At 47.2% G+C, this 117,194-nt stretch overlaps 1 protein-coding gene, 1 long non-coding RNA gene and 2 pseudogenes across 5 annotated transcripts; 1 reads left to right on the top strand and 3 right to left on the bottom strand.

Moving 5' to 3' along the window:
* Positions 1 to 15,099: 15,099 nt before the first annotated feature.
* Positions 15,100 to 72,536, bottom strand: LOC144580614 (protein NLRC5-like; annotated as a pseudogene).
* A 323-nt stretch (positions 72,537 to 72,859) lies between these two features.
* Positions 72,860 to 88,992, top strand: LOC100404048 (cilia- and flagella-associated protein 69 pseudogene; annotated as a pseudogene).
* On the bottom strand, positions 88,116 to 98,471 carry LOC144580528 (uncharacterized). 4 transcript variants are annotated; one of them, XR_013530127.1, is made up of 5 exons: positions 97,826 to 98,471; positions 96,671 to 96,881; positions 95,857 to 95,963; positions 93,228 to 95,436; positions 88,116 to 89,677 (listed from the first exon to the last, which is right to left on the bottom strand). XR_013530127.1 is itself a non-coding variant. In XM_078357604.1 (4 exons), the coding sequence occupies exons 1-4, from the start codon at positions 97,980 to 97,982 to the stop codon at positions 95,564 to 95,566; spliced, it is 360 nt and encodes a 119-aa protein (XP_078213730.1). In that variant the 5' UTR covers positions 97,983 to 98,471; the 3' UTR covers positions 95,468 to 95,563. The 4 variants fall into 4 exon arrangements, 2 of the variants coding, with proteins under 2 accessions (XP_078213730.1, XP_078213731.1); XR_013530126.1 differs by having other exon boundaries at positions 96,671 to 96,771; positions 97,841 to 98,471; XM_078357604.1 differs by lacking the exons at positions 88,116 to 89,677; positions 93,228 to 95,436 and adding an exon at positions 95,468 to 95,573 and having other exon boundaries at positions 96,671 to 96,771; positions 97,841 to 98,471.
* A 277-nt stretch (positions 98,472 to 98,748) lies between these two features.
* On the bottom strand, positions 98,749 to 100,588 carry LOC118149766 (uncharacterized). Its single transcript, XR_004737479.3, has 3 exons — positions 100,370 to 100,588; positions 99,111 to 99,245; positions 98,749 to 98,858 (listed from the first exon to the last, which is right to left on the bottom strand). It is a non-coding gene; the product is annotated as an uncharacterized LOC118149766 (long non-coding RNA).
* Between the last annotated feature and the right edge of the window lie 16,606 nt (positions 100,589 to 117,194).

The following is a 117,194-nucleotide window of genomic DNA, read 5'->3' as shown; positions in this document are numbered from 1 at the left end:
TCACATTGTTTTATATTTTCATTTCCTTTTATTCATATCTTAAGAATTAAAAACAAATACAATTACATAGAAATAGCAATTGTGAATTAAACACAACTTTACAATTTGACTAAGAACATACAAAAAAAGAGTAAAGTTGTATATACATATATTTACATATGCAAACACACATACACACACACACACACACACATATATATATATATATATATATATATATATATATACACACCTTTTTTTTGAAATGGAGTCTTGTGTCACCAGGCTGGAGTGTGCAGTGGTGTGATATTATCTCACTGCAACCACCACCTCCCTGGTTGAAGTGATTCTCCTGTCTTAGCCTCCCAAGTAGCTGGGACTAGAGGCGTGCATCACTACACCTGGCTAGCTTTTTGTATTTTTAGTAGAGATGAAGTTTCACCATATTTGATAGGATGGTCTTGATCTCTTGACCTCGTGATCCACCTTAGCCTCCCACTGCTGGGATTAGAGGTGTAAGCCACTGTGCCTGACTGGCCCATACCATATATTTTTGAAAAAAATGAAGATTAATGAAACTCATTCTGTGCCTTCAAAAACTATAATCTAACTTCCATAAATCAAAATTCTAATGTCTATGTACCAAGAACAATTCAGATTAAAGATGGTGTGTAAGCAGATGTTAGAAATAAAGGTGCTATCACCAGTGAAATACTCTTTCCACATAATTTTCAAAACCATTTATATGAAAATTATAAAAATATTTATATTTAATTAACATCACTATTTAATTGAAGAGGCATTATATGTGCACCTGGGTTTTGCTATAAACTGTCTCATTCTAAATTCAGTTCCTTAATTCTTTAATGTCTCTGATCTCAGTTTCCTCATCTGTAAGCTGGGTAATACAATAATTTTTCTATGAGATTATTGCAAGTACTAAACAAGGTTATACATTTAAGCAGTTTATCATGGTGCCTTGCACTATGATACCACAACTACTAACAAAATAATGATAATAATAATTATACAAAAGTGAAGATATTCAAGTGGGGGACGTTTTATGAAAAAAAGTTCATGACACAGAGTAAGTGCTGTATAAGAATGCGTTGTATGATTTCTATTTATTGAAGCATAGCAACTATAATGAGAGGCAAACTTTTCTTGGGACATGGCAATTATCTCCCCTCCATAATGAAATGGGAGACTTCCCTGACCTCCCTTGCAGGATGTGCAACAGGGTGTGGCTCATCTGTTTGGTCACCACCACTGCTCAAATATCTTACAGGAGGGGTAGCACACAAACAGGTGCAGGAGCCCAGGTGGGTGTGTGTTACAGTGAGCTCCTTTAGCCTGCTGTCTGCCAATAGCTGAAATGTTAATCAGCTTGGTGGATGCCATGCCTTTCTGCAAGGGCAGGGGGCCTGTGTGATAGCTTTCTGTATCTCAAGTTCTTGTCCAGCATCCTAGAAGAATTGGATAACACAGGAACTTGAAGGATGGTGAATGTGGGGTTTTATTAGGTGGTGGGAGTGGCTCTTAATGGAGTGGATGGAGAATTGGTCAGAGGATGAAGTGGTAAAATTATCTTCACCTGGAGTTTGGCTGTCCAGCAGCTGATTCTGGAACTGTCCTCAGCCAAACTCCTCCTGACATTCCTTCCCTTCTCTCCTCTGTCATGTGTTCTTGTCATCTGTCTGCTCCTCTTCATGTTTCCTCATCCTGTTATGGTGCCTGGGGTCTGAGGTTTATACAGGTACAGGATAGTAGGATGTGGCGGGACAAAAGGCAACTTTTGGGGCACAAAAACAGAGATGCCTGTTCCCATTCAGGCCCACGGGTATCTAGGCTTGAAGATGAGGCATTTGCTAGGGGACTGTCCTCTTCTATTCAGTAATCCCCTGTCTCATGTCTGTATAAATAGGAGTGAGCCAAAAAATTATTAGTCACAGCCTGAAGTTTTATACCATCTCTCCTTTCCAAAACCAGGAATGTGGCAATTATGACATTGAAATGACTGTTTTAACCACTGTTGTCTAGTGTACTCAATTAGTCAAATTATTCAATAAAAATTTATAATAAGAGTGCAAAAAGTATTTGAGAAACTTCTATGAGCTGAATACAATACAAAATATTTTACATTAAATATTTCATCTTTTACCATGAATTTGCAATTCCTGCCCAACAGGTCTTGCTTCCCTCCCCCCTCTCTCCCCCTCCTCACTCTGCTCCCGCCACAGAAACCTCCTTGCTGTTCCTCCAATAGCTGAACATTCCCTGGTTCCATGAGCTCATTGCCCTACTTCGACCTGGGCCACCCACCAAGGAGCCCTGCCTTGGTCTGCAAGCCCAGGGACCCCTGCAGACACACATGGATACACACACACACCCAGAAACGCACACGAAGAAAGCAAGACACGGAGACATCCAACAGTCGCAGGCAGCTCCTGAAGCTGCGGGGTTCTGCTCTCTCCCGGAAAGGCCCTCGGGGAGACAGCAGCCCCGGGGTACACAGGCTGGCCCTACCTGGAAATCCCAGCAGACACAGCTTTCAAGGAGACACACCCCCAACAGCATCTGAGCAGGCCTGAAGCATCGTGGGGATCCCTGAAACTCAAGCCGCTGAGACTGTGGTTCCCCGGGCCACGGGGGCTGTCACTGTGACGCGAGCCTCGGTGGGAGCTCGCACTTGTGACGCGCAGCTTGCGCATGCGCATTGGCGTGCCCGGCCGGCCAGCGGCAACGAGGGCGCTCTGTGGCAGGGGGCGCAGCGGCACTGGAAATGCTGGTGGCGGTGTCCGAGGCGGCCTCAGGGAAGGAGCCCGCCTCCCACAAGCTGAGCAGGAGGCCGACCGATCTGACCTCACTGGCTCCGTGAGCCGACTTTCCTGTTCCGGTCGGCTGGATGCGGAGGGCGCTTGAGGCCCTAAGGTGGGCACCCGGGTCTGCTCTGCCCTCTGGATTCCGGATCAAACGGCGTGGGCAGGGATCAGTCCCGCGGGGCTGGAGATTCAGTCTGTGAGGAGTGGCGGGGGTCGGTGGACCCCAGAAAGATGCCTGAGACCCTCCGGGAGGGTGTCAGCAGAACGTGGCCCGGCTCCGTGAGCTCACTGCCCCGCTTCGACCTGGGCCACCCACCACGGGGCCTGCCTCGGTCTCCAAGCCCAGGGACCCCTGCTTCTCAGCGCTGCTGTCCGGAGAAGGTGTGAGGAAAGACAAAGCGGCAAGCGCAGCCAGCGGCAGAGGCGGCCACTCCCGGAACTGGCCTCCCCGATGCTGCATCCGGTGGAGAGAGCGTCACAGGATTTCTGGGGCGAAGCCCAATCCCGAGACGGATGTCCAGGCACGCCGCTGAGGACCCCCTGGAAGCCAAGCACAGCATGCTGACGGATTTAGTCACTTCATTGTTTTCATGGAAAACATCATCATCTTGCTACAAAGCGTTTCCCTCAGATTGCTTTGACGGCCTGTACACCGAGACCCGTTGTCAACTTGTCCTGTGGAGAGAAAAACAATTCTGGGTGTTAAAAATGCAGATTCTCACTCTTCTGTGCTGTGGCCTCTGTCTGGAAAGTGCTTACCCCCCAATACCTTACTTCTCACACTGGTGAACACTTTCCATTAACATCTTGGCCCAGGCGGGGCATGGTGGTACTTGCATATAATCCCAGCAATTTCGCAGGCTGAGGTAGGAGGATCGCATGAGCCCAGAAGTGTTTGCTTTTGTTTTGCTTTTTGTTTTGTTTGAGACAGAATCTTGGTCTGTCATCAAGGCAAGAGTGCGGTGGGTGATTCAGCCAACTGAAACCTCCACCTTCCAGGTTCAAGCGATTCTGCTGCCTCAGCCTTCTGAGTAGCTGGGACTACAGGTGCCTGCCACCATGCCCAGGCTTTTTTTTTTTTTCCAAGACTGAGTTTTACTCTTGTTGTCCAGGTTTTAGTTCAGTGGAACCATCTTGGCTCAGTGCAATCTCCACCTCCCAGGTTCAAGCGATTCTCCTGTCTTAGCCTCAGAAATGCCTGGTATTGCAGGCATGGGCCACCCTGTTCAGCTAATTTTGTATATATAGTAGAAATCGGATTTTTTCATCTTGGTCAGGCTGGTCTCAAACTTCCAACCTCAGGTGATCCACCTGCCTCAGTCTCCTAAAATGCTGGGATTACAGGCGTAGGCAACCAACCTCGACAAATATCTTTTTATTAAAATGTAATTTTGAGGTGAGGAAGCATCAAACAAACCCAAGTAGAAGGACATTGTATAAAATACCTGGCCTATAAATGTCAGAGACAATGCTATGAAGGACAAAGAAGGGCCAAGGAGACCTGTTCCAGGTTGAAGAACGCTAAAGAGAGATGACACTAAATGAGACATGTGATTCTGTATTGGATCCACAACTGGGAAAAAAGTGCAAGAAGCAATATTCTTGGGACAACTGATGATATTAAATTATAAATTGTAGTTGAGATAATAGTAGTCTATCAATGTTGCATTTCCTGGATTTTATAATTTGTCTGGATCACGTAAGAGAATGTCCTTGTTTTTAGGAAATTCTCTGAAATATTAAGGGGTAAAGGGACATGATCACAACTTACTTCTACTCTAAATGGTTCAGAAAAGGAGAGAAGGAGAGAGGGAGGTGAGAAGAAGGAGGGAGGGAACAAATGAGCAAATATGGAAAAATATTGGCAAAGGGTGAATTTATTCTCTTTTTTTTTGAGACATTGACTTTGAATGTTAAGTTCATGAGGTTACTTATGGTGAGAGGGCTATGAGAGATGAAGTTCCCTGAGCAGACCCTTGCTCCCTCCTCCAGGAGAGAAGGAAGAAGCAGGGCAGGCTGTGGCTGGTGACAGCACAGCAGACATCTTGACGTGTTCCAGTTCCTGTAATCCTCCTAGCCCCACGAAGGGTTGTAATTAGACTTTTTTTTTTTTAGATGGAGTTTTGCACTGTGTCGCCCAGGCTGGAGTGCAATGTCATGATCTCCACTCACTGCGACCTCGGCCCCCCGGGTTCAAGCAATTCTCCTGCCTCAGCCTCCTGAGTAGCTGGGATTACAGGCATTTGCCACTATGCCCAGCTAATTCTTGTGTTTTTATTAGAGATGGGGTTTCACCATTTTGGCCAAGCTTGTCTTGAACTCTTGACCTCATGATACACCTGCCTCAGCCTCCCAAAGTGCTGGGATTACAGGTGTGAGCCACTGAGCCCGGCTTATAATTAGTTTCTTTTTTAAGAGCAGAAGATTGAGGCCAGAGTAATGGGCTCCAACAAGTAAGTGACTGAGTTGGGAGCTGAAGATAGGTTAGTGGCATGCTAAAACCTTTGCTATTAGCCACTCTGTATCATTGCGTTATTTCTGGTTGAAGAGCCATGATATGTGTTACTGCATCTGGGAGTCACTTCCAAGCAACCAAGGTCAACTTGTTCTGTCACTCAGGCTAGAGTGCAGTGGTACAATTTTGGCTCACTGCAACCTCAGCTTCCTGGGTTCAAGCAATTCTTGTGCCTCAGCCTCCCAATTAGCTGGGATTACAGTCATGTGCCACTACATCCAGCTAATTTTTAAATCTTTTAGTAGAGATGGGGTTTCATCATGTTGTCCAGGGTGGTCCTGAATTCATAAGCTCAGGCAATCTGCCTACCTCTGCCTCCCGAAGTGCTAGGATTAAAGATGTGAGCCACCATGCCCAGCTCAAAGGGTACATTTGGGTAAATGGCACACAGCAGTTTCCAGTCTTCTGAAACTTGGTACTAGTTCACAGTTATTTTAAAAGAAATGCAATGAAAGAGCTTTAAAAAGGGAATAACTTTCTTGCCACGTGGCTCAATGTTCCTAAGGTCATGTTTACAACTGGGTACTGTTAAAAGTCATCTTGGCCGGGCGCGGTGGCTCAAGCCTGTAATCCCAGCACTTTGGGAGGCCAAGGGGGGTGGATCACGAGGTCAAGAGATCGAGACCATCCTGGTCAACATGGTGAAAACCCATCTCTACAAAAAATACCAAAAAAGTTAGCTGGGCAAATTTTTCTCCAACCCTTTGTTTTGAGTCTTTGTGTGTCTTTGGATATACCATTAGGTTTTGGCTGTATCTTTTGATTGGGGGATTTAGTCGATTTAAATTTAGGGTTACTGCCATTTGATGTTAACTGGCAGTTTATTTGATGTTAACTGGGGAAAAATTTACCAAACAAATGGAGAGCAAAAATAAATAAATAAACAAAAAGCAGGAGTTGCAATTCTCACACTTGATAAAATAGATTTCAAAGCCACAAAGATACAGTGGTAAAAGGATCAATGCAACAATAAGAGATCTTAATACCCAGATACACAAGAACCATAACGAGATTTAGACTCAACGAGACAGAAAATTAATAAGGATATTCAGGACTTCAACTCAGATCCGGAACAAGTAAACTCAATAAATATTTATAGGGTTCTCCATTTTAAATACACAAAATACTGATCGGCCATTATTAATACCCATTTTTAGAATGAAGCAATATTCCTGTTCTCTCTCCTTTTTTTCTTCCTCTTTCTTCCTCTCCTCTCCTTTTTTATACTTTTCAACATCCTAGTTCCTCACCTCTACTCAATCCATTCCTCTGAACACCTGATTCCTTGTGATTCTCCCATCCCACTGAAACCTCCAATCCATTAAAAAAAAAACAACAGGTATCTGACTGGCATCATGGTCTGAAGACTCTTTCACCTACTCCTTCCTCCTCTCTTCTCTCCTGTCCATAGACATTCTCCCAACAGATCTCATGCACATTTAATTCCATCTTAATGTGTGCCTCTTGAAGAACCTGAACTGTCATATAAGGTTAGGAAGGAAAACTAAAAAAAAAAAAAATTAGCTAGGTGTGGTGGCATGCACCTGTAATCCCAGCCACTCAGGAGGCTGAGGCATGTGAATATCCTGAGCCTGGGAGGCAGAGGCTGCAGTGAGCTAATATTGCACCACTGCATGCCAGCCTGGGTGACAGAGCAAGACTCTGTCTCAAACAAACAAAAACCAAAATATGTTCGAGGCTCTGAACTCCAAGTGTGGCAAGCATAGAATTCTGGAGGGGGAGAAGGACAGAATTCTAAAGAGGTGATTCTGGAGGGTGAAGCTTGGGTAGAAAATATACTTGTTTGCAGCATTTCTGAAGCTCAGCCAGGCTTATTAGAAGCTCTCTTGGTTCCCCTGAGATGGAGCAGAGGAAGAGAGATATTATGTACCTAAATCACAGTAAGGACAAGTCCTCAAATTGACCTTATGTTGAAATATATATCTGGAGATGAGCAAATCCATTTATTGAGCAACTACTATGTGCTAGTAAGTAATTGGCTTTGGGAGATACAGGACAAGACTTCTGGTAGCTTAGGTAGAGGAGTCAGCTGTTTATCAAATAATCATATAGATGTCTAAGTACAACTGTGAAGAAAAGAATCCTACTATGGTCTGACTATTTGTATCTCTCCAAAATTCAAATTTATGTTATAACCTAATCACCAAAGTGATAATATTCGAAAGTGGGGCCTTTGGGAGGTGATTAAGTTGTAAAGGAGGCTTGAGAGAGCTCGTTTGCCCTTTCTGCCTTGTGAAGACACAGTGAGAAGACGCTGTCTGTGAAGCAGAGAGCCCTCGCCCAACACCTAAGTTGCTGCCACCTTGATCTTGGTTTTCCCAGGCTCCATAGCTGTGGGAAATACATTTCTATTGCTTGGCAATTACCCAGTTAAGGTATTTTGTTATAGCAGCCCAGGTATAATATTTTGGTTCCCCTGAGATGGAGCAGAGGCAGAGAGAGAATTAAGTACCTAAATCACAGTAAGAACAAATCCTCAAGTTTACCTATGTTAAGGATTAAGGTAGCCTCAATACCTGACCTAGAATGGGAGGGAGTTGTCAGGAAAGGATTTCTTGAGGAAGTGGCATTTGAGCTGAGAGTTGAGGAATGGAGGGAAGGCAAGAGGCAGGCCTTGCTGACAGGGATCTGTGGTACCCATACAGACCCTAGAGAGGGAGGGAGAAGCAGGAGTTTAAAGAAGGGAATCAAGGCCAGTTGGCTGGCTCAGGACAAAAATGGAGAGAGAGGCCTGATGTGAAGCTGGGGAGGGTGGTTGTGGGGCTTCTTGTTTCCTATTTACTTACAATCCTTGAAAGTCTTTGTTCATCTAATGCCAATCATTTACATTGACCCAGCTCCACAACCCACACACACACAAAAAAATTAGCTGGGCATTGTGGCATGTGCCTGTAATCCCAGCTACTCAGGAGGCTGAGGCAGGAGAATTGCCTGAACCCAGTAGGTGGAGGTTGTGGTGAACCAAGATCATGCCATTGCACTCCAGCCTGGGTAACAAGAGTGAAACTCCGTCTCAAAAAAAAAAAGTCATCTCCAAGGCCACCTGTGGCTTCTGTCCACAGGGTGAGGCACCAAGTCCTCTGAGACCAGGGCTGGGAAAAACAGGAGGTGTTGGGCAGAGCAGAGCTGCAAAGGGGGCCAAGTGTATGTCTTGTCTGTATACCGAAATTTCTTCAGCTCAGAGAGGGACAGCAGGAGACTCTGCAGCAGCAGGGAGCTGGCATCACCGTCCCCACAGAGGCTAACCTGAGACAAGCTGAAAAAGCCCAAGGATATTCCAGAGGATTTCAGGCTGGACACACCTCAGGGGTCATCACATTCAGAAGGGGGTGCCAAGAGAAAAGACAGGGCCACCCAAGACCTCCCCTGATCCACCCTGGGACTCTCCCTTCCCTCCACTGGCCAAGTGTGATTCTCTCCTGCACAGAGAAGTGAGAATGCCATGGTCACCTGTGGCCTGGAGTAGGCACCAGGGTCAACCAGAGAACTCAGGGCCCCACACGGAGTTTTCGGGTGCTGACCTGAGCTGCTGCAGCCTGGCACATATCTCCATCAGCTGCCTCACAAGAGGGCTGTGGTGGGTCCCAAGGTCACAGTGAGCCAACCTGGACATAATCGGGGAGATGACAGTTTCTTTTTTTTTTTTTCTTGAGTCTTTTTTTTTTTAACTATCTAAGGGGATTTGGACTAAATAATGTTTGAGGGCCTTTTTGTCTTTTTTTCTTTAGAGGGAAAAAGAGAAAAAGAAGGGGAAAAAAGAAAAAGAGGGAAAAAGGAATATTACTTCATTCCTAAAATGGGTTTCAGTAATGGCCGATCAATATTTTGAGTGTTTAAAGTGGTTAATGCATATTTTATGTGTTTAAAATGGAGACCTCTATTGTGTTTATTTGTTCTGGCTTTGAGTTCAAGTCCTGGATATTGTTATCAATTTGTTGTCTCGTTGAATCTAAATCTCATTATGTGTCTTATGTATCTGGGTGTTAAGATCTCTTATTGTTACATTAATCCTTTTACCCTTGCATCCTTGTAGCTTTGAAATCTATTTTATTAAGTGTGAGAATTGCAATTCCTGCTTTTTATTTATTTATTTTTGCTCTCCATTTGGTTGGTGAGTTTTTTTCCATCCCCTTGTTTTGAGTCTTTGTATATCTTTAGATATATCGCTAGATTTTGTGGATAATGAATATTTTGTGTGTTTAAGATGGAGAGCTCTATTGAGTTTATTTGTTCTGGATCTTAGTTCCAGTCCCAGATATCGTTATCAATTTTCTGTCTCGTTGAATCTAAATCTCATTATGGGTCTTATGTATCTGGGTGTTAAGATCTCTTATTATTACATTAATCCCTTTACCCTTGTATCCTTGTAGCTTTGAAATCTGTTTTGTCAAATGTGAAAATTGCAACTCCTGCTTTTTATTTATTTATTTTTGCTCTCCATTTGGTTGGTACGTTTTTTTTTCCAACCCTTTATTTTGAGTCTATGTATATCTTTGGATATACCATTAGATTTTGTCTGTATCTTTTGATTGGGAGATTTGGTCGATTTAAATTTAGGGTTGCTGCCATTTGATATTAACTGGCTATTTTGTCCTTTCGTTGATAAAAATTCTTCTTTATGTTAATGCTCTTTACTTTTTGGTGTATGTTTAGAAAGGGTCATACTTGTTGTTCCTTTCTGTGTATAATGCTTCTTTTAGAAGTTCTTGTAAAGCAGGCCTGGTGGTAATAAAATCTCTGAGTACTTGCTTGTTCCTAAAAGATTTTATTTTTCCTTCAAATGTAAAGCTTAAATTGGCAGGATATGAAATTCTGGGCTGAAAGTTCTGTTGATTAAGTATATTGAATATTGGCCCCCACTCTCTTCTAGCTTGTAGGGTTTCCGTTGAGAGATCTGCTGTAAGCCTAATAGGCTTACCTTTATGGGTAACTTGATCTTTCTCTCTGGCTGCCCTTAATATTTTCTCCTTCGTTTCGATCTTGGTGAATCTAACAATTATGTGCCTTGGGGTTGGTCTTCTTGAGGAATATCTTTGTGGTGTTCTCTGTATTGTCTGGGGTTGAAAAGTGTCCTGCTTTGCTAAATTAGGAAAATTTTCCTGGATAATGTCCTGGAGAGTATTTTCCAGCTTGAATTCATTCTCTCCGTCACATTCAGGTACACCAATCAAGCGTATATTAGGTCTTTTCACATAGTCCCATATTGCTTGGAGACTTTGCTTATTCCTTTTTATCCTTTTTTCTCTATTCTTGTCTTGTTGTTTTGTTTCATTAAGTTGGTCTTCGACCTCTGATACCCTTTCTTCTGCTTGATCCATTCGGTTGTTTAAGCTTGTACATATTTCACTAAGTTCTCGTGTTGTATTTTTCAACTCCATAAGTTCATTTGTATTCCTCTCTATATTGTCTATTCTTTTCAACATTTCATCTAACCTTTTTTCCAAGTTTTTAGTTTCTTTACATTGGGTTAGAACAAGTTCCTTTAACTCCCAGAAGTTTCTTATCATCCACCTTTTAAAGCCTACTTCAGATGATGGAACACAGTCCTTTTCCATCAGGGTTTGTTCCGTTACTGATGAGTCCTTTTCCATCAGGGCTTGTTTGGTTGCTGATGAGTCCTTTTCCAACAGGGTTTGTTCCGTTGCTGATGGGTTCTGATTTTGAGTATACTCGGCCTTCTTAGGCTGTTTTTTTCCCTTCATTGTAGATGACCCGCCTTTCTAATTAGGTTTCTGAGTTGACGTCCGACTTATTGATTCCCAGTGCTGGGATCCGAGCAACCCACTGTGGTGGCCTAAATAGCAGCGATAAGACTGATGGTGCTCTTCTGCCCGGGAATCTCTGGTCTGGCTTCCCTCTTGAGTCCGCAACAAGCGGCTCTGACTTCCGGGAGCTCCAAACTCCGGTCAGTAGGGGAAGCAGTTCCGTTGGCTCTGCATGAAGAGCTGCTGTGCCAAGACGCCAGCAAAACCACTGCGGCGGCCACAAGAGTCACGCTGGCGACCCGTGGGGCTCCTCCACTGGGAATCGGCTAATCGGTGAGTGACGAAAATTCGTCTAAAGATGTGGCGTCATCTCGTTCTCTGAGATTTCACTGGGAGCTACAATCCTGAGCTGTTAGTGGTCAGCCATCTTGAATCCTATCCACTTCCAGAGATGACAGTTTCTAAACATCTAGTCCGGTATGGGGGATTCAGTCTCTGCCTGCAAGAAGCTTATGGCATAGGGGTAAATATATGCCGATCAAACGAAGTCCTGCAGTTTGCTATTTACTTATGAGAAGTGCTAGGAAGCAGGAGTCCAGATTGGGCAACTGGTGTGGTGGCACAGGTTGTTCACTGCACAAGGGTACCCAACCGAGGAGGTGAGGTGAGGTTGAGATCCTCCCATGCTCTTTTTCCCAGCATGTACATATGCAGAGCTGCATGCACTCAAAAGGGTGACATTTCAATTTCCAAAACTGTGTCATATGGATTAGAGGTGCTGTGAATCCAGGTATCTATAAGATTGGATAATGGAACTGTTTGGCTAAGTCTTGGGGTCCAGGGGGCCTCCCTGAGGTGTTGGCATTTAAGCTGAGACCTGAGGGATGAGGAGGAGTTAGGCAGGTGAAGAAGGTAGGTGCAAAGAGGATATTCTGGGCAGAGGGCACAAGCTGTGCAAAGGTAAGCAAGGTGGTGTTCCGGGAACTGAAAGCTTGTGGGGGTGATGAGCTGAGACTGGGGCTTGGGGTGGGGCTGGAGTGCCTCACAAGTGGGTTGATCAGACCTCTGTAGCTGTGTAAAGACTTCAGACCTCTAAGGACTCTGGGTAGGGTGGTGAATACTGGTCAGAAGCAGCCCCACTCCCTCCCCAACACCAGCCCCTGGTGTATAATTGTTACAATTTTTTACAGGTTATTTTGGGGAATGGCCAGTCCTTAGGTGATTTGTCACAGGCTGCAATGAGAAGTGAACAGCACTGTCTGTGACAGAAGTGTTTTGGGCACAAGTATGAAGCTGAATGTCATAGAGCCTTTTGATCTAACTTCCAGTTTACAGCAAAGTCAGGGGTTAGAGGAACACACACCATGACATTATCAGGAAGCCACCAGAGTCAGAACAAGGACAGTCTGCAGTACACACAGTTGCTGATTTTGTCAACAGTCACTGGCACAAAACAGAAAACTGGTGGGGTGCAGCGTGCCACAGGATAGAAGAGTCATAAGACCGTTGCAACCCTGTGCAAATTCAAACCAGATGTGACTAGATCCTGGATCTCAAAGCCACCTGTCCCATCTGGGGACGAAGGTGACATTTTAGATTAGACTAGGTAGCAACCGACACTAAGGAATGGCTAAGCTTCTTAGCTTTCCTAATGGAACTGTGATTATGGAGAAAATGTCCTTTTTTTCTTTTCTCTGAGACAGAGTTTCACTCATTGCCCAGGCTGGAGTGCAATGGTGCAATCTCAGCTCACTGCAACCTCCACCTCCTGGGTTCAAGTGATTCTCCTACCTCAGTCTCCTGAGTAGCTGGGATTACAGGCACGTGCCACCATGCCCAACTAATTTTTGTAGTTTTGGTAGAAATGGGGTTTCACCATGTTGTCCAGGCTGGTCTCAAACTCCTGACCTCAGGTGTTCTGGGATTATAGGAATGAGCCACTGAGCCAGGCTGAAAGTGTCCTTATTTTTTGGAGATTCATGGTGCAATATTTAGGAGTGATGTATTATAAGTTCTATCACTTACTTAAAACCATTTTAGCTGAAATAAAAATGAAAATATGAAGTAAATATGAAAAATTATGAACAACTGTCCAACTGAGGTGCTGGGAATAGGAGGTTTAAAAATTATTCTCTCTACCTTGGTATCTTCTTTTTCTGAGTGTTTAAAATGATCATGGTGAACAGACAGACACGAACTTTGTTTCGGGTTATTTTATCTTCAGTTCAGGATCCTCTTGAACTTCCCTTTTTTTTCTTAAATCCCAAAGCACAGGCATACAGCCTTGGGAGGGTCAGTTTCTCTGTGTGCCTTGTGGAGTCTCTGGCACAGATGGCAGGGTCCAGGTGGCAGGGTTGTGGGCACAGAAAATGGCTGGGGCCATGATCCTGGGGAACTCTTACTCCAGTGCCCACCCATGCTCACATTTATATCATAGCCCCTCCTGGAGGCAGCAGGAAAGGAGGTACCTGAGGTTGAACAGCCCTGCTGGTTGCTGCACCAAGCTCAGGACGGTGGTCAGCTGCTCCTGGCCCAGGCAACACTGGGTCAGCCTGGTGACTGAGGTCAGTCATTGGGGTGGCTCTGGCAGGGTGCCCCCACCCCTCTGCTGTCCCCATGGGCTTGGTGGGTCACTCACATGAGCTGTGTTAGCTGCAAGGACTGGCTCAGGTCAGCAGCCAACCTGGACACGTGCTCTGGACAGAAGCTGCACTCACTCAGACTGAGGGCAGAAAGCCAGGGCAGAGCCTAAGTGAGGCCTGTAGGCACTGCTACCCAGCGTCATCCCAACCTCCCTGAGGGCCTACTGGGGGAGTCCCCAATGCCCAAGGGCAAAGGCCTGGATCGGGCTCTGAGAATCCAAAGATGCAGCTTCTACCCCGGGAGCTTCCTGTCTCTTTGGAGGAAAACCACCCGCACCCCCTGTAAAAAAGTATCAGGAGTCTCACTTTAGGCTGGGCACTGTGCCAGCCTCTGGGTGCACATATACACATGGCACAGGGGGGTTGGTATGTAGGGTGTGTGTGTGGTGTGTATGAGGTGTGTGTATGGTATACATTGTGTGTGCTGTATGGCATATGTCTCTGTTGTGTGTGGTGTGTGGGTGGTGTGCATGGTGTATATGTGGTATGTGGGGTTGGTGTGTAGGGTGTGGTGTGTGTATGGTATACATTGTGTGTGCTGTGTGGCATGTGTGTGTGGTGTGCATGGTGTATATGTGGTATGTGGGGTTGGTGTGTAGGGTGTGTTGGGGGGGAAAGGACATGGGGGAAGGTGACAGTTGGATGAGACTGTGAGGGAGAAGATGCTAGGGATTTTGAACTTCACCTGGGGGGCAATGGGGAGCCACTGAAAGACATAGAGTAGAGAGGGGCACAGTCAGATGTGTGTTGTGAAGATCCCTCTGGGGGCAGTGGGGTGAGTGGAGGGGAGAATGTCTGACAAGAGGCAGGGGACCAGTTTGAAGGCCCTGCTCACAGCTGAAGTAAGACATGCAGAGGAAGTGGCCCAAGGCAGTGGCGGTGAGGCTCAGAGAGTTCAGGGCTACCAGGGGTAGTGATAATAGTAACAATGATAACAGTAATAGTAACAGCTGACAGCACTCCTATCAGCCAGACCTGCCGGCACCTGACACTTAACTCATTTAACCCTCACAATAACACTAAGGGGTAGGCTGTGCTATTATCCCTATTTCACTTGTCCAGGGCCACACAGCTGGTAAGTGGCGGAACAGGTATTTATTTTCAGGTGGCTTCAAAATCTTAACCATGACACTCAGAGGCATCAAGGCCTGTAGTCAGGACATGGCTAAGAGGCACAAGTCTGATGCCAAGGCCCTGGCTGATCTGGAGGTGCCAAGGCATCCGGGGCAGATCTGGGAAACAGACCCAGGCAGGGAGCTTGAAGCTGCTGTCTAAAGGAGGAGAGGGCCCCGTGAAGAGGGGACCATGGACTCTGCCACGGATCAGCCTCCTCTCCAGTCCCATCACCCCGCAGGGATTACCCGAGCATCTTCCCAGCCTGGCCCTCTTTGGAGAAGTGAATCTGGAAGCTCTGCTTAGAGCCCAGGATGCAGAGAGAAGGGCCTGGGGAAGTGTGGTGCCCAAACGTGCCAGCCTCCTAGGCACCCAGGGCACCCATGGGACACAGAGAGGGAAGTGGGGCTGCACCGACAGGGACAAGGGAGGGTGGAGGCCTCAGAACCAGAAGAGATCTCCAAACTCATTCTGTGAGCATGGTGATACCTGGCCTTCCCACCCCATGGTCTCTGTGGTCCCCCAGGGCACCTGGGCAACAAGGGATGGAAATTATGATCCCATGCTCAGGAAACCTGAGATTCAGAGACAGGCAGAGATTGCCCCAAGTCACCCAGATGGAGGGCCACGAAGTGTGGGTGCCTTGCTTATCCCATCATCAGCCAGGGACATCAACATCCCCTTATTTCGCTGAGGCCTCCCGGACACATAGGCAGGAGGACAGGGTCTCTACCAGGCACAGGGCACTTTCCTGAGAGGCGTTGTTGTGACTCAGACTAGAAAAGAAACAGGACTGAGGATGGGGGTGGAGGCAGGGTCTCCATGGAGCCCTGCCCAGCCCCTTCTGTCTCTCCTCCAGCTGTCATTTCCAGGAACAGAGGCCTCCATGTCTAAGCATCCATTCTCCAGATGGACACACTAAGGCCCAGAAGGACACCATCCCTACCCAGGCAGAACTGGCCCCAGAACCTGAATCTGTGAGCTCTGTACTCACCCTGTGGTCTGGGGCAAGGCACTGATAAGGCCAGGCTGGCAGCTCTAGCCCCACCTGGGTCAAGAATTTTAAGCACAAAGTTGAGTTGCTTAGCAACAAGTGGTGTCCTGGCTCTCGCTGTCCACGCCCCAGGTTACTGGGGAGATGAAGCAAGTGTGTGGATGACTTCCTAAGGCCCCTTGTGAGCTGCAGGGACATCTCCAAATTTATGTCCCATAGATTGGGTCAGAGGAACTTCAGGGACAGGATGGACCCGGAGACAGGTAGCTGCAATCTCACATCAGCTGGTTGGGGATGGAATGTTGCTTCCTTGTCCTGGGGTCAGCTTGGCTGTATGAATGTGCCACGGGGCAGCTCCATCCCACCATGAGTCATAGCCTCTCTTGGGTGTTTGGTGAAGGCTCTGCCCATGGTGGGTGTGAGGGACAGAGAAAGGGACCCAAGGCCAGGGGAGTGAAGGCAAGGGAAGAATTGCCCCTTTCCCTCTGTAGTCCTTGTCCTCCGGGGCTGCAGGGAAATGCCCTCAGAAGGAGCCCCCTCGTGGTCTTGGCCCAGGGAAACCTTCCTCCTTGCTCTCTGTCCTTCAGGCTGCTTTCCACTTACTCAAGTGAACTGGAGATAGGCACCTGCGGCAGACATCGCAGAACGGATCTGATCCTACCATCACCCAGCAGGTTCACTGAGAGGCTGTAGGGTGTAAGGAGCAGTGGCAGTGGTCAAAGGTGCCTCCTCAGCCTGAGATGCTCCTCAGTCACCAGGAGTTTGCATCCACTGTCACTGATACTGAATCCCATGCCAGGGTCACCAGAGGCACCACCATCACCACCACCACCAGTATCACCACCATCACCAATACCACCAGTATCATTACCACCACCACCACCAGTATCACCACCATTACCAGTATCACCATCACCACCATCACCACCACCAGTATCACCACCATCACCACCACTCTTTCATTATAACCACAACTCTACACCACCAAGCCCACCACCACCACCGCCATTGCTTCCATCACCACTAGAATGACCAACAACTCCTACTTTCCCTGCTACCATCCCCTCCCCAGCACCACAGTAAAACCTGTCCTCATTGTCCCCTTCCATATTGGGTGACCACTCCTAGCTCATGTGCCTCCAGCAGGCTTTCAGGGTTAAAGAAAAAACAATTTGCTTTCACCATGCCCTTGGCTTGCATGATTTGGAATCCACAGTTTTTGAATGAGAAGAAATTCAGGAAAAAAAAATGTTTGAAGGATGCATTGACCCCACAGATTCCTTGTTTTAATCTGAGAATGCAATATCAATTTTGGAAACCTCACCTGTTTAGTTTCTTAATTCCTTCATTGCAGCATTCTGTTGTTTTATTTATTTATTTACTTTCATTTATTTATTTATGTTGAGATGGAGTCTTGCTCTTTTTGCTCAGGCTGGAGTGCAATGGCACAATCTCAGCTCACTCACCCTCCACCTCCCAGGTTCAAGCAATTCTCCTTCCTCAGCCTCTCAAGTAGCTGAGATTATAGGCACGTGGCACCAGGCCCAGCTAATTTTGTATTTTTAGTAGAGATGGGAGTTTCACCATGTCGATCAGACTGGTGTCAAACTCCTAACCTCAGGTGATCCACCTGCCTTGGCCTCCCAAAGTGCTGGGATTACAGGAGTGGGTCACCATGCCCGGCTACTTTTAGCTACAGTTTAGAAATAATATAACTACTTTGTCCTGGAACATCTTATTTTTCTCCTATGTCTTTGACTTTTTTCTTTTTTTTGAGATGGAGTTTCTCTCTGTCACCCAGTCTGGAGTGCAATGGTGCAATCTCGGCTCACCACAAGCTCCACCTCCTGGGTTCAATTAAATCTCCTGCCTCAGCCTTCCAAGTAGCTGGGATTATAGGCATGCACCACTGCACCTGGCTAATTTTGTATTTTTAGTAGAATTGAGGTTTCTCCATGATGGTCAGGCTGGTCTTGAACTCCTAACCTCAGGTGATCCTCCTGCCTCAGTCTCCCAAAGTGCTGGGAGACAGGTGTGAGGCACCGCACCCAGCCTGCCATTTTTGATGCTTGTTAATTTCATCTTTTCCTGAGAAACATTATTTAAAAATTGGTTTGTCTCATGAAGCCACTTAATAAAATAGTCTTTAGGCCAGGAGCGGTGGCTCAAGCCTGTAATCCCAGCACTTTGGGAGGCCGAGGTGGGGGGATCATGAGGTCAAGAGATCGAGACCATCCTGGCCAACATGGTGAAACCCCGTCTCTACCAAAAATACAAAAAATTAGCTGGGCATGGTGGCACGTGCCTGTAATCCTAGCTAATCAGGAGGCTGAGGCAGGATATTTGCCTGAACCCGGGAGGCGGAGGTTGCAGTGAACTGAGATCGCGCCATTGCACTCCAGCCTGGGTAACAAGAGCAAAACTCCGCCTCAAAAAAAACAATAAATAAATAAATAAATAAAATAGTCTTTAAAATAGGAAACATCTCCCTCTATTATGAAAAACAGAACACTCAAAAACATATTTCTTATTCATATCTCTTCAAAATACATCCCAAGGGCAGTGGCTCAGGCATATACTCTCAGCCACTTGGGAGGCTGAGGCAGAAGTATCACTTGCACTCAGAAGTTTGAGACCAACCTGAAAAACATGGCGAGACTTCATCTCTTACAAAAACTGAACTATTAGCAAGGCATGTAGGTGTGTGCCTGAAGTCCCACCTACTCCAGAGGCTGAGGTGGGAGGATTGATTGAGTCCAGGAGTTGGAGGCTGCAGTGAGCTATGATCACACCACTGCACTCCAGCCTGGGCAACAGAGTGATACCCCAGGTCTTAAAAAAATCCATTATTTCATCAGCCACATTTTTTTTCTTGGCCACAACAGAAACGTAAACTGTACGGCATTTTTGGTGGACAGCTCTCTCTATTTCCCACTGGTTCTATGCTGGATTCCTAATGTTTGTGATCATGGACTCCGCATTTTGCTAGCTGTGTGATCTTGGGCAAGTTCTCTCTTGCACTGAGACACACTCTGTGTCTCAGTTCCCTCATCTGTATAATGGGAACAATACTAGTATCCAGGGATGCTGGAAAGATAAAAAGAACACACCCAGCATTTAGAACAGTGGAGAAAGTGCTCAATAGGCGTAAGCTATTATTATTCCACCCATGCAGGGGCTGACTACTGGAGTACCCAAGACAGGCCCCGTGGACACATCTCAGGACAACAGACTGCAAGACCCCATGCTGGCTGGCTCTGCATCCCTCCTCAGGTGGAAGCATTTGGTACTTTTAACCACCTGCTGGGCCAACAGTGAATCCTGCATTTTAGCCCCCATCTGCCCGAAGAGCTTGTACACACTGGAGGCTGAGGGCTGCCCAAGTCAGGGGGGCACACCAGGGAACTAGCTCCACCATGGCAGGAGTGGGGCGGGAGAGAGAAAATGGATTCAGGGTATGTGACCTGAAGTCCCAGGCGGCCCTGACAGCTGGTCCTGAGAGGTGTAAGCACACACGGACACTCACATCCCCTCCAGTGCCCCTCAGGCATGCATCCATGCTCCTCTCCTTCTTCCTTCCCCTCCTCCCTCAACTTACTCCACCTGGCTGAGGTCCTTACACTTGCTCAGCAACCAGCACAGTGACTCCATGTGCTCCTGGCTGAGGCTGCAGCCCGTGAACCTGCTGGGTGGAGGTAGAGGGACAAGCAGGGAATGGGGCCTTTGGCCACTCAGACCACCTCTACCCTGGCTAGTTCCAGGCACAACCTCTGAGCTCCAGGTGGGTCTCCACTCAAGTTTGGACCCTCTGGAAGTGTCCAGAGTCCCCTGCTCCCTTCCTTACAGTAGATCCCCTGGACCTGTGTTTCTTCATGCTGTGTGAAACAAGCCCCCTGCAGTATTGCTCCAGGGGAATGTTTTGTGGTAGGCAGTCTGTATACTGCTCTGACCACCCAGGAGGCAGATCTACTGGTCCCCAACATCCATTAGATGCCTAGGCATGGTTCAAGGGGGCTTACCCACAGCACATGCCTTTCTGTTCCTCGTTAGATCTGAAGTGTAGGGTTGCATGGTGCAGAGACCTGGAGCAGACAGCACCTGGGTCAGCTAGCTGCAGTCAGAGCCTCAGGATGCCCCCGCGGAGCCAGCACCCCTTCTCCAGAAGCCCAGCTTCTGGTTGGGTCCTACTGTCTTCATTCTACCCCCTCATACCCACAAGGCTCCAGGCGCAACTCTTCAGGACTAGTTCTGGCTGTCTCAGGGGAATGCCCACTTGAGATCCACCTTTTTAACCCATGGGCACAGGCTGAAGATGTCGGCCAGCAGGAAGGGGCTTCTTGGGGACAGTGCCGTCTGGCTCAGCCTGAAAAGGAAAGGGGATAGAACCCAGCAAGATGAGTGGACAAGGAATCTGGCTGGGCTGGAGGGTAAGGAAAGGGAGGGTGGGGAGGGCTGGGAGCTCAGCAAGGCAACAGGGAAGCAGGCAGGGACTCAAGGGGCACAAATAGGGCTGAGGGTCAGGCAGATTTAGATTTGAGGCCCTGTTCTGCTTACTGGCTGTGTGACTTTGGACAAGTCACTTCACCTCTCTGAGCATGTTTCCTTATCTGGAAATCTTGAGGTATATGCAGGTGCACTGCCAGGCATGGGATCCACGTTTGCTGTTATTATTACCATTGTTTTTATCTGCAAGCACAGATTTCACAGGCGAGTCCTTGCTCACAGAGAGTGGGAAGCTTTGGGCCCTTAGGGCAGTTTTTAAACCTTAGCTCTATTGAGATGTGGGGTCTGATATCTCCTTGTTGGGGGCTGCCCTGTGCCCTGTAGGATGTTTAGAAGCATCCCAGATCTCTATTCATTCGCACCCACACCCGCAGTCATGATCACCAAAAATGTCTCCAAACATTTCCAAATGTCCCCCAAGAGCGAATATCACCTCCAGTTGCAGACCACTGCCTTAGAGGAAGTAAGATGGGTTCACTTTGCCCTCAGAGGCAGGCTCAGCACCTCCATTTGCCTCACCCAGTAATCCCCCATGAGCTGGTCTGTAAATTTCACTCCAAAGATCCGCCCTAAGTCCATCCACTTTCACCCCACCCCAGCAATGATCAGCCCCTAGCACCCTTCGCCCTGCTGCACACATCTCTTCCCATTCTCAGTCCCACTCATATCTCCCAATCCCGTCTCTACCCAGCACTCAGACTGAGCTTTTGAAAATCCAAATTAGGGCCAGGCACAGTGGCTCACACCTGTCATCTCAGCACTTTGGGAGGCCGAGGTGGGTGGATCACTTAGGTCAGGAGTTCGAGACAAGCCTTGTCAATGTGGTGAAACTCCATCTCTACTAAAAATACAAAAATTAGCCAGGCATGATTGTACAGGCCTGTAATCCCACCTACTTGGGAGGCTGAGGCACAAGAATGGGCTGAACCTGGGAGGCAGAGGTTGCAGTGAGCCAGAATCGCACCACTGTACTCCAGCCGGGGTGACAGAGCAAGACCCTGTCTGTCTCCCCCCAAAAAAGAAAGAAAGAAAACCCAACTCATTCCTCTCCCTTTCGTGTTCCTAGGAACAAAAGTCTAAACTTCTTCCCACGAGGGCCAGGCCCTCTGTGACCCAAACCCAGCCCATCTCTCTCTTCCTGCTCTCCTAAGACTCTCCCTGCCAGGCACTGTGCTCTGGCTACACTGGCTTCTGTGCTCTTCCTAAAGTCTACCAAGCTTAATCATGCCTCAGGGCCTCACACATGCCATTCCCTCTGCCTGGAATGCAGCTCCCCACTCTCCACAAGATGTGCTGTTTCTCTCGTTTAGGTCCCAGCTCAGCACCCCTCCTCAGAGACACTCCCTGACTGCTTCTGCCATCATCTAAATCACCTCTCCAGCCACTCTTCACTGCATCCCTGAGAAAATTCCCTTATCATTGGCTAAGTTCATCTTATTTGATTTTACTTTACTTATTTTTCAGCTTGCTACCATAAGATGAGCTCCAAGAAGGTAAGGACACAGTCAACTTTTTCTGCTGCATCTCCGGCACCTCACAGTGCCTGGCTCAAAGTAGGTACATAAACACTACAGGTTGAATAATATGAAGTTTAAACCCTGGCAAGGGGTCAGGCCTGCCACCCCACTCCAAAGGCAGATGGGGAGTCAGGATGAAGCTGTGTGATTTAGGCAAAGGGAAGTTCCTCCCTGGTCCGAGGTTTCTAGCCTGTTCAATTTTAACCTGCATTTTTTTTTTTTTTTGAGACGGAGTTTCGCTCTTGTTACCCAGGCTGGAGTGCAATGGCGCAATCTCGGCTCACCGCAACCTCCGCCCCCTGGGTTCAGGCAATTCTCCTGCCTCAGCCTCCTGAGTAGCTGGGATTACAGGCACGCACCACCGTGCCCAGCTAATTTTTTGTAATTTTTAGTAGAGACGGGGTTTCACCATGTTGACCAGGATGGTCTCGATCTGTTGACCTCGTGATCCACCCGCCTCGGCCTCCCAAAGTGCTGGGATTACAGGCTTGAGCCACCGCGCCCGGCCCTGCATTTGTTTTTTGTTGTTGTTTTTGGAGACAGAGTCTTGCTCTGATGCCCAGGCTGAAGTGCAGTGGTATGATCTCAGCTCACTGCAAACTCTGCCTCTGGAAATCAAACAGTTCTCCTGCCTCAGCCTCCCAAGTAGCTGGGATTATGGGCATCTACCACCATGCCTGGCTAATCTTTGTATTTTTAGTAGAGGTAGTGTTTCACCATATTGGTCAGGCTTGTCTTGAACTCCTGACATCAGGTGATCTACCCGCCTCAGGCTACCAAAGTGCTGGGATTACAGGTGTGAGCCACCGTGCCCAGCCACCTGCCACTTTTTATGTCCAAAGGAGTCCTTTCTGACTCATTCTGTCTGGGCAGGGTGGGACTATTACAGGGTGCATGGGTGTTGTGAGCTGGGCTGTAATTGCCACTCTGGAATGTCATCATGTCTCCTCCCTCCCTCCTCAATAAAACCCAAGCATAAGTGAGATCCTGGAGGTGACGTGAGTCATCTTAGGCATCCCAGAGAGCCACAGCCTTTGCACTGATATTGCGGTTATTAGCACTTTAACTTACTTTCCTGTTGTATGTTTTCACCTCAGCTACAGCTGCTTTCCCTGCCCTGCTAGAAGAATGTTTAAAGTAAATCCTTCTAAAATTATTTTCTTTTTGAGATGGAGTTTTGCTCATGTCACCCAGGCTGGAGTCCAATGGCCGGCTCTCAGCTCACTGCAACCTCTGCCCCCCAGGTTCAAGTGATTCTCCTGCCTCAGCCTACTGAGTAGCTGGGATTACAGGCACATACCATCATGCCTGGCTAATTTTTGTATTTTACTAGAGATGGGGTTTTACCACACTGGCCAGGCTAGACTCAAACTCCTGACCTCAGGTCATCTGCCCACCTCAGCCTCTCAAAGTGCTGGGATTACAGGTGTGAGCTACCTCACCCAGCCTAAATCCTTTTAAAATTCTAACCAGTCTGAGATGAAATTAGAAAATAGTTTGAATTCTTTGAGAGATGCTCCTTAAATTCCCCTTTTGCAGGGTGTGATGGTGATCTTTAAAAGGTAGAGTGTGACAGTCAGGCACAGTGGCTCACACCTGTCATTCCAGCACTCTGGGAGACCAAAGTGGGCAGATCACGAGGTCAAGAGATCACAATTATCCTGGCCTACATGGTGAAACCCCATCTCTGCTAAAAATACAAAAATTAGCTGGGCATGGTGGGGAGCACCTGTAGTCCTAGCTTCTTGGGAGGCTGAGGCAAGAGAATCACTTGAACCTGGGAGGTGGAGGTTGCAGTGAGCCAAGATTGTGCCACTGCATTCGATCCTGGTGACAGAGTGAGACTCTGTCTCAAAAAAAAGTAGTATGTGACATATATGGGACCTACATCTGTACAGCCTCTTTCTATGGGTGGGTGATCTTCCTGAGGGTGGGAAGACATAGGACAGCTCACCTGTCACAGACCTTCCATTTTTTAAAGGTGATTTTAGAACACTTATTCGAGTCCCAACCCTAGGGGACTGGGTGGGGGATATTAATCTGATTTGTCAGATGAGGAAACTGAGATGCAGAGGAGGCAAATGATGCCGTCTTAGTTGGACAAAGTATTAGGGTGGAGCTGGAAGCAGATTTGAGTCCCTGTTGTGCCAGGTAAAATGACAAAACAACCTAAGGAAAGAATGGGGTGGGTAGAGGGCACTGGAAGGGGAAAGCAGGGGGTTGAGGGGTTAGAGGGCAGGTACAGCTTTGCAATGAAGGAGCCTTAGGGACACAGGCACACAGAACCGGGAAACAGGCAACTGGTCTTACTGCAGCAGGCTCAGCTGGTGGAGTCGGCACAGGCAGTGCAGCAGTCTTCAGGCTCTGGTCACTCAGAACCTCTCAGGACAATCTGTGAAACAAAGCATGTGAATGAGGTGGGGGAAACCTTCCAGGAAAGCAGGGAACATGGCCTCACAGCCAGAGTCTTCTGGAGCTGGGACCTAACCAGGGTCACCTGAAATATTCCATCCCAGCATGGGGTCCATGGGTTATCCATGGGGCTGGAAGGGGAGGAAGGTCTTGTAAGTTTGGAACACATGGGGTTAAGCCAAATTAAATGATTCTGTTTGCTGCATGACTTCCCTGAGCCTTTGATATGCTGCTATGCATTATGAATTTCCAAGGAACTACGGTAGAGTTTCCCCCAAACTAAATAGACTAGCAGAATTAATTTTTGAGGGCCGTGAAGGTTAGTGTTTTGTAAAACATGTTTGTTAAGAAAAGAATGCAGCCAGGCTCGGTGGCTCACGCCTGTAATCCCAGAACTTTGGGAGGCCGAGGTGGGCAGATCATGAGGTCAGGAGATCAAGACCATCCTGGCTAACACAGTGAAACGCGTCTCTACTAAAAACACAAAAAAATCAGCCAGGCATGTTGTCGGGTGCCTGTAGTCCCAGCTACTTGGGAGACTGAGGCAGGAGAATAGCTTGAACCCGGGAGGCAGAGGTTGCAGTGAGCCAAGGTCATGCCACTGCACTCCAGCCTGAGTGACAGAGTGAGACTCTCTGTCTCAGAAAAAAAAAAACCAATTAGCCCAGCATGACAGTGTGCACCTGTATGCCTTGCTTCAGGAGGCTGAGACTTGAGAATCACTTGAATCTGGGAGGCAGAGGTTTCAGTGAGTCAAGATCACACCACTGTACTCCAGCCTGGGTGACAGAGCAAGTCTTAACCCAAAGAAGTGAATATGACGGCAGAAATTCAGCATACAACAAGTCAGCAAAGGAGATAGGGACTGGCTCAGGTCTCTAGTTTCCCATCAACACCAAACCAACCAGCTCATCATTGTCCAGATAACTAGTCAGAACCCACTGCATGTAGGAGACACTTCAGACAACCACCTTGCTGTCTCTGCTCTAAATGGAAGAGCAGGGCAACTCAAGACTTTGAGTGCCCTGGGGTTTACATGCAGCACCTTCTTTGGGGGCCTGGACCTCTACTGTGTTCTCCTGCCTTTGCCACCTTCCCCTTCCTCTCTTTCTCTTCCTTTGTCCTCTGCAGGCTGTCCTCTCCCCTCTTGTGGGCATCCAAGAGCCTGGCCCATCTGGGCAGCTTTCTCCTCTGGCTGGTTGGAGGGAGGAATGAAGTACAGGAACCCCACATAATTGGCTCAGTGAGCTGGGGGGTGGGATAGGGTAGAAGGAGCTGTCTGTGGTCTTGGGGCTGGAAGCCTCATGGTGGAACCTCTGCCAGAGCCCAGGCCGCAGGCCCAACTCTCCCCTTTCTGCCCCAGGGACTGAGCATGGGCCCCTGAGGCACAGTTAAGACAAGGATCTTTACTGAAGGGTGGTCTTCCAGAAACACATCCTGCATAGCATCCCACCAGACCCCAAATACACCATGGGCTCTGGTTGGCAGAGGAGGTGCTTACCCCTCCTTTTTTTTCCTAAAGAAATGGAATTTTCACCCTTGACCACATACCACATGGCACACCCATATGTACACAGGCAAAGTAGACCCACAGTGCTTGAATTCAGGGAGGGGGGATGGAGCCCCACTATCATCTTCCCTGGCCTCCCTGTGGTGGAACCACAGGACACAGTTGGCTTATCACTGGACTTCAGCATTGAGTACCTTGATGACTATTTATAACAATAATCTTGCAAATGTTCACAGTACTTTCCAGTTGGCAAAGTGCTTTCATATTCACGATTGCCTTCTCTCCAACCACAGGTGAGGGAGGGGGCCCTAAAACCCCCAGCTGTGCTCAGACCACCCAGCACTGCCAGTGGGCTTTTCATAAAAAGCTTCCCCTGCAGATGGCCTGCCTGGCTGGCAGTGCCTGCATCCCAGTCTCCTTGTGTTCCCAGCATCTGGCCCAGTGCTTGGTATACAGTAGGCACTTAACAGTCCAGTCATGTAAGAGTGCTGTTTGCAGCATTGGCTGCAGTGCTATACAAAACAAAACACCGAGAAGCAGTTTGGATCTCAGTCTAGACCAAGTTTGTCCAACCCACACGGCCTGCGCATGCTGCCCAGGATGGCTTTGAATACGACCCAACAAAAATTCATAAACTTTCTTAAAATGCTATGAGATTTTTTTGGTGATTTTTTTTAGCACATTGGCTATCACTGGCGTTAGTGTATTTTCTGTGTGGCCCAAGCTTCCGATGTGGCCCAGGGAAGCCAAAAGATTGGGCACCCCAATCTAGATTTTAGAAGGAGGTGATGGAGTAATGTGCGGCACGTCCCTTACTATGGCAATTTAGTATTAAAAAGCATCGGCCAAACACAGTGGCTCATGTCCGTAATGCCACAGCACTTTGGGAGGCCGAGGCTGGTGGATCATGTGGTCAGGAGTTTGAGACCAGCCTGGCCAATATAGTGAAACCCCATCTCTACTAAAAAATACAAAAAATTAGCTGGGCATGGTGGTGCATCCCTTTAGTCCCAGCTGCTGGGGAGGCTGAGTCAGGAGAATCACTTGAACCCAGGAGGTGGAGGTTGTGGTGAGCCAACACTGTACTCCAGCCTGGGTGACAAAGTGAGACTCTGTCTCAAAAAAAAAGGATATTAGTATACACTCTGGAAAAACAGATAAGAGGCAATCAGGGACCACTGACATTGGAAGACTTAGGAATTATCATCAATAGTATAGGTCTGAGCCAGGCTTAGTGGCTCATTCCCATAATCCCAGCACTTTGGGAGGCTGAGGCAGGTGGATCACTTGAGGTCAGGAGTTCTGGGCCAGGCATTATGGTGGGCACTTGTAATCCTAGCTACTCAGGAGGCTGAGGCAGGAGAATCACTTGAACCCAGGAGGCAGAGGTGGCAGAGAGCCAAGATCTCGCCATTGCATTCCAGCCTGGGCAATAAGAGTGAAACTCTGTCTCAAAAAAAATAATGTAGGTCTGATCATGGTTTTGTGGTTTGAACCTGGAGGAAGACATGGGAAGGCCACACCCCAGGGAGATCAAACCAGATTGTGTGGTTGGAAGGGCTGGAAGGGCATTTGAGATGGGCTCTGGAAAGCAAGAAAAAAGACTGAAGCAAAACGGCAAACAGAAATGCTGTGAAAACACAGGGCATGAAACTGTAGAATACACCTAGTTTATGACTACAAACAGGTAGAAACTGAATATGCAAATAGGCAAGGAGTAGATGGTCCTGTGGACACATGACAACACTGATTTGCTGAGAGAAGATGTTGTTTAGGTGAGGCAGATTTTGTCTCAGATTCCTTTATTATAAGGTAATTACTGTACTAGGATTGCCACAATGACAATAAAAGGAAAGGCTGACCATCCTCTGTGATGAGGAAACTGAGGCCTGGGGAGTTGAAGCTCTTTTGAGCCAAGAGTCCTGATTCCAGGCACAGTGTCTGGTCACAGACCAGGGTGTTCTGGGGTGAGTAAGGTGGTAACCCCACGGGGAGAGGGGGTGCCTTGAGGAAGGGCTTTCAGGAGTGCTAAGCTTCAGCCATGGAGACAGGTCCCAGTGCGTGCCCAGGTGAGGCCCCAGGGGTGGGGTCAGAGGTGGACAGGGATCCCAGGTGCCCTGAGCTGAGTGGATGGTGCAGGTAAAGTTTTCCCCAGCCCAGCAGAGCGTCTCCCAGTGGGAGACCCAGTAGGAGACATGGGCTGTCTAAGGCTGGGAGCTGCTGAGAGACAGCCAAGTTTCTGCCAAAGGCCAGGGGACTCTCGTGGGGCAGGGCTGGTGGGGCCTGGTGGGAAGAGACTGAGAAAGACTCACCTGGCCTCTAACCAGGAAGCCCCCTCCCAGGTCACTGGGCAGATGCCCACATGGTGCCCTCTAGGGCTATGTCCCTGTTACTGGAGTTCCACTGGTCCTGGGCATGCCTCCAGAGTGGCACAGAGGTGGGTGAGGGTCAGGGGCTCCAGAGGACACTCACTGAGGCTGAAAAGGGGCAATGGGCAAGGCAGGCAATCAGAGAAGGCCCAGGGTCCCTGGCTAGCCCCAGGGGCACTCTCCTTCTCCCAGCATCCCTCACTCTAAGTGGGAGGCTGCAGGCCCATTCCCCTGCAGGCACTTGCTACACTTCCAGGTCTCCCCTGCAGCCCCCATTCTTCCTGCCCTGACAGCAGCAGTGCAGGACCCTGAGTGCCCAGCTGCCCTTGTCAGTGACTCTCCAACTCCTCCCCACCACCCCCTCCAGAGCCCAGGCCACCATCCTCACTCACCTTGACCATTGAACACTCACTGGGCTTCCACTCTTGCGTCCTGGCAATCCCTCTCCACCCCACAAGTGTCTCACATTTTAACACTGCAAATCTGACCACGCCTTTCCCCATTACCCTCCGGGGCTCCCCATTGCCCTGGGACTAAAAGTGGAATTGAAATACCCTCCCCAGGGCCTCACTTGACTCCACTTTCCTGGAGGCCTGGAGAGAGGTGGGGCCCAGTCAGGGTCTCACAGCCCCTCATGGCAGAGCTTGCAGATGGGGAGTGCATTTGTGAGGGAGGCCTACCCCTTTCTTTCTAGAAAGTGGGTGCTCCCCAGAGCAGATGGAAACCCCAGGCAGGGAGGGGCTGGGCTGCCCTGTTGGCTTCAGAGAAACGTGGAATCTTCTCTCCACGGGGAATGAGGGGCATGGGCCAGCTGAGGTGCCCCTCAGGGGCCGCCCCCCCAAGCACCCCTCACAACCCTTTCTTTCTTTTCTTCTTCTCTTAAACTCCCTCTCTTCCCTCTATCCCAATCCCCAGCCCTAGCCCCCTGCTGGCTCTGCCCCCTCTGACGCCTCACCCCATTGTGATTACCCCCAAACAAGGAGTGCTGGGACAGTACAAGAGGCTCCTGGTGATGCAGTGCTGATGGAACCCCAAGAACTCAGCTGCAGCTGGAAGGTCTGGCAAAGATCCAGTGGTCCACATACCCCTATGACAGGGATCATTTAGAAAGTTCAGGTCATACCTTCAGATTCCCAGCCCAGCCCATATGAGCCCTAGGAGGGGGATCATTTAGAAAGGAAAATTCAGATCACCCACTTTGGACTCTCAGACTTGGAAAGTGAGGGCTGGAAGTCATCTTAGAGACTATGAAGTCACTAGATGCTAGGTCAGTCCCTCATTGTTCAGGTGGGGAAACTGAGGCTCAGGGAAGGGAAGCTCGAGTTAGAAAAGCCAGCAGCTTGTCGCTGTCCAGGTGGGCAGGCAGGAGGGTCCAGGACAGAGTCTCTCTGATCACTGCTTGGCATCACATGACTTCTGTCTCCCTGTACATCAGTTCTTTGAGCTTCAAGAACCTGGGGTGTTTCCCAGAAACAGGAATTCTATCCTGGGAAGCAAGAACACCTAGGCTTGAGCCATCCCTGACTCCTGACAGCCCACCTGTACGGCAATGCCTTTCCTTGACACACTAGCTGTGGATTCTCTCTGCTCAGCCAGCTGTACTGAGGCCCGCCCTGTCTGCTGCCACAGCTCCCAAGCGGGGCCAAGAGGCCTGGTCCCACTAGAGGGCAGCTGGGAACATTATGAAGAGCTAAACTAGTATTGGGTGTTTACCTCAAAGACTTGGAACTTTTTTCAGGGAACAATGGGCCTTGTCTTCAGAACGTGAAAGGGCAGTGACATGTATGAAGGGGTGAGTCTACAAAATTCCCTGAAAGGCAGAGCACAAACGTTCTCCTTTCTCCTCCCATACAGCAGCAATCTGCTGACACCTGTCTGCTCTGGTACCTCCCCCAACCATATCCCTCCCTCCCTCCCTCCCATCTGCATTGCCTCCTTCCGGGGGGAAAACAGGGAAGTTGATTACTGACAATCTACGTGGGGGCAGTGGTTACTGCAGTGGTGATTATACCCAGTGTGTTGGACCAGGGTGGTTTAACCGAGGGCTGAGTGATCAGCATGGGTCTGGGGGTGGGGGTAACTAGAGTGGGAGGGGATCCCCCATCCTGAGCATTCCGTTCTCACCTGCCTCTCTTGTCTCCTCTCTCAAAGTTGGAAGCAGAGAGGAGGCCGCAGTTTGAAAATGGACAAAGACCAACTTCCTTGGCAGTGGCAAGAACCCAGACTGGCCAGGGCAAGGAGGGCCTGGGGTGGGCTATTTTCTCAGCAAACAAGGAATAGATTATGCAACAATTACATGCATCAAGTCACGTGCAAAGCACACTATTGACATTTCTCATTTGATTCTCACAATAAAACAATGAGTTAAGAAATTCTGCTTTGTTGTTGTTTTTAAGACAGGGTCTTGCTCTGTCGTCCAGGCTGGAGTGCAGTGGTGCAGTCATGGCTCACTGCAGCCTCAGCCTACCCAGGCTCAATTGATCCTAATGTCTCAGCCTCCTAAGTAGATGGGACTACAGGCACGCCCCACCATGACTGGCTACTTTTGTGTTTTTTTTGTAGAGATAGAATTTTGCCATGTTGACCAGACTGGTCTCAAACTCTGGGGCTCAAATTATCCTCCTGCCTTAGCCTTCCCAAGTGCTGGAATTATAGATGTGAGCCATTGTTCCTGGGATTTTTTTTTCTGAGATAGAACCTCCTTCTGTCACCCAGGCTAGAATGCAATGGTGTGATCACAAGTCACTGGAACCTCGATTTCCTGGGCCTAAGCAATCGTCCCAACTCAGCCTCCCAAGTAGGTGCATGCCATCATGCTTGGCTAATTTTTAAAGTTTCTGTAGAGATGGGGGGTCTCACTATGTTGTCCAGGCTGGTCTTGAATTCCTAGGCTCGAGTGATCCTCCTGCCTTGGCCTCCCAAATGCTGGAATTACAGGCGTGAGCCATTGTGACAGGCCAGCAATTATTCTTATCTTCATTTTACAGATGAGAAAACAGGCTTGGAGAGGCTCCAGAACCTGCTCTGAGCTGAGAGGCAGGTATGTAACTGAGCCTGGTCCATCTGCTATGGCACTTCCCATTCTTGGGGGTCCTCAGGGAGGGGAAGGGAGGCAGACCTCCCCCAAAACCATGGATGTTGTCACCTGAGTGCCTGAGGTTGCTTGGCTGGCTGGTGCCTCCCTTTATATATTCTCATCAGCTCCCAAAATTAAGACAGATCCCTGAGTCCCCAGTGGCCGCTAGGAAGTTCCCAGTTTTCTTGTTTTTTGAGATGGAGTCTTGCTCTGTCATCCAGGCTGATGGGCAGTAGCACGATCTCAGCTCACGGAAATCTCTGTCTCCTGGGTTCAAGCGAGTCTCCTGTCTCCTGAGTAGCTGGGACTACAGGGGCCCACCACCATGCCTGGCTAGATGTTTTGTATTTTTACTAGAAACAGGGTTCACCATGTTGGCCAGACTGGGTTCGAACTCCTGATCTCAAGTGATCCACCCACCTCAGCCTCCCAAAATGCTGGGATTAGAGGCGTGAGCCACCATGCCTGGCCCCTAGTTTTCTTATGAGTGAGGCAGAGTCAATGAACTCGCTAATGATGAATTTGGAGAAATTTGAGTATCCTTGAGGCCACACTTCTTCATTCATTCCATCATTCCTTCACTCAGTGGATGCCCATCACATGCTCTCTGGATCTGGTATTACCCAAGGTGCTGAGGATGATAGGTCATTGTGAACTTGATGGATGAGGGGCCAACGTGGGAGTGGATGGCCTGTGGGATGGGGGATGGGGCAGGGCTAGGGGCGGAGAGGCATGTTCACCTGATGTCCAAGTGGAAGACCCACTGCAGAGTGGAGAAGCACCGAGCCAATCCCAACAGAGCATCCAGGGACAAACCGTTCTCACTGAGGCTGGAGATCACAAGAGTGGCACAATGGAGGTCACTGAGGACCCAACACATCCTCTTTGTGGTCAGGGCACAGGGCAGGGGAGGGATCCCTGGTTCCAGATGACAGAATCCACTGAACCCTAGATGGTCAGAGAGTGCCTCTTGCAAGTCCTCATGGTGCACATGGGAAAACAGAGGCCCAGAGAGAAGCAAAGTCTCACCAAGGTTATGAGACATGTTGACAGAGCTGAAATGGGAACCCAGGGGCTCCCTCAGTCTGTGATGGATCTGAGAAGTGCTTTCTGGCCAGAGCTGGGCCTCTGTTTGCCCGCCTGATAAAAAAGGGGCAGCACCCAGTGCAAAATGAAAATGTGGGCTTTCTTGTTCAGAAAGCAGAAACAAAGCGTCTCATTTCTTTTAGGATCTCCCTATCAACTTGTCCTTGTTTCCTATTTACTATTTAGTGCTGCACTTCTTTCCCAGGAGGACACTGGTAGGGTGAGCATGGACCCTCACAGGCACCAGGTCATCCATAAGTCCACACTAATAAGAAGGTTATATGAGAACATGAAAAGCCTCTAGTCTTCCCAGAATTCGCCTGCAATGGTGAGGCCTTCCTTCCCTCTAAGGTGCAGGCCCTGAGCAGGAATAAAGGCAATGCCCTTCCTTGCCAGCATTGCACAAAAAGAGGTGTGGAGGGTGGGGCATAGGCCACAGCACTCATTCAGAGATTGTAGCCACCAGCAAAGGCCACGCCTGCAGTTTATGTTTCTACTGACTGGGAACCAGGGACTCAGAGAGGGGACGTAACTTGCCCAAAGTCACACAGCAGAGTGTGTGTCATAGAGCCAGCCTGGAATATAAGACCTGTGACCTCTCCCTGGGGCTCCTCTGGCTTTGACCCAGAAGAGCTTGGAAGGAGGGAGTGCTTTGTGAGCCAAAACACCAGTGGCATTTAGGGATCAAGAACTCTGGTCTGGGCCTGGTGCTGTGGGTCACACCTGTAATCCCAACACTTTGGGAGGCTGAGGCAGGTGGATCACAAGGTCAAGAGATCAAGATCATCCTGGCCAACATGGTGCAACATAATACAAACATTAGCTGGATGTGGTGGCATTTGCCTGTAGTCCCAGCTACTTGGGAGGCTGAGGCAGGAGAATTGCTTGAACCTGGGAGGCAGAGGTTGCAGTGAGCTGAGATCGTAACACTGCACTCCAGCCTGGGTGACAGAGCAAAACTCCATCTCAAAAAAAAAAGTTGCAGGCAAACTTTAGGGATTCCTCCCACACCCTCTCTGCTAGGTACTCAGGGCTCCTTGGCAGCCCTGTCACCCAACTTGAGTGTCTTCACTGTATAAACCCTCTCTGCCCATACCCCAGCTAACAGCTGCAGCCCCTCCTGGCACCCAGAATAACTGCTTCCAGCCATTAATTAGTCATACTTTACACCCACACCTGCCCTCCCCAGGGTGGCCGGGCCCTTAGAGAGCCTGTGCAGAGCTGCAGAGACAGATTCCAGAAGTGAAACCTTGAATCAGAAGTGGGATTATTGAGTCACAGACTCTGAGTAAGAATCATCTCACCTTCAGTGAGCACTTCCATTGTGTTGGGGGTAATTTTCATGCATTTTCTGATTTAATCTTTACAATAACCCCAGGAAGGAGGGGGATGAAACAGAGAAGGCTCCCCCAGCCCCAGCCTCAGAGGCTTTGCCTAGCAGGCTACTCACTTCAAGGACTGCAGAGCTCCCAGCCCAGGGAGCAGCTGAGCCAGCCAGGCTGCACCTTCATCCCCTAGAGCATTTCCTGAGAAGCTGGGGGTGGGGAGAAGGGAGGAGAAAGCATCAGTAGTGGGGACTCAGTTCCTGGCAACGTGGTCCCTGCATTCGTTACTCACCTTCCTGAAATTGGACGCAGCCCCAGCCTGCCAGGTCAGGTCTCAGCAGATCTTTTGTGGGCAACTGGGATCTCCCCAAGGTTCTTATTCTGAGGTTCAGGGACCTCCAGGGGACCTGGGGTGAGCCTCCAAACATGTCAGACATGGGGGATCTGTATTTTGGGAGGAAGAGTCACAACTTTCACCAGATTCTTCAAGGGGTTTTTGACTTCAGTAGAGAAAGAACAGTTGATTTAAATCTTAAAAACCAAACCCAGGCTGGGCACAGTGGCTCACACCTGTAATCCCAGCACTTCAGGAGGCCAAGGTGGGTGGATCATCTGAGGTCAGGAGTCCGAGGCCAGCCTGGCCAACATGGTGAAACCCTGTCTCTACTAAAAATTAGCCAAGCGTGGTGGTGGGTGCCTGTAATCCCAGCTACTTGGGAGGCTGAGGCAGGAGAATCGCTTCAACCCAGGAGGCAGAGGTTGCAGTGAGCAGAGATCGAGCCACTGCACTCCAGCCTGGGTGGCAAGAGTGAAACTCCATCTTAAACAAACAAACAAACAAACAAAAAACCCAAACACCAAACACTAACTCATTCTAATTCCCCCCCAACCCATGTTCCAACGTACAAACCACTCACTCAAGGTGGAGGTGACCAAGGTGGTAGCTTCCTCCCAGAGCCTTGCAGAGCTGCTCCAGGTGCTTCGCTTGGAGGTCACAATGTGTCAGCCTGCCCAGGGGTAAGACCACAGTCTGCAGCGCCTGCCCCGCTGAACAGAGGTGGGAAGGAGCTGCTTTCCTACCCCCCAGACACAAAGGCAGAGAGGAGGTACTGGGATGCATCTGGCACCCAGACAGACGGACAAAGAGGAACCAACACATACCACACCCATAGAATGTCACACATAGGTGGAGAGTGAACAGAGACACAGATGGAAGAAAAGCAAGATCCAGAGAGAGAGAGAGAGAGAGAGAGAGAGAGAGAGAGAGAGCATCAGAGGAGGACAGATAAGACAGGTTGGCAGAAAAACAGAAATACACAATGAGAGAGGCAAGAAATAAGGGACAGAGGCAGAGGGACAGAGGGAGACTGGGACAGACACAGACCAGAAGGGAAGGTGAGAAGAGTGCTGATGGGAGCCCCCAGGCCTCAGAATCATGAGAGAAAAAGCCCAGTGCTCCCCATCATCTCTTTTCAGAGTCCCCATAACCTCTCAGCTGCTGGGTATCAGGGAGGTAAGGGGAATGGGGTCCTCTGGGCTTGAGAAGGTGGTTGAGGGGGCTGCACTGTGAGCCCTGTCCAGGGTGGGCTGAGCAGGAGAGTTAGGAGGTAGGAAAGCCAGGCCATGACCCCTGGACACAGAGGATCAGGTGTCCTCCAGGGAACACATGGGGCCTGGGCACAGGTTCAGGAGCAGGCTCTGAGCAGGGGAAGTGAGGGGACTGGAAGCCATCACTGTACTTCATCCTTCAGGAGCTCAGAGGCAGTTCAGAGGGCATCTGGAGAATGAGGCTGTCAAGAAATGCAGCCCTGCAAGGACATCACCGAGGCCAGGCTGAGCAAAGCCTGTGCCCGCCATCTCCAGCATCCATCCTCAGCCTGGCCTTCTACCACCGAGCCCTATATCCCAACTAGAGTCAATCAGACCTCGGTGCCAATTTGGCACCTCCACTTCCATGTTGTGTGACCCTGGACAAATCATAGCCTCTCACTGGAAGACTGTATGTGAACTGCCTAAGTTTGGTGCTTGGCGCATACATGGCAAGTGCTCGATTAACCTTGGCTACAATTATCACCAATCTCATCCCCCTGCTCATCTGTGATTCAGAGATGTCAGCCCCAGCTCTAATGGAGCCTTTAATAGTTCAGACTCTACAGAAGAGTTTGTGGGTGGGCTCCAGGAGCAAAGAAGTGAGCCCATGTACTGGACTGGGGCAATCCAGGACCCTCATGAGTCCTTGTGCAAAAGGGATGCAGAAGTTATGACCACCCCCAAGCCCAGAGCTACAGGCCAGGCAATCCTCTGGGTTTAGACTGGAGGGCACCAGTCTTCTGGCATCCCCCTCCAGCTACCCCACTCCTAGGCATGCTGTCTATATCCTACACCTTGGGGCTCCCTTCAGGCACCATAGGAGGCAGAGGTGGTCTGGCTTTGGACCTGCTTCCTTTGGGGATTCACCCTTGCCAAGCCTGCTCACTTCCCACTCTTCCACAAATTTATCCAGGTCACCCTGGTATTTGACTGGCACTGCCCAGCTGTGGAGGGTAGAGAGGGGAATGTTCCTGACTGAGCATGGAGTTAAGGTGATATTGGGAACCCTACCTGTTTTGGGGTCCCTCCTGCTGCTCTGGGTTCTGGGCAAACATGAAGACGACAGTTTTGTGCAGCAGGCTGTGAAGAGAAAAGAGAGGTGAGGATGCGAGAGGTTATGGGCTCCCCTGCTGCTCTGTGTCACTATTTCTTTTTGAAACAGGATCACACTCTCTTGCCCAAGCTGGACCACAGCGACACAGTCATTGCTCACTGGAAAGCCTCCACCTCCTGGGCTCAAGCAATGCTCCCATTTCAGCCTCTGAGTGGCTGGGACTACAGGCTTGCACCATCATGCCCAGCTAATTAAAAAAAATATATATATATATTTTTGTAGAGACAGAGTCTGTGTTGCCTAGTCTGATCTTGAACTTCCGGGCTCAAGTGATCCTCCCACCTTGTCTTCCCAAAGTGCTGGGATGACAGGCATAAGCCACTGTGCCAGGCCTGTCACTTTTTTACCCGTGGCCAGCAGGGACCTCTCAAGTGCCATTCCCCTGCCTCCAGCTGCAGCCACTTCTGACTCGCCTCTGACTTCTGTGAGCTTTCCGAGGCCTGAAGTTTTTCTACCACAGATATTTCATAAATGTATCTACTGCCTAAGCAACCCCCATTTCCTGGCAATTCTCAAAAGAAAGCAAATTCTGTGCTCTCTCTTTTAGCCCAAGGCTGAGCCCCACCCCCTTCTGCCGGTGGGTGCTCTCTCTGTTCTCAGAGTATTTGTGGATTACCCCTGGTAACCTTTGGAGGGGGTCCTTCAAACCTTCCATTTTCTAGTGTGATGGTTTTTCTCTTACAAAAATGGAACATTAGTTTGTTGAAGGGCTAGAAGCAAGGGTGACAAGTAATTATTAAAACTTGATTATTATTGATGGGAACAGATTATACCATGCTTTTTTATTTTAAATCTGAGAGAGAGTCTTTCTGTGTCTCCCAGGCTAGAGTGCAGTGGTGTGATCTCAGCTCACTGCAACCTTCGCCTCCCAGGTTTCAGTGATTCTCCTACCTCAGCCTCCCAAGTAGCTGGTATTACAGGCATGCACCACTACACCCAACTAGTTTTTGTATTTTTAGTAAAGATAGGGTTTCATCTCGTTGGCCAGGCTAGTCTTGAACTCCTGACTTCAGGTGATCCACCCACCTCAGCCTCCCAAAGTGCTGCAATTATAGATGTGAACCACTGTGCCTGGTCCAGATTATTATATCATTATTTATGCCACTGAGTATCTTGAAAAGCTATATTATAATCTTTTTTTTTTTTGAAATGGAGTTTTGCTCTTGTTGCCCAGGCTGGAGTACAATGGTGTGATCTCAGCTCATGGCAACCTCTGCCTCCCGAGTTTCAGTGGTTTTCCTGCCTCAGCCTCTTGAGTAGCTGGGATTACAGGCATGTGGCACCATGCCTAGCTAATTTTGTATATTTAGTAGAGATGGAGTTTCTCCATATTGGTGAGGCTGGTCTTGAACTCCTGACCTCAGGTGATCTGCCCACCTCAGCCTCCCAAAGTGCTGAGATTACAGGCATGAGCCACAGCGCCTGGCCATTATCATCTTTTAAGATGATGAGTTAAAATTTTTATGTTTGGCCCATTATGGTGGCTCAGACGTGTAATCCTAATGCTTTGGGAGGCCAGGGTAGGAGTCTCACTTGAGTTCAGGAGTTTGAGAACAGCCTGGACAACATAGCAAGACTTTGTCTCTATAAAAACTTTAAAAAATTGCCAGGGACAGTGACTCATGAGTGTAAGTTATGACTAATGACTGTAAGACACAACTCATGTCTCCCAGGACTTTGGGAGACTGAGAGAGGTGGATTGTGGAGCTGAGGATTTGGAGGCTACAGTGAGCTGTGATTGTGTCACTGCGCTCCAGCCTTGATAACAGAGCAAGAGCCTGTCTCTGAAAAGAATTTCTTTATGCTTACTTTATAAACCCCCGTCACACCTCTATATTAAAACTGCATCCATATTATCATTTTATCGAAGGTTCCATTGAGTCCTCTCTGGAAGTAACTTAGTCTAACTAATATCTTATGGTTAAACATTTCAGTTATTTTCAGTTTTTTCCTGCTATGACCAATACTGAGGTGACCATCCTTATGGCTAAATGTGCTTGCACAGTCATGAGGATTGATTTAGTATATGTTCCCAGCAGTGAACAGGGCATCACTTGGAATGCACTAGGGACCCTTTATTGAATCATCATATACAGTGAACCAAGGTCTCCTAATGTAGCTCGTGGGTGAATTGGTTTCCCTCTTGTCCCTTGAGAGGTGTTTAAAGCAGGGACCACCCTATTTGGTTGTGAATGAGCCTTTCCTCCAAGTGGGAACTGTGTTCACATTAATCAGCATCTGTCCTCAGCTCCCCATAGTTAACAGAGAGATTTACAGAAATAGGACTGGGTTCCCAAGTGGTAGAGCCTGGATCTGTGAGGGGAGTTGGGGGTTGCATGTGACTTGGTCACTTGTGCACATCATGGACTGACGGTCTGCTCTCAGGAGAAATAGTAAGGGACTGAGGGTAGCCAAATGGAGAGGTGCTGGTCCCCTGGGGAGCTCTGTCCCACTGGATGCAAGGGGGCTGGAGAGTTGTATTCTCTGCCTCTGTCATTGGCCACTCCAGGGGAGGGGGAAGTGAGATCCCTCCCAGGCATCTCTGGCTCTCATCAGCCAAGGGCAGTTCTCCAGAGGAGGTATAAGCTGTGAGCAGCCCATACCTGCTGCAGCTGGGAAGAGGGGCACCAACTGTAATGGGTCTGAGTGGGACAGCAGCAGTGTCTTCTGCTGGTCTCAAGGCCCGGGCCGAGAAAGAATTTCAAGGGCTTTAGAGAGAGTATAATGGTGGGGGGTGGGTACCATGGTCTGGGGGAGCTCCTACCTGATGTGCAGGTCTACCAGGGTCCAGGATGCACCCACATGCACCAGCACACAATGCACCCTGGCCGCAGAGAGCCTGTTGTCACTGAGACTGTGGAGGGCAGAAGGCAGCCATTGGCATGTGGTTGAGGTCCCCATCTCCAGCCAGCTCTAGCCCCTCCTCGTGGCTCAGCAGCTTGCTGGCTGTCACTCCTGGATGTCCTGGGTCCCTTGCCAGGGGATCTCAAAGGATTATGGTGCATGTGGGGAAACAAGAAATGCATGACACCTCCCACCCTACTCAGAGAATAAAGTTGTCCAGCTTGACAGAGAGAACTCAGTATTTTCACCACTCTAACATTCAGTTTCCTGATCTATAAAATAGCCACCATTTTCTGAGCCCTGACTGTAACAGACTCTGTACAAAAGACTTTATATATATATATATATATGGTTTTATGTAATCCAATTTTACAGAGGGGGAAACTAAGGCTCAGAGACATTCAATTACTTCCCCAGGGTCACAAAGCTAGTGAGTGACAGAGCCAGGATTGAAATCCAAAGCCCAGGCCCCACACCACTGATACCCAACCTCAACACTCCCCAACCTCAACCCACACTTGATCCTAAGACCCCCAAGACACCCCCACCCAAACACCACCCCCACCCCATGCAACACCACTGCACATATAGCAGCCTAATAGCCTTCCTTTCCATCTCACCACCCCTTACCCCAATACTGTGCACCCATCGGAACTCACCACTCCCTACCCCAGCACCCCAGCATGCATCCACCTGATGCCTCCCCAGTGTGACACTCCACCCCACCCTGCTCCAGGGCTGCTACAAAGACGAATTGGAATGCAAGACACTAATGTATAATGAACACATTTTATACATGTAAGGGTGCTAAATAATTGGACTAAGACAGTGGCTCATGCCAGAGGTGAAGATAAGGCATGGTTGAACCATCTCGACTTTGCTGAAGTTGGATGGAAGCAGGGATGGCAGTGGGCCAGGACCCTTACTGCTGACTGTGAACACAGGGACCACCTGGGGCTTTCCAAGGCCTTCCCTGGTACCCAGCGGTGGGGTGGGCAACTCACTCCAGCTTCTTGGTGATGTACAGCTGGGATACAGTCTCTGCCATCAGCCGACAGCCTTCGTCTTCCCACTGGTTCCCTGAGAGGCTGAGATAGAGGGGCCCGATGCCCTGTATTGTGGGGCTGGAGTCCTCCCTCTATCCCCAGCATGTATGCATCCTTTTCTGACTTTAGCCAAAGCATCACTTTTAGGAATGAACCTTGATAATAACAAAAATTGGCAGACCACATACCACATACCTGGCAACATCCTAGGTGCTTCTACGACTATCGGCCTATTTTATCTTCATGGTACCTATGACATAAGCACTCTGATTATCCTCACCTTACTGATGAGTAAACTGAGCACACAGTGGTTAAGGCACTTGCTCGAGGGTGAACCTGGATTTGAACCCAGGCAGCCTGTCTTCAAGGCCCTACCCTCAACTCTTCCTTTATGCTGCAAGCTACATAATTGTTTTTTTGTGATAACCTTCATGATTATGGGGACCTCTGACCTAGTCTTGGAGTCAAGGATGGCTTCTTTGATGCTTGAGCTACTTGCTAGAACTAAAAGGCATTCAGTAGGTAAAAGGTGGGAGAGAGAGATAGAGGAAGGGTGTTCCTGGTGGTAGAAGCAGTACATTCAAAGGCCCTGTGGCATAATACATACGAGGACCTGAAAGAGAGCCAGTGTGTCTGGATTAGAGATTGAGTGGAAGGAAAGGGTCAGATGGGGCTTTGGAGGCTGGGGGCTGGGTTCTGGATCACCTGGGAGTTTAGAATTTGGGCTCTATCTTGAGCTGTGGGAAGAAGTGAAGTGGGCAGGCATCAGTGAAACGTAATCTACTCTCTGCCAGGTGGAAGTGGCCAAGGTGAAAGCAGGGAAGCCAGCCTGGAGAGCGAGGAGAGGGGTAAGAGATGAGGGTGAGTTGGACTAGAAAGGTGGAGGAAAAGAGGATATTTTTGAGTGCTACCAGTTGAAATGTGAGAGAGAGGTGGCTGTGTAAGCAGGTGGGTGATGGGGCTGCTTCTGCAAGTGATGGCAGTGGGGGAGGGGCATGCTCAGTGCTGGTGAGGCAGGTAGAAATGTGTGAGCTTGTTAAAAACCACCTTCTAATTCCGTCCTTTTTCTCCCAATGGGACGAGGTCCAGGATCAAGAGGTGATCAGCCATCGGCAAGCCTCACCCCATCCATCATATCCTGAGGTGGAGCCACTCACCCCAGAACACATCATGGCACTCCATCCTCTGCCTTCATGTCCACTTGGAGGTTTCCTAGAGGGGCACCCCTCCTAGGGACATGACAGTGCCTCCATCCATCCCCAAGTCCTACTCTCATCAGCTCTGGCCAGGAGCTGGACATCATGGGAATTTCTCCATTCCGAATAGAGAGGATTATCTTACTTTACTCTGGGAGAAGGATGGAGGGTGTGTGGGGGAACCCTGAGGGGCTGTGGTTTGGAAGGCAGAGCCAAGTGTGGTGGGGTTTCTACTGGGCAGATCTCAACAAGAGAGGTAGCAGTGGTTATGAGGATGGGGCTGGGAGCCAGACTGTCTGGGCTTGACCCCTAGTCTAGACTCTTCCTGCCTGTGTGGCCTTGAGCAAGTTACCTTTCTGTAGCTTAACTTCCTCCTCCATAAACTGTGGACAGTAACAGTGCTTACATCACAGATGTGAGAGTGAATGAGAGGGGGCATGTACAGCCCCTAGCACAGCACCTGACCCTAGACAAGTGCTGAATAGTAGCAGCTGTTACGATGATTTGATTCTCCCAAATTCTTCATAAGGCAGCATGCCCCTCCCCCCCCACCCACCTAAATGCGAGGCCCTGCCCACCCTCTCCAACCTCCTTTCCTGATTCCTACCCAGGGCTTCCAGTAATACTCATTCCACTTCCTCCAGGTGGGGGCCTTCCCGGAGCAGGGCTATGAGGGTCTCTGCATCGTGGACCTGGAGCTGACACTTCTGCAGCCTTGGGTAGGAGTGGGCGACAGAAGGGCTCAGGGAAGATGGCTACCCCATACCCCCTCCAGCTTCCAGGACTGGGGGAGTCAGGAGGCCCACAGACCTGGGTATAATCCTGGCCACACCTCTTAGTACCTGGCTGATCTTGAGCCAGAAACCTAACCTGAGACTCCGTTTCCTCCTTTCTCAAAAGGGAATAATAATGTGTACTTCGCAGGGATTCTAAAGGAATTACAGTGAGATCATGGACATAAAACTTCTAGCACAATGCCCAGCATGTATAGCCAGGGTCCATTAAGTTGTAGCTATTGTTATTATGACAGACGCTTTTGATCCATGCCAGGATTGGCTATCCAGGATGCGCACCACACCCTGCTAATTCTTTCTCTGTCCCTTATCTGCTTTTCCCTTTATCCTTTCTGCCTCTGCTCTTCCTCCCCTGAGTCTTTTCCCCACATCATATCCCTCTACTAAGGCAATAGATCCCTCCAAGGTACCTGAGCATCAGGCTTCTGCTCTGAGCTTCTTTCCTCTGGCCATCACTTTCCTGCAGGTCTGGAGCTCTGGCAAGAACAAATCAAACATTGGCCTGGGCTCAGACATCCAGGGCCTGTCAAATGAAGCTTCTTTCCTTGGCTTCTAGAGGCTGAAGACCCTGAAGCACAACCCACAGTGAGTCTGTAACAAAGAAGATTGCTTGCAGGTGCTCAAGGTATGATTCAGTGGAGCAGGAGGGGCAAAAGGTTTGAGGTCAAATGGAACCTTTCTTCACATGTTGGCTCTGCCATGCATAGCCACGTGGCCTTGGGCAAGTCACTGCAGTCAGCTCCCTTTTCTCTTTTCTAAATAAGATGAAAACATCTAACACATAGGTTCCTGAAGGATTGAATGAGACAACATATGTCCAAGTACCCAGCATAGATGTAAAATTGAAGCCTAGTAAACAGAAGCTGCTATTGTCAATGATGTGATGGTCTCCACTTGTAGATGTGCTGTCTGTGGTTCACAAGGTGAGGAGCATGAGCTGTATTCAGTGAGTCCAGGCTATGGTAAACCACAGACTCTCTCTGACTGGGCCAGGGGAGTATTAGGGGATGCAGTGAAGCTAGGACATTATGAGCCAGGTTTCACAGACTTTTTAGCCTGGTGCTAATCATTATTTTTTCTTTTAGAGACAGGGTCCCACTCAGTCACCCAGGCTGGAGTGCAGTGGGTCTATTCTAGTTAACTCCAGCCTCAAGCTCCTGAGTTCAAGTAATCCTCCCACCTTGGCCTCCTGAGTAACTGGTACTATAGGAGTGAACCACAATGCCCAGCTATTTTTTTATAGAGATGGGCATCACACTTTGTTGCTCAGGCTGTTCTTGAACTCCTAGCTTCCAGTGATCCTGCCCTCTCAGCCTCTCAAAGTGCCGGGGTTACAGACATAAGCCACCATGCCCAGCCTGTCTAATAGAACTTTCTGCAATGATGAAAATGTTCTGGCATTTGTGCCATTCACTATGGGAGCTAGTAGTCACCTATGGCCATTGAGCAGTTGAAGTATAGCTAATGTGACTAATGAATTGGAAATTACAATTTACTTAATTTTAATTTATTTAAATTTAAATAGCCATATGGGGCTAGTGGCTATCCTATTGAGCATCACTGTTTTAAGCAGTTGAAGGGGAAAGTGACACTGGTCCTAGTGGGTCACTTTTGAGACAGTGTTGCTCTGTTGCCCAGACTGGTTAGAGTGGTGTGATCATGGCTCACTGAAGCCATGATCGCTCCCCCTCCCAGACTCCAGTGATCCTTCCAACCTCAGCATCCTGAGTAGCTGGGATGACAGGCATGCAACATCATGTCTGGCTAATTTTTTTTAAAGATGGGGTTTTGCTATGTTGCCTAGGCTGGTCTTGAACTCTTGGACACAAGAGATTCTCCTGCCTTGGCATCCCAAATTACTCGGATTACATATGTGAGCCACTACATCCAGCAATGTTGGTCCTACCTTGCCAAGTCATTATACAGGCAAGGACATTGAGACCCAGAGGAGGGAAAGAGATTGCTCAGGGGCATACATCCATCTGACTTCAAGTCTTGGCCAGGGAGAGCAAGGGTCGGGGAGGACAGCTGGGATAGTCTTTCAGGGAAAAGCAGCATTCTTTTCTTGGCCCATCCAAGATGGCCAAGCTAGAATCCATGCACAGCTGGAATGGCCAGCATTTGAGTGCTCACTGCATACCAGCAGGGCTCTAAACTTCTTAAGTGTAGTCACTCATTTAATTCTCAGAACAACCCTAAGACATAGGTACCATAATTGCTCTCTGTTCCTTTTTCAGTTGTCAGGGTTTTCCCAGAGTTTTCACCATCTAGTAATGCCAGCCTAACAGTGTCCTCCTCAAGGGTCTGCCTTCCTCTGAGACTTCTGGGGATGCTTCCTTCCACAGGGGCCAGATGTGGTCTGGACATACCAGAAGTTAAAAATCCTTTGCCAACCTAAGCATTAATTCATTCTTCAGTGCAGCAGTAGTAGGAAGAATCCCCATATTCCAGCTCTTCCTAGTCTTTTGGTCACCATTCACCTCAACTGCCTGAATCCAAGTTGCTTCTAAGGATAGGCCCAGGCCCACCACCTCTTGGCTTCTTATCTTTGTAGTTCTTCAGTTGTCTCTGTGGGTGGGGAAAGAAGGAAGATGAGGTCTGCCTCCCTGCGGGGTCAGATACCAAGCCATGAACCCGGGACTGGAAACCAGCACATCACCCCCCACAGGCACAGCCTTTTCTGCCCCAAATGTCCAAACATCCATATAAAGCTGATGTTACAATTGACAGAGAAACCTAACAGAACTGGCAAAAGTGCTTCAAATCAGGCGTGTAAAATTCTGAAAATGTCTTTGCTTGATGAATCCTGCAAGAGTGTTTTAAGAAGTCAGAGAAACAATTTTCACAAAAAATAATAAAAATTAAAAATACTGTTAGTTTTTTTCCCTTTATTTTTAAATTTGAGGTAGAGATCTGACTCTGTCACTCAGGCTGTAGTGCAGTGGTGTGTTTATACCTTACTACAGCCTCAACCTTCAGGGCTCAAGCAATCCTCCCACCTCAGCCTCCCAAGTAGCTGGAAATACAGGAATGCACCACCACGTCCCACTAATTTATTCATTTTTGTAGAGACTATGTTGCCTAGGTTGGTCTCAAACTCCTGAGCTCAAGTAATCCTCTTGCCTTGGCCTTCCAAAGTGTTTGAATTACAGGCATGAGTCACTGAGCCCAGATGATTTTTTTTTTAGATGGAGTCTTGCTCTGTTGCCAGGCTGGAGTGCAGTGGTGCAATCTTGGCTTACTGCAACTTCTGCCTCCCGGGTTCAAGCAATTCTCCTGCCTCAACCACCCGAGTAGCTGGGACTATAGGCGTGTGCCACCATGCCCAGTTAATTTTTGTATTTTTAGTAGAGACAGGGTTTAACCACATTAGTCAGGATGGTCTTGATCTCTTGACCTCGTGATCCGCCCACCTTGGCCTCCCAAAGTGCTAGGATTATAGGTGTGAGCCACCATGCCCGGCCGAATTTTTTTTTAAATATAAATTTTTATAATTGAGAAACATGACACCTAACCCACCCCGTGATCCCACCTGGCATTATTGGTTCAGCACCACGGAGAGCGACACAGCTAATACATTCCTTTGGCTATGCCTGTGTTTCCTAGACTTGTTGACTTATTCCTTTATCCACCCACCCACCCATCCACCTTTTCATCCACCCATCATCTTTTCATCCAGCCATCCATCCATTTTTTCATCCATCCATCATCTTTTCAGCCATCCATCCATCCATCTTTTCATCTGCCCATTCATCCATCAGTCCATCAATCCAATCATCCATCCATCCATCTTTTCATTCATCCATTAATTCAATATATCTCAAGTACCAGGTGCCAAGCCTGAGCTAGGTTCTGAAGGTTGAGTTGTGAAGGTAGAGTTGTAAGTAAAACAGTAGGGCACACAAATATTGATCTTGCAGATGAGGGGCCTCCTCCATTTCCCATCCCACTTTCCCCTCCCCTTTTCTCAATTCCCTTAAGGCCAAGATCCCCTTCTTTCGGCTCACCTGGCCTGCAGCATGCTGATGGTAGGACACGTGACTGCCACCTTTGTCAAGCAGAGTGGGGTTGACACACAGATGCTGTTGCTGCTCAGGCTGCAACATTGTGGCAAAGGTGTCAGGAGTGGAATCCCCTATCCCGTGGGCCCTGACCTTCCTTGCCTTGCATGGGAGTGGGATGACTCAGGCATAGAGAGGACTGGGCTGCAGGGGCCGTGGAAAGACAACTTGCTCAAGCTTCCAGATCCATGGCAAGTGAGGGAGAACCTCCACGATGTTCAGCACCACCTGATCATTGAGCTAGTTGTCCTGAAAACTGCAAGGAGACCAAGGCCCAGTCCCTCCGCCCGAGGGTTGGGGCACTTGCAAGCCCCAGCTGGCAGGTAACAGAATGGCCACCCTCATGTAGGAGACATAAGACAGGGGCCAAGAAAGAGCTGGTGGCCTGCTTTCTGGATTCCAGTAGGCACAGCTAGGAAGAAAGACCCTCTGCTGGCCTCACTTCTGCGTTTATTCAGTTACCATGGGAAAGTTTTTGCCTCCTGGCTCAAGGAATCTGGAAGAAAGAATGACAGCCTCTTCATGAGGTACAAGGAGGAGACCCAGCACCCTCCTCTCAACGCTTATGTCTGGGATGTGCCTGAGGCCCCCAGGTGATTAGCAAAGTCTAGACTGGGGTGCTGGAGACATCACTCCTAGCCTTGGCTGTGACCCTGACTCACCCAGAGCCCAAAGCAAAGCACATTTCTCTCTGACATCACTTTCCCCACCTGTCCACAAGCCAACCCTGCCTGGGTTCCTAGCTGGGAACAGGTGAGCTGAGGGGAGTAAGGGCTATTAACATTGGTGGGTGATGAGAGACAAAATTAAAGTCCCCTCAATAGCCAGGAAAGAAAAGTGTCAACAAGTTTAATACTTCCGAACCTTTGTCTGATCACTGTTCACAGATACCTAGCTAAGGGGACAAGAGGGACTGTGGTCCAACTTGTTATCTTCACTCAGCAAGTCCTGAACCTCAGTGCCAGGCTGCATCTGTGTGGATGAAGGCGTACCTTCTCTAAATGTTATAAAAGTGCCATATAAACTAGCAGTGTCCTGCCAGTGAGGCAGGTCTCTGGTCCCATTCCTCCCCATGGTACTCAGTCCCAGACACAGGGCAGGAGAATATTTGTGCATATGAGCTTAATTCGTGAGAGTGTGCTGGCATCTGAATGTGTACATGCATCTAAGTGTGCCTGTGTGTGCTGCATTCAAGTGCACACCTGTGAGTGGGCATGTTCTTGCATAGGCCTGTGCACTTCTGTGCAACTGTGCAAGTGTAGACATGTGTGCACAAATGTGAAGGTGTGTGTGCGCTTCATGTAGTAATGTGTACCCACAGTGCCTGACCCCTGCCTACACACTGCCATCCTTTCTCCTGGGATTACAGAAATAGGAAGGGAACCTTAACACTCATGCTCCTCCAAGATGATCCAAACTATTAGATGAAGAAAGCCTTGCTCTGGGAACTCTGGGACCCTTGTGTTTTGACTCAGCCCTACTGAGCACTTGGACTGATGCCTTCCCTCTCTGGATCTCATTGAAAAGCTACTGGTCAGACTCTGATGAAACATGGAGGCCCCAAGCAGACCCCAGTGGGGCTCTGGGACCTGGGTAGTGACTCATCTCCCCAGCCAGTGAGCCCTCCTGGAGATCACTCACCTAACTTCTTCCAGCTGTGGACAGAGGTGCAAAGCTTTCACCAGGTGGCTGATGCCTCAGGCAGTGATCTTACTTCCTGCTAACCTACAGAGTAAGCAAAGATGGTGGGGAGGAATGGGGAGAGGGAAAGGATAAGGCCAGGAATTTGCCTTGTGTAGAATTAAGGAGAGGGAGGAGAGTACCAGGCATCCCCAACTGAAGACCCTTCTCAGCTCCAAGTCCTGCCTCACCCCAGCATCTGCAGTCTCCCCATTGTCGGCAAGATCCTGGAGAGGGCTTCTGCAAAGGCATCCCCACATTTCCTGCTCCTAAAGCTGTCATGAGAAGAAACAAACTGTCAGAGGATCAGTGCTGGGCAGGGCTGAGAAGTCATCGCCACCCTCTTGGACAGATGAGGATTAATACAGTAGTAGTAACAAATACATGTTATGGCAGAGACTTCTGATGGTCCACCAGAACCCATTCTCTACTTAGTCTACAGCAATAGAGCTATCATGAGAAACATGGTTTCCCATCCAGAGATCACATTTCTCAGCCTCCCTTGCAGCTCAGTGTGGCCAGGTGACTGTTCTCACCAATGAATGTGGGTGGAAGGGATGTGTCCTAGTTTCAGGACTGAACATTAATGAACTGGCATGTTCCTCCATGTTCTTTCCCTGTTCCCAAGATAGAGCACAAATATGCCCATGACCCAGCTTTGACTGTGCAGATAGAATGACCATGGGGATGATGGAGCAAAATGGGAGGGACCTGGATCCCTGCACTACTGTGTGGAGCTGAGCCATTCCACTGACCTGGACCACTTACCTCCAACTCTTCCATGAGAGAGAAATAAAATTTTACATTATTTAACCTACTATATTTGGGGAGGAGGTTCCTCTGTTACTGCAGCCTAGCCTTTTCTCTAGCTAATATGCACACTGAGCCTTTGCTCTGTGCCACGCACTGTGCTACAGAGGGTTATCATGCATTATCCCATCTCATTCTCGCAATGATCATGTGAGTCAGCTATTGTCATAGATTCATTTTAGGAATGAAATAACTTTGGCCTAGACAGTGTGCATGTGTGTGCTGCATATACATGCCCAAAGTCCAACAACCTCTGTCAACACAGCCTGAATCTGAGGCTTCAGCCCATGATTGACAGAGAGACTGAGGGTCCAGAAACCACAGACAAGAGGAGGACCCATTTGGGCTCCAGAGGTCCTGTCAAGGCATGGAGCTTCCTCTCTTGCATTGCAGGCCATTCTGTTCTAATATCCAAGGTTCTTATCCAGTACTCTTGGCAGAGGTCTGCTAGACTGGTTGACCTTTGCTCTCCCAAAAGCCCAATCCCCTCCCTGGTTCTCCTCTGCTCTTACTCACCTGAGATTCTCTATCTGCCCACAGCCTACCAGAGCCTCAGGGCAGTGGGGCTCCAGGGTACAGCCCTCAAAATCCAGGTGGATGGGGGCCTCCCTATGCCCTAGGTTGTTGGTCAGGACAGCCAGGTCGGTGTAGGTCAGTAGGAAATTGTGGAAGGGCAGTTGATAGGGCAGGCTTTGTGCAGTGAGACTAGCCAGCTCAGGCTCCTGTGTCTTATCCACACCGTGTAACAGCTGTAGCAACTTTGGCCCTGTGAGCTTGCAGGTGGCCAACTTATTCAACTCCTGCATGACAGCAGCCTGCTTGGTGCCCACCCAGTCCTCACTATGCTGTGCCAGGTAGATAAGGAAGGGATGGCAAGTGCAGGATGCCAGGCCTGCCAGGAAGGTAGGGAGGTGGTCTGAGAGGTCCAGTTTAGCTTTAGGTCCAGTCCGCAGTACCCAGCGGGAATTGAGGGTAACATGCTGGGTGAGTAAACCTTCATCCACCTTGGGGCTGGCCATCAGGTGCAGGGCAGCTAAAAACTCCTGCAGGCCGAAGTGGGTGAAAGCATAGCCTGTCTGCTGGTGCCCAGGGCCTGTGCAGATGCAGAAGGAGGACAGCAGACTGTGGCTGGCCCCAAAGGCCATCAGGGGTGGAGGGATGTCTCTTGCATAGAAGGTTACCTTCCCTGTCTCCAGGATCTTCAGGGCCACCTCCCCCAGACCCAGCAGGGATGTTGTGGGCAAGTGCCCACGGGGGCTGAGAGTGAGCACCATCTGCATATAGAGCTGAGTCATGGTGGGCAGGAGAGCTGCAGACTTGCCTGGGGCATGGTCAGGGAGCAGATGGTGGAGGCAGAGGCAGGCGACTTGGCACAGTGCAGGCACCGCACATAGGCTCCGAAGACATCCATTTGTCTGTAACTCCCCCAGGGCCCCCTCCCGTGATGGCTGGGCACTGAAGAAGCAATTTACATATTCTTCCACCCAAGGCCCATCAAAGCTCAACATGTGGACCACAGCTGCCTCTGAGGGCAGGCAGGCAGGCAGCTTCCCTGGATGGGAGGTGGCCAACACCCAGCAGCCTGGCAGGAGGGTCCCATGGCAGAGACCGGAGAAGAGGGCAAGAACAGGGCCTGGGCCATCAGGATCCTCAGGATCCGTGCTGGAGCAGGGCTGAAGGGACTCATCTAGCCCATCAAAAATCAGCAGGACTTGGTCAGCATTCTCCTCCAGGTACTGGAAGCAGCATCAGGGTCTGACTCAGGGCTCAGGTACAGATCAGGAGCTGGGGCAGTGTCAGGAACCTTGTGATCAGATTAAGCTCACGGAATTCATAAAGGAACAGGGCCTGGAAACAATCCAGATGGCCCTCTGCCCACTTCTGGCAGAGGCAGTGGGCCAGCGTGGTCTTGCCCATGCCAGCCTTCCCCAAGAGTATGGTCACCCTCGGGCCCTTTTTAGTCCTTGTGTTGAAGAGGTTTGAGATGCTCACATCAGTGCCATCTTCCACCTTGGGATTCCCCATAATGGCCCCCACTTGAGTGTCTAAGGGCGCTGTGGCCCGGCACAGGATTGGAGGGACATAGGCCTGGTAGAAGGCATGGGGCTGCCCTGACCCAGGGATTCGGCTCCCATAGCGCTGTAGGGCAGAGGTCCGCAGGAGCTGCAGGTACTTCTTGGCCAACTCTGCAAGGGGCAGGGACATGGCATGAGGACAGGATCCCTTGGCCCTCTGCTCATGTCCTCTTGGCCCAGTATTGGGCTTCTAGGAGCCTCTAGCCCTAGCTGTGTATGTATGAGGGGGTGAGGGTGAGGGTATCAAGAGCACCATAGGGGGGTTCTGTGCCACCCAGACTTCCAGAAGGAATCAGTTCTAAAGAAGCCCAGGCTCTCCAGTAGCTATTTAAACAGGCAGGTGGGAATGGGGAAGTGTGGGTCATGTTCTATCCATTCTGCAATAGTACACCTGGTGTAAGAGTTCAGTAAGATGGGGGAGGGAAATAGGGCACCTCCTTTGCAACATCTTTTTTTCCCCCAGAGACAGAGTCTCACTCTGTTGCCCAGGCTGGAGTGCAATGGCACTATCCTAGCTCACTGCAGCCTCAAACTCCTGGTCCCAAGTGATCCTTCTGCCCCAGCCTCCTGAGCAGCTGGGACTGTAAGTGCATACTGCCACACCCAGCTAATTTTTGTATTTTTAGTACAGACAAGGTTTGGTCATGTTGGCCAGTCTGGTAGTGAACTCCTGGGCTCAAGTGACCCACCTGCCTCAGCCTGCTAAAGTGCTGGGATTACAGGTCTGAGCCACCCTGCTTGGCCCCTTTGCAACATCTTACTGAAACAACCTCCTCCTGTGATATCTGGGTCCCCAGTGCTTCTTCCCAACACTTCAGTTCTGCAATGCCCAAGGGTGAGTTCTAACAACCTGTGGGCCTAGGCACTACCAATCAGAACTGTGGGAGCTGGGCCCCTATAGTGCCAGATGTTAACCATTTATTCATTTATTTATTTTTTCTGAGACAGTTTTACTCTTGTTACCCAGGCTGGAGTGCAATGACACGATCTTGGCTCACCGCAACCTCCGCCTCCTCAGTTCAAGCTATTCTCTTGCCTCAGCCTCACAAGTAGCTGGAATTACAGGCATGTGCCATCATGCCCCACTAATTTTCTATTTTTATTCGAGATGGGGTTTCTCCATGTTGGTCAAGCTGGTCTCAAACTCCTGACCACAGGTGATCTGCCCACTTGGCCTCCCAAAGTGCTGGGATTACAGGCGTGAGCCACTGCGCCCAGCCAGACACTAACCTTTTAATTCCTGGGTCATTAAGAGGTCTCAGGTGACCCAGGAAAAGGGCTGGGGCTGCTTTTGTGGGAACCCTAGGGGGAGAGGCCAAGGTAGTGGCCTATTCTGAGTGGATGTGAATCCCTTGGTTATAGCCATCATTGGTGGCAGTGGGGGGCAGAGAGGGACAGTTAGCGGGACAACTGGTGGAGAATGAGGACCATTCTGAGAACTGATCAAGAATGAGAGAAGTCTCCTCTCTTCTCCTCTCACTGACCTGGCCTGCCCTAAGCAGCTCCATGTCTCCCCATGGGCCTGCAGGGCCTCTGCCTTGGGTGCTTCTCCCAGGCCTCCCTACCATTCCCCATCCCCACACATGTCCAAACTGGTCTCCTCCCAGGGTATCCTTCAACACTGAGGACATAGGGTGTCCCTGGAAGAGCTGGGACGATGAAGCTGAGACCTGTATGGTGCTTCCAGCTCCTTCAGTATTGAAAACCCATGCAGCCAAATGGGGGAGGCATTTCACTGCCGGCCCAGCCTCTGCCTGTGCAGGACCTCCAGTCCTTCTCTCCTGGAAACTTGTGAGATAAGAGTCACTGGGTCTCTGGAGGCTTGTTGGCTGGGGACAGGGTGCAGGGTCCAAGTCCTGGACCCCAGGCAACCCCATCTCTCTGTTCCCTACACTGCTACCCACTTAGCTGCTGCTTCCTGCACTGCTTCTGGCAGGGTGAAAACCCACAGCTCTGACGGGGTTGCTTGAGGCCTGAAAGAGCAAAGGAAGTGGTGGAGGAGCAGGGTCTGGGGATCTGAGCTGAGGGGGTACCCAGAATCTTTCAGGAGCTCCAGTCAAAAGACAGGTGGCAGGCAGCTAAGTACACTCACAGGCGGGTACTGGAAAGGCAGGCAGCAGGCAGAGGCTGCGTCATGTTGATGCAGCTTCTATTTGCAGAGGGGATTTCTTTTTTTTTTTTAATTTTTTATTGGATTTTAGGTTTTGGGGTACATGAGCAGAGCATGCAAGACAGTTGCATAGGAACACACATGGCAGTGTGCTTTTCTTTCCTTCTCCCCTTCACCCACATTTGGCATTTCTCCCCAGGCTATCCCTCCCCACCTCGCCCTCCCACTGGCCCTCCCCTTCTCCCCCCAATAGACCCCAGTGTTTAGTACTCCCCTTTCTGTGTCCATGTGTTCTCATTTCTCATCACCCGCCTATGAGTGAGAATATGCGGTGTTTCATTTTCTGTTCTTGTGTCAGTTTGCTGACGATGACGTTCTCCAGATTCATCCATGTCCCTACAAATGACAAAAACTCATCATTTCTGATTGCTGCATAATATTCCATGGTGTATATGTGCCACATTTTTCCAATCCAGTCTATTATCAATGGGCATTTGGGTTGATTCCAGGTCTTTGCTATTGTAAACAGTGCTGCAATGAACATTCGTGTACATGTGTCCTTATAGTAGAACGATTTATAGTCTTTTGGATATATACCCAGTAATGGGATTACTGGGTCAAATGGAATTTCTATTTCTAAGGCCTTGAGGAATCGCCACACTGTCTTCCACAATGGTTGAACTAATTTACACTCCCACCAACAGTGTAAAAGTGTTCCTTTTTCTCCACATCCTCTCCAGCATCTGTTGTCTCCAGATATTTTAATGATCGCCATTCTAACTGGCGTGAGATGGTATCTCAATGTGGTTTTGATTTGCATCTCTCTGATGACCAGTGACGATGAGCATTTTTTCATATGATTGTTGGCCTCATATATGTCTTCTTTCGTAAAGTATCTGTTCATATCCTTTGCCCACTTTTGAATGGGCTTGTTTGTTTTTTTCCTGTAAATCTGCTTGAGTTGTTTGTAAATTCTGGATATCAGCCCTTTGTCAGATGGGTAGACTGCGAAAATTTTTTCCCATTCTGTTGGTTGCCGATCCACTCTAGTGACTGTTTCTTTTGCCGTGCAGAAGCTGTGGAGTTTCATTAGGTCCCATTTGTCTATTTTGGCTTTTGTTGCCAATGCTCTTGGTGTTTTGTTCATGAAGTCCTTGCCTACTCCTATGTCCTGGATAGTTTTGCCTAGATTTCCTTCTAGGGTTTTTATGGTGCCAGGTCTTATGTTTAAGTCTTTAATCCATCTGGAGTTAATTTTAGTGTAAGGTGTCAGGAAGGGGTCCAGTTTCTGCTTTCTGCACATGGCTAGCCAGTTTTCCCAACACCATTTGTTAAACGTGGAATCCTTGCCCCATTGCTTGTTTTTGTCAGGTTTATCAAAGATTGTATAGTTGTATGTATGTTGTGTTGCCTCCGGTGCCTCTGTTTTGTTCCATTGGTCTATATCTCTGTTTTGGTACCAGTACCATGCTGTTTTGATTACTGTAGCCTTGTAGTATAGTTTGAAATCCGGTAGTGTGATGCCCCCCGCTGTGTTCTTTTTGCTTAGAATTGACTTGGCTATGCGGGCTCTCTTTTGGTTCCATATGAAGTTCATGGTGGTTTTTTCCAGTTCTGTGAAGAAAGTCAGTGGTAGCTTGATGGGGATAGCGTTGATTCTGTAAATTACTTTGGGCAGTATAGCCATTTTCACGATATTAATTCTTCCTAACCATGAACATGGAATGTTTCTCCATCTGTTTGTGTCCTCTCTGATTTCGTTGAGCAGTGGTTTGTAGTTCTCCTTGAAGAGGTCTCTTACGTTCCTTGTGAGTTGTATTCCAAGGTATTTTATTCTTTTTGTAGCAATTGCGAATGGCAGTTCGCTCTTGATTTGGCTTTCTTTAAGTCTGTTGTTGGTGTAGAGGAATGCTTGTGATTTTTGCACATTGATTTTATATCCTGAGACTTTGCTGAAGTTGCTTATCAGTTTCAGGAGTTTTTGAACTGAGGCAATGGGGTCTTCTAGGTATACTATCATGTCGTCTGCAAATAGAGACAATTTGGCTTCCACCTTTCCTATTTGAATACCCTTTATTTCTTTTTCTTGCCTGATTGCTCTGGCTAGAACTTCCAGTACTATATTGAATAGGAGTGGTGAGAGAGGGCATCCTTGTCTAGTGCCAGATTATAAAGGGAATGCTTCCAGTTTTTTCCCATTCAGTATGACATTGGCTGTTGGTTTGTCATAAATAGCTTTTATTACTTTGAGATACGTTCCATCGATACCGAGTTTATTGAGGGTTTTTAGCATAAAGGGCTGTTGAATTTTGTCAAATGCCTTCTCTGCGTCAATTGAGATAATCATGTGGTTTTTGTTTTTGGTTCTGTTTATGTGGTGAATTACGTTGATAGACTTGCGTATGTTGAACCAGCCTTGCATCCCTGGGATGAATCCTACTTGATCATGATGAATAAGTTTTTTGATTTGTTGTTGCAATCGGCTTGCCAATATTTTATTGAAGATTTTTGCATCTATGTTCATCATGGATATTGGCCTGAAGTTTTCTTTTCTTGTTGGGTCTCTGCCGGGTTTTGGTATCAGGATGATGTTGGTCTCATAAAATGATTTGGGAAGGATTCCCTCTTTTTGGATTGTTTGAAATAGTTTTAGAAGGAATGGTACCAGCTCCTCCTTGTGTGTCTGGTAGAATTTGGCTGTGAAACCGTCTTGACCTGGGCTTTTCTTGAGTGGTAGGCTGTTAATTGCTGCCCCAACTTCAGACCTTGTTATTGGTCTATTCATAGTTTCAGCTTCCTCCCGGTTTAGGTTTGGGAGGACACAGGAGTCCAGGAATTTATCCATTTCTTCCAGGTTTACTAGTTTCTTTTTTTTTTTAATTTTTTATTGGATTATAGGTTTTGGGGTACATGAGCAGAGCATGCAAGACAGTTGCGTAGGTACACACATGGCAGTGTGCTTTGCTTTTCTTCTCCCCTTCACCCACATTTGGCATTTCTCCCCAGGCTATCCCTCCTCACCTCCCCCTCCCACTGGCCCTCCCCTTTTCCCCCCAATAGACCCCAGTGTTTAGTACTCCCCTTTCTGTGTCCATGTGTTCTCATTTTTCATCACCCACCTATGAGTGAGAATATGCGGTGTTTCATTTTCTGTTCTTGTGTCAGTTTGCTGAGGATGATGTTTTCCAGATTCATCCATGTCCCTACAAAGGACACGAACTCATCATTTCTGATTGCTGCATAATATTCCATGGTGTATATGTGCCACATTTTTCCAATCCAGTCTATTATCAATGGGCATTTGGGTTGATTCCAGGTCTTTGCTATTGTAAACAGTGCTGCAATGAACATTCGTGTACATGTGTCCTTATAGTAGAACGATTTATAGTCTTTTGGATATATACCCAGTAATGGGATTGCTGGGTCAAATGGAATTTCTATTTCTAAGGCCTTGAGGAATCGCCACACTGTCTTCCACAATGGTTGAACTAATTTACACTCCCACCAACAGTGTAAAAGTGTTCCTTTTTCTCCACATCCTCTCCAGCATCTGTTGTCTCCAGATTTTTTAATGATCGCCATTCTAACTGGCGTGAGATGGTATCTCAATGTGGTTTTGATTTGCATCTCTCTGATGACCAGTGACGATGAGCATTTTTTCATATGATTGTTGGCCTCATATATGTCTTCTTTCGTAAAGTATCTGTTCATATCCTTTGCCCACTTTTGAATGGGCTTGTTTGTTTTTTTCCTGTAAATCTGCTTGAGTTGTTTGTAAATTCTGGATATCAGCCCTTTGTCAGATGGGTAGACTGCGAAAATTTTTTCCCATTCTGTTGGTTGCCGATCCACTCTAGTGACTGTTTCTTTTGCCGTGCAGAAGCTGTGGAGTTTCATTAGGTCCCATTTGTCTATTTTGGCTTTTGTTGCCAATGCTCTTGGTGTTTTGTTCATGAAGTCCTTGCCTACTCCTATGTCCTGGATAGTTTTGCCTAGATTTCCTTCTAGGGTTTTTATGGTGCCAGGTCTTATGTTTAAGTCTTTAATCCATCTGGAGTTAATTTTAGTGTAAGGTGTCAGGAAGGGGTCCAGTTTCTGCTTTCTGCACATGGCTAGCCAGTTTTCCCAACACCATTTGTTAAACATGGAATCCTTGCCCCATTGCTTGTTTTTGTCAGGTTTATCAAAGATTGTATAGTTGTATGTATGTTGTGTTGCCTCCAGTGCCTCTGTTTTGTTCCATTGGTCTATGTCTCTGTTTTGGTACCAGTACCATGCTGTTTTGATTACTGCAGCCTTGTAGTATAGTTTGAAATCCGGTAGTGTGATGCCCCCCGCTTTGTTCTTTTTGCTTAGAATTGACTTGGCTATGCGGGCTCTCTTTTGGTTCCATATGAAGTTCATGGTGGTTTTTTCCAGTTCTGTGAAGAAAGTCAATGGTAGCTTGATGGGGATAGCGTTGATTCTGTAAATTACTTTGGGCAGTATAGCCATTTTCACGGTATTAATTCTTCCTAACCATGAACATGGAATGTTTCTCCATCTGTTTGTGTCCTCTCTGATTTCGTTGAGCAGTGGTTTGTAGTTCTCCTTGAAGAGGTCCCTTACGTTCCTTGTGAGTTGTATTCCAAGGTATTTTATTCTTTTTGTAGCAATTGCGAATGGCAGTTCGCTCTTGATTTGGCTTTCTTTAAGTCTGTTATTGGTTTAGACCAATGCTTGTGATTTTTGCACATTGATTTTATATCCTGAGACGTTGCTGAAGTTGTTTATCAGTTTCAGGAGTTTTTGGGCTGAGGCGATGGGGTCTTCTAGGTATACTATCATGTCGTCTGCAAATAGAGACAATTTGGCTTCCACCTTTCCTATTTGAATACCCTTTATTTCTTTTTCTTGCCTGATTGCTCTGGCTAGAACTTCCAGTACTATATTGAATAGGAGTGGTGAGAGAGGGCATCCTTGTCTAGTACCAGATTTCAAAGGGAATGCTTCCAGTTTTTGCCCATTCAGTATGATATTGGCTGTTGGTTTGTCATAAATAGCTTTTATTACTTTGAGATACGTTCCATCGATACCGAGTTCGTTGAGGGTTTTTAGCATAAAGGGCTGTTGAATTTTGTCAAATGCCTTCTCTGCGTCAATTGAGATAATCATGTGGTTTTTGTTTTTGGTTCTGTTTATGTGGTGAATTACGTTGATAGACTTGCGTATGTTGAACCAGCCTTGCATCCCTGGGATGAATCCTACTTGATCATGATGAATAAGTTTTTTGATTTGCTGTTGCAATCGGCTTGCCAATATTTTATTGAAGATTTTTGCATCTATGTTCATCATGGATATTGGCCTGAAGTTTTCTTTTCTTGTTGGGTCTCTGCCGGGTTTTGGTATCAGGATGATGTTGGTCTCATAAAATGATTTGGGAAGGATTCCCTCTTTTTGGATTGTTTGAAATAGTTTTAGAAGGAATGGTACCAGCTCCTCCTTGTGTGTCTGGTAGAATTCGGCTGTGAACCCATCTGGACCTGGGCTTTTTTTGTGAGGTAGGCTCTTAATTGCTGCCTCAACTTCAGACCTTGTTATTGGTCTATTCATAGTTTCAGCTTCCTCCTGGTTTAGGCTTGGGAGGACATAGGAGTCCAGGAATTTATCCATTTCTTCCAGGTTTACTAGTTTATGGGCATAGAGTTGTTTGTTATATTCTCTGATGATGGTTTGAATTTCTGTGGAATCTGTGGTGATTTCCCCTTTATCATTTTTTATTGCATCTATTTGGTTGTTCTCTCTTTTCTTTTTAATCAATCTGGCTAGTGGTCTGTCTATTTTGTTGATCTTTTCAAAAAACCAGCTCTTGGATTTATTGATTTTTTGAAGGGTTTTTCGTGTCTCAATGTCCTTCAGCTCAGCTCTGATCTTAGTAATTTCTTGTCTTCTGCTGGGTTTTGAGTTTTTTTGATCTTGCTCCTCTAGCTCTTTCAATTTTGACGATAGGGTGTCAATTTTGGATCTCTCCATTCTCCTCATATGGGCACTTATTGCTATATACTTTCCTCTAGTGACTGCTTAAATGTGTCCCAGAGGTTCTGGCACGTTGTGTCTTCGTTCTCATTGGTTTCGAAGAACTTCTTTATTTCTGCCTTCATTTCGTTGTTTACCCAGTCAACATTCAAGAGCCAGTTTTTCAGTTTCCATGAAGCTTTGCGGTTCTGGGTCGGTTTCTGAATTCTGAGTTCTAACTTGATTGCACTATGGTCTGAGAGGCTGTTTGTTATGATTTCAGTTGTTTTGCATTTGTTGAGCAGTGCTTTACTTCCAATTATGTGGTCAATTTTTGAGTAGGTGTGATGTGGTGCTGAGAAGAATGTGTATTCTGTGGATTGGGGGTGGAGAGTTCTGTAAATGTCCACCAGGTTTGCTTGCTCCAGGTCTGAGTTCAAGCCCTGGGTATCCTTGTTGATTTTCTGTCTGGTTGATCTGTCTAATATTGACAGTGGAGTGTTAAAGTCTCCCACTATTATTGTGTGGGAGTCTAAGTCCTTCTGTAAGTCATTAAGAACTTGCCTTATGTATCTGGGTGCTCCTGTGTTGGGTCCATATATGTTTAGGATCGTTAGCTCTTCTTGTTGTATCGATCCTTTTACCATTATGTAATGGCCTTCTTTGTCTCTTTTGATCTTTGTTGCTTTAAAGTCTATTTTATCAGAGATGAGAATTGCAACTCCTGCTTTTTTTTGCTTTCCATTAGCTTGGTAAATCTTCCTCCATCCCTTTATTTTGAGCCTTTGTGTATCCTTGCATGTGAGATGGGTTTCCTGGATACAGCACACTGATGGGTTTTGGATTTTTATCCAATTTGCCAGTCTGTGTCTTTTGATTGGTGCATTTAGTCCATTTACATTTAGGGTTAATATTGTTATGTGTGAATTTGATACTGCCATTTTGATTCTAAGTGGCTGTTTTGCCTGTTAGTTGTTGTAGATTCTTCATTATGTTGAAGCTCTTTAGCATTCAGTGTGATTTTGGAATGGCTGGTACTGATTGATCCTTTCTATGTGTAGTGCCTCTTTTAGGAGCTCTTGTAAAGCAGGCCTGGTGGTGACAAAATCTCTCTTCTGGCTTGTAGTGTTTCTGCCGAGAGATCTGCTGTGAGTCTGATGGGCTTCCCTTTGTGGGTAACCCGACCTTTCTCTCTGGCTGCCCTTAGTATTCTCTCCTTTATTTCAACTCTGTTGAATCTGACGATTATATGCCTTGGGGTTGCTCTTCTTGCGGAATATCTTTGTGGTGTTCTCTGTATTTCCTGCAATTGAGTGTTGGCTTGTCTTGCTAGGTGGGGGAAATTTTCCTGGATGATGTCCTGAAGAGTATTTTCCAGCTGGGATTCATTCTCTTCGTCCCCTTCTGGTACACCTATCAAACGTAGGTTAGGTCTTTTCACATAGTCCCACATTTCTTGGAGACTTTGTTCATTCCTTTTTGCGCTTTTTTCTCTGATCTTGGTTTCTCGTTTTATTTCATTGAGTTGGTCTTCGACTTCAGATATTCTTTCTTCTGCTTGGTCAATTCGGCTATTGAAACTTGCGTTTGCTTCGCGAAGTTCTCGTATTGTGTTTTTCAGCTCCTTTAATTCATTCATATTCCTCTCTAAGGTATCCATTCTTGTTATCATTTCCTCGAATCTTTTTTCAAATCTTTTTTCAAGGTTCTTAGTTTCTTTGCATTGATTTAATACATGATCTTTTAGCTCACAAAAGTTTCTCATTATCCATCTTCTGAAGTCTAATTCCGTCATTTCGTCACAGTCATTCTCCGTCCAGCTTTGTTCCCTTGCTGGTGAGGAGTTTTGGTCCTTTCTAGGAGGCGATGTGTTCTGGTTTCGGGTGTTTTCCTCCTTTTTGCGCTGGTTTCTTCCCATCTTTGTGGATTTGTCCGCTGGTCGTCTGCGTAGTTGCTGATTTTTTGTTTGGGTCTCTGAGTGGACACCCAGAATGTTGATGATGAAGTATTTCTGTTGCTTGGTTTTCCTTCTACCAGTCTAGCCCCTTCGCTGAACGACTGTTGAGGTCCGCTCCAGACCCTGCTTGTCTGGGGTGCACCTCTAGTAGCCGTGGCACAGCGAGGGATGCTACCAGTTTCTTTTTCTGCTCTCTTTGTCCCAGGATGATGCCTGCCTAATGACAGTCTTTTGGATATAGAGGGGTCAGGGAGCTGCTTGAGGAGACAGTTTGTACTTTATAGGGGTTTAATTGCTGAGCTGTGCACTCTGTTGTTCATTCAGGGCTGTTAGGCTGCTATGTTTGATTCTGCTGCAACACAGCTCATTAAACAACCCTTTTTTTTTTCTCAAATGCTCTGTGTTGAGGGGTTTGGGCTTTATTTTTGGATGTCCGATCAGGTGTCCTGCCCAGCTCGAAGGCAGACTAGCCACTGCTTGGCTGCCGAGGCTCCGCCCTGCTGTTGTGTGATTCGCGCTGTTCCTGCCGGCTCTGCTGTGGTCTCCGCCATGCCCTGCGGCAAAGTCTCTGCGTTGTAGCGTGTTGCCTCAGCAACGGCAGGCTGCGTCAGCAGTGGGCGTGTATCTCAGTAGGGACGTGTTGCCTCGGCAACGGCTGGCTGCGTCAGCAGTGGGCGTGTATCTCAGTTGGGGTGGGTTGCCTCGGCAACGGCTGGCTGCCTCAGCAGTGGGCGTGTATCTCAGTTGGGGCGGGTTGCCTCCGTAGTGGTGGACGCCCCTCCCCCACAGAGCGTCTCGGACCGTCTGCCCGGGATAGTTTGAAATCGCGGTTTTGTTCGTCCCACTGGGTATCCCAAATGATCTGTCTGCAATCCCCTGGGCTGGGCTACTGTGCAAGTCTTGTTCAGTCTCAAGTCCAGCCCTCTCAAGTCTCAGGTTGCCGGTTCAACAAGGCACCCGGACAAGCACGCCCTGTGGGGATTGCTGGGTAGGGCCGGCCGCCGCCGCCCTGGCTGCCGGCTTCGCCAGGCAGACCTACTGCCTGGCGTCCCGTGTCTTTTTATACTTGGGAGTTTCCCCGTTCTGTGGGCAACAAAGATCAGTCTGGAAATGCAGCTCTGACTCACCGTTTGCGAATTCAACGCGGGCTCCAATCCTGGGTTGTTCTCACAGCGCCATCTTGAGTCCCCTCCCTCTCATTCCTTTCTTTTGATGGAGCAATAGTTTTCCCAGTTGTGGGCACCGCTGCCCAGGAGCGAGGAGAGACCGGTGGGAGCGGCAGGAATCCCAGGTTTACTAGTTTATGCGCATAGAGTTGTTTGTAATATTCTCTGATGATGGTTTGAATTTCTGTGGAATCTGTGGTGATTTCCCCTTTATCATTTTTTATTGCATCTATTTGGTTGTTCTCTCTTTTCTTTTTAATCAATCTGGCTACTGGTCTGTCTATTTTGTTGATCTATTCAAAAAACCAGCTCTTGGATTTATTGATTTTTTAAGGGTTTTTCGTGTCTCAATCTCCTGCAGCTCAGCTCTGATCTTGGTTATTTCTTGTGTTCTGCTGGGTTTTGAGTTTTTTTGATCTTGCTCCTCTAGCTCTTTCAATTTTGATGATAGGGTGTCAATTTTGGATCTCTCCATTCTCCTCATATGGGCACTTATTGCTATATACTTTCCTCTAGAGACTGCTTTAAATGTGTCCCAGAGGTTCTGGCACGTTGTGTCTTCGTTCTCATTGGTTTCGAAGAACTTCTTTATTTCCGCATTCATTTCGTTGTTTACCCAGTCAACATTCAAGAGCCAGTTGTTCAGTTTCCATGAAGCTGTGCGGTTCTGGGTCTGTTTCTGAATTCTGAGTTCTAACTTGATTGCACTATGGTCTGAGAGGCTGTTTGTTATGATTTCAGTTGTTTTGCATTTGTTGAGCAGTGCTTTACTTCCAATTATGTGGTCAATTTTAGAGTAGGTGTGATGTGGTGCTGAGAAGAATGTGTATTCTGTGGATTTGGGGTGGAGAGTTCTGTAAATGTCCACCAGGTTTGCTTGTTCCAGGTCTGAGTTCAAGCCCTGGATATCCTTGTTGATTTTCTGTCTGGTTGATCTGTCTAATATTGACAGTGGAGTGTTAAAGTATCCCACTATTATTGTGTGGGAGTCTAAGTCCTTTTGTAAGTAATTAAGAACTTGCCTTATGTATCTGGGTGCTTCTGCATTGGGTCCATATATGTTTAGGATCGTTAGCTCTTCTTGTTGTATCGATCCTTTTACCATTATGTAGTGGCCTTCTTTGTCTCTTTTGATCTTTGTTGCTTTAAAGTCTGTTTTATCAGAGATGAGAATTGCAACTCCTGCTTTTTTCTGCTCTCCATTAGCTTGGTAAATCTTCCTCCATCCCTTTATTTTGAGCCTTTGTGTATCCTTGCATGTGAGATGGGTTTCCTGGATACAGCACACTGATGGGTTTTGGATTTTTATCCAATTTGCCAGTCTGTGTCTTTTGATTGGTGCATTTAGTCCAGTTACATTTAGGGTTAATATTGTTATGTGTGAATTTCATATTGCCATTTTGATGCTAAGTGGCTGTTTTGCCTGTTAGTTGTTGTAGATTCTTCATTATGTTAAAGCTCTTTAGCATTCACTGTGATTTTGGAATGGCTTGTACTGGTTGATCCTTTCTATGTGTAGTGCCTCTTTTAGGAGCTCTTGTAAAGCAGGCCTGGTAGTGACAAAATCTCTGAGTACTTGCTTGTTCGCAAAGGATTTTATTTTTCCTTCACTTCTGAAGCTCAGTTTGGCTGGATATGAAATTCTGGGTTGAAAGTTCTTTTCTTTAAGAATGTTGAATATTGCCCCCACTCTCTTCTGGCTTGTAGTGTTTCTGCCGAGAGATCTGCTGTGAGTCTGATGGGCTTCCCTTTGTGGGTGACCTGACCTTTCTCTCTGGCTGCCCTTAGTATTCTCTTCTTTATTTCAACTTAGTTGAATCTGACGATTATGTGCCTTGGGGTTGCTCTTCTTGCGGAATATCTTTGTGGTGTTCTCTGTATTTCCTGCAATTGAGTGTTGGCCTGTCTTGCTAGGTGGGGGAAATTTTCCTGGATGATGTCCTGAAGAGTATTTTCCAGCTTGGATTCATTCTCTTCGTCTCCTTCTGGTACACCTATCAAACGTAGGTTAGGTCTTTTCACATAGTCCCACATTTCTTGGAGACTTTGTTCATTCCTTTTTGCGCTTTTTTCTCTGATCTTGGTTTCTTGTTTTATTTCATTGAGTTGGTCATCGACTTCAGATATTCTTTCCTCTGCTTGGTCAATTCGGCTATTGAAACTTGTGTTTGCTTTGCAAAGTACTCGTATTGTGGTTTTCAGCTCCTTTAATTCATTCATATTCCTCTCTAAGTTATCCATTCTTGTTATCATTTTCTCGAATCTTTTTTCAAATCTTTTTTCAATGTTCTTAGTTTCTTTGCATTCATTTAATACATGATCTTTTAGCTCACAAAACTTTCTCATTATCCATCTTCTGAAGTCTAATTCCGTCATTTCATCACAGTCATTCTCCGTCCAGCTTTGTTCCCTTGCTGGTTAGGAGTTTTGGTCCTTTCTAGGAGGTGAGGTGTTCTGGTTTCGGGTGTTTTCCTCCTTTTTGCGCTGGTTTCTTCCCATCTTTGTGGATTTGTCCGCTGGTCATCTGCATAGTAGCTGATTTTTCGATTGGGTCTCTGAGTGGACACCCAGAATGTTGATGATGAAGTATTTCTGTTGCTTGGTTTTCCTTCTACCAGTCTAGCCCCTTCGCTGTACGACTGTTGAGGTTTGCTCCAGACCTGGCTTGTCTGGGGTGCACCTCTAGCAGCTGTGGCACAGCGAGGGATGCTACCAGTTTCTTTTTCTGCTATCTTTGTCCCAGGATGATGCCTGCGTAATATCAGTCTTTTGGATATAGAGGGGTCAGGGAGCAGCTTGAGGAGACAGTTTGTACTTTATAGGGGTTTAATTGCTGAGCTGTGCGCTCTGTTGTTCCTTCAGTGCTGTTAGGCTGCTATGTTTGATTCTGCTGCAACAGAGCTCATTAAAAAACCTTTTTTTTTTTCTTAAATGTTCTGTGTTGAGGGGTTTGGACTTTATTTTTGGATGTTCGATGAGGTGGCCTGCCCAGCTAGAAGGCAGATTAGCCACTGTTTGGTTTCCAGGCTCCGCCCTGCTGTTGTGTGATTCGCCCTGTTCCTGCCGGCTCTGCTGTGGTCTCCGCCACGCCCTGCGGCAGAGTCTCTTCGTTGTAGCGTGTTGCCTCAGCAATGGCAGGCCGCGTCAGCAGTGGGCGTGTATCTCAGTAGGGACGGGTTGCCTCGGCAACGGCGGGCTCCATCAGCAGTGGACGTGTATCTCAGTTGGGGCGGGTATCCTCGGCAACGGCTGGCTGCGTCAGCAGTGGGCGTGTATCTCAGTAGGGACGGGTTGCCTCGGCAACGGCGGGCTCCATCAGCAGTGGACGTGTATCTCAGTTGGGGCGGGTTGCCTCGGCAACGGCTGGCTGAGTTAGCAGTGGGCGTGTATCTCAGTTGGGGCGGGTTGCCTCGGCAGTGGTGGACGCCCCTCCCCCACAGAGCCTCTCGGGCCGTCTGCTTGGGATAGTTTGAAATCGCGGTTTTGTTCGTCCCACTGGGTATCCCAAACGATCTGTCCCTGCAATCCCCTGGGCTGGGCTACTGTGCAAGTCTCGTTCAGTCTCAAGTGAGCCCTCTCAAGTCTCAGGTTGCCGGTTCAACAAGGCACCCGGACAAGTGCGCCCTGTGGGGATTGCTGGGTAGGGCCGGCCGCCGCCACCCCGGCCACCGCCCCGGCTGCCGGCTTCGCCAGGCAGACCTACTGCCTGGCGTCCCATGTCTTTTTATACTTGGGAGTTTCCCCGTTCTGTGGGCAACAAAGATCAGTCTGGAAATGCAGCACTGACTCACCATTTGCGGATTCAACGTGGGCTCCAATCCTGGGTTGTTCTCACAGCGCCATCTTGACTCCCCTCGTCTCCAGATTTTTTAATGATCACCATTCTAACTGGCGTGAGATGGTATCTCAGTGTGGTTTTGATTTGCATCTCTCTGATGACCAGTGACGATGAGCATTTTTTCATATGATTGTTGGCCTCATATATGTCTTCTTTCGTAAAGTGTCTGTTCGTATCCTTTGCCCACTTTTGAATCGGCTTGTTTGTTTTTTTCCTGTAAATCCGTTTGAGTTCTTTGTAAATTCTGGATATCAGCCCTTTGTCAGATGGGTAAACTGCACAAATTTTTTCCCATTCTGTTGGTTGCCGATCCATTCTAGTGACTGTTTCTTTTGCCGTGCAGAAGCTGTGGAGTTTCATTAGGTCCCATTTGTCTATTTTGGCTTTTGTTGTCAATGCTTTTGGTGTTTTGGTCATGAAGTCCTTGCCTACTCCTATGTCCTGGATAGTTTTGCCTAGATTTCCTTCTAGGGTTTTTATGTGCCAAGTCTTATGTGTAAGTCTTTAATCCATCTGGAGTTAATTTTAGTGTAAGGTGTCAGGAAGGGGTCCAGTTTCTGCTTTCTGCACATGGCTAGCCAGTTTTCACAACACCATTTGTTAAACAGGGAATCCTTTCCCCCTTGCTGGTTTTTGTCAAGTTTATCAAAGATTGTATAGTTGTAGATATGTTGTGTTGCCTCTGGTGCCTTTGTTTTGTTCCATTGGTCTATATCTCTGTTTTGGTACCAGTACCATCCTGTTTTGATTACTGTAGCCTTGTAGTATAGTTTGAAATCCGGTAGTGTGATTCCCCCCCCGCTGTGTTCTTTTTGCTTAGAATTGACTTGGCTATGCGGGCTCTCTTTTGGTTCCATATGAAGTTCATGGTGGTTTTTTCCAGTTCTGTGAAGAAAGTCAATGGTAGCTTGATGGGGATAGCATTGATTCTGTAAATTACTTTGGGCAGTATAGCCATTTTCACGATGTTAATTCTTCCTAACCATGAACATGGAATGTTTCTCCATCTGATTGTGTCCTCTCTAATTTCATTGAGCAGCAGTTTGTAGTTCTCCTTGAAGAGGTCCCTTACGTTCCTTGTGAGTTGTATTCCAAGGTATTTTATTCTTCTTGTAGCAATTGTGAATGGCAGTTCGCTCTTGATTTGGCTTTCTTTAAGTCTGTTATTGGTTTAGACCAATGCTTGTGATTTTTGCACATTGATTTTATATGCTGAGATTTTGCTGAAGTTGCTTATCAGTTTCAGGTGTTTTTGGGCTGAGGTGATGGGGTCTTCTAGGTATACTATCATGTCGTCTGCAAATAGAGACAATTTGGCTTCCTCCTTTCCTATTTGAATACCCTTTATTTCTTTTTCTTGCCTGATTGCTCTGGCTAGAACTTCCAGTACTATATTGAATAGGAGTGGTGAGAGAGGTCATCCTTGTCTAGTGCCAGATTTCAAAGGGAATGCTTCCAGGTTTTGCCCATTCAGTATGATATTGGCTGTTGGTTTGTCATAAATAGCTTTTATTACTTTGAGATATGTTCCATCGATACCGAGTTTATTGAGGGTTTTTAGCATAAAGGGCCGTTGAATTTTGTCAAATGCCTTCTCTGCATCAATTGAGATAATCATGTGGTTTTTGTTTTTGGTTCTGTTTATGTGGTGAATTACGTTGATAGACTTGTGTATGTTGAACCAGCCTTGCATCCCCGGGATGAATCCTACTTGATCATGGTGAATAAGTTTTTAGATTTGCTGTTGCATTCGGCTTGCCAATATTTTATTGAAGATTTTTGCATGTATGTTCATCATGGATATTGGCCTGAAGTTTTCTTTTCTCGTTGGGTCTCTGCCGAGTTTTGGTATCAGAATGATGTTGGTCTCATAAAATGAGTTGGGAAGTATTCCCTCTTTTTGGATTGTTTGAAATAGTTTTAGAAGTAATGGTACCAGCTCCTCTTCGTGTGTCTGGTAGAATTCGGCTGTGAACCCGTCTGGACCTGGGCTTTTTTTTGTGTGGTAGGCTCTTAATTGCTGCCTCGACTTCTGACCTTGTTATTGGTCTATTCATAATTTCAGCTTCCTCCTGGTTTAGGCTTGGGAGGACACAGGAGTCCAGGAATTTATCCATTTCTTCCAGGTTGACTAGTTTATGTGCATAGAGTTGTTTGTAATATTCTCTGATGATGGTTTGAATTTCTGTGGAATCTGTGGTGATTTCCCCTTTATCATTTTTTATTGCATCTATTTGGTTGTTCTCTCTTTTATTTTTAATCAATCTGGCTAGTGGTCTGTCTATTTTGTTGATCTTTTCAAAAAACCAGCTGTTGGATTTATTCATTTTTTGAAGGGCTTTTCGTGTCTCAATCTCCTTCAGTTCAGCTCTGATCTTAGTTATTTCTTGTCTTCTGCTGGGTTTTGAGTTTTTTGATCTTGCTCCTCTAGCTCTTTCAATTTTGACGTTAGGGTGTCAATTTTGGATCTCTCCATTCTCCTCATATGGGCACTTATTGCTATATACTTTCCTCTAGAGACTGCTTTAAAGGTGTCCCAGAGGTTCTGGCAAGTTGTGTCTTCGTTCTCATTGGTTTCGAAGAACTTCTTTATTTCTGACTTCATTTCATTGTTTACCCAGTCAACATTCAAGAGCCAGTTGTTCAGTTTCCATGAAGCTGTGCGGTTCTGGGTTGGTTTCTGTATTCTGAGTTCTAACTTGATTGCACTATGGTCTGAGAGGCTGTTCGTTATGATTTCAATTTCTGAGCTGTGAGCTCTGTTGTTCATTCAGGGCTGTTAAGCTGCTATGTTTGATTCTGCTGCAACAGAGCTCATTAAAAAAACCCTTTTTTTTCTCAAATGCTCTGTGTTACGGGGTTCAGGCTTTATTTTTGGATGTCCGTTGAGGTGTCCTGCCCAGCTAGGAGGCAGACTAGCCACTGTTTGGCTGCCGAGTCTCCGCCCTGCTGTTGTGTGATTCGCCCTGTTCCTACAGGCTCTGCTGTGGTCTCCGCCATGCCCTGGGGCGGAGTCTCTTCATTGTAGCGTGTTGCCTCGGCAACGGCTGGCTGCATCAGCTGTGGGCGTTTATCTCTGTTGGGGCGGGTTGCCTCGGCACTGGCTGGCTGCGTCAGCAGTGGGCGTGTATATCAGTTGGGGCAGGTTGTCTCCGTAGTGGTGTACGCCCCTCCCCCACAGAGCATCTCGAACTGTCTGCTCGGGATAGTTTGAAATCGCGGTTTTGTTCATCCCACTGGGTATCCCGAGCGCTCTGTTTCTGCAATCCCCTGGGCTGGCCTACTGTCCAAGTCTCGTTCAGTCTCAAGTCCAGCCCTCTCAAGTCTCAGGTTGCCGGTTCAACAGGGCACCCGGACAAGTGCGCCCTGTGGGGATTGCTGGGTAGGGCCGGCCGCCACTGCACCCCGGCTGCCGGCTTTGCCAGGCAGACTTACTGCCTGGCGTCCCGTGTCTTTTTTATACTTGGTAGTTTCCCCGTTCTGTGGGCAACAAAGATCAGTCTGGAAATGCAGCTCGGACTCACCTCTTTGCGGATTCAACGAGAGCTCCAATCCTGGGTTGTTCTCACAGCGCCATCTTGAGTCCTCCCCGCAGAGGGGATTTCTAGGCTCCCCATTGGAAGGTGAATGTTCTGGCCTGGCAATCTCACAATCCAGGATGCAGGGAGCAGGGCCAACAGCCAGCAGCCCTCAGAAACACTCAGCCCCAAGTACTAAATGGCTGTCTGTCCACCAGGGAAAGATCAAGCTCTTTGGAAGCCACCACTGGTCATAAAAGTCAAGTTTCCAGTGAGTTTGGGCAGGCCTGCAACCTCCCTCCTGTGTTAGTTTTATCATCCCAATTTCTTATCACCCACACTTCTTCACTTCCCTTAATAGGGAGTCTTGCAAATGGGTCAGGGACAGGTGAGCAGCATGGCCTATGAGAAATGCCTGAGTCTTGTCTCCTTGCATGGATTTTCAAGTAGCACTTTAATACCTTTCTGGAAGTGTTTGAAAAAGGAAGAAGGAAAACAAGAAGGAAGGGGACTGACAAAGGAGGGGAGGGAGAAAGGAACATGGACTCAGAAAATAATTTTAAAAGTCAAGTAGGGTTTTCCTGCAGCTAAGCACTAGTGACCAGTCAGAATAGCCTGGAGCAGGGCCCTGGGCTCCTCACCCAGCTAGGAGCTGGGGCCAGTTCAAGAGCACTTCAATATCTTAATAAATTCTACACTAAAAAGAGACTCACTGGCAAAATATCAATCAGATCTGGTCATAGCCATGAGACAATGATGCCAGCTTAGTGAGATAGGCCTGTTGGACCAGGGACTTGGGTAGTTTTGATTCACTGGGGAGCTGGGATGGCAGCATGGGTTTTCCATTAGCATTAATGCCATGCAGTGATAATTAAAGTCAGTGCCTCTATAGAGATCAAGGTGCTGAGACTATAGCGTGACCCATGAATCAGTAGGTGGTCGTTAATCACTGGGCCTTCTGAGCTCCTTCAGAAAATCAGTCAAAAGCTCCATGAGTGAAGACAGCAGCTGTGGGTGAGTGTCAATTCCAAGGTGTACAAATGCGGAGGGGTTGGTTAGAGTTTCACCATGAAGCCTGACACTCTGGGTCTGAGAGATGAATCCATGAGGGTTGGGGGCAGGAGAGTGAGAACAAGGCTTCTTGACGGGCTCTGGTTAGACCCTTGAGAATTGGTAATGGGACAAGCTAAAGCCTTGAAAGTCACAGCAGGAGGAGATAGGGCTGGGAGACACAGTTAGGGGCTTGATAAACTTGCAAATGGGTCAAGGACAGGTGAGGAGCATGGCCTATGAGAAATGGCTGTGACCAGCCACCACCAGCCTCCTCCAGCTTGGAGCTGGGGACATAACAGTGCTCACCGCACCCTTCCTGCCCCTGCAACTCCAGTCCTCACCACGATGGAGCTGAGATTCATGTCAGCTTTTTCTCTTCAGCTCCCAGCTGACTGGTGAGTTCTGCAAGAAAGGGGAGAGTATAATGTGCTATGGGGCTGTCATGGGATGCTGGGGACCAGCTCTGGCCTTGTACTTGGCTCAGGCTCATCCCACAGGGTGGGTACTCATCAAAGGAGAAATAAAATGAACACTCATTTATCTCTTGTGAAGAAAAGGTGGTGGTGAGCTTTGAAGGCAGTGATGTGTGTATATGCAAGTGTGTTCACAAGTGTGCATGTGATATGCATGTGTGCACACTTGCATGCATGTGTATATGGGTTTATGCATATACCCACATGTATATGCACTGTGTGTATTTGAATATGTGTGCATATGTGTGCATGTGCCCCCCCACGCCCCCTGAATTTCCCACACTCTGCCCGGAAGTTGCCTTGATGTGGAGTTCTTAAGTGAGCTCCCATTTTCTCTCTAAGGATGCTGTTACCCCTCAATGTCCTGTGTTTCCCCTCAGTGCTGTGCAAACAGAAGGGGCCCAATAAATGCCCATCGAACTGAACAGAGTTAACCTGACTACCTATCAGTTGAGGGCAGAAAGCATTCCCCGTGACTGCTTCTGAAAAAACAAACAAACAAACAAACCTCTAGCCCAGTGCAGTGACTCTTATCTGTGATCCCGGCACTTTAGGAGGCCAAGAGAGGAGGATCACTTAAGGCCAGGGGTTCAAGACCAGCCTGGACAGCATAGTGATGTCCCATCTCTAGATAAAAATTAAAAATTAGCCAGGCACGGTGGCTCACGCCTGTAATCTCAGCACTTTGGGAGGCTGAGGTTGGTGGATCACCTGAGGTCAGGAGTTCGAGACCAGCCTGACCAATATGGTGAAACCTCATCTTTAAAAAAAATTATAAATTAGCATAATGTGGGTGGTATGCACTCATAGTTCCATTGCAGTCCCAGCTACTTGGGAGGCTGAAGTGGGAGGATTGCCTGAGTCCGGGAGTTGGATGCTGTAGTGAGCTATGATTGCACCACTGCACTCCAGCCTAGGCAACAGAGCTTGTCTCAAAACCAAAATCAAACACAAACAAAAATCCAACAAGAACAACAATAAAAAACAACCAACCAAAAAAAAAAAAGAAAAGAAAAGCAATCTCTTGGGCATTATGGGCTATGTGGGATTTTGTGGCTGGAAGCAGTCACTGAGTCCTTTCTGTTCTTGCATTCTATCTCCCTGTGCAATTTGAGTGAAGCCAGGTGGAAGGAGGGGTCCTCCAGGCCCCAGCAGATTTGGGGGCATTAGGGAATTTTTTCTGGGAATCTTCCAGAAATGCAGAATTGATATCCTATCTTGGCTGTGCCCTCTCTGTGACTCAGGTGGGTCTTTGGCACCCCAACCCACAGCTCCCCATGACATGGGCACTGGCCCAGCTGCTTTGCATCTCTCACACCTGCCCTTACCGTCATCATAGCCCCAAGTACACAGCAGTGGCACCTCCAGGTCGAGATGCACCACCAGCTCCATGCACACACAGTGGATGAAAGACTGCCAGGTGGCCAAACCTTGGACATGCAGTTTTCTGAGTTGTAGGATGATTCTCTGTTCAGGATCTGAGGTCTCATTCCTGGAATCCAGGTCTGTGTTGGGGAGGAAGAACTTCATCTTGGAGTTCAGCCATTCTGGGTCTTTGCTGAGCAGCCTCACCAGCCAGCTCCACAGGTTCCTGGTGCCCAGCTGAAGGCCAGTGGGGACCATGAGGAGCCAGCTCTGCAGGGACAGGGCAGTTAGGTGAGCTAAGGGGGACAGGTAAACTGGGGACAGATGAGTGGGGGACAGAGGAAATAGGGGGGAGGTGAGCTGGGGGTCAGGGAATTTGGGGGACAGGAGAGCTGGGGCACAGGTGAGCTAAGGGACAGGAGAGCTAGGAGAAAGATGAGCTGGGGGACAGGTGAACTGAGTGCAGGCAGGTGGGCTGGGGAACATGGGAACTGGGGGGAAGATGAGCTGGGGAATGGGTAAGCTGAAGGACAAGTGAATTGGGAGCAGGTGATTTGGGGGACAGGGGAGCTGGGAGGAAGATGAGATGGAGAACAGGTAAGTCGGAGGGACAGGTGAACTGAGGGCAGGTGAGTTGGGGTCAGGTGAACTAGGGGGATGGTGATCTGGTGATGGTAAGTTGGGGGATAGGGGAGCTTCTGGAAAGTCAAATAGTCAAGAACCACTCCCTACACCTGAACAGCAGAAAACAGACAGAGAAGTCGGCTCTCCATGGAGTCTTGATGTCTCTGTCCAGGGATTAGTTCCAGAGATCAGTCTATTTCTTCTGAACCACCTCCCTCCATTTGTACCTGCATCCTGGCTCTCTGGAATTATCTAGTTTATACCTTGTGGACAGTCTCCTGAGGATGCTTTACTCATTTTTGTTTTCATGAACCATTTATGCTGCTCTTAGTATGAGCTAACCTCATGGCAGAGACAACTAGTTGTCTCCCCAAACCTGTTCGTCCCTTTTTCCTCAGTACTAGAACTACCAAACATTCTCTGGTCATTTAGAATAGATGATTGTCTCCCAGTCTCCCTTGCAGTTACATGTAGCCATATAATTTGCCCAACGGAATGTAAGTGGAAGTTTTGTCTATTCTTCTTTGCTCCTTCCTGTTGGCTGGAATGTTGATGGGACAGCTGGATATTGGGCAGCTATATTGAATTATGAGGTAGAAGCCATACTGAGGAAGGAAGAGGGCAAAGCTGCCCAATTGCCCTGTACTCACTGACTTTGGACTTCTATTTTATGGCAGAGAAATACACTTCCATTCTGGTTAAACCACTGTTGTTCAGTGCTTTCTGCTACTCACAGTGAACTCTAACCCTAGTTAATACAGATCATCACCTCCCTCACTAAGCAAATTCTACCCTTTTGAACTGGAATTCCTTTTTTTTTTGAGACAGAGTCTTGCTCTGTCTTGCTGGAGTGCAGTGGTAAAATCTCAGTTCACTGCAGCCTCCACCTCCCGGGTTCAAACGATTCTCCTGCCTCAACTCCCAAGTAGCTGGGATTACAGGCACACGCCCTCATGCCTGGCTAAGCTTTGTAATTTTCAGTAAAGATGCAGTTTCGCCATGTTGGCCAGGCTGGGCTCAAACTCCTGACCTCAGGGTGATCTGCCCGCCTTGGCCTCCCGAAGTGCTGGGATTACAGGTGTGAGCCACCACACTCAGATGAACTGGAGCTCTTAAACAGAAGTAGAAGTATCGATAGCGAGCAAGGGGCATTTCCACAGCAAAAGCCTAAATAATGTGCAGTTCCTTTGATTCAATAATTCCATTTCTAGTACTCTAATCTTAGGAAACAATAGTGAAGATACATACAAAATGTAATTCCAAAGATGTTCACTGCAAGATTATTTATAATCATTAGAAGTTGGAAACAACCTAAATGTGCAACCATTGGTGATTGGTAAGCTAAAGGTGGTCCCTCATCCGGTGGAACATGCTATCCCATTTCCAGATGTGCTTTCCAATACTATTTACTTCCTCAGAGAAGTACACACTTGGAAAGCACTCACTGTGTATTAGGAACAGTTCTAAGTGCTTTATGTGACTTGTTTTATCCTCACAACTCCAGAGAGTCCACCTCTAACTCTGAAAAGAGTAGGAGGTCCACCCAGAAGCCAGCCTCCCCAATTCCCACAGAATGAGGCCAGTGCTGTGCATCCTGGGATTTAGAGCCCAGCTACTACCTGGGCATGCAGCAGACGTTGACTGGGATGTGCCATCAGCCCCGCTGGTCATCTCTCCTCAAGTGGGCTAAGAGCAGTAGGTCCTTACTTAGGCAGAGTCTTAGACTTTATGAAACATGCTCACATCCATGACCGTCAGGCAGGGGTCACCATTTCCATTGAACAGATGGAAAGACCATGGCCAAGGACGGGCAAAGGGTGTGTCCATGGTCACACACCAAGTCCATGACAGAGCCAGGATCAGAACTGAGATTTCCTACTTCCCAGGCCAGTAAATTTCCAAAGCCTTGGAGGCCTGGATGGTACCAGACAAGGCCAAGTCCCTGGATTTTGTGTGATCTCCGCAAAAGGATATGGCCATAGCCTAGGGCATAACTTCTTTTCCAGGCTGTGATGTCCAGCATCCATGCTGCCCATCAAGAAATCATCCAGAGCAGCTTGGTGCCAGATGGAAGTGGTACCTGGATGGTGTGATTTCTGGGAATGTTTCTCATCCTCAAATTTCTCCTCCAGCCATTCTAACATAGTACCTTTGTTTCCATCATTAGTCTTTTATCCCCTTAGGATAAGACACAAATTTCTGTAAGGTTAACCAGGCTTGGAAGAAAAAAGCACATAGCATCATTATTAGTCATTGAAATTCCCATGGGGAATAATCTTGGAGAGAGAGGACGATAGTTGAAAGATCCATGGCCCAGCTCTGTTACTAATTCGCTGTAGTAGGTATTAGGGCTGTTCACAGATACTCTTCCTCCTCTTTCTAGACCTTTGGTGGGATTACGCTTCTCTGCCTCCTTGAAATTGGTCATAGCCATGAAACTTGCTTTGATCAATGAAATATGCTAAAAATGACTCATGTCATGCCTGTGTAGACGTTTTAAGAACCAAAGTCTGATTCTCAGTACTTTTCCTTTTCTTCTGCTACAGGGGCTAGAAATATTGCAAATCATGGCTACCCTGTTAGTCTGAGTCTGAGAAAGAGGATGATGTGGAAGAGTGTTCCCAGTCAATTCACATCAGAGAATAAGCAAGAGCAGGAAATAAAATTTTGTTGCATGAGTCACTGGGACTTTGGAGGGTACTCGTATGGCAGTGTAACCTGGCCTATCCTAGCTGATACACTCAGAGTGTGACCTTGAGCAAGTTTCCTATATAAGCCTCAGTCATACCATCTATAAAATGGGTAGATTAGATGTTGTCTCAAACTATTCCTGATTTTCTGTGTCTGATCATCACGTTCTCATGCTAAATGATGGTCAAGGGCAGGTTTGTTTTGTTGAGGGCAGCCCAGTAAGGTGGATTTGGGTAGGGGCTAGTTTTGACAGTAGGAGAAGAGTGAAGAAGTAGATAGGAGGGGAAAAGAGGAGGTGAGGGGAGAGAAAAAATCACCTACTCAGTCTCCTTATTGATGATAGGTGCATTAGGGTATCCTGAAAGAGGGTCTCATGGATATCTGGGCTATGTCCTGTGCCTTGAGCTGGATTAGCAGGTTGTTTCTGTAGTACAGTCCCCTAAAAGGAGAGAAGACAGGGAGTTTTTTCCACTGCTCCAGACTCCAAGAGGAATGGTGTAAACTGGGCACCATCCCTTGTCTCTGCCTGCCAGATACACTTCTGGGAACAATGGGTGCAGACACAGTCCCCCAAACTTCATTCACAGACCTCATTATACCCTGACTGCAGCAGCTACTTGTGTCCCTGAGTTTGCATAGCCTAAACCTCCCTGATGTCACCTCCTGTCACACCTGGTTCAGAGGATGCTCCTCTTCCTCCTCCTATTTGGATATTCACCTTACAGTGTCCTTTGGCATCACAATGAGCCCTGCAAGTCAGCCAAATTATTACTGCTCATTTATTCAGATGAAAATTAAATAATCCTTACTACAGATGCCAACTTTTCCCCTCAACATAAAAGCCCCAAAAGGCTAGGATTTGCAATCTTCCTCCCATTTCCTTAAATAGTTTTTAAACAATTGAGAGGAAACATTCTTCTTAAATGGAAGACCCAGAGGCATTCTAGCTGCTCACAGAGAGCATAATAAATAGACGCGCTGGCACAAACTCCCACACCACACAATAGAGATCTTCCTACAAACAAGGAAGAGAACAGGTAGCTACGGAGCACGCGGAAGAAAGGAAGAGAGGCAAAGGATCAGCATGTGCACTGATTGTGTCTCTGTGAAATATGAGAAATGTAACTCGGAGTCCCATGACTTTAGACAAATCCATGCAAATAGGGCACATTCTGACATAACAGAGGTAGTATCTAGTATGTTAGTTAGAAATAAGAAGAGCGAGACATTTCGAAGAGGTCCTGGGGGACTAAGAAGATACCTCTGTATTTTTCTCTCTGTCTTTGTCTCTGTTTCTGTCTCTCTCTCTCCTTCTTTGTTCTTGAGATGGAGTCTTGCTCTGTTGCCCAGGCTGGAATACAATGGCCTGATCTCAGCTCACTGCAACCTCCACCTCCTGGGTTCAAGCGATTCTCATGCCTCAGCCTCCCAAGAAGCTGGGATTACAGGCATGCACCACCATGCCTGGCTAATTTTTGTATTTTCAGTAGAGACAGGGTTTTACCATGTTGGCCAGGCTGGTCTTGAACTACTCACCTCAAGGGATCTGCCTGCCTCGGCCTCCCTAAGCGCTTCTTCTTTTCTTTTCTCTCCCTCCCTCTCTCTCTCTCTCTTTCTTTCTCTCTTTTTTTCTTTTCTTTTCTTTTTTTTTTTGATGGAGTTTTGCTCTTGTTGCCCAGGCTGGATTGGAATGGGATGATCTTGGCTCACTGCAAACTCCACCTCCCGGTTCAAGCAATTCTTCTGTCTCAGCCTCGTCAGTAGCTGAGATTACAGGCATGCACTACCATGCCTGGCCAATTTTGTATTTTTAGTAGAGATGGGGTTTCTCCATATTGGTCAGGCTGGTCTTGAACTCCTGACCAAAGGTGATCCACCCACCTCAGCCTCCCAAAGTGCTGGGATTACAGGCATGAGCCACCACCCCTGGCCTCTTTTCTTTTCTTTTCCTTTCCTTTCCATTCTGTTCCCTTCTGTTCCTTTCCTTCTCTTTCCCTTTCTCTCTCTCTCCCTCTCTCTCTTTCTTCTTCTTCTTTCCTTCTTTCTTCTTTTTGTTCAAGGTCTTTCTCTGTTGCCCAGGCTGGATTCAAACCTACGTTCAAGTGATCCTTCTGCCTTAGCGTCCTGAGTAGCTGGGACTGCAGGTGTGTGTCACCCCAGTCAGCTAAAGAATAGTTTAAAAAACAACATTATCACATTCTAACAGGAGAAATAAAAGAGGCATTGGTAAATTGAGATTAAAAACTTGCCGTAGACTGAATGTTTGTGTCTCATCTCCCCCACCAATTCACCTGGTGAAGCCTAAATACCCAGGGTGATGGTATTTGGAGGTGGGGCCTTTGGGAAGTGATTAGGTCATGAAGGTAGAGCCCACATGATGGAATTACTGCCTCATAAGAAGAGGCTGGAGGCCAGGCACAGTGGCTCATGCCTGTAATTCCAGCACTTTGGGAGGTAAAGGTGGGTGGATCACTGGAGGTCAGTTTAAAACCAGCCTGGGCAACATAAGGAAACCGCGTCTCTAATAAAAATAAAAAATTAGCTGGGTGTGGTGTGTGAGCACCTATAGTCCCAGCTACTCTGGAGGCTGAGGCAGGAGAATCACTTGAACCTCAGAGGCAGAGGTTGCAGAGAGCCACCAAGATTGTGCCACTGCATTCCAGCCTGGGCCACAGAGCAAGATTCTGTCTGAAAAAAAAGGGAGAAAAGAAGAGACTGGAGAGTGCTTGCTCCTTCTCTTTGCTCTCTGCCCTATGAGGACACCATGAGGAGGTGCTGTCTGCAAACCAGGAAGTTCATCCTCTCCAGACACCAGGTCTGCTGGCTCCCTGATCAGGGACTTCCCAGCCTTCAGAACAGTGAGAAATAAGTCTCTGTTGTTTAAGCCACCCAGTCTATGGTATTTTATTTTAACAGCTCACACTGACTAAGATAAATTGGCCTTCAACTACAGAAAGTGAAGGAAAATAAAACCCACTCTAAGTTAACATGTAGTTGGAAAACAATGCCACTTTATTTACAACAGGATACTTTAATAGAACTTGGTAAAATTGTATTAGCAGTCATTTAGAGAAAAGATGCAGTATTTGTATGCCTTAAATATTTTATTAAAACAGGTGAAGTTAATTGTAAGTCTAATTTTAAGTTAGAATTAGATATACAGAAACAAATAAAGGCAATTCTGTCAAAAGGCAGAATTGTTGGGAGGGTCAGGCAATAGCAAAAATGCTTCCAAACATAATAAAATATATAACAAGGTGGCCATGATTCAATCTTCAAGATACTTGGATTAAAAATGGAAAGAACTGGCTAAAGGGATGGAATACAGTCCAAATGAGCCTCACACTTCATTTAAAACACACTATTTAATCCATGATATTGAAAGGAAAAAAGGCAGGAAAAGAAGTGGTGATAACATACACAGCAATATGCTATCTCTTTCCTGCCACCATGAAGAAGGCCTTTACTTCCCCTTTGCCTTCCATTATGATTGTGTTTCCTGAGGCCACCCTTGCCATGCAGAACTAGTGTTTTCAAGCCTATGGACCTTAACTGTGTCATCAAAATTTTTAAAGAGACTGATAAAGATGGCTTAGAAGAAAACTGAAATCAGTCAAGAAACTGGTACAGTGTTATCAGAATGAACTTCCCTTAAGAGATTTAATACAGATATTTAAAATTCTGAATCTGTGTGCAGTATAAGCAAAAACCAGCTGAATTTCATAGAATATACCTATGATACCATAAAATACTGTGACTTGCCATTTTTGAAAAAGAACATATCGGATGAAATAACTTACCCTCAAGATACGGCTAATTAAGTTGCACTCTGTGTGACTTAATGAAAATACAAAATTCTTAATTGAGGATACAAAACTGTAAGCATATTGTTGACTTTTATCATGCAGAACCACCAAAGAAGCATATTCCATGTTACCAGGAAGTGAGTTTATCAAACAAGATTCAAATGGCTAGAGTAGGAAGATTGGCAGAACAATGGTTCAGTCAATGACCTTGCTTGAAGTGGTTGGAGTTCCCAACCAGCCTGGCCATTATGGTGAAACACTGTCTCTAGTAAAATAAAAAAAATTAGGTGGGCATGGTGGCATGCGCTTATAATCCCAGCAATTTTGCAAGCTGAAATAGGAGGATCACATGGGCCCAGAAGTGTTTTGTTTTGTTTTGTTTGAGACAGAATCTTGCTCTATCACCCAGGCAGGAGTGTAGTGGGTGATTTCAGCCAACTGAAATGTCCACCTTCCAGGTTCAAGCAATTCTGCTGCTTCAGCCTTCTGAGTAGCTGGGACTACAGGTGCCTGCCATTAGGCCCAAATTTTATTATTTTTATTTTTTTGTTTTCAGACAGAGTTTTACTCTTGTTGCCCAGGTTGGAGTTCAGTGGCACGATCTGGGCTCACTGCAATCCCTGCCTCCCACATTCAAGCTATTCTGCTTCCTCAGCCTCCCAAATGTCTGGGATTACAGGCATGGACCACCATATTCAGCTAGTTTTGTATATTTAGTAGAAATAAAATTTCTTTATCTTGGTCAGTCTGGTCTCAAACTCCCAACCTCAGGTGATGATCCACTTGCTTCGGCCTCCCAAAATGCTGGGATTAAAGGCATGAGCCACCAATCCCGACCAATATCTTTTTATTAAAATGTAAATCGGAAGTGGAGGCAGGTTGATACACTAGAGGTCTGGAGTTCCAGGCCAGCCTGGCCATTATAGTGAAACTCTCTCTCTACTACAATTACAAAAATTAGTGAGGCATGCTGGCCAGTGCCTCTAATACCAGCTACTCAGAAGGCTGAGCCCCAAGAGTCACCTGATACTGGGAGGTGGATGTTGCAGTGTGCCAAGATTATGCCACTGCAGTCCCACCTGGGTGACAGTGTGAGACTCCATCAAAAAACAAGCCCAAAAACTCAAATTGGACATTTATTTCCTGCTTCCTGATTTCCCATCACACTTACATTAAAAGCTAAATGGCATAACTTCCCCCACCTCCCTAAGGCCCTCAGGCCCTGCCCAACTGGTCCTCCTTCCCTCCTCTCTCTCTTTCCCTCCTCACTCTGCTCCAGCCACCGGGAACTCCTCATTGTTCCTCCAACAGGCCAGACACACTCCTGCCTCAGGGCCTTTGCAGGGGCTCTGTTCTCTGCCTGGAAAGTGCTTACCCCCTGAATACATTCCTTCTCATACTTGTTACCCCTTTCCATTAAGATTTTGGCCCAGGTTGGGGATGGTGGCACGTGCTTACAATCTCAGCAATTTCAAAGGCTGAGGTAGGAGGATCACATTTGCTCAGAAGTGTTTGCTTTTGTTTTTTTTTGTTTGTTTTGTTCAAGACAGAATCTTGCTCTATCACCCAGGCAGGAGTGCAGTGGGTGATTTCAGCCAACTGAAATGTCCACCTTCCAGGTTCAAGTGATTCTGCTGTTTCAGCCTTCTGAGTAGCTGGAACTACAGCTGCCTGCCACCATTCCCATTTTTTTTTCTCAGACAGAGTTTGGCTCTTGTTGTCCAGGTTGGAGTTCAGTGGCAGGATCTTGGCTCACTGCAACCACCGCCTCCCAGGTTCAAGCGATTCTCCTTCCTCAGCCTCCCAAATGGCTGGAATTACAGGCATGCACCACAATGCCCAGCTAATTTTGTATACGAAGTAGGAATGGGATTTCTCCATCTTGGTCAGGCTGGTCTCAAACTCCCAACCTCAGGTGATCCAACTACCTCGGCCTCCCAAATTGCTGAGATTACAGGTATGAGCCACCGACCCTGACCAATATCTTTGTATTAAAGTATAAATTGGAGGCTGAGGCAGGTTGACCCACTTAAGGTCAGGAGGTCCAGACCAGCCTGGCCATTATGGTGAAAACTTGTCTCTACTACAATTACAAAAATTAGCAGGGAATGGTGGCGGGTGCCTGTAATACCAGCTACTCAGGGGGCTGAGCCACAATAATCACTTGAATCTGGGAGGTGGAGGTTGCAGTGAACCGAGATCATGCCTCTGATCTCCCACCTTGATGACAGAGTGAGACTCCTTCTAAAAAAAAAAAAATTAGGGGGGACTCAAGATGGCGCTGTGAGAACAACCCAGGATTGGAGCCCGCGTTGAATCCGCAAACGGTGAGTCAGTGCTGCATTTCCAGACTGATCTTTGTTGCCCACAGAACGGGGAAACTCCCAAGTATAAAAAGACACGGGACGCCAGGCAGTAGGTCTGCCTGGCGAAGCCGGCAGCCGGGGCGGCGGCGGCCGGCCCTACCCAGCAATCCCCACAGGGCGCGCTTGTCCGGGTGTCTTGTTGAACCGGCAACCTGAGACTTGAGAGGGCTGGACTTGAGACTGAACGAGACTTGCACAGTAGCCCAGCCCAGGGGATTGCAGGGACAGATCATTTGGGATACCCAGTGGGACGAACAAAACCGCGATTTCAAACTATCCTGGGCAGACGGTCCGAGACGCTCTGTGGGGGAGGGGCGTCCACCACTACGGAGGCAACCTGCCCCAACTGATATACACGCCCACTGCTGACGCAGCCAGCCGTTGCCGAGGCAACCCGCCCCAACTGAGATACACGCCCACTGCTGACGCAGCCAGCCGTTGCCGAGGCAACCCGTCCCTACTGAGATACACGCCCACTGCTGACGCAGCCTGCCGTTGCTGAGGCAACACGCTACAACGAAGAGACTCCGCCGCAGGGCGTGGCGGAGACCACAGCAGAGCCGGCAGGAACAGCGGGAATCACACAACAGCAGGGCGGAGCCTTGGCAGCCAAACAGTGGCTAGTCTGCCTTTGAGCTGGGCAGGACACCTGATCGGACATCCAAAAATAAAGCCCAAACCCCTCAACACAGAGCATTTGAGAAAAAAAAAGGGTTGTTTAATGAGCTGTGTTGCAGCAGAATCAAACATAGCAGCCTAACAGCCCTGAATGAACAACAGAGTGCACAGCTCAGCAATTAAACCCCTATAAAGTACAAACTGTCTCCTCAAGCAGCTCCCTGACCCCTCTATATCCAAAAGACTGTCATTAGGCAGGCATCATCCTGGGACAAAGAGAGCAGAAAAAGAAACTGGTAGCATCCCTCGCTGTGCCACGGCTACTAGAGGTGCACCCCAGACAAGCAGGGTCTGGAGCGGACCTCAACAGTCGTACAATGAAGGGGCTAGACTGGTAGAAGGAAAACCAAGCAACAGAAATACTTCATCATCAACATTCTGGGTGTCCACTCAGAGACCCAAACGAAAAGTCAGCAACTACACAGACAACCAGCGGACAAATCCACAAAGATGGGAAGAAACCAGCGCAAAAAGGAGGAAAACACCCGAAACCAGAACACATCGCCTCCTAGAAAGGACCAAAACTCCTCACCAGCAAGGGAACAAAGCTGGACGGAGAATGACTGTGACGAAATGACGGAATTAGACTTCAGAAGATGGATAATGAGAAACTTTTGTGAGCTAAAAGATCATGTATTAAATCAATGCAAAGAAACTAAGAACCTTGAAAAAAGATTTGAAAAAAGATTCGAGGAAATGATAACAAGAATGGATACCTTAGAGAGGAATATGAATGAATTAAAGGAGCTGAAAAACACAATACGAGAACTTCGCGAAGCAAACGCAAGTTTCAATAGCCGAATTGACCAAGCAGAAGAAAGAATATCTGAAGTCGAAGACCAACTCAATGAAATGAAACGAGAAACCAAGATCAGAGAAAAAAGTGCAAAAAGGAATGAACAAAGTCTCCAAGAAATGTGGGACTATGTGAAAAGACCTAACCTACGTTTGATAGGTGTACCAGAAGGGGACGAAGAGAATGAATCCCAGCTGGAAAATACTCTTCAGGACATCATCCAGGAAAATTTCCCCCACCTAGCAAGACAAGCCAACACTCAATTGCAGGAAATACAGAGAACATCACAAAGATATTCCGCAAGAAGAGCAACCCCAAGGCACATAATCGTCAGATTCAGCAGGGTTGAAATAAAGGAGAGAATAATAAGGGCAGCCAGAGAGAAAGGTCGGGTCACCCACAAAGGGAAGCCCATCAGACTCACAGCAGATCTCTCGGCAGAAACACTACAAGCCAGAAGAGAGTGGGGGCCAATATTCAACATTCTTAAAGAAAAGAACTTTCAACCCAGAATTTCATATCCAGCCAAACTGAGCTTCAGAAGTGAAGGAAGAATAAAATCCTTTGCGAACAAGCAAGTACTCAGAGATTTTGTCACCACCAGGCCTGCTTTACAAGAGCTCCTAAAAGAGGCACTACACATAGAAAGGATCAATCAGTACCAGCCATTCCAAAATCACACTGAATGCTAAAGAGCTTTAACATAATGAAGAATCTACAACAACTAACAGGCAAAACAGCCACTTAGCATCAAAATGGCAGTATCAAATTCACACATAACAATATTAACCCTAAATGTAAATGGACTAAATGCACCAATCAAAAGACACAGACTGGCAAATTGGATAAAAATCCAAAACCCATCAGTGTGCTGTATCCAGGAAACCCATCTCACATGCAAGGATACACAAAGACTCAAAATAAAGGGATGGAGGAAGATTTACCAAGCTAATGGAAAGCAAAAAAAAGCAGGAGTTGCAATTCTCATCTCTGATAAAATAGACTTTAAAGCAACAAAGATCAAAAGAGACAAAGAAGGCCATTACATAATGGTAAAAGGATCGATACAACAAGAAGAGCTAACGATCCTAAACATATATGGACCCAACACAGGAGCACCCAGATACATAAGGCAAGTTCTTAATGACTTACAGAAGGACTTAGACTCCCACACAATAATAGTGGGAGACTTTAACACTCCACTGTCAATACTAGACAGATCAACCAGACAAAAAATCAACAAGGATACCCAGGGCTTGAACTCAGACCTGGAGCAAGCAAACCTGGTGGACATTTACAGAACTCTCCACCCCAAATCCACAGAATACACATTCTTCTCAGCACCACATCACACCTACTCTAAAATTGACCACATAATTGGAAGTAAAGCACTGCTCAACAAATGCAAAGCAACTGAAATCATAACAAACAGCCTCTCAGACCATAGTGCAATCAAGTTAGAACTCAGAATTCAGAAACCGACCCAGAACTGCACAGCTTCATGGAAACTGAACAACTGGCTCTTGAATGTTGACTGGGTAAACAATGAAATGAAGGCAGAAATAAAGAAGTTCTTCGAAACCAATGAGAACGAAGACACAACGTGCCAGAACCTCTGGGATACATTTAAAGCAGTCTCTAGAGGAAAGTATATAGCAATAAGTGCCCATATGAGGAGAATGGAGAGATCCAAAATTGACACCCTATCGTCAAAATTGAAAGAGCTAGAGGAGCAAGATCAAAAAAACTCAAAACCCAGCAGAAGACAAGAAATTACTAAGATCAGAGCTGAGCTGAAGGAGATTGAGACACGAAAAACCCTTCAAAAAATCAATAAATCCAAGAGCTGGTTTTTTGAAAAGATCAACAAAATAGACAGACCACTAGCCAGATTGATTAAAAAGAAAAGAGAGAACAACCAAATAGATGCAATAAAAAATGATAAAGGGGAAATCACCACAGATTCCACAGAAATTGAAACCATCATCAGAGAATATTACAAACAACTCTATGCACATAAACTAGTAAACCTGGAAGAAATGGATAAATTCCTGGACTCCTGTGTCCTCCCAAGCCTAAACCAGGAGGAAGCTGAAACTATGAATAGACCAATAACAAGGTCTGAAGTTGAGGCAGCAATTAAGAGCCTACCACACAAAAAAAGCCCAGGTCCAGACGGGTTCACAGCCGAATTCTACCAGACACAAAAGGAGGAGCTGGTACCATTCCTTCTAAAACTATTTCAAACAATCCAAAAAGAGGGAATCCTTCTCAAATCATTTTATGAGACCAACATCATTCTGATACCAAAACCCGGCAGAGACCCAACGAGAAAAGAAAACTTCAGGCCAATATCCATGATGAACATAGATGCAAAAATCTTCAATAAAATATTGGCAAGCCGATTGCAACAGCAAATCAAAAAACTTATTCATCATGATCAAGTAGGATTCATCCCAGGGATGCAAGGCTGGTTCAACATACGCAAGTCTATCAACGTAATTCACCACATAAACAGAACCAAAAACAAAAACCACATGATTATCTCAATTGACGCAGAGAAGGCATTTGACAAAATTCAACAGCCCTTTATGCTAAAAACCCTCAATAAACTCGGTATCGATGGAACGTATCTCAAGGTAATAAAAGCTATTTATGACAAACCAACAGCCAATATCATACTGAATGGGCAAAAACTGGAAGCATTCCCTTTGAAATCTGGTACTAGACAAGGATGCCCTCTCTCACCACTCCTATTCAATATAGTACTGGAAGTTCTAGCCAGAGCAATCAGGCAAGAAAAAGAAATAAAGGGTATTCAAATAGGAAAGGTGGAAGCCAAATTGTCTCTATTTGCAGACGACATGATAGTATACCTAGAAGACCCCATCGCCTCAGCCCAAAAACTCCTGAAACTGATAAACAACTTCAGCAAAGTCTCAGGATATAAAATCAATGTGCAAAAATCACAAGCATTCGTCTACACCAATAACAGACTTAAAGAAAGCCAAATCAAGAGCGAACTGCCATTCGCAATTGCTACAAAAAGAATAAAATACCTTGGAATAAAACTCACAAGGAACGTAAGGGACCTCTTCAAGGAGAACTACAAACCACTGCTCAACGAAATCAGAGAGGACACAAACAGATGGAGAAACATTCCATGTTCATGGTTAGGAAGAATCAATATCGTGAAAATGGCTATACTGCCCAAAGTAATTTACAGAATCAACGCTATCCCCATCAAGCTACCATTGACTTTCTTCACAGAACTGGAAAAAACCACCATGAACTTCATATGGAACCAAAAGAGAGCCCGCATAGCCAAGTCAATTCTAAGCAAAAAGAACAAAGCGGGGGGCATCACACTACCGGATTTCAAACTATACTACAAGGCTACAGTAATCAAAACAGCATGGTACTGGTACCAAAACAGAGATATAGACCAATGGAACAAAGCAGAGGCACCGGAGGCAACACAACATACATACAACTATACAATCTTTGATAAACCTGACAAAAACAAGCAATGGGGAAAGGATTCCATGTTTAACAAATGGTGTTGTGAAAACTGGCTAGCCATGTGCAGAAAGCAGAAACTGGACCCCTTCCTGACACCTTACACTAAAATTAACTCCAGATGGATTAAAGACTTAAACATAAGACCTGGCACCATAAAAACCCTAGAAGGAAATCTAGGCAAAACTATCCAGGACATAGGAGTAGGCAAGGACTTCATGAACAAAACACCAAGGGCATTGGCAACAAAAGCCAAAATAGACAAATGGGACCTAATGAAACTCCACAGCTTCTGCACGGCAAAAGAAACAGTCACGAGAGTGGATCGACAACCAACAGAATGGGAAAAAAATTTTCGCAGTCTACCCATCTGACAACGGGCTGATATCCAGAATTTACAAACAACTCAAGCAGATTTACAGGAAAAAAACAAACAAGCCCATTCAAAAGTGGGCAAAGGATATGAACAGATACTTTACGAAAGAAGACATATATGAGGCCAACAATCATATGAAAAAATGCTCATCGTCACTGGTCATCAGAGAGATGCAAATCAAAACCACATTGAGATACCATCTCACGCCACTTAGAATGGCGATCATTAAAAAATCTGGAGACAACAGATGCTGGAGAGGATGTGGAGAAAAAGGAACACTTTTACACTGTTGGTGGGAGTGTAAATTAGTTCAACCATTGTGGAAGACAGTGTGGCGATTCCTCAAGGCCTTAGAAATAGAAATTCCATTTGACCCAGCAATCCCATTACTGGGTATATATCCAAAAGACTATAAATCGTTCTACTATAAGGACACATGTACACGAATGTTCATTGCAGCACTGTTTACAATAGCAAAGACCTGGAATCAACCCAAATGCCCATTGATAATAGACTGGATTGGAAAAATGTGGCACATATACACCATGGAATATTATGCAGCAATCAGAAATGATGAGTTCGTGTCGTTTGTAGGGACATGGATGAATCTGGAGAACATCATCCTCAGCAAACTGACACAAGAACAGAAAATGAAACACCGCATATTCTCACTCATAGGTGGGTGATGAAAAATGAGAACACATGGACACAGAAAGGGGAGTACTAAACACTGGGGTCTATTGGGGGGAAAAGGGGAGGGCCAGTGGGAGGGGGAGGTGGGGAGGGATAGCCTGGGGAGAAATGCCAAATGTGGGTGAAGGGGAGAAGAAAAGCAAAGCACACTGCCATGTGTGTACCTACGCAACTGTCTTGCATGCTCTGCTCATGTACCCCAAAACCTATAATCCAATAAAAAATTAAAAAAAAAAAAAAAAGAAAAAGAAAAATTAAATTGGATTGTTTCTTCCCTGCTTCCTTATTTCCCATTACTCTTACATTAAAAGATAAACTGCTTAACTTCCCTCACCTCCCCAAGGTCTGCAGGCCCTGCCCAACAGGTCTTCCTTCCCTCCTGTCCCTCTCCCCCTCCTCACTCTGCTCCAGCCACAGACACCTTCTTTATGTTCCTCCAACAGCTGAACATTCCCTGGCTTCATGAGCTCACTGCCGTTCTTCAACCTGGGCCACCCACCTAGGAACCCTGCCTTGGTCTCCAAGCCCAGGGACCCCTGCAGACACACACATATACACACACACAAAGAAAAACACACACACACACTCTTACACAGACACACACGAAGAAAGCAAGACACGGAAACATCCAACAGTGGCAGGCAGGTCCTGAGGCTGCTGGCTTCTGCTCTCTCCCAGGAAGCCCCTTGGGGAGAGAGCAGCCCCGGGGCACACAGACTAGTGGTACCTGGAAATCCCAGCAGGGACAGCTTTCAAGGAGACTCACCCCCACAGTCTCTGAGCAGGCCTGAAGCATCCTGGGGATCCTTGGGGATCACCCTGGGCATACCTGAAGCTCCACTGCAGCTTTTCTCATCCTGGTCCCACCCTGCCCAACTCCTGAAATTGCAGGACCCTGGTGAAAATCTCGGGGAGAGGGGGGCTCTCATCCAATGCCCAGGCACTGCTACAGAGGGCCCGTGGTTTGCCAAGCCACTGAGACCCCTGTTCCCCAATGCCGTGGGAGCTGTCACTGTGAGGCGAGCCCTGGTGGGAGCTCACGCTTGTGACTCATCGCTTGCGCATGAGCATTGGCGTGCCCAGCTGGCCAGCAGCAATGTGGGCGCTCTGTGGCAGAGGGGCTGCAGGAGCACTGGAAAATACTGGTGGCGGTGTCCGAGGCAGCCCTAGGGAAGGAGGCTGCCTGCCACAAGCTGAGCAGGAGCCTGACCGTCCTGACCTCAGTGCCTCAGTGAGCCCACTTTCCTGTTCAGGTCGGGTGGATAGGGAGGGCGCTTGAGACTATGAGGTGGGTACCCGGGTCTGCTCTGCCCACCGGTTCCAGACTGGATGGCGTGGGCAGGGATCGGTTCCCTCGGGGCTGGAGATTCAGTCTGGTGAGGTGTGGTGGGGGTTGCTGGACCCCAGAAAGATGCCTGAGACACTTCGGGAGGGTGTCAGCAGAATGTTGCCTGGCTCCGTGAGCTCACTGCACCGCTTTGACCTGGGTCACCCACCAAGGGGCCCTGCCTTGGTCTCCAAGCCCAGGGACCCCTGCTTCTCAGCGCTGCTGTCCAGAGAAGGTGTGAAGAAAGACAAAGCAGCAAGCGCAGCCAGTGGCAGAGGCGGCCACACCCAGAACCGGCCTCCCCCGGGCTGGATCCAGTGGAGAGAGTGTAGCAGATTTCTGGAGTGAAGCCCAATCCCGGGACTGATGTCCAGGCACGCCGCTGAGGACCCCCTGGAAGCCAAGCACAACATGCTAACGGATTTAGTCACTTTATTGTTTTCATGGAAAACATCATCATCTTGAGACACAGTGTTTCCCTCAGATTGCTTTGACGGCCTGTACACGGAGACCCGTTGTCAACTTGTCCTGTGGAGAGAAAAACAATTCTGGGTGTTAAAAATGCAGATTCTCACTCTTATGTGCTGTGGCCTCTGTCTGGAAAGTGCTTACGCTCCAATACCTTACTTCTCACACTGGTGAACACTTTCCATTAACATCTTGGCCCAGGCTGGGCATGGTGGTACTTGCCTATAATCCCAGCAATTTCACAGGGTGAGGTAGGAGGATCACATGCGCCTAGAAGTGTTTGCTTTTGTTTTGCTTTTTGTTTTGTTTGAGACAGAATCTTGCTCTGTCACCCAGGCGGGGAGTGCAGTGGGTGATTTCAGCCAACTGAAACCTCCACCTTCCAGGTTCAAGCGATTCTGCTGCCTCAGCCTTCTGAGTAGCTGGGACTACAGGTGCCTGCCACCATGCCCAGGTTTTTTGTTTGTTTGTTTTGTTTTCAGACAGAGTTTTATTCTCATTGCCCAGGTTCGAGTTCAGTGGTAGGATCTTGGCTCACTGCAACCTCCGCCTCCCAGGTTTAAGCAATCCTGCTGCCTCAGCCTTCCAAATTGCTGGGATTACAGCCATGGGTCAACATGCCCAGATAATTTTGTATATTTAGTAGAAACTGGATTTCTCCATCTTGGTCAGTCTGGTCTCGTACTCCCAGCCTCAGGTGATCCACTTGCCTCTGCCTCCCAAAGTGCTGGGATTACAGGTGTGAGCCACCAACGCCAACCAATATCCTTTTATTAGAATGTAAATTGGAGGCTGAGGCAGGTTGATTACACTAGAGGTCTGCAGTTCCAGGCTAGTTTGGCCGTTATGGTGAAACTCTGTCTCTACTACAATTACAAAAATTAGTGAGGTATGGTGGTCAGTGCCTCTAATACCAGCTACTCATGAGGCTGCGCCCCAAGAGTCACTTGAGACTGGGAGGCAGAACTTGCCGTGTGCCAAGATTATGCCACTGCACTCCCACCTGGTTGACAGAGTGAGAGTCCATGAAAAAAAAACAAATCCAAAAACTCAAATTGAACTGTTTATTCCCTGCTTCCTGATTTCCCACCACACTTACATTAAAAGATAAATTGCCTAACTTCTCCCACCTCCCCAAGGCCCTCAGGCCCTGCCCAACTGGTCCTCTTTCCCTCCTCTCTCTCTTCCCCTCCTCACTCTGCTCCAGCCACAGGGAACTCCTTTTTGTTCCTCCAACAGGCCAGACACACTGCTACCTCAGGGCCTTTGCATGGGCTATGTTCTCTGCCTGGAAAGTGCTTACCCCCGAATACATTTCTTCTCACACTGGTTACCACCTGCCATTAAGATCTTGGCCCAGGCTGGGCATGGTGGGCCATGTCTATAATCTCAGCAATTTCAAAGGCTGAGGTAGGAGGATCACATAAGCCCAGAAGTCTTTGCTTTTGTTTTGCTTTTTGTGCTACCATGCCCAGCCTAAGCCAAGATCTTGGTTAGGCTGGTCTCAAATTTCCAACCTCAGGTGATCCAACTGCCTCGGCCTCCCAGATTGCTGGGATTACTTGTGTGAGCCACCAACACAGACCAATATCTTTGTATTAAAACATAAATTGGAGGCTGAGGCAGGTTGATCCACTTAAGGTCAGGAGGTCCAGACCAGCCTGGCCATTATGGTGAAACCTTGTCTCTACTACAATTACAAAAATTAGCCAGGAATGGTGGCAGGTGCCTGTAATACCAGCTAATCAGGAGGCCGAGCCATAAGAATCACTTGAATCTGGGAGGCAGAGGTTGCAGTGAGCCAAGATCAGGCCACGACACTCCCTCCCGGGTGACAAAGTGAAGGTCCGTCACAAGGAAAACAAAACCCAGAAACTCAAATTGGACTGTTTCTTCCCTGCTTTCTGATTTCCAATCATACTTACATCAAAAGATAAACTGCTTAATTCCACCCCCCAAGGTCCAAAGGCCCTGCCCAAACCATCCTCCTTCCCTCCTCCCTCTCTCCCACTCCTCACTCTGCTCAAGCCACAGGGACCTCCTCGCTGTTTCTTCAAGACCCCTGACATAGTCCTGCCCCAGGGCCTTTGCATGGTCTGTGCCCTCTGTCTGGAAAGTGCTTAACCCCCAGTACCTTCCCTCTCACACTGGTTACCCCTTTCCATTAAGATCGTGTCCTATGCTGGGCATGGTGGCACCTCCTTATAATCCCAGCAATTTCGCAGACTGAGGTAGGAGAATCACAAGGGCCCAAAAGTGTTTGGTTTTGTTTGGTTTTTGGTTTTGTTTTTGACAGAATCTTGCTCCGTCAACAAGGCGGAGTGCAGTGGGTGATTTCAGCCCACTGAAACCTCTACTTCCAGGTTCAAGCAAATCTGCTGCCTCAGCCTTCTGAGAAGCTGGATCTACAGGTGCCTGCCACGATGCCCATGATTTTTTTTTGTCTCGAGACACTGTTTTACTCTTGTTGTTCAGTGTGGAGTTCAGTGGCAGGATCTTGGCTCACTGCTACTTTCGCTTCCCAGGTTCAAGTGATTATCCTGCCTCAGCCTCCCAAATGGCTGGGATTACAGGCATGCACCACCATGCCCACCTAATTTTGTACATTTTATAGTAATGGGATTTCTCCATCTTCGTCAGGCTGGTCTTGAACTCTCAACCTCAGGTGATCCACCTGCCTCAGCCTCCCAAAGTGCTGGGATTACAGGCGTGAGCCACCAACCCCGACCAATATCTTTTCATTAAAACCTAAATTGGAGGCAGAGGCAGGTAGATCCAGTTGAGGTCAGGAGTTCCAGACCAGCCTGGCCATTATGGTTACTAAGTAACCTCCGTCAGTCATAGTTGCTTAAGTTAGACTCTTTTAAAATGATCTATTTCCCATTAACACTTTATTGGGCCACTATGTTTTGGCACCAATGATGCCTAGAAAATAAAAAGTTATAAATTTAATCAGTTTATGTATACTTTCCTAAATTTCCGTGATTAGTATTTACTCAGAGCGTGTCAGGTTTCCTAACTTGTCCAGAGTGACTTGTGTAGCTTAAATGCTTAACCTGGGATGGTTGTACACACATTGTTTGCCCAAATGTAGGCAGGTACATTTGTCTTTATGGAAAGAGATGAATTTTCAGCAGCAAAAAAAGAGCAGAAGGAAAAGGTCTCACAGCTCCTAGTCCTAGTTCAGGTAAAACCAGTTAGGATGCGATAGAAAAGATCCCTGTAGGCTGGGCGCAGTGGCTCACGCCTGTAATCCCAGCACTTCGGGAGGCCGAGGCGGGTGGATCACGAGGTCAAGAGAGTTTCAACATGGTGAAACCCCATCTCTACTAAAAATACAAAAATTATCTGGGCATGGTGGCATGTGCCTCTAATTCCAGCTACTCAGGAGGCTGAGGCAGGAGAATTGCCTGAACCCAGGAGGCAGAGGTTGTGGTGAGCCAAGATCGCGCCATTGCACTCCAGCCTGGGTAACAAGAGCGAAACTCCATCTCAAAAAAAAGAGAAAAGATCCCAGTAAACGAGTTCAGCTAAAACTTAAATCCTATAGTTCAGATTACATTTACCATTTCAAGGAAGGCATAGAGATGATTAAAGAAACTGTACGTACCTGCATATTTGCAGTCAATTTGTTAGAAATCTCCACCAATCACAGCACCACCTCTGTGTAGATGTTGCTGTTCCCACATGCAGACCATGGTTCCTTAGACACTGGAAGAGAAAGTGGGCACTGCTCCCCAGAATTACTCGGACAGCTGAGATCAAGGATTTTTCCCAAGCTAGAGTAGGTACCAAATCATTCTCAACAGAATGACATGATACTATAAATCTATTAATGTTTTCTTACTTTACCATGATTTCAATTCTTCATGCTACCAAGCGCATTGTGATGTCTTTCCACAGCTACCTTCAGACCATTTAATCTGTCCCTAGATAAGCAAGGAGTCTGCTAAATGACTCATTCAAGAAAAGACAATTTAGGAACTATCTCTCTGCTTCCATCTATGTTGCCAGTGTGTTTGAATTATCTGATGTAAGAAATTAGAAAGAAAAATGAAGACTATATCCAGAAGAGGCCTTTAAATGCAGACTCACAGCTACAATAATTACTTCCAAAGAACAATACCGAGACTTGCTCCTGAAAATATCAAACATGACCCATAAGCACTGGCATCCCCTGAATGCCTACTCCAAATACACAATCTCAGGCTCACCCTGACACAGGAATGACAATTTCCTTTAAACAAGAATCTTATGTAGGAAACCTGTACAACAGTGTGTCCCTCAAGGGGTCCTGAGGACAGTAGCAGCCCTACATGTGCCTCAGGACCAAGGGCCCATGGAAAGGTTTGGTTTTGGGTGTCCTGTGTTGGTTTTCTTTCTGGAGGAGTGACCCGCTCAGAATGGACAGGTGATTAGGAGGTCTGCTTGTGGGAGCCAGACCCTCACTACACTAAGGCTTCAGAAACCAGGAACAACACAAAGAAGGCAGGGCCCCACAGCCCCTAAGCTGAGATGAGGACAGACCGGCAGCAGAATGTAGAGGGATGACAGAGAAACTGCGCTGGAGTGCACTGGCCACGTTCATGTCTAGCATACAAGTCTCACACACATAAAAGAACACACAGAGGAAGATGCACATGGACACACACAGACATGGACACATGGACACACACAGACATGCACACATGGACACACACAGATAAACACACACGAAGAAAGCAAGACACATGGAGACATCCAACAGTCACAGGCAGCTCCTGAGGCTGTGGGATTCTGCTGTCTGCCGGGAAGCCCCTTGGGGAGAGAGCAGCCCCGGGAGACACAGGCTGGTGATACCTAAAAATCCCAGAAGGGACAGCTTTCAAGGGGATGCACCACCCCACAGCATCTGAGTAGGCCTGAAGTATCGTGGGGATCCTTGGGGATCACCCTGGGCATCCCTGAAACTCTGCTGCAGCTTTTCTCAGCCTGGTCCTGCCCTTCCCAACTCCTGAAATCGCGGGACTCTGGCAAGGATCCCAGGGAGAGAGGGGCCATCACCCAACACCCAGGCACTGCCACGGAGGGACCCTGGTTTGCCAAGCTGCTGAGACGGCAGTTTCCCAGGCCACGGGGGCTTTCACTGTGTTGTGAGCCCCGGGTGGGAGCTTGCGCTTGTGACACGCCGCTTGCCCATGCACATTGGTGTGCTCGGCTGGCCAGCGGCAATGTGGGTGCTCTGTGGCAGGGGGCCGTAGTGGCACTGGAAAATGCTGGCAGCAGTGTCTGAGGTGGCCCCAGGGAAGGAGGCTGACTGCCACAAGCTGAGCAGAGGCTCGACCATCCTGACCTCAGTGGCTCCATGAGCCGACTTTCCTGTTCAGGTCGGCTGGATGGGGAGGGCGCTTGAGACCAGGAGGTGGGCACCTGGGTCTGCTCTGCCCACTGGATTCCAGATCAGACGACGTGGGCAGGGATTGGGTCCCGCGGGGCTGGAGATTCAGTCTGGTGAGGTGTGGCAGGGTTCGCTGGACCCCAGTATGGGAGGGTGTCAGCAGAACATTGTTTGGCTCCATGAGATCACTGCCCCGCTTCAACCTGGGCCACCCACCAAGGGGCCCTGCCTTGGTCTCCAAGCTCAGGGACCCTTGCTTCTCAGCGCTGCTGTCTGGAGAAGGTGTGAAGAAAGACAAAGCAGCAAGTGCAGCCAGTGGCAGAGGCAGCCACTCCCAGAACTGGTCTCCCCCGGGGGCGGATCGGGGGAGAGAGTGTCTCAGATGCTTTCTGGGGCGAAGCCCAATCCCGAGATGGATGTCCAGGCATGCCGCTGAGGACCCCTGTGAAAGCCAAGCACAACATGCAATGGATCTTAGTCACTTTATTGTTTTTACAGAAAACATCATCATCTTGCTACAAAGTGTTTCCCTCAAATGGCTTTTTCGGCCTGTACACAGAAACCCATGGTCAACTTGTCCTGTGGAGAGAAAAACACTTCCCAGTGTTAAAAATGCAGATTCTCACTCTTATGGACACCTAAATCCAGAGTGTAACCGTGTGTCGGAGGTTAATCAGCAGATGAAATCTGTTTCTGAGGGACTCTTTTCACTGAATCATAGTTGAAGGAAGGTCCTACCCTGCCATTTGGTTTTCCATTTTGTGTGTGTGATAAGCAGATCCTAAACCTGGAACCTTCATTCCCTCCAGACAAGCTTTTAGCATCCAACTTACCCGACATTATTTTCATTGTCTCCAGTTACCTTGCAGGTTGCACATTCAGTTCTCCAGTCTTGAGCTTGGGGCTTCTTCTGCAACATAGACCATCTTTGTCTTCTCTCTCTAGGAACTCTTTCCTGCCATACAATTGCTGGAAATAGAAGAAAACAGGATAAGAATATGAGGGAAACAATTTGAAGAAAGAAAACTTCTCAAAGGCCAGGCTGTGGAAAGGTGTGTAAGTTTTTTCAACCTCATGTTTTTCTTCCTCAGGAATGAAGCTTTCTTTTCCTCTTTTGTTTCTCTGGGAAAACAACAAGAACCAAAACAACAACAAAATTCCAGACTTTACTGAATGTGTTACTAAGGATAAAATCAGTTTCCTCCATCAAACATAGTTGCTTAAGTTAGGCTCTTGAAAACTGATCTATTTCTCATTAACACTTTATTGGACCACTATATTTTGGGACCATTGATGCCATAGGAAATAAAAAGTAACAAATAAAATGCAGTTTATATATACTTTCCTAAATGTCCATGATTAGGATTTACTCAGAGCATGTCAGGATTCCTAACTTGTAAGGTGTGACTTGTGTAGCTGAAATGCTAAACCTGGGATGGTCGTACACACATTGTTTGCCCACATGTAGGCAGGTGCATTCATCTTTATGGAAAGACATGAGTTTTCAGCAGCAGAAAAAGAGCAGGAGGAAAAGGTTTCACTGCTCCTAAGTCCTAGTTCAGTTAAAACCAGTCAGTATGCCATAGAAAACATCCTTGTAAAGAGTTCAGCTAAAATTCACATCCCATTTACCAATTCAAGGAAGGCATACAGATGATTAAAGGAAATGTACATACCTGCGTATTTGCAGTCAATATGTTAGAAATCTCCACCAATCGCAGCACAGCCTTTGTGTAGATGTTGCTGTTCCCACATGCAGACCACTGTTCCTTAGACACTGGAAGAGAAAGTGGGCACTGCTCCCCAGAATAACTCAGACAGCTGAGATCAAGGATCATTCCCAAGCTAGAGTAGGTACCAAATCGTGCTCAACAGAGTGACATGATACTATAAATCTGTTAAAGTTTTCTTACTTTACTGTGATTTCCATTATTCATGGTAACAAACTCATTGTGATGTAATCCCATGGCTACCTGCAGACGATTTAATGTGTCTCTAGGTAAGCAAATAGTCAGCTAAATGAGTTGTTCAAAAAATGCAATTTAAAAACTGTCCCTGTGTTTCCCTCTATGTTGCCAATCAGTGTGTTTGAATTATCTTCCAAAAGAAATTAGGAATAAAATTCAAGAGTATATCCAGAAGAGGCCTTTAAATGCAGACCCTACATCTATAATTCATACTTCCATAGAACAATACAGAGACTTGCTCCTGGAAATATCAATTGTGACCCAAAACACTGTCATCCCCTGAGTGCCTACTCACAATACAGAATCTCAGGCTCACTCTGACACAGGAACGACAATCACAATTTAGTTTTTTAACAAGAATCCTAAGTAGGTCAACCACACACCAGTGTAGTCCCTAAACGGGTCTTGAGGGCCCATGGAAAGTTTGGTTTTGTGTGTGCTGTGCTTGTCTTCTTTCTGGAGGAGTGACCACTTTGAGATCTCCAGTGATTAGTAGGCTTGCATGTGGGGGACCAGTTCCCGAGCACACTGAGGCTTTAGAAACCAGGAGCAACAGAAAGAAGGTGGAGCCCCACAGCCCTTAAGCTGAGCCAAAGAGAGACACGCAGCAGAAGGTGGAGGGACTACAGAGAAACCGCGCTGGAGGGCACTGGCCACACTGAAATGAACACACACAGAAAGATAGACACACACACACAAACACACACAGAAAGGAAAACACACGGAGACATCCAACAGTTGCAGGCAGCTCCTGATGCTGTGGGGTTCTGCTCTGTGCCGAGAAGCCCTGGCAGATAGCGCAGCCCTGAAACACACGTGCTGGTGGTACCTAGAAATCCTAGCAGGGACACCTTTCAAGGATACGCAAACCCACAGCACCTGGGTAGATCTGAAGCATCGTGGGGATTGTTGGGGATCGCCCTGGGCAATCCTGAAGCTCCGCTGCAGCTTTTCTCTGCCTAGTTCCAACTTGCCCAACTATTGAAATCGTAGGTCTGTGGCGACGAACCCTGAGAGACATAGGGCCATTGCCCAACACTGAGGGACTGCCATGGAGGGTTCCTGCTTTGCCAAGCCGCTCAGACGGTGGTTCCCCAGATAACGAGAATGGTCACTGTGATGCGAGACAAGGGTGGTTGCTCACGGTTGTCACGTGCCACTTGCGCATGCGCATTGGCATGTCTTGGCTGACCTGCCTCAATGTCAGTGCCCTCCTGCCAGCTGCTGCAGTAAAGGAAAATGCTGGAGGTGGTGTCTGAGGAGGACCCATAAAATGAGGCTGTGTGCCACAAGCAGCACAGGAGCCCCAGGGTCCTGACTTCAGTGGCTCCCTAAGCAGACATTTCTGTTTGGGTAGGCTGGAGGAGGAGGGCTCTTCAGATCATGAGGTGGGCACTCCAGACTCCTCTCCCCAGGGGATTCCAGATTGGATGGTGTGGGCAGAAATCAGGTCCCACAGGGCTGGAGATTCAGTTTGGTGAGGTGTAGCGAGCGGGGATCACTGGACCCCAAAAACATGTCTGAGACCCTCCGGGAGGGTGTAGACCTTGGTCTCCAAGACCAGGGACCCCTGCTTCTCACCACTGCTCTCTGGAGAAGGTGTGAAGAAAGACAAGGTGGCAAGCGCAGCCAGTGGCAGAGGCGGCAACACCTGGAACTGACCTCCCCTGGTGGAAGATAAGGTGGAGAGAGCCTCTCATAAGTTTTTTGGGGCCAAGCCAAGCTCGAGACGCATGTCCAGGCATGTCACTGAGGACCCCAAAAAAAGCCAAGCACAACATGCTAATGGAGGTTAATCACTGTATTATTTTGAAAGAAAGCATCATCATCTTTCTAAAAAGTGTTTCGGTTAAATTGCTTTGATGGCCTGTACACAGAGACCCGTTGTTAAGTTGTCCTGCCAAGAGAAAAATAATTCCCGGTGTTAAAAATGCAGATTCTCACTCTTATGGAAGCCTATGTCTAGAGTGCCACCATGTGTGGGAGGTTAATCAGTGGATGAAATCTTTTTCTGAAGGACTGTTTCCACTAAATAATATTTTAAGAAAGGTCCTACCCTGCCATTTAGTTTTACATTTTTGCTGTGATAAGCAAATCATAAACATCGAACCTTAATCCCCTCCAGAAAAGCTTTTAGCATCCAACTTACCTGACACGATTTTCATTGTCTCCAGTGCCATTGCAATTGCACATTGAGTTCTCCAGTCTTGAGCCTGGGGTTTCTTTTGCAACACAGACCATCTTTTTCTTCTCTCTCCAGTAACTCTTTCCTGCTATACAAGTGCTAATAATAGAAAACAAACAAACAAACAAAAGGATAAGTTTATGAGGAAAACAACTTTAAGAAAAAGCATTTCTCAAAGCTAAAGCTGTGGAAAGGTGCATAACTTCTTTCAACCTCATGTTTTTCTACCTCAACAGTGAAGCTTTGTTTTCTTCCTCTAGTTCTCTGGGAAATAGCCAAAAAAAGAAAGAAAATCCAGACCATGTCATGACCCATAAGCACTGGCATCCACTAAGTGCCTACTCGAAATGTTGCACATTCCCAAGGCTGAAGAACTGAATGTGCAACTTGCAAGGGAACTGGAGAAAGTGAAAATCTTGTCAGGTAAGTTGGATTCTAAAAGCTTGTCTGGAGGAGATAAAGGTTCCATTTTTAGGATTTGCTCATCACAGGAAAAATGGAAAACCAAATGGCAGGGTAGGACCTTTCTTAAACTATGATTTAGTGAAAAGAGTCCTTCAGAAACAGATTTTATCCACTGATTAACCTCCCACACATGGTTACACTCTGGACTTAGGTGTGCATAAGAGTGAGAATCTGCATTTTTAACATTGGCAATTGTTTTTCTCTGGACAGGAAAAGTTGAAAACGGGTGTCCATGTAGAGGCCGTCAAAGCAAGTTGAGGGAAACACTTTGTAGCAAGATGATGATGTTTTCTGTGAAAACAATAAAGTGACTAAATCAGTTAGCATGTTGTGCTTGGCTTCCATGGGGGTCCTCAGCGGCATCCTTTTCAGGATTAAGCTTCACCACAGAGAGCTACTGAGACCCTGTCTTCACCTAATATGCCCCCAGGGGAAGCCAGTTCTGGGTGTGGCCGCCTCTGCTGCTGGCTGCACTTGCCGCTTTGTCTTTCTTCACAGCTTCTCAGGACAGCAGTGCTGAGAAGTAGGGGTCCCTGGGCATGGAGACCAAGGCAGGGCCCCTTGGTGGGTAGCCCAGGTTGAAGCTGGAGCCGGGCAACGTCCTGCTGGCACCCTCCCGGAAGGTATCAGGCATCTTTCTGGGGTTCACCGACCCCTCCCACACCTCACCAGACTGAATCTCCAGCCCTGTGGTACCCGATCCCTGCCCACGCTGTCTGATCCGGAATCCAGTGGGCAGTGATGTCCCGAGTGCCCACCTCCTGGTCTCAAGAATCCTCCCCATCCAGCAGACCTGAACAGGAAAGTCATCTCAGGGTGCCACTGAGGTCAGGACGGTCGGGCTCCTGCTCAGCTTGTGGCAGGCAGCCTCATTGCCCGGGGCTGCCTCAGACCCGGGCATCAGCGTTTTCTGTTGCCGCTGTGGTGCCCCTGCCACAGAGCACCCAGGTTGCTGCTGGCCAGCCGGGCATGCCAATGCGCATGTGCAAGCTGTGCATCATAAGCAAGAGCTCCCACCCGAGGCTTGAATCACAGTGACAGCCCCTGTGGCCTGGGGAACCACTGTCTTAGCAGCTTGGCAAACCAGAGGCCCTCCGTGGCAGTGCCTGGGAGTTCAGCAATGGCCCTTCTCTCCCCTGGATCATCACCAGAGTCGGGTAGGGTGGGACCAGGCTGAGAAAAGCTGCAGCAGAGCTTCAGCGATGCCCAGGGCGATCCGCAAGCATCCCCAAGATGCTTCAGGCCTGCTCAGATGCTGTGGGGGCTGTGTCTCCTTGAAAGCTGACCCTGCAGAGATTTCCAGTTACTGCCAGCCTGTGTGCCACGGGGCTTCTCTCTCCCTGAGGGGCTTTCTGGCAGAGAGCAGAACCCCGCAGCCTTAGGAGCTGCCTGGGCCTGTTTGATGCCTCCCATGTGTTTTCCTTTTTTTCTTTCTCTTTGTGAGCATGTGTGTGTGTGGTTTGTGTATGGATGAGTGTACCAGTATGTGTTCAAGTGTTTGTGCATGTCTGTGTGAGAGTACAGTACCCTGGATGTGAGTGTGGCCAGTGCACTCCAGCTGGGTTTCTCTGTAGGTCACCTACCTTCTGGTGCATGTCTTTTGTTGGCTCAGCATAGAGGCTGTGTGACGTCGCATTTTTTTAATGTTTTTTTTTTTTCTGTTTTTTACTGAATTTTAGCTTTTGGGGTACATGTGAAGAACATGCAAGATAGTTGCACAGGTACACACATGGCAGTGTGTTTTGCTGCCTTCCTCCCCTTCACCCAGATTTGGCGTTTCTCCCCAGGCTATCCCTCCTCAGCTCCCCCCCCCGCTGTCCCTCCCCGATTCCCCCAATAGACCCCAGTGTGTAGTACCCCCTTCCCTGTGTCCATGTGTTCTCATTTTTCATCACGCACATATGAGCGAGAATATGCAGTATTTTATTTTCTGTTCTGTGTCAGTTTGCTGAGAATGATGTTCTCCAGATTCATCCATGCCCTACAAACGACACGAACTCATCATTTTTGATTGCTGCATAATATTCCATGGTGTATATGTGCCACATTTTCCCAATCCAGTCTATCATCGATGGGCATTTGGGTTGATTCCAGGTCTTTGCTATTGTAAACAGTGCTGCAATGAACATTCGTGTGCATGTGTCCTTATAGTAGAACGATTTATAGTCCTTTGGATATATACCCAGTAATGGGATTGCTGGGTCAAATGGAATTTCTATTTCTAAGGCCTTGAGGAATCGCCACACTGTCTTCCACAATGGTTGAACTAATTTACACTCCCACCAACAGTGTAAAAGTGTTCCTTTTTCTCCACATCCTCTCCAGCATCTGTTGTCTCCAGATTTTTTAATGATCGCCATTCTAACTGGCGTGAGATGGTATCTCAATGTGGTTTTGATTTGCATCTCTCTGATGACCAGTGATGATGAGCATTTTTTCATATGTTTGTTGGCCTCATGTATGTCTTCTTTTGTCAAGTGTCTGTTCATATCCTTTGCCCAATTTTGAATGGGCTTGTTTGTTTTTTTCCTGTAAATCTATTTGAGTTCTTTGTAGATTATGAATATTAGCCCTTTGTCAGATGGGTAAACTGTAAAAATGTTTTCCCATTCTGTTGGTTGCCAATTCACTTTAGTGGCTGTTTCTTTTGCTGTGCAGAAGCTGTGGAGTTCATTAGGTCCCATTTGTCTATTTTGGCTTTTGTTGCCCATACTTTTGATGTTTTGGTCATGAAGTCCTTGCCTACTCCTATGTCCTGGATGGTTTTGCCTAGATTTCCTTCTAGGGTTTTTATAGTGTTAGGTCTTACGTTTAAGCCTTTAATCCATCTGGAGTTAATTTTGGTGTAAGGCGTCAGGAAGGGGTCCAGTTTCTGCTTTCTGCACATGGCTAGCCAGTTTTCCCAACACCATTGATTAAACAGGGAATTGTTTCCCCATTGCTTGTTTTTGTCAGGTTTATCAAAGATTGTATGGTTGTAGATATGTTGTGTTGCCTCCGATGCCTCTGTTCTGTTTCGGTTGTCTATATCTCTGTTTTGGTACCAGGACCATGCTGTTTTGATTACTGTAGCCTTGTAGTATAGTTTGAGGTCTGGTAGTGTGATGCCTCCCGCTGTGTTCTTTTTGCTTAGGATTGACTTGGCTCTCTTTTGGTTCCAAATGAAGCTCATGGTGGTTTTCTCCGGTTCTGTAAAGAAAGTCAATGGTAGCTTGATGGGGGTAGCATTGATTCTGTAAATTACTTTGGGCAGTATAGCCATTTTTACAATGTTGATTCTTCCTAACCATGAACATGATATGTTTCTCCATCTGTTTGTGTCCTCTCTTATTTCATTGAGCAGTGATTTGTAGTTTTCCTTGCATTCCTTGTAAGTTGTATTCCTACGTCTTTTATTCTTTTTGTAGCAATTGTGAATGGCAGTTCATTCTTGATTTGGCTATCTTTCAGTCTGTTATTGGTGTATAGGAATGCTTGTGACTTTTGCACATTGATTTTATATCCTGAGACTTTCCTGAAGTTGCTTATCAGTTTCAGGAGTTTTTGGGCTGAGGCAATGGGTTCTTCTAGGTATACTATCATGTCGTCTGCAAATAGAGACAATTTGGCTTCCACCTTTCCTATTTGAATACCCTTTATTTTTTTTTCTTGCCTGATTGCTCTGGCTAGAACTTCCAGTACTATAATGAATAGGAGTGGTGAAAGAGGGCATCCTTGTCTCGTGTCGGATTTCAAAAGAAATGCTTTCGGTTTTTACACATTCAGTAAGATATTGGCTGTAGGTTTGTTGTAAATAGCTTTTATTTATTTATTTATTTATTTTAATTTTTATTGGATTTTAGGTTTTGGGGTACATGAGCAGAGCATGCAAGACAGTTGCGTAGGTACACACATGGCAGTGTGCTTTGCTTTTCTTCTCCCCTTCACCCACATTTGGCATTTCTCCCCAGGCTATCCCTCCCCACCTCCCCCTCCCACTGGCCCTCCCCTTTTCCCCCCAATAGACCCAAGTGTTTAGTACTCCCCTTTCTGTGTCCAGGTGTTCTCATTTTTCATCACCCACCTATGAGTGAGAATATGCGATGTTTCATTTTCTGTTCTTGTGTCAGTTTGCTGAGGATGATGTTCTCCAGATTCATCCATGTCCCTACAAACGACACGAACTCATCATTTCTGATTGCTGCATAATATTCCATGGTGTATATGTGCCACATTTTTCCAATCCAGTCTAATAGCTTTTATTACTTTCAGATACGTTCCATCACTACCGAGTTTCTTGAGGGTTATTAGCATAAAGGTCTGTTGAATTTTGTCAAATGCCTTCTCTCCATCAATTGAGATAATCATGTGGTTTTTGTTTTTGGTTCTGTTTATGTGGTGAATTACGTTTATAGACTTGCATATGTTGAACCAGACTTGCATCCCCAGGATGAATCCTACTTGATCATGATGGGTAAGTTTTTTGATGTGCTGTTGCAATCGGCTTGCCAGTATTTTATTGAAGATTTTTGCATCTATGTTCATCATGGATATTGGCCTGAAGTTTTCTTTTCTTGTTGGGTCTCTGCCGGGTTTTGGTATCAGGATGATGTTGGTCTCATAAAATGATTTAGGAAGGATTCCCTCTTTTTGAATTATGTGGAATAGTTTCAGAAGGAATGGTACCAGCTCCCCTTTGTGTGTCTGGTAGAATTCAGCTGTGAACTTATCTGGCCCTGGGCTTTTGTAGTGTGGTAGGCTCTTAATTGCTGCCTCGACTTCAGACCTTGTTATTGGTCTATACATAGTTTCAGCTTCCTCCTGGTTTAGGCTTGGGAGGACACAGGTATCCAGGAATTTATCCATTTCTTCCAGGTTTACTAGGTTATGTGCATAGAGTTGTTTGTAATATTCTCTGATGATGGTTTGAATTTCTGTGGAATGTGTGGTGATTTCCCCTTATTGTTTTTTATTGCATCTATTTGGTTGTTCTCTCTTTTCTTTTTTTTCACTCTGGCTAGTGGTCTGTCTATTTTGTTGATCTTTTCAAAAAACCAGCTCTTGGACTTGCTGATTTTTTGGAGGGTTTTTTGTGTCTCTATCTCCTTCAGGTCTCCTCTGATCTTAGTTATTTCTTGTCTTCTGCTAGGTTTTGAGTTTTTTTGATCTTGCTCCTCTAGCTCTTTCAATTTTGACGATAGGTTGTCAATTTTGGATCTCTCCATTCTCCTTGTATGGGCACTTATTGCTATATATTTTCCTCTGGAGACTGCTTTAAATGTGTCCCAGAGATTCTGGTATGTTGTGTCTTCGTTCTCGTTGGTTTCAAAGAACTTCTTTATTTCTGCCTTCATTTCATCGTTTATTCAATCAACATTCAAGAGCCAGTTGTTCAGTTTCCATGAAGCTGTGCAGTTCTGAGTTAGTTTCTGAATTCTGAGTTCTAACTTGATTGCACTATGGTCTGAGAGACTGTTTGTTATGAATTCAGTTGTTTTGCATTTGCTGAGGAGTGCTTTACTTCCAATTTTGTGGTCAATTTTAGAGTAGGTGTAATATGGTGCTGAGAAGAATGTATATTCTGTGTATTTGAGGTGAAGAGTTCTGTAAATGTCTATCAGGTTTGCTTGTTCCAGGTCTGAGTTCAAGTCCTGGATATTGTTGTTCATTTTCTGTCTGGTTGATCTGTCTAATATTGACAGTGGAGTGTTAAAGTCTCCCACTATTATTGTGTGGGAGTCTATGTCTCTTTGTAAGTCATTAAGAACTTGCCTTATACATCTCGGTGCTCCTGTATTGGGTCCATATATATTTAGGATTGTTAGCTCTTCTTGTTGTATCGATCCTTTTACCATTATGTAATGGCCTTCTTTGTCTCTTTTGATCTTTGTTGCTTTAAAGTCTGTTTTATCATAAATGAGAATTGCAAGTCCTGCTATTTTTTGCTCTCCATTTGCTTGGTAAATCTTCCTCCATCCCTTTCTTTTGAGCCTTTGTGTATCCTTGCATGTGAGATGAGTTTCCTGGATACAGCACACCGATGGCTTTTGGTTTTTTTATCCAATTTGCCAGTCTGTGTCTTTTGATTGGTGCATTTAGTCCATTTACATTTAGGGTTAATATTGTTATGTGTGAATTTGATACTGCCATTTTGATGCTAGATGGCTGTTTTGCCTGTTAGTTGATGCAGATTCTTCATTTTGTTGATGCTGTTTAGCATTTGTTATGTTTTTGGAATGGCTGGTACTGGTTGTTCCTTTCTATGTGTAGTGCCTGTTTCAGGAGCTCTTGTAAATCAGGCCTGGGGGTGACAAAATCTCCGATTACTTGCTTGTTCACAAAGGATTTTATTTTTTCTTCACGTATGAAACTCAATTTGGCATAATATGAAATTCTGGGTTGAAAGTTCTTTTCTTTAAGGATGTTGAATATTGACCCCCTCTCTTCTGGCTTGTAGAGTTTCTGCCAAGAAATCTGCTGTGAGTCCGATGGGCTTCCCTTTGTGGATGACCCGACCTTTCTCTCTGGCTGCCCTTAGTGTTTCCCCTTCATTTCAACCTGGTGAATCTGACGATTATGTGCCTTGGGTTGCTCTTCTAGCGGAATATCTTTGTGGTGTTCTCTAAATTTTCTGGACTTGAATATTGGCCTGCCTCACTAGGTTGTGGAAATTTTCCTGGATAGTATCCTGAAGAGTGTTTTCCAGCTTGGATTCATTCTCTTCGTCCCCTTCTGGTACACCTATCAAATGTAGGTTAGGTCTCTTCACATAGTCCCACATTTCTTGGAGACTTCGTTCATTCCTTTTTGTGCTTTTTTCTCTAATCTTGGTTTCTCATTTTATTTCATTGAGTTGATCTTCAACTTCTGATATTCTTTCTTTTCCTTGGTCAATTCAGCCATTGAAACTTGTGCATGCTTCGCGACGTTCTCGTGTTTCTCACCGCCTTCAATTCATTCATATTCCTCTCTAAGTTGTCCATTCTTGTTATCATTTCCTCCAATCTTTTTTCAAATCTTTTTTCAAGGTTCTTAGTTTCTTTGCATGATTTAGAACATGTTCTTTTAGCTCACGGAAGATTCTTATTACCCAACTTCTGAAGTCTGAATCCATTATTTCATCACACTCATTCTCTGTCACCTTTGTTCCCTTGCTGGTGAGGAGTTTTGGTCTTTTGTAGGAGGTGAGGTGTTTTGGTTTCAGGTGTTTTCCTCCTTTTGCGCTGGTTTCTTCCCATCTTTGTGGGTTTATCCACCTGTCATCTGAGTAGTTGCTGACTTTTCGATTGGGTCTCTGAATGGATGCCCAGATTGTTTATGATGAAGTATTTCTGTTACTTAGTTTTCTTTCTAACAAACAGTCTAGCCCCTCTGCTGTAAGACTGCTGAGGTCCACTCCAGGCCCTGCTTGTCTGGGGTACACCTGTAGCAGCTCCAGAACAGTGAGGGATGCTACAAGTTTCTTCTTCTGCTATCTTTGTCCCAGATGATGCCCGCCAAATGTCAGTCTGATCAGTTCTTTTTGAGGTGACTCTGCATATTCAGGGGTCAGGGAGCTGCTTGAGGAGACGGTCTGTACTCTTTAGGAGCTCAAGTGCTGAGCTGTGAGCTCCGTTGTTCATTCAGGGCTGTTAGGCAGGTATGTTTAAGTCTGCTGCAGCAGAACTTATAAAACCCCTTTTTTTCTCAGATCCTCTGTCCTGGGGAGTTAGGGCTTTCTTTATGAGTGTCTGTTGCACTGTTTTGCCCAGCTAGGAGGCAGTCTAGTCACTATTTTCCTGCTGAGGCTTGGCCCTGCTGCCGTGGGGTCTGCCCTTTTGCCATGGGTTCTGCCCTGTTGTTGTAGGCTTCTCCCCACTGGCATAGGCTCTGCCCTGCTGCCATGGGCTCCACCATGCTGTCGTGGGCTCCACCCTGTTGCCGTGGGCTCTGCCCTGCTGCCGAGTGTAATTCCCTGTAGTCCTGTTTATATGGGTGTGGTTATGGTGGCCCGCCTCTGTAGTGGCAGAGAGTTTCTGTTATGGAGGATTGCCTCGGCAATGGCAGGCTGCATCAGCAATGGAAGTATACCTCAGTAGAGGTGGAATGCCTCGGTAATGATGTGCGCCCCTCCCCTACCGTGCTGCACCATCCTGGGTTCAGCTGTGCCCGCAGTGAAACTCTCCACCCTGAGCGTATCGAATTGCCATTTTTTGTCCCTGTGGGGGTGGGACCCACCAAGCCTAATCACCTGGCTCCCTGCCTCAGAGCCCTTCCTTTTTTTTTTTTTTTTAAGTTGAACAGTTGACTCTCTCCCAGGTGTTTCAGTCACCTGCTGATAGGGCACCGGGATCTGTGTGATTTCCCATGCAATGACCCACTGCGCCGGCTCAAAGTTTGCTTCCCAGAATCTCCTTGTCTGGCTTACTGTCCAAGTCCCATTTAATCAGATGGATATGCTACTCTGCCCTCCCAAATCTCAGATTGCCAGTTTAACAGGGCCCCCAGACCAGTGCGTTTTGTGCAGAGTGCCGCTGCGCTGCAGCACCAGCCAAAACGAAACAGCTGTGCTGGCATCCCGTGTCTCTCCTACACCTGGGAATTTTTTTTTTCTGTGGGCAACAAAGATTTGTCTGGAAATGTGGCTTGGACTCACCCTCTGCACCTTCACTGAGAGCTGCAATCCTGAGTTGCTCCTACCGCACCATCTTCTGGAGCCGCCCCATTTTTTTTCAATGTTATATGTCACTTTTCGTTTCTTCTCTCAGTGAAATAGAATTCAAAGGTAGGAGTTTCCTTACTAATGGAGTCATTACTGAGTATTGTGAGGTCATCTCTAAGTACTGAGTATTGTGCTGCACAGTGGAGGCAGGTGGTTTATGTCTGGAGCATGGGATTTTACCAGGACCTCATGAGCCCAGGAAACAATCAGGATCTTGGTCTATTCATCCCTGGTGATAATGGTGAACAGGGAGCAGTCATTCCTGACAGAGAAGAGAAAACCAAAGTCTGCAGCCCCTCATGGTGAAGTCCTTGGTCACCCCAGCAGGCAAGAACCTTGGGCCATCTGAAATGCTGGCTCAGGGTGAAATAAATCTTGCATCAGTTCTCTCTAGAGGGGACTGATGACAAATATTAGTTATAAACTTGGGACCAGCTGCAGCTGCCTGGAATGTAGCTCATTCCAACACATCTCTGTATTCAGTCTTTCTGTAGGTCATGCCTTTCCACTCTCTCAAAGACTCAGTGCCACTGTGGGTTTGCAAATGTGAATCTGAGTAATACAAGGGGTAGATTGTGGCAGATACTTTCTGGTGCTTTGCGTCATTTTCCTTCAATTTCCTTCTGATTTCAGCAGAAGCAGCAGCAGTGGTGATCAGTTACAGGCAAGTACAGGCATGCAGGGCGTGTCCGACATCAAACATGTGACAGCATCTTTTCCCTCTCTGGCTCAGGGTGTTTTCAACAATGAAGGCCTGTTGAGGCTATGAGCAAGCTCTGTCCACAATTGTGAGGAAGTCAGTGTCCTCAAGGAACACGTTGCACCTCTGGAGATGTAGGAGCAGGTGGAAAAATGTGCCAGTCTCCTTCTTACAGGAAAATTTTTGGAGATGTTTTGTACTCTTTGCAAGGGTTTCTACAGAATTAAGCCCTGTTTGCTGAAGCAGCAAACATAACTCACCCTGAAGTCAGCTTTTTCTCTTTCCCTTTAGCACTCGTTGCTTCTGTCTGTTCCCTGAGTTGTCTCTCAAATAAACTCCCAACTCCAAGACCTTGTCTTAGGTTGTTCTTTGAAGGCATGCAAACAAAGATGCCCCTGTGTTTTCATTTGTGTGTTTGTTTTTTCAGACAGTTTCTTGCTCTGTTGCCCAAACTGGAGTGCAGTGGTGCAGTCAAAGCTCATGGCACCCTCCTCTTCCCAAGTTCAAGTGAGCCTTCCACCTCAGCCACCTGAGTAGCTGAGACTGCAGGCATACATCACGAAGCCTAGCTAATTTTTTGTTGAGATGGGATCTCGCTATGTTGTCCAGGCTGGTCTAAAACTCCTGGGCTTATGGCTGGGTGTGGTGGTTCATGCCTGTACTCATAGCACTTTGGAAGGCCAAGGCGGCTGGATCACTTGAGGTCAGGAGTTTGAGACAAGCTGGCCAACATGGCAAAAACATTTTCTCTACTAAAAATACAAAAATATTTGCCAGGTGTGATGGCACCCACCTGTAGTACCAGCTCCTCAGGAGGCTGAGGCAGGAGAGTCACTTGAACCTGGGAGGCAGAGGTTGCAGTGAGCTGAGATCAAGCCAGTGCACTCCAGCCTGGGTGACAGAGCAAGAGTCTGTCTCAGAAAAGTAACAGTGAAACTCCTGGCTTAAGTTCTCCTCTTACCTCAGCCTCCCAAAGTGCTAAGATTACCAGCATGAACCACTGCTCCTGGCCAAGGACACCTCTTAATCAAATAGTCCTGGCAGAAGGGTTGCAATGGCCCAGGGCAGCAGGTGTCTGGCCAACAGTTTCTAGTGTTTTGTGACTGCTACCTACTGATACACATGAAAGAGATAGTCATACTGGTGCGTACTGGTGGAATGGTGACTCTTGTGTTCAACAATATCTAAGTTCAGGGTTCAGTAAAAGTATTTAAACTGGGCATGGTGGCTCACATCTGTAATCCCTGCACTTTTAGAAGCCAAGATGAGAGGATAGTTTGGGCACAGGAGTTCAAGACCAGCCTGGGCAACATAGCGAGACCCTTCATCTCCACAAAAAGTACAAAAGTTAGCCAGGCATGATGGCATGTACCTGTAGCCCCAGCTACTTGGGAGGCTGAGGCAGGAGAATCACTTGAGCCAAGGAGGTTGAGGCTGCTGTGAGCCATGATCGTGCAACTGCAAACAGAGTGAGACCTTGTCTCCAAAAATAAAGTAAAAAATAAACTGTATTTGTAGATCTCAGAACTGAGCAGGTCAAGCTATTCATAACTAGTTCTTTCATGTATTAATAAAGTTCTAAGATAAAACTTCTGTGTAGGTGATTATCTAAATGTCTGGGGCCTATGTCACTTCGTAAGTAGTCTTTCTTTTCTTGAATGGGGCTTCAGCCAGAAATTTTTCTTGTTTGGTTTTTTTGGGTGGTCAGGTTGTGCCAAGCATTACATATAATGCTTGAGTCATAATCATGTTGATAACAGAAAAAGAAACCATTTATGGGCACTTCCTGTGCTAAGCACTTTACATGCAGGATCTTATATGCCTCAGAATTACTCTCCAAGGTAGCTATTGCTGTTACTTCCAATTTCTTGATGAGGAAACTGGCTCGGACAGGTCAGGTAACTTGCCTGGGGTCACTCAGCAGTTGGGTGACAGAGCTGGTATTCTTGCACCTCTCTGGGCTGTCTTCTTAGTAGCATCTGTGAATTCCATCCCAGAAGAGATGCAGTCATTTCTGCTCACACTCTATTGGCTAGAACTGGCCACATGACCCCAGGTGAATTGCAAAGCATGCTGGGAGGAAGAGAAGCATGTGGCTAATTGGTGATTATTTGCAGCTCAGCACCAGACACAGTGGGGTGCAGGCAGGGCTCTATGAGATATGGTCATCTCTGTACACTGGTTTCTCTGCAAGGCTTGACTCAGAGCACTTGTTGGCCAGCATTTGCTTCTCCAACCTGTGTACGTAGAAATGGGACCAGTCCACAGCATCCCCGGGAGACTAGAAGACACCTTGAACTCCACTCAGGAACAGTTCTTTCAAATCCAGATTAATTGCCGCTGATGTTCTTTCAACATAATTTTACATGAGACAGGATCATTTGGAAAGCCATAAATACACATTCAGATGCACATGATGGATAATAAACTTGACTCCAATGAGTCATTTGAGCTGCCATAAATCTTGTTTGCATTTTCTTCCCTGGTGTCTGTAAATCAGGCCCTATATGGGTCCTGGTGGCTCCTACCTGCCATCCATTGACCTGCAGGTGGGGCATCCAACAGCCAGCCCCACATACTGCCCTCATGTCCTAGGCATATTCATCATGTGGCCAATTCTATATCCTGCCACCCTCCTGGGGGGGCCCCAGTGCCCCTGCAGTTTTACTTGTCTCTCGTAAGGTGTCCCTGCAGTTTTACTTGTCTCTTGTAAGGTGTCCCTGCAGTTTTACTTGTCTGCTTTTATAAATAGCAGCTTTCCTCTATCCCCCCACCCCGACCACCAACATCACATATTACACAAACCTGATTGGGTTTTAATGACATGCAAGTTTTAAAAGTAACCTGGAGCAAGCTGCTGCTGGGTTTCTACCCTCTCCTTGGCCTGTGCCCCTGCAGGCTGTTTTATTTTCAACAAGCCAACCATGCAAAGAGCAGGCAAAGTCTCATGGGGTTTGGAATCAGACCCTGTGGGCTGCAGCAATTCTGTAATTAACAGTTTTCAGCCAAATTATTTGGCCTCAGCATGCTCATCTGCAGGATGGAGTAATAGCCCCTACTTCTTTGGATTGTATCTCAGGATAACAATACTCAGGTAATCAACCTTAGAGAAAACCCCAAAACTCAGTGATTTAATCCAATGTGCAGGTTTGATTTTTACCCCATGCAAAATCCAGTATGGCAGTTTCCCTCTCTCTTACAGCTTTGTTATCTGGAGTGGGTGTTCCTCTGATATCGCTAGAGCAGGGGAGGAGAGAGATAGAGAGAGGACATTTGCTCCTAAATGCTTCAGCCCAGAAGAGATGCCATTATTTCCAGTCACATCGTATTGGCTGGAACTGGTCACATGACCCCTAGTGAATTGCAAAGGATGTTGGGAGGTAGAGAAGCAGGTGGCTATTTAATGAACATTTGCAGGAGTGGTTATGAGTGTTCAATCACATGCAGTTCTTGGGCCAGGCACCGAAGGGCTCCAGCAGAGCTTCAGAATGTCAGAGATGAGTCTACAATAAGATTGGCCAGAAGTGGTGGTTCATACCTGTAATCAGAGCACATTGGGAGGCTGAGGAGGGGTGAATCACTTGAGGTTAGGAGTTTGAGACCCCATTGGCCAAACATGGTGAAACCCATCTCTCATAAAAATACAAACATTAGCCTGGTGTGATGATGCACACCTGTAGTTGTAGCTACTCCAGCCTACTCAGGAGGCTGAGATGGGAGAATCACTTGAACCTGGGAGATAGAGCTTGTAGTGAGCCAAGAATGCACCACTGCACTCCAACCTGGGTGACAGAGTAAGACTTCAATTCAAAAAATAATAATACATATATAAGATTGGCTGACAGAGGATTTATGTCCAGCTCCCTTCATAAATGGTTTCAGGTAGTCACTGGTGGTGGGAAGATAAATTGCGTTGATGTTTCTGGAGGGACTGGCTGGACAGTATAAGGCCACACACCTGGGATACCTCCTGGGGCCAGTTCAACAATATATCTTTCAACTTTAGCCCAGGGGGAGGGACTGGGAGGCCCCCACTGTTGTGAGCAGCCATTCCTGAGAGTCATGGTGCAGGCTGAGATCAGACACATGTGGGTCCAATCCTAGATCTGCTATTAATTGCCCTGTGCATCCAGAAGAGTCATTGATTCATCTCAGCCTTCTCAGTTTTCTTCTATGTTGAATGGAGGCCAATCAGGTGACTGATGGGTAAAGGCCCAGAGATAGGTTTCTTATTTATTGATTTATAAGATGGAGTCTCACTCTGTCACCCAGGCTGGAGTGCAATGGCATGATCTCTGGGTTCACTGCAACCTCCACCTCCCAGGTTCAAGGGATTCTCCTGCCTCAGCCTCTGAGCTGAGATCACAGGCATGCACCACCATGCCCAGGTAACTTTTGTACCTTTAGTAGAGAAGGGATTTTGCCATGTTGGTTAGGCTGGTCTTGAACTCCTGACCTCAAATGATCCACCCACCTCGGCCTTCCAAAGTGCTGGGATTAGAGGCATGAGCCACCACATCAGGCCCCAGAGACAGGTTTCTAATAGAAGTTCAGAAAGTGGGCTTCACCCAAGGCCACTCTGTTTTCCATGATGCCATGCATACTCCCTAAGAGCTGAGCTCTCTCCCCTCTGTGCTCCCACCACGCACTCCTCCCTTGGGCTGATACCTAACAACACCCATGATCTTTCCAAGCCCCTAGCACCTGCCAGACTCTGTCATGGCTTCAGTTTCCCATTACTCAAGCAGATGGCTTCTGCCCTGCCTGCAGGAAGTTCTCCATGATTTTTTCCTAGCTCTTATGGGTATGGAGAGATGGTGGGTGGCTGGTGGTCCTGAAGTGCCCTCTGGGCTGTGGTTGGATAGGGTGGAGGCCATCCAGCAATTGAGGGTCTTTTTTGTCTGTGATGCTGGCCTGCCTGTTAGGCAGCCTCTTTAGCTGGGCCACATGGTTTCTTGGCTGGAACGCCACATGCATGCTTGACCTTGCTTTCTCAAGCATAGAAGCAACAGGTCTCTGGAAAGCAGAAAGGTGGCAGGAACCCTCGGAGGACAGGCTGGGGGAAACTGACAGATATTGCAGCCTCTGCTCTCAAGATAGGAGGCTGGGAACCCAGGGCTGCCTCTCCCATAACTAGAGACAGCTGGGCTAGAAAGAAGCTGATTAAACTGTAGGGCAGAAGCTGGATTCTAGATTTTGCCCAACTGATAATTTAGCCTGCAGCCTTAAGCCAACCCCTTTTGTGTCCAGGTCTCAGTTTGCTCATCTGTAAAATGGTATTGTATTTATCCTCCCCAGTTTACAAAGACAGCTCCAAAGCACTTGTAGGAGTGGGCGTGGGATGAAGTGTGTGGGAATCAGAGGGACCCTCTGTTGGGATTTAAAATCCTGGCTGGGTGTGGTGGGTCACTCCTGTAATCCCAGCACTTTGGGAGACGGAGGTAGGCATATTACTTGAGGTCAGGAGTTTGAGACCAGACTGGCTATCATAATAAAACTCCATCTCTAATAAAAGATACAACAATCAGTCAGGTGTGGTGGTGGGCACCTGCAATCCCAGCTACTTGGAAGCTGAGGCAGGATAATCACTTGAACCTGGGCGGTTCAGTGAGCTAAGATCACACCACTGCACTCCAGCCTGGGCGACAGAGTCCATATCAAAAATTAAATAAAAGTTTGCCTGTGACCTGCTCTGGACTGGACAGCAACTTTTGTTCCTTTGGAATCCAGGCAGGACGCAGAGTCCAGCCCTGGACTAGAGAGACTGTTCCTTTTTTCTCCCTCCTCCTATCCTAAGGGTGAAATCTGTTGCTTGTTCCTGGTGGAATTTTCTTTTTCCAGCTTCCATTCTCAAAAGCACCCCATAAAATGCCAAAAATAATCACTGCACATGGCTTCCATTTGGGGAGGATTCGTCTTTTTCCTTTTATTACTTCTTACCATGACATACCAGCCTTTTATCTTTGCACACCTGGGTCTGTGACCCTGGGAGGCAGGCCAAAGACAGCATGTGCAGGCCTCTTGGGTCAAATGAAGACTCACCCCTCTGAATGCCAAGGAAAGCCCAGGGGACTTCTTGGGGGAGGCAGCACACAGTGAACAGACAGGGAGACACTGGGTCTGGGCCCTGAAGGATGCATAGGAGTTTGTTGAGTGATAAAATTGAGTGTGTTCCTGGCAGAGGGAGAAAAGTGCAGAGAGATAGAAAGGGAAATGAACTGGCGTGTTCTGGGAGCAACTGGAAATTCAGTAAAGCTGGATGTTAGGGTTCCTGGGGATGGAGAGGCCAGGAGGACCGGGTTGTGGAAGACCAGACTTTATTTCCAGGACAGCAGGGAGCCAGGGAGCAGCAAAGTGAGGTGGGGATGTCCCAGAACACCTGCCCCCTAGGGCCAGATTTTGTGACAGCACCAAATCTTGTATCAGTGGCAGGGTGGCCTGCTTTTCCCCCAGAATTTATTTCCTGGGCAAAGGCAGTCTTGCAAGAATATGAAAGGTGCCACCGTATAAATGACTCCTATTTTGTTTTTTCATAAAAAGTCAACAGTTCTGTGATTTTGTAGAAATTAATTAGAAACGTGTGTTCTATTTTTCATAAATTGCAAGAAATCAAAAGGAAAAAGGTGCTCTTTCGGTAAAAGACAGTGGGAGTTCCATCACCAGCTGGAATGCCCCACACATGGTCTTGGAATGGGGAGCCTTCCCTGCATCCAGTGTCCTGGGGCACCTCACTGGAGAGAAAGCATGGGCTGGGCATGGGATATGGGGAGGGCTTAGATAGCACCCAGGCCTGAGATGCTCCCTGGCAGAAGCGGGAGACCAGGCCCAGCAAGGGGCATGACAATGTCTGGAGTGACAGCCCAGGGCGGAGGGAACCCAGAGAAGGCCTCTAAGTGTCGCAGACACAGGAGGAGGAACAACTGGAGAAGAGACCAAATGAGTGAGCTGGGAATGTGGGATGTATCAAGCCTGTTTTTTTTTTCTTTTTTGAGACAGGGTCTCCCTCTGTCACCTATGCTGGAGTGCAGTGGCAGGATCTCAGCTCACTGTAACCTCTGACTCCCAAGTTCAAGTTATTCTCCTGCCTCAGCCTGAGACTGTCTTGAATGTACAGCTAAAGAATCTTGATTTTTCTCTTGTAGTTTTCTCCTCAGCTATCTGAGATGGGGACACAATGACAAAAGCCCTGGGTACAGAAATTCAACCCAGTTTTTTTTCTTATAGTGGGACCAATCCCATACCTTGTGGGTTTTCTTTTTTCAGATGAATCTTGCCCTCTTGCCTACCCTGGAGTGCAGTGGCAGGATCTCAACACATTGCAACCTCTGCCTCCTGAGTTCAAGCAGTTCTCCTGCCTCAGCCTTCTGAGTATCTGGTATTACAGGCACATGCCACCATGTGGCACATGCTAATTTTTGCATTTTTAGTAGAAACAGAGTTTGAACATGTTGTTCAGGCTGCTCTAGAACTCCTGGACTCCAGTGATCAACTCTCCTCGGCCTCCTAATATGCTGGGATTGCAGGCATAAGCCACGGCCCCTGGCCCCAATCCAATCCTTTGAACCTCAATGCCTTAATCTGTAAAATGGAGATTATAATGACCTATGTCCCCCTTGGGAGCTGCGGACAGGTGCATGATCTCCAGGACCTCTCTCACACTGGCCTTCTCCTTGCCAGCCTCTCCTGGGTCTGTCTGCCATGGGGGGCTGCAGTTACACACAGGCCAAAGAGGTAAGGAAATGCAGTTGCTTGAGCCTAGACCCAGCTGATCCTCTGTGTGCCCAAAGCCTAGTAGGCCTCAGGGCTTTTGCTTGCTGCTTTTGTGCCTAGAATGGTTTTTTCCCCAACTAACTACATCTCCACCAGGTTTCTGAAATGTTCCTTTCTCCAGGAGACTCTGCTATATAAGATTTAACCCTTTCCTACTACAACACTCACAGCTTCTGTTTTTCCTAGCACTTGTCACCACCTCACTCTACCACAAGCTCTCATAGAGCAGGGGTTTTATCTGTTCTGTTCACTAATGTAACTTTAGCACTTAGAACAGTGCTAGGCACACAGTAGATGCCCAGTAAATATTTCTTAAATTGAGTAAATGAATATACATTTGTGCATTTCATCTATATTTTTTCAATACTAGAGTTTAAGACATTTGTGGAAGAGTATTCAAATACAAATTCATCCATATTCCTGTTACCGATAA

Source organism: Callithrix jacchus, chromosome 20 (assembly GCF_049354715.1).
Source record: "Callithrix jacchus isolate 240 chromosome 20, calJac240_pri, whole genome shotgun sequence".
Classification (NCBI taxonomy): domain Eukaryota; kingdom Metazoa; phylum Chordata; class Mammalia; order Primates; family Cebidae; genus Callithrix; species Callithrix jacchus.
The sequence above is the reverse complement of the archived record's forward strand: the minus strand, read 5'-3'. Positions and strand labels throughout refer to the sequence as shown.

Bases quoted from the DNA above. Each gene is read 5' to 3' on its own strand.
- LOC144580528 (XM_078357604.1), bottom strand. From the start codon at position 97,982: ATGTCTCTCAGGGTTCGTCGCCACAGACCTACGATTTCAATAGTTGGG. The intron at 96,772-97,840 runs GTGCTGTGGGTT...TTTCTCTTCCAG, and splicing joins GATGCTTCAGATCTACCCAG to TGTCTAAGGAACAGTGGTCT. The intron at 95,964-96,670 runs GTATGTACATTT...TTCTATTTCCAG, and splicing joins TATTGACTGCAAATACGCAG to CAATTGTATGGCAGGAAAGA.